General features: G+C 36.4%; 1 pseudogene; it reads left to right on the plus strand.

Moving 5' to 3' along the window:
• Window positions 1-26,917: 26,917 nt before the first annotated feature.
• Window positions 26,918-81,934, plus strand: LOC128098791 (thioredoxin-like protein 1; annotated as a pseudogene).
• The last annotated feature ends 62,245 nt before the right edge of the window (window positions 81,935-144,179 follow it).

Below are 144,179 nucleotides of genomic sequence, written 5' to 3' on the forward strand. Positions count from 1 at the left end.
TTCATATGTATATTTTCACATTGACCACTTAGATAACTAGTTGGTGTGCTCTTCCCTGAGGAAGACTATTTGCCTTACTCTCAGCATTCCCCACTTGCCTGTCGTCATTCTTTGTGTTTTGTATAGAGTTTAGGCCTCATGTAGTTTTTTTTTCCTCATTCACATGTCCTCATTGGCATGTCTGTTGTTGCTGTATTTTTTGAGATGTGTTTAGATGACCATGCTTGTGAGACTTTATGGATGAAGCAGCTGTGTATTACTAGGAGACAGAATCTCAAAGCAAATTAATTCATCTTCTGCTCTTACAATCTTCCTGTCCCATACTCCTTACATAACCTCTCATTCATACTCCATAACACAAGTCAATGCCTCACTGGGTCAGATACACGCACACCACATACACACAAACACACACGTACACAAACACACACACACACACAAGACGTGAGAGTTTGAAGAAGAATTCAAAAGAAGGGGATCAACAAGAGGGAGAGTGGTAAGATATGTCAATAAAGGGGTCAATATAATTAAAATTCATTAAATGTATGTGAGAAATCATCATGAGAAACTCAGTAACATGTAGATAATATATGCTAATAGAAACATCCAATGACAATAAGAGCAAAATAAAGAATAGGAAGATTATCCAGTATGTCTCATGGTCTATGAGTTAATATAAATAATAAAGGAGATATATCTTAACTAAATAAGCCTCTAGTAAGCTGGAATAGAGCAGAGCAGGATAGTAATGGGAACACATGGAGAGTAGATAAGGATACAGTAAGTTCCAGGTATTCAAGGAGAAAAGTTAGAAAAACTAACTGTTGAGAATGCTTAAGAGCAGAGTATAAGGGAATATAAAGCATTCTGGAAAATGGAGTCTGTGAAATGAAGAAGGGTCTAGAGACCTAAATTTCCTGTGGTGAGCTCTCAGTAAAGAAGGGGTTACCATTAGCTCAGTGCTGATGATCAAACAATGTTGATATTTTGGAGAAAAGGAACAAGAGGAGAGGTTTGGTTTTCAGATGAATAAGAACATTCCCGGAAGGACCTCCTTACTAACATCATGGAAGCTCTTAAGAGGAGAAATCTACTCTTAGTGCTTTACCAAGGAATATAAAATAATGTGCCTGGCAGGGAAAACAGAATATATATACTTGTAAAATCCATAAACCCCTATATTATACTCATTATGTATAAATCATACATCTTTTGATTCATGTTTTATATATTTTCTCCCCACAGGTAAATATTATCACAATTCATGTTTTATTCATATTTTATTACTGTGAATAATTATTTCCCAACATTGGTAGATGATTTTGGGGAAAAAAAAACCCTGATATTTCTAATGGATTTCTAATCCTCTATAAAATATCATATGGAAATCTCTCCTAAATGAAAATCATAGTTGATGCTCTAGTATGCACTGTATAAGTGGTGATTAAAAATAAATAAATCATAGATTTCAGTGGGCAAAGTTAATAAAAAACATAAGGGCTGTGACAGAAGCCAGACCAGCCTCTCGTCTTCTGATAAACTGGGAGAGATTTATTTAAAATTTATACTACCAAGTGAAAGCCAATTTCTGAATTATCCTCAGGCAGCTGCATGTTGGTGAAAAACACAGCTAGTATCCAAGTTAGTATATTCTATACACTTACCTTCCAATTTTAAAGTTCACTTCATCATCAGTCGTCCACTTTTCCATCCATAAAACGCTGACTGGCAATGCAGATCATTTATGGAGCACTTTTCCTACAAAGCAAGGCATGGAACTCTATTTACCACATGGTTAAGTCAGCTTTATTTGTGGCAACGTAACTTGAGACCCTCACAGGGACAGTCACTCTCGGCAAAGGGAAGGAAAATTCCAAAACTGATTTCAAGTTCCCCAAGCATGAACCTCAAAAGAGATTTTTTTTTTCACTTGCAAACTTTGTTTTCTCCTAACGTAAGAGTTACTAAACTAAATTCCCTAAATATTGAAGATACTAAAAGTAAGCACCACGGCAAAACCAATCCTTTGGCTTGCTCTTCATCATCTGTTATTGCCATGGTCAGTTTATAATATGAATTTCCAAAACACATAGACAAATGGAATGAGAGTTTGTGTAAATTCTGGCATACTTGATATCTTAGGAAAACATGGAATGTTTTAATTATGCAAATATTTTAATCATTTAGAAGTTTCATTGCTTTAGAGTAGATTTTATATCAAGTAGTCCTAATTTTAAAAGGTTCCTAATAGTATGGGTACTTTAAATATAGTCGCCTATTTGAACAGATATGAGAAAATACATTACGTTAGGCTTGGATGCTTTGGCGGTATGTTTCCAGCTTGGCACTCTAGTCTAATACTTGCCTTACATTGCAATTCTTTCCTGCATTGCTTCTCTTCCCCTTGCTGATCTAATCCTCTGCTGGCATGTCCATTATCTTTTATAGTCTCTGGGAGTAGCAAGGAGTTTTGTTATATATGATCTTCACCATTTCTTTTGGACTTGAAGCCGACTCTCTTTGATTGCTTCATTTTAATACTCTAAATAATGCAATTAGAAAGCTTTATGACCACATCTAATATATGTTGGCTGTGACCACTAGAGAAAGCAAGCTAAAGGATCTGGAAATGATCCCCTGTGTGCAAAATAAATTGCTTTCTTTGAGAGGAAAACAAAAATTAAAACATCTGGAGTACAGGGAAGTAATACAAAGAAAGAAAAGACAGATTTCTCTCCTTGCATGCCATTATTACAAACTTCCACTTGTCACACATATGAGGTCATCACACATATTTCTAGGACAGGATTAGGGGTTTATTTGTATAAACATCCATTTGAATAAAGATTTATATTGGCCATCACGCTTTGTGTGACTCTTAGTTATGGAGCCTAGACTTACTTTTCAGTTCTTTCATATAGGTAATTTCAAATCTATTTATAAAAATTAAAGTATCTTCAATGAAATAAAATAGTTTAAAAATTTTAAGATTGTGAAAAATAGGGCCATCTGATATTTAAATACAAATGTATTGCTGATACTGTTTTAATCTCTCTTTCACTCTATCTTTTCATTTCTTTTGTTCTTTGCTATTTTATTTTTCAAACTGGAGCATCTTTTTCTCTCACAGAGAGTGACTCAGAAGAGCTCTCCATTTGGTGAAATATTAGATCTCCAGGAACTTAAAATGCCACTTTATTAAGTATCCTGGTGTTTTCTGCACCTTTTGAACTCCCTGGCAATGTCTACTGGTAAGTAAAGACTATACACAATGCTAAAAGATACACTTTTCTGAGTCTCAACCATTTGTGAAAATGAGAAAAATTTCTACTTGAGTACTCAAAACAGGAGGGCAGAGTACTTGATAACAGGATATCCTCCTCTCTTAAAGCAATATTAGAAACTTTTCAGCCCTGACTATCCAGAGAAATCTGACAATACAGATTGGGGAAGTACAGAAGAGCGTGAAAACAATGATCATGTGTTAAATATGTGTGAGAATATGCACTTATTCCCAGCATATACATGTACACACACGGCCTCATAAGTCAACTAGAATCTTTATCTCTCCATTAAAGATTGATACAGATGTTATAAACAGATGTGTCAATAACTGTATCAACACTCACACAATACGCAGGTTAGCAATGCCTATAATGTTGTTCATAGGGAGCATCGGTAATGAAAAGTTTTTACATGATCTGAAATATAGTTATTATTAAATTGAGACTATGTTAATTCCTCCCAAATGTCTCTAAGGAATTCTTAGAAGGGCTCTTCTTGTTTTTGCTGATATGTTACATGCATGCACTGATGGCAGATGGCTGTTTCAGCTCAGACACTGACCTTAGAAGTCTTTTTTTTTTCTATGAATACTCAATTTGCACATTGCTATTGTGTGACATGGCATGACATCAGATGTTTCCAGATCTGTGCTAAAAACTTAATGACAGTGTGAATATATGCACATAATATACAAAATGTTTGTTTTCAATTTTTACTTTGTTTTCAAAGTGCTCTAAATACATTTAAAATGTACTTCTGTATACATCAACTTACGGGCATGGAGAAAGATAGAGCAATGTTTTTCTCCTTTGTTATGAATTTTACTAGCACAGTGTTTGTCAAAGTGTATTGAGATGATTAGTTCACCAAAAACTTTTTCTGTAGAAAGACTTGTCCACACAGCCTGGAGCCCACACCTGACACTGCTTGAGTGTCCAAGAACCTAAGACCTATTGTTTTTTCTAGTTTAAATAATGAGTGGCAATCTTGGATATCCAATGAATATTAGCCCCATAAAAAGTACTGCTTACTAAAAACTATGTACTTGATTTATCTATAATTTTTTTTTTTTGAGACAGGGTTTCTCTGTGTAGCTTTGCGCCTTTCCTGGGGCTCACTTGGTAGCCCAGGCTGGCCTCGAACTCACAGAGATCCTCCTGGCTCTACCTCCCGAGTGCTGGGATTAAAGGTGTGCACCACAATTGAAAAAAAGTTATTCACTGCTCATAAATCATGCTTTTTATTTTTTAATTAATTTATTTATTCTATTTATTTATTTATTTTACATCCCAACCATAGTTTCCCCTCTGTTTTCTCCTCCCATTCCCTCCTCAACCTCCCATCCCACCTCTCATCCACTTCTCTGTTTCTGTTCAGAAAAAGACAGGCCTCTCATGGGTATCAAAGAATGCCATATCAAGTTGCATGGCAGTTAGACTAAGTACCGCCCCTTGTATTAAAGCTGAGCAAGGCAATCCAGTATGAGGAATATGTTCCTAAGAGCCAGCCAAAGCATTAGGGACAGCCCCTGCTCCCATTGTTAGGAGTCCCACAAGTGGACCAAGCTACACAACTGTCACTTGTTTGTAGAGGGCCTAGGTCAGTCAGTCCCATGCAGGCTCCCTGATTGTTAGTTCAGTCTCTGTGAGTCCCTTTGAGCCCAGTTAAGTTGATTCTGTGGATTTTCTTGTGATGTTCTTGACCCAGTCTGGCTCCTTCAATCCTTCCTTCCTCTCTTCAGGAGGATTCCCAGGACTCGGCTTAATGTTTGACTGTGGGTCTCTGCATCTGTTTCCATCAGATACTGGATGAGGGCTTTCTAATGACAATTGAGGTAGTCACAAATCTGATCACAGGAGATGGCCAATTCAGGCTATGTATCCACTATTGCTAGGAGTCTTAGCTGGGGTCACCCATGTAGATCCCAGGGAATTTCCTTTGTATCAGGTTTCTATCTGACCCCAAAATGCCCACCCCATTTCCAGTCATCTCTCTCAGTACTCTTTCTCTCCATCCACTCTCTATCCCAATCCTTCGTGTGTTTTATTTTCATGCCTTTATGCACTTTTTATCTTTTTGGTATAACCCTTTCTAGCATCCTTTCTGAAGTGTCTGTTAAATAATCTGCAGTCACCTCCTTCATTGATGAAATTTGATGGAGTATCTTTAGCCTCATTTACTTGCCATCTTTCTTTACACAAAAGTTTTACAGCATCTGGTATCACAGTATGGTGAAGAACTGGGACAGATCCTCACTAACATGCTATAGTGTTTGAGTGGTCTCAGTTCTCTGAGCAGCATGAGCTTCTTAACTGCCTCCCAGAAGCTCTAGGTAGTGAGTCTTGATCCAGTTTTAGTTCACTAGCAGGTATAGTATTTCCTGTAACAAATGGATTTTAAGAAATGCTTAAGCAAATTAAAATAATGTATTCTGGAGATATGATTTTATTTCAGTAATTAATTTCTTAATCCTGTACCATAATCTCTGAAAAAAGACATTATGATTTTTGCCATAGATTTTTTTTTAAAAAAACATTCAATTATTATATCTAAATACAATGAAAATCTATCCTACAATGGATTACAGAAAATTTGGATCCATTTTGATTTGTTAAATAACAAAAATAGTTGCATTGTATTTTCACTGAATGGGAAGGGAAAATTCATAACTGAACTTTATAAGTTGTGAATTGATTCAAATGGCTTGGGTCTGGCTCTAACATCTAGAATATGTGAAGTGCTGAAGGTGTTCAATGGCCCATGCAGAGTGGGAGTTTAGTGAGACTGGAATCTGCTTCTATTACACCCTGCATGGTCAAACCACATTTATCCTATATGAAGAATGAATTCAGTGAATTACCACCGACAGATGCTGTAAAAAATGCAGTGATGTCTTCTAATTCATAATAGCTCATTGGAAAACACTGAAAACTCTATAATTTTGCAAGGTGAGAAACTAAAAGGCAGAGACAAGTTATTTAAAAAAAGAGAACTGATTACTTGGAACTTTATTCATTATTCTTAACACGACGCCTCTTACAGCAACAAGTCAAGTGACAGATGTGTATGATTTGTGAAACATTTGCTCCTTAAAAAAACAAGGTAATAACAATTATTTGATGGATATAGTGACTGTGGGACAAAAATCACTCTGTGACTGTGTAAACCATATGAAATAAAAACTAAAAAATGGTTCTTTAATTCTTAAACTCATGTTCTGCTACTATTTATATGATTTAGTTATCCAGTGAGTAAATCTCTTGAGATTCCAAAAATGTAAATCATCACAGGTGATAGTTGGGATATTGAGATATAGATTGCCAACTCAAGAAAATATTTCATTTGTGTTTGTTGTGTGTGAATGAAAGGATTGACATGGTAGGTAAGATTTAAAAAGTCCTGCAAAATTGCCTGTGTATTAATCTATAAAACCAGTTACTATGTCACATTGCATGGAAAAATTACTTCAACAGATGTAATTAAACGAACAACCTTGAGACTTAGCTGGGTTAACTGTGTAAGCTCAATGAAATCCCTTGTAAATGAACAGTAGCTATGGAGGGGTCCCTCAGAAAAGATTAGAGGATCAAGTATCCTAACTGCTAGTGTTTGTTGAACATGAAAGGACATCATGAATCAAGGAACAGGGATAGTTTCCAGGAACGTCAAAACTCAAGGACTCTGCCTCTCTCCTGGAGCCTCCAGAAGGAACATAGTGACCAATACTGCCTCCATGATTTTGAGTTAATTTTTCATGTGATATATAATAAGATTCCAATTTCTTCTTTGTGTGTGGAAATCTAATCTTTTCAGTTCATTTATGGTCATCTCTCCTTTCCCAGGTATAACCTGTTGGCACCCTTGCCAAAATTATTTGCTTGTATATGTTTGCATTCATTTATGCCATATAGGCTCTGTTCCACTAGCCTGTGAGATGTCTTATATATTGATGTCATATTTGTTTGTTTACTCTGGCTTTGTTGCTCTATATTCATCTTAATACTCGGTAATGCCAATGTGGCATTCCTCCAATATGTTAAATCAAGCTCAAGTCTTCCAATTTTGTTTTTCTTTCTCATAATTTTATGGTCATATATATGTATTTCTATTCATGTGAAAAAAATGTCATTAGGAATTAAATAGGGATTCCATTGGATTTGTGTATTTCTTCATGCATCACATGGACACTAGAATGGAAGACACCATGCATCGAGGACACAGGAGCCAGAGGACACTAGCTGGATCTGACTTGAAAGCCTCCTTCCTCCTCCTAGAGGACTAGCTTTCATGGTACCAGAAGTGCCATGCAAGCTTCCAAAGGAGTGAAGTAACCAATAGTTCTAAACAGCTATGAAGGCCCTCTAAACAAGAGGGAAATCATGTCTAGTACTAGAAATCTAGCCTACTACTCAGAACTAGTGAAGTCATGCACCTTGGAGAAGAACTGACAACTTCCATTTTACTAAGCAAGCATATTTCCTAACTACATCCTAAATCTTTATACTTATATCCACAGACAAGTGAAATTCTCACCCCTCATCAAGGACACTTCTCTTTGTATCAGATGAGACCATTACAGAAAACTGCAACTGATCACAACGCAGAGTTGTGGAGCACAGCCCCAAATGATAGTTCTACAACACAACTCCAGTACCTGAGTTTCAGGGATCGTTCTGGAAGAGGGTAGAGAAGACAGGAAGAACCAAAAGAAAAAAAAGTTTGATGTAAGTCTCACCAACAAAGTCTAACCAACATAGCTGCCTAAACATAAGGTGAAGAATGACAACAACCAATAGACATGCTAGTGTGGAATGGGGAAAGCACATGAGGCATCAGCCTGAGAAGAACTATAGGCAACCAAGGAATGCTGGGAGTGTGAAAAACAGTCTTCCCCCCCAGGGAAGCCAACTCCTGCTGGTTGTCTAATACCAAGTGGTCAGCACTGAAAACATATACACAGTAGTAACATTATATGGGTAGAGCAGTCGAGCAGGTTGTATCATGTATTTAGGAATATATGTATATTGTATGCATGCCCAAATCTCCATATGTAACAACAGTTAATGAAAAAGTGATCGTGAATTTAATAGAGAAAGAATACATGGGATGATTTGGAGGGAGGAAAGAGAAAGGGGGAAATTGTTTTAAATTATTTATTTTATCATGTGAATTTTCTTAAATGTGGAACAAATAACATGCTGCTGTAAGAGAAACCCTGTCTCGAAAAAAAACAAAAACAAAAAAAAAAACAAAATTCAACATGAATGCTGTCATTATTTTGGTATATTCTGTTTTGGCAAAGCTTAGAAACCCATGAAACAGAAATAGGAACAGAATTGGTTGAGAGTGTATATAAATTATAATTATACTATGCGGGTGGACCTTCCACTGACATAAATAGAAGCAGAAAGCTGTCAAAAATTGGAAATTTTGTTTATTCACAACTAGATTGAATGAACTCAAACTGTTATGGAAGAATTGACGTTTTCTTCTCTTCCAAAGCAAATCTCAATATTGCAATAATATACCCCCCTCTCTTTAAAATAATTTGTACTTCAGAAACAGTTGAGCTGTAATAATTCATTGCTTTATAGTTTAAGGGGAAGGTACTAAAATATCATTGTTGTTTATAAACATCACTACTAAAATTTTACTACAATGTGTTAAAATAAATGACATTTAACAAAGTGAAAAATCTCAGACATGAAGATTTTAACAAATTATGTAAAATAAAAGAAAACAGGAAAACTTAGATATATTTCTGTGAAAACGAAAACAGATCCAAACAAATTAAATGATGGGAGCTTAAATTATTTACAGCATTGAACTTAGAAATTCTATGTGTACTTTGAAATATTTTAAATTGGAAAATATTTTTTGTTGTTTTCATTATTGTGAATAAATGAGGAGCCTGTGCTTTTTATCTACAAAGTCTATCTTCAATATTTAAATTTCTCATGTTTATTGAAATACTCAAGGTCCTCCATGGAAATAATTTATTTCATGATTTTTTAAACAACTTACTTATTTTTACTTTATATATATGAATGTTTTTGCCTGTGTGGATGTAGGTGTACCATGTGTATGTGTATGTATGTGTGTATGTATGTGTAGTGCCTATGGAGGCCAGAAATGGGCATCAGGTCCCCTGAAACTGGAATTAGAGTTGGTTGTGAGCCACTGAGTGTGGGAAGATAACTGAACCTTGGTTCTCTACAAAAGTAACAAGTACTCTTAACTGCTGAGATACCTCCTCTGCCCTCAATTTCATAAATTTTAACTTGTTAAAACAAACATTGAAGAAGTATACTCGCATCTGATTTTTAAAAGGGAGTATTTTAAGAGATGTTTCACAGCATGTTTTGCCACATTTACTATGTATCTATTTATGTGTGTAAATGTATGTGTACTTTTTTTTTCTTGTCACCTTCACAAAGTAGAGTCATCTGGGAAAAGGGAACCTCAATTGCAGAATTTCCTCTATCAGATTTTCATGTGGGCATGTCTCTGGGACATTTTCTTGATTCTTGATTGCTATGGTAGGGTCTAGAACATTGTAGGCTGGGCCACCTCTGGATTGGTGGTCCTGGGCTATATAAGGGGTCCAGTAAAAGAGAGTAAAGAGGTATTATATGAGCAAGGGGCATCAATATCATTATGGGGAAACCTACAGAGACAACCATACCAAACTCATGAACTTAGACCAACAGCTGTGGAGCCTGCATCGAACTGGACTAGGCCCTCTGCAAAGCAAGACAGTTGTGTAGCTTGATCTGCTTAAGGGCCCTCCTGGCAGTAGGATCAGAATCCATCCCTGGTGTATGAGCAGGCTTTTTGGAGCCCACTGCCTATGACAGGACACCTTGCACCGCCTTGAGGAAGGTGGAGGGGCTTGGACCTCCCTCTTCTAAATGTACTTCCCCATGGGAGGCCTTACCTTCTTATAGAAGGGAATGGGGGGTGGTTTGGGAGGGGGAGACTGGAGGGGTGGAGGGAGGGAAGAGGGGAATCTTTGATTGGTAAGAAAAATGAATAAAAATTTTTTAATAATTAAAAAAAGAAAAGAAATCAAACTGTGCTATCCATGCAACGCAAGCTTGTAAGCAGCATGCCTCTGTGATTCTGCTTCAGTTTCTGCATCCAGATTTATGCCTTGAATTCTTTCCTGACTTCCCTCAATGGTAGATTATTGTCTCTAAGCTGAAATCAACTCTCTGATGCCAAGTTGCCTTTGGTCAGTGTTTCATTAAACAGAAAGCAAACTAGAATAGTATGAACATGTATTTGTTTATGTGTATGAGTTTAAGAAATTTAGGAGTAGATCCCATCCTTCTCCTGTGTGGGTCCTGATGATAGGGCTCACCTCATCAGGCTTAGCACCAAGTGCCTTTTCAGTCTTAGCTACTTCACCAGCCCATTATCCCATTGTTGAACCTACCCATGACTTTTGCATCTGGATTACTTCCGTAATTTAGGAATATATGGAAAGTCAGTAATACCATTCCCTAATAATTTTGGATATATTGAGAACAAAATATTACATTTAAAAATCATAATGAGCAGTTTTTACAAATATTAAAAGATGAAAAATTACTCAAAATAGTACTATTGGCATAGTTTTAGAGATGTAACTAAAAATCTGGGAGTATAAGTTAAGACAAATTTGTTTTTATTATTTTTAAGTGTCTGGAAAATAAATTTATTAACTTAATTATCATTTAATTTATTACATTAGTTTAATAGTGATTAACATACATTCAGATTTCTAGATATATTTAAATATCATTTTTTCATATAACATTTAACTATCTACCAATTTGAAAGAGCCAATGACTAGTCAATAAAATAATGTTCTATGAATTATAAGTTTAGTTATTAATTTAAAACATTATGGTAATGATGTATATACATTGTACCTTGTGTAGTGATGGGTACATAAAGACATTTTCATACATGTACATCATGAACTTTGGGTATATTCACTCCTGTTTGCTTCATTGTGCTTGTCCCTGTTTACTCATTCAGTGGTAATCTTTGGCAATTGGGAGCAATAAAATATATGGTTCCTTCTTGTGAACAATCTTTCAGTTCTTTGTGACTTTCTCAGACAAGTTTTGCTATTGGATTTAGAAAAGATTCTCACTCTCCACTCCTCTGCTGCCAATTTCCTTCTCATCCTGTAGCAGAATTATCAGCTCCCAAATTATGACATAGAGACTTCTTATTAATTATGAAAGCTTGGCTTTAGCATAGGCATGTTCCCAACTAGCTCTTAAAACTTAAATTAACCCATTTATATTATCTACATTCTGTCATGTGGCTCGTTGCCTTTCCTCAGTACAGTACCTCCCACTTCCTCTGTGTCTGGCTGGTTAATTCCACCTCTCTTCTTCTCAGAGTTCCTATCTCTGCCTGGAAGTCCTGCCTATCCTCTCCTGCCTAGCTATTGACCATTTAGCTCTTTGTTAAACTAATCAGAAGGTGCCTTGGCAGAGACACATCTTCACAGTATATAAAAAGATTATCCCACAACATTGTCCAGACATGATTTTTTGTAATTCTTGACCAACTATTCACCAGGGACACTTTTCTAGTATTTGAGAGAAAATATATGTTCCTCTCATGCATACTCTTGAATAGTCATTGAGCTTTCTTATGCAATATTCCTTTTCTCTCAGTACTTGCAAGATACTTTTCTATTGTCTTAGAACCTTTGTCTTTGTTGGTTTTATGACAATTGTTGGTTGGTTGTTCATTTTTAAGCAAATCTTCTTTCTTTATGTTTGATTCTAACACTTTTTCTTAGCCTTTTGTGAGAGCCAATTTAATTCAAGATGAGGAAAATGTTCACATAGGAGTAAGAAGCTTCTTTCAATGTGATGGTTTGCATCTCTAATCAAGTCTCCATTATCTCAGTCATTATTAGTACACATATGACTCAGTGATGTTACTTCTCTACCCTCCAGTGGGAACTTTCATTAATGAATGTGGCAAAGTCCACTAATTTTGCAGTTCATAGTCAAGACCGTTTTACATTTACACTTTCAATGGATGACCACAGCTCCTAAGTACTTACTTTGTACACATCTTCTGAAGTTAGGACTTGCCAAATGGCAGTTTTAAATATGAACTCCAAAGCCAATTTCAGGTACCCATGACTCCTGGGAGTCATATCATTGGCCCTGTCATAGTCAGAAGACAGTGTTTCACAGTACTTTTCATTGTCTTCTGGTGCTTATATATTTTCTCCCATTTCTTCTTCCATTATGTTCCTTGAACCTGGTATGGTATAAATGTTCATTTTAACGCTGAAAAGACAATCATCATTTAGTCTCAGCACTTTGGAGAGCTATGGGTCTATGCACTCATAGCCATTCAATGAAGAGAGAGGATTCTATGATCAAAGCTATGAGTACCATTTGTCTGTAGGTATAAACATAGACAGGTATACCTTGGCATCATCACAATTAAACTAGTGAATGATATTAAATTCTCCATATATAAAACTATTCCCATCAACAGTCAATCATGAATCAAGGAGAGGCTTTCTTTGAAATGATGAACCATTGACCATTGATGGATTCTGGGAGACAGACAGTTACTATCTTTAGTTGTGCTTCAATGGATAGTTCCAAATTCATGTTCACAGAGGTAACCCTAATTAAACTCAATGGGTTGCAAGAAAACACATAACAAAAGCAATTCACAATTCACTAGGCCACCTAGTCACGTTTTCAGAGCATGAAGAGAAAGGGTGTGGACTGAGGGGACAACTAAGTGGCTAAAAAACACTTGGTATTCAAGTGTGATTGGAGTTCAGATGCCCAGAACCCATATGAAAGGTGGGAGTGAGCATAGAAGCTCATCTGTAATCTCAGTCCTAGGAAGTCAGAGATGGGAGATCCCCAGGGCAAGCTATCTATCTGGAGTAGTCAATTCAGTGAATTCTCTGTTCACTAAGACATGTTGCCTCACTCAATTCATGAAGTAGAGAGTTACTAAGTAAACCTATGGCATCTACATGCTCTTGCACACACATGCATGCATACATGTGCCCATATATGTGTGACCATGAATATACATATGTATGAATTCATAGCATATATTGTGTAAATGAAAAAAATGAGTAAAGGTGAACCATGGAGTAAACAAAGTCACGCTGCTCCACCCTCATATTTAGTTAGAATGAACATCTAATTTAGGCTTTCCTCTTCTCTGCTCTATTATTCAATGTAATTCAGAAGATATCTATTTCCCCATGATTACCACAAATTACTTTTTATGCAATTTCATTTTGGAACAGGAACCGTGCTTATTTGTTTTAGTGAAAACAACAGCATGGAAGGCATTTCCCTTGGATAATACTTAAGTGTTAAAGAAATAAATAAAGTTGACTCTACAACTCCATATTAATAATTTATAATCAAACTTTGTCCAGTTAAACCACATAGCAGTTAACCTATATGATTCAAATTCATTTTTATGCTTTCATTTTAGAACCAAACACTATGTTTATTCAAGGAAAATGAGTATTGCATTTCAATCCTGGGCTCTTTATTTTAGGGAAAGTATATAGTGAAGGTTTGTTATCAGAGGAAAGAGTTTCTGCTTATTTTCCTGTTTTTCTTTCATGCTCTTTAATAATAGCTGCTCTGTTTTCATGTTGCTCTTTGTGTTTTTCTCAAAAGCTAATTTATCCTAACATTGGTAAGTTATTTCCTTTTAATAAAAATGTTGTGTTATTGTGGAGTGGAGGAGTATGTACCATGCTGGGTCAGAGGACAACTTTTTAGAGTGAGTTCTTTCATTTTGTTCCAGGGATTGAACTCAGGTTGCCAGTCTTATGTGGTGAGTCCTTTAGTTTTCTAAGCCATATTGTAAGCCACTTGAATAATTTTCTTAAGCTCATTTCAAATATTACCTAAGGTTATAAATTCTTCCTATTTAGGTATTGGGAGTTTTAGAAAGTGTTGCTCTTGTAAAACTTTTATTAAAAAAATCATAAATTGTTTTATAAAATAATACCTTAATTTGAAGCACTTTCTTGAGTTTGCTTAACATGTTTTCAAATACAGTATCATTTGTAGGTGGGACACTTAGTTGCAAAAAGCTGTACTTAAGAATAGGCATTTGTCATATACTATCTGAATGTACTCCATTTGTAACATCATGTTGGTAACAGTTACACACTTGACTTTTCAGATTTGTAGTTTATATAGATATAACCTATATAGAAAGAGTCTCATCAGCACTGTAAATTTTCTCCCTGCAATTTAGGCCTTTTTTATTTTACTCACTGCACTAATACAGTGCTTAGCAATGTGAAGCTCTTCTGCCAGGTATCTGATATAGAATGTCAATGATAAAGATGTAAGAAGTCATAGATCCAATTTCTCCTATTAAATTAGATTTATAAGGTGATATTTTATCAAATAGCTTCAACTCCTTCCCATGCATTTGTTATAGACCATCATCTCTTTAAAGTACATAACTACATTGTAATATTTGTGTCTTTCTATGCAGGCATAGAACCAGAAGTTATCTGAGTATTTCTTGAAACTTGTTCAGTTTCCCAAACATTACTCAAGATTTGTGAGGCACAGTAAAATATCTGTCATAATTCTTTACTTCTTCAATTACCATAGTGACATTATAGAACAACAGATAAATAATCTGAAGATTATCCAAGTCCAAAACTATGGCTGAGCGGGAATGACACTTGAAAAGACACAGAAAAAGGAATAGGAGCCAGTGTTTGTACAGGTAAAGACAAAATAGGAAACAGATTTCAGATTTATTCTTAGCACACTGAATCATGAGTGTCAGACTGGAAAGCAAAGATCGTGTACATCTAAAAGTCTGTGTAAGTAGAAGAACATAGGTGAGAATAAAGTGTAGATAATGTGGCAGAAGATGTGGTTTAATAAACAGTAGATAATGTGACAACATAGTGTGGTTTGCTTTGTAACTGAAATTCTCTCTGATATATGTGTTTCTAGGCAGAACAGTGATCCTAGATACTTAGTAGTCATAGTGAAGATCTTTTAAATCACATATGTTTGCAATATGGTTTATACAGATTCTGCCATTGCAGGGAATGAGAATCCATTCATCCTGCTGCAAATTCAGGAGAATTCATCCAAATGCCACCGAGGAACCAGAAATTTTGTTTTCGTTGACTTACTCTTTGTGACGCACAATGCTGTTTTCTAATAGAAACAGAATTGACCCACAAATGTAAAACATATGTTCAATTTTAATGTTTGTAGGAATTATATGACCATGTCATAAAAAGAAAGAAAAACAAGCAGGTGAAACCAATTTTAATAATAAGGTATATAAAGCAGATTTATAACAGATATTATAAATTAAATATACAAGCATTATAAAATTTATTGAGGCATGTCCCCTCCCCCCTTTTTCTTTTTTAAATACACTCAAGTCTCAAAACTCTGTAATTTCACACATTCCTGTAGTGACACAAACTGAACCCATTAAGGCTGAAGACCATCACTGTGACTGATGGACGAGGCAGGTTCTCTCTCATATTAGAAATTCAGGAAGGAAGCTAGAGATTACTTTGGAAGACTCTATCAGATTGGAAACCTCTGTTGACAGGGTTTCTAAGAAATAGGGTTTGATTACTGGGACACACACAGTAGCTCACCGCTGTCTGTATTTCCAGTTTCAGATATGACACTGTCTTGTAACCTCACAGGCAGTGTGTGCACATTGCACAGATGCATACATGAAGCCAAAATGTCAACTGGCATACAAAAGAGGGACACGGGTAGGGTGATTTTCTAAAACGTGACTCATAGAGTCTTCTCATTTTGCTGCTGTTTACTTTAGCCTAAGCAGCACCCCTGTCCCTCTTATGTCAGTTTGTCAGGGTTGCCTTGCAGAATAACATGAACTGATGGCATAACTCAACAGTTCTGTTTCACAGGTCTAGGTCCTTTGCAGTTCAGTTTCTTTGACTTAGGCACACTGCCTTTCAAGTGTTTATGGGCACCTGGTTTGTCCTCTGTAAACTATGTGAGCATCCTAGTACCTTGTTCTAAGATCACCAGCTAGACTGGATGATCTTAGAATGCATTCAAGATAACCTCATTGGCTGTTTAAAGATTCAGTGTTCAAATGCAGCAGCATTTGTGGGTATGACAGGCCAAGGGTTTTACATGTGGATTTTAGAAATACATGGTTTAGCACATTTGAGTATAAGAAAAACAAAGAAGAGTCTTGATAAGCATTCTCTCCATGGAAAGCACTGAATCACCTCTGGAAGGCTTTACTTTTGAACGTTTTTTGGAGTTGCTGAAAATTAAATGTGCTAAAGCATGTGTATTTGACTTAAAGGTTAATGTAAAAATAGATTATAATTTAAGATTCTATAGTTAAAAGGGGGTATGATGACAAACATATGACTGGAGGAAAGTCATAATGATTTTACAAAGTAATGAAAATCATGGCCTTTGAGATACTGTTCAGTTATCCACCTAAATTGCAATACTAAGGGAAAAACACTGAAGCTGACTTCTACTGCAAGTGTAAGAAACCAAGCCAAAACAGGAAGCAGTGTTTGAAGTACGTGTGGGGAATATGCTTAAACCATGAGTGGCATTTTCTTAGAACAAGCCACTCATCAGAACAAGTGTGCAAAAAATAAGTGACTGTAAGTCAGAGATGTTTTCTGAGGCTGTGCTATGTGTGTATTCATTTCATAAGAAGATGATGAGAATATTCTGTGCCTTTTTGGTACTGTTTCAAGTAATGGTGATGAATCACAAAGAAATAATAGCTTATGCCCAATACTCTTGTTTAACCTAATCTAATGTATTTTTTAGACTCAAAATGTAACGCTCCTTTTATTTTATGATTTAATGGCACTTTTTAGAAACACCTTTATTGAGAAATTATATTCGTACCCTGAACTATAGCTCCACTTAAATTGTGTAAGCCAATGAGATTGACAGTTACATATGCCCATTAAACCACTATGCTGAATACAGATTACATTTAGGGCTCCCAAAAGATTTCTTGTGCCTCTTTGCTGTTCATCATTCCATGGCTTCAGGCTTCATGGAGGAACTGAATGGTTGTTTATCATTTTAGATTAGTTTGTACTTTATATAAATGAGATCAGACAGAATCTGTCCTTCTTTGTGTCTGCCTTCTTTCACTAAGAATTAAGACTGCAGTTCATCCATGTCTTCCTAAGAAGTTTCTTCCTTTTAAAGTTATGGAATGTAAATGTTAGTGGGCTCTTAGATTTTCAAACTTTCAACCATTGTTACAGACACACACATATAATCAGTCTTTATTTGGACATACGACTTAATTTCTCTTTATAAAGATATAGAAAATCTGAACACTGTAGAAGTGGTATTTTTAACTTTAAATTAGCAACAAATGAAATTTCTAAACAGTTTTCTGTGAGTGCATTGCCATACATTTCTACCTATTAGTGAGTTCATATTCTAGCTCAAATACTTCCCAAAGTTTTTCATTGAAAAATGTTCTCTCAGATCCTATACTCATTATTAAACTATAATTGTATCTTTTCATTGTTCATTGGCTTGTAAAGTGTAGCACGAATCTTAAAAGGTCTTATTAATAAAAACAAACCTGGAGCCAGGTACTGGGGGCAATGCTGGAAGATCAGAGAAGCAGAACAAGCCACAGCTACCTCACCTTGTCAATTACTCAGCTGATCCTGTTTCCTCAGACTGGATACCTCTGTGTCTTCATCCGAATGGATCTCAGCTGAACTGTGCTGCTCAAAGCCTAAAAGCTTAACCAACTATAGTTCCTTATCCTCATGCCTTAAGTACCTTTCTGCCTCATTCCATTACTTCCTGGGATTAAAGGCATGAGTCACCACGCTTGGCTGTTTCCAGTGTGGCCTTGAACTCACAGAGATCCAGGCAAATCTCTGCCTCTGGAATGCTAGGATTAAAGGCGTGTGCTACCACCACCTAACCTCTATGTTTAATATTGTAGCTGTTCTGTTCTCTGACCTCAGATAAGTTTATTAGAGAACACAATATTTCAGGGAACACAATACCACCACAGTAAAGTTTACTTATATATTCCGGATATTGACTTCATGTGACCTATAATCTTCAAATACTTATTCTATCTAATATAGTTCTTTATTACTTCCTTAATAAGGTCCCCTCAGCAATTACCTTTTCAGTTTTGGAAATGTCACATGTATGATACTTTTTTTTACTTTTGTCTTGATTCTTTTCTGAGATAGTACTTTGTTGCACTGGTGTGTGTCTCCTATGTGCATGTCACACTGCTATGAACACAATAGTTTTATAGTAAGTGTTTATAATGCCAAGCATGTGCCTTTTCTTTTGATCAACAATGGTTTTATCATTCAGGAACCTGTGAGTTTTCATGAGAATTTGAGAATCAGCTTTTCTGCCACAAGGTCACTGGGATTACATTGAATCTGGAGCTCATTTTGTGAGTATGGCTTTTTAAAAAGTGTAGCCCTCTAATTCATTTACATGGATTATTGTTTCTTTTAAATGATATTTTCTTTAATTTCTTTCAGTGATGTCTTATAGTTAGTACATAAGCACTTTTACCTTCATGGTTAAATGCATTCCAAGCCATTTTACTATTTTGATATTAAGTGAAATTGCTTCACTAATTTTTCTTTTTTTTTAAATTCCTATTTGCTACTGTATAGCAACGCAAATGAATGTATGACCTACAAGTTTTCACTCCAGAGAGAAAAATACATCCACAAGGAGACAAAATAGCAATCACACTAAAGTAGAAGTTAAGAAAGACTTACTTTGCCACTTTGGACTCTTCATATGTCCAAGTTAATAGGAAAAGGAAAGTCATTGTGCTGAGTAGGAGAGCTGAATCTGATAACCAAAGAGAAATTGATTAGAATGAATATATGGTACTACAGGCGCCCCCTGTAGGTATCTCTTGAAATTATCCTTATGACACACATTGACAAATTACAGTTTTCTAACAATAACTTTGTCTAGTTTTACTAACAAGTTTATATTGACTTCATCAGATTATTTAAAAAGTGTTGCACCCTACTTAATTTTCAAATACATGTTAAATGATTCTCAAGTATCTGGTAATATTCTGGAGTGAAGTTATCTAGGCTGTGAATTTTTCTAGTGCATTTGGTTTTAAATTGTAACTGTATATAGATATAGTAGTAATTTGTATAACTCCATCACTCAGATGGCTGAGGCAGAAGAATTATAAGTTCAAGACCAGCTTAGGCTGAATAATACCTTTGAGAATATTTGAGATTCTGTGTAATATTTGAGAAACCCTATGTTTGTTTCTTTCTCATTGTTGTGTTAAAATACCATGATGAAAGCCACTTAAGGAAGGGAGTATTTTAGCTAACAGTTCTAGGTTATGATCCATTACTGCAGGGATCCATGTTACAGCAGGGCCTTGAAGGAGTTGGTCATATCACATCCGTAGTCAGGAACACAGAGCAATGGATGCATGCCTACTTAATATTGTTGGGGTCCAGCCTCTAATAGTCTTTTCCCAGGGTTCCAGAAGAGACACTACCAGTGATGAGAAATAATCTGAGAGAATGAATCTAAGTACACTGAACTTCTTAGCCTATTCACTTTATTCTTCTAAGACAAAATTCTGTCTACACAGTTTCAATTCCGTTCTCATACTTAGCTCCTCTCTGTCCCTTCTCGTCCTGTCCTCTCATAGTTCTATCTAAGTTCTTTCCATCTCATTTTCATCTTTGTCTTTGTTCTTCTCTCTATCCACATTCCTTCCTTTCCTCTTCCGACAATCAGCAATCCTCTGGCTCTGCAGCTCTCTGGTCGGGCAGGGCCAGTGTACCAGGTTGCTTGTACCTGGTACAAAAAAAGCCCTTTTGTTCTGAGCTAGTAGTTGGAGGGGAAGTCTTGGGGTGCCATTTGGGCTGAGGAAGAAAAGAGGGTCTAAGCTTAATTTGCACAAGAAACAAAGCTATGTACCTAATGTGCCCCTGGCCTAGGCATTGTCTCCATATGGATATTTACCTTAATTCAGGAGACTAGTAGGTGGTCTGGGATGCTTATTACGTCTGCCTTTTGTCTTTGGATGTTTGAGAGATATCTCAGATAAAATTCACTGTTAGAAGTTATTAGAAGAAGAATTAATTGTGAAAGCTACCATTGTTAGTTATTTGGCGGCGCTCTTACCCTGCGAGGAACTGTCACGAAACATGACAGGATCCACTAACAAGAGTTTTATTAAGATAAGAGAGAAAGACAGGGGTGCTCAGGCCTGTTAAAGAGACACGTGCATGGGGAAGAAGAAGGAAGCTGGAAATATGGCATCAGCTTATAAAGGCTGGGTCGCACAGGCGTACACAGGTCCATGTGGCTACTCCACGTATGTGTGTAGAACACATGGTTGCGTTGCAGGCTCTTACGCAACCATGCAAAGTCACGGGGTCCTGGTCACGCGAGACGCCTTGACGCAGAAATGGCTAATTTGACCTGGAACTGGTTAGGCGGAAGTGTCTAGGTCCGCCGGACATGCCCAACCTTGGGGGTGTGTTGTGAATCTATCAACCATAACACACAAGAAAGTCATTGCAGGAACTGGCTAATGTATACTCAACAGCTAATATCACCAAGACTCCTTGGGTTTATCCTCTGGAAGAGCCCTGCTTCTATATAGTCAGCTGATTTTTCCTATAGTCAACTGAATTCTTGTTTCATATTTCTGTGGTCCACAGCACTTAATCCTGCTCAGTTTGTTTTCTCCACTTACATAGTTCAGAATTTCCTGCCCAGGTAATGGTCCTTCTAACAGTAATGATGGTTTTTCACACAGTTATGATGGTTAATATAATCAGAATACCACTAAGAGGAATGCTCAGAGGCCTATCTTCAAGTAGATATAAGATTTTGTCCAGTTGATTAGGAACACTAACCATTATAGACCCCATTTCAAAGAAGACAAATGAAAAACTGAAAAATAAATAACCTTAAATTAGTTAATAGATATGTAGACTGTTAAGTATTCCCCCCACCTCTTTCCCTCTCTCTCTCTCTCTCTCTCTCTCTCTCTCTCTCTCTCTCTCTCTCCTTATATTATTAAGTTAACATAGATAATTCTTGCTTCCTGAGTTGTTTTTTTTAAATAAATTTCAGGTATATCTATAAATGTTTACCGGGTTTCTGGTCACACCTCCCTGAACATACCAATATCTCAGAGCTAAGAAGGATCAGACCTAGTTAATACTTAGATGGGAGAAATATTTATCCGATCTTCTAATATTTAGCCTACTGAAGAAAATTTAATCATGTGTGGCCAAATACCATATCTTCATTGAATTTTGTTTATGTTCTACCATATATTTATTTTAATCTCTACCAGGTATAGGAAATAATTGCTTGTATTCTGTCACTGACGGGCACAGTGCTCTGTTCATACTAACAAGATAGCATGGGTGGCAGTGCTATTGATTGGTTTCTATCTATACCATTTTCTCAGAAAAGCTATTAAAAATTTCTTAAATATAGAATCTTCTGTGTACACATTTAATTCAAATTATATATTGTTAGATATTCATACTTTCAATTGATAAGATTTTATTGATGACTTGAATATTACATCCATAAACAATGTCTTTTTATTCTTCACCGATATGAATTTTGTTGAAGTCAATTTTATCTCAATTTTATGCTATATTTTTGCATGGTTTATTTTCTTTCGTCCTTCTTCTCTCAGTTTAATTTTGTCTCTATATTTCAATCAATTTCTCCTATAAATAGAACACTGTTTACCTATTTTCTTTCTCATTAACCTATTATGACAATTTCTACTTTCAATTAGATCATGTATTTCATTGACATTTAACATGCTATCAAACAATGCCTAGATTTTGTTTTGCTATCTTTTGATATTACATTATTTTTAGTTTAAAAATATTCTTATTCCTACCATAGATTTTATTCAAACTCCATTTCTTTTAAAGTCAGTTTTTAATTGAAAATAGTTTGTGTCATTCTGAAGATACTCTGATTATGATTTCCCATCCCCCAGGTCCTCCCAGATCCTTTTCACTTCCCCACTCACCCAATTCTACACTCTTGCTTTCTACATCTAGAATGCAGATAGGCGTCTGAAATAATAACAATAATAATAAAATACATATAATATAATCACTACATATAATATATCTAATAATAATATAAACAAAAAACAAATAAATCAGAATAGGACAAAACAAATAAGAAAAAAGAAAGCCAAAGAAAAGGCATATAGAGACATATGCATTCATATATACAGAAAACCAATAAAAATAGGATGGAAGCCATAATATATAAGCAAAACAAACACCTGTAAGAAAAAATACATATGTACTTAACATTATCATCTGTTTCAATTTCATATTCATAGAATAAAATTTTAGAAGTGTACATTCATCCTACCCCTTGTTTTTTTTTTTTATTTTGGTAGTCAAATATAATAAAACTGCATGTTTTAGAAATTATACGCAGGATCCCTTGGCTCGGCCTGGGAGGAGGGAACTGGACCTACCTGGGCTTTGCCCTGGAGGAGGTGGGAATGGGGGCTGGGCTGGGGGGAAGGTGAGGGGGGCGGGAGGGGGGAGAACAAGGGAATCCGTGGCTGATACGTAGAACTGAATTGTATTGCAAAATAAAAATTAAAAAAAATTTAAAAAAAAGAAATTATACCAAGAAAAAACTATATTTTTGTAGCTACTCATGCATGTTATAAAAATTATGACAAGTTAGCACTTTGTACTCAGTCATTTAATTAGTACTTCTGGAGATTTTTCACTTATTGCCGAATGTGTGATTTTTCTCTTTAGTAATCATTTCCTTCTACAGGAAGAAATTCATTTGAAATGTACTATATTGTAAAAACAACTGAAGAAAAACTTAAGTTTTCTTATGTGTGTTTCACTTTTGTCTTGATCACATCTCTCCTCTCTTTCAAACATACACAACACAAACACACACACACACACACACACACACACACACACACACACACACACATACAAGACAGAGGGAGAGAGAGAGAGAGAGAGAGAGAGAGGGAGAGAGGGAGGGAGGGGAAGAGGGAGAGAGAGAGAGAATGAATGAGGAAAGAAAGGAGGGAGGGATGGAAGGAGGGAGTGAAGCTGGGGAGGAGGGAGGGGGGAAGGGGAGAACCCTCCAATTTTTCCCTCCCTCCTTTCCTCCTTTCCCTGTGTCCTCAAAGACAGCCTCTGGATGTGGAGTACTGGGCTAACTTCTCCTTAGAACTCCAAAGATTGTGTTTCACTGTGTTATACTCACCATAGTTCTAACTTGAAATCCATAGCCATCCGAATTATTGTCCTTTACGTGTAATATATTTGATGTTTTTGCATGTATATATGTGAAATGTATTCATAAGTGTGTGTGTGTGTGTGTGTGTGTGTGTGTGTGTGTGTGTGTGTGTGTGTGTGCGCGCACTGCACATGCTCTCGGAAGCATGATTGTTTTTGTGAATGACAAATATAATCATCAGATATCCTTCTTAGTTGTTCTCCACCTGATTTTTTTGAGGCAAAATGTCTTGCTGAACCTTGTTGCTACTAATTCGGCTAGTCTTGCTGGCCAGAGTATTCTAGGGATCCACCTATCTCTGCCTGTCTGTGATGACAGCTGTGTGCTTCAGGGTCTGGCTTTTGATGTAGGTACTGGGGATCTGAACTCAGGTCTTAATGCTTGGAAAGCAATTTATCAACTCAGTCATCTCCCAAGTCCCTTGAACCTATTTCTTTGACATGAAGGGAGAAGGCTCCTTGATGAAGCCATTACTTGTTGAAGTCCACTACTTCAAACAGGTTTATATGTCATTGACCAGATCTATGTCAGATCACATTTATAATGTGTAGTTTATTGTTTCTGTCTTCTCTCATTAAGCGTGCAGCCCTGAAGATTCAGCCAAATCATTGAATTTATCAGAGGTTATTATTTTTTATAATACCTTAGTAATTTTGTGTAATGTCTTACAATGTGTTATAATCAATCTTCCTAAGCAAATATCAATACTCCTATTTTATGGACTCATACTTCCAACTTTAAGTATAAATAAAATTTCATACTTAATTATGAATAAAGTTTCTATTGATATGTGTAGACAAGCTTTTGACAAGAGATATCTTTATTTCTAATGGATAAAAACCAAGGACTATAAACTATAGTAAGGAAAATATAATCATTGTAAGAAACTTTGTTAGTTTTTCCTCAACTACTAAGCCTGGGTTTACTGTCCTCTTACACAATCAGAATTTCTGTTAGTGAAAATAAAAAGTTTATATTCAGTTAATAAGTTTTATGAGCCAAGAAGTGTACCACTAGATGCTGACAGTGTGTAGATTGTGAGATTTGAACCCAACTGAACAGAGACTTTGACACACTGCTGATGGATAAGTTCATATTTATCTTTCAGATCCTTACCAATTTTTAATATTATTTTCAGTCGTTCATTAGTTCCATAAAAATACTTTATGCCAAATATAACCGAACAAACCGAACACCATTCTATCATTTTAAATCTTAAGATGCTATTTATTGGTGATACGTTTTCATATGTGTTCCAACATTAGGTTATTGCCTACCAACCTTTAATTTTTCTGAATTCCAGTCGCATGCATAGCATTTCTTGAGGTTCTGAATGTACATACACTTTTAGGTTACTATACTCTTTTGTAATTCAATAGAACAGAAGATCCACTTCATGTTTATGCCATAGAGTTGGGAGCCGCTTCATCTGGCTGAAAATTCCACAGTAACAAGCTCTCCTACACAACACCTTGCATTTTTACAGTTAGTTTCTGGAGTTGAACATAAGAAAAAGGTGAAGTGAGTGAGGTCTCCTCTTTCAGTATTTATTTCATTCCTGCAGTTCAGGGTCTTTTCTTCTCCTGAAACCTTTACTGGAGAAATCCTCTCAGGAGCTTATCAACACTAATCTCTTTAATTATTATTCTGCCAAGAGGAATTTGCGTTTAACAGAGGTTAAAGCTGTAGTAGGAGTAAAGTTTCTGCACTTTTAAATTGGTTGGAAAAGGCTTCTTTGGGGAAAAAAAAAAAACAGTGCAAAGAAAGGAAAGTAGATGATGCTTTTAAAATCATGAGATTTAGAAAATCCCTCCACAGTGACTAATCCAATTAAAGCGGATCCTTAAACTGAACCAGCTACTTTGAATTTATTCTTGCCTGAAAGACAGAATGAAAAATTGAATATAGGGTAGTTAAGAGGTTATTTTTTATTTGTCTATGAAAGGTCTTAATGTGGCACTATGATTACAATTTTTAGGCTACTATTTTATTTACTGTAGGTGGTCAGTGCTCTCTGAGGAGGTCAACTGGGAACACTATGTGACAGATAAATAAAAATCAGCATAAACAACAGAGCTCAAAACAATGAAGTCAAATTGAACACCTCCTTCATTCAACAAGAGATTGACAAATATCGACATATTATTTTGTATTATTTTAAAATATCACTTGGATATGTCAACATTGAGACTTCTGACATTGAACAGTGGGGTGAAACACTTCATAAAGTGATAGAATCGATTGTTAGTGTTCTGTTTATTGGACATCACAGGAGCTGCCGGTTTGTTAATGGCTGAATTTCAAAATAGCACACTAAATTATGGGGATTTATATAACACCTGGAATGTATGTCACCCAAGTATGGAAACAAAATTGGCATGAGTACCAAATATAGATGAAAAATAGGAATTTAATTAAAAATGTAGTGTTTTGGCATTTAATTATATTTTCCTCATGAAAAAAGCCTGAAAAATGTCAAACTGAGCTCATATAATCCACTTAAAATTCATGTGACTTTATCCTCAGTAAGACACAATTAGCTAGTTATAGAGTTACATAAAAATTGCATCAGAAGTGAAATATACCTAACATAGATACAATAATATGAACAATATACCTAAGAAAATATTTACATTTTTACATGGAAAATGAGAGTGCACAGAATAAAACAGGTAATAAATAAAACATTTTCCCTATTCTCTGTGTCTCTACACATGATAGTAAATATTTGGCTGGTGGCAGAAAATGTACTGTCATAAACTTTGTACTAATCTTTTATAAATGCGGTATTCATTTTTTTTTTTTTTTACATTTTCTAAAGGACTTTTTCCTCTACTTTTTATAAACCACCCATTAAATTAGAATGCAGAAGAGTAAAACTATATTATATAATCACAGAAAAATCTGTACTCCACCTAAGATACACTCAGACACAGATTCTAAAATTATTCCAAACTACCTACAGGCAGTGCATGTCAGTTAACACCATTGTCTGTAGAGTATTCTGGCAGGGAGATGGCAGAACCCAATCACAATTTTCTCAATTGAGCAGGCATCATTCACATGGTGAGATGAAAACCAACAACAAAATTAGGCCACAGATGTACAGTGAGTTCTGATTTCAGTCAACCAGCATGCTCAGAAAAGAAAACAGCCCTCACCATCCTAAACCCCTGCTCGCCTTATAGCTAGCTTGGGGATAAGGGGCGCCAGTTAAAATCCTGTTGGAGCTTTGCTGCTAGCTTGAATCTTCAGGCTTGATCATAGCGGAAATGGTATCCAGTAAGAACCTGGCCCTAACTAGAAGTCTCTCTACATCTTCTGTAGCTTCTGTCTTTGAACTACTCCTTCCAAGTGTGATAACCTTCCACTCCAAGAAGTCTGAGGATGGGATAGAAGGCCAAATAAGCCATACTCAGATGCCTAGACTCGTGGCAGTGCTGACAAACACTGCCTCTTACCTTGCATTGGATGGTCTGGAACACGATGAATTTCCAAAACAAAATAGCACAAAATCAAAGACAGCGGGAGTCTCACTCAACTACAGCCTTATAAGGTGTGATCTGTCTTCAATCTATTAAAAAAATAAAATGTTCATGATAAAGTCTGTGTTCATCTCAAGTCTGAAATCTGTCTTAAAACCACCACTCTACATTACTTGAGCCAGCATGAGCTATTGAGTGCTGCCTCGGAGTGCTGTGGGGACTGCTCAGGTGTGGGCAGCTAATGGTGACACCCCCCACCCCCAAGAACCCCACAAGAACAAAGTGCCTCTGTGCTCAGCCCCTTCCCCAACCTTAAGGCAGAAGGTGAAGCACAGAGCCACACTAAGACCTAGAGATAGGTGCTGTGTTCTCCATCTCCAGTATCCAGTCTGCTGGTGAAACCGAGTGCACTGCCTGGGACTGCTTGTGCCATCCAGCCTCTAAGCTAGTTATTCCTGTTAAAAATGTCTGTCTCTTCAAACAAGAGAAAGCATGAACAGATTATTAAGTATGAAGTGCTTAAAATTAAAGGTTAAATAACATAAACCTGAGTCAATCTCAAGTCAAAAAAGAGCCGTGTTCACTGATGTACAATAACATAAATTAATGTACATTAGATCAATAGTACTCAGACCTGAGTTTTAGTGGTCATTGATGGTGGTTTTCTTCCTGACAAGATGTCTATATTTTCCAGGAGAAATTGCTCAGAGAATAAGGGTATTGTCAGCTTCTTAAGACCTTGCAGGGCTCCTGTCCACATCATTGACATTAACTTCAGATTCAATTTGTGTATGCAATGTCTTTTAGTGCCAAGATGAGAACTCAGATGAGAAAATGTGTTTATAGAGTATGCTTAGAGAAAGTTTTGCAATTGCTGTAAAATGAAAGCAACGAGCAATTAGTCCATAGGCTTTGGTAGGAAATAGCCTTGTCCATGTTGCTTTAACTAGTTGATTGACAGATCATCTTGGTAATAAAGGATAGTAGTCCACCACCAAGAAAGGTAAAGCATTGTTGGCAGAATTATAGTGAACAGAATCTATATACACTCAAAATGGAAGAGTTTCACAGCACAGCTGCCCCTGGTGTGTGTTGAGGTGCAAAAGAGAATCTTTAATTTGTACCTATAAAAACTATAATTTTTATGTACATCGATCATATTTAGTTTATATTATAATGCATTACATGCAGAATTTATATTCATCTGAGAACAATCCCTAAACTAATATTACTTTTGAGTGAATTATGTGCTATGTCTTGGACAGTATGGTATAAAGCAATCAGTAAGCTTCAGCTCTAGTATGCTAAAAATTAACATTTAGGATGCTTGCTATGGCACATGTGGACATATGACGAAAGCCTCAAGAATGAGTCTTTGTCTTCCACCTTATTTAAGGTTTAAGGTAGGGGTCCTTGTCTTTCGCTATGACTTAAGTCTAGGCAACATAACCTGTGAGTTTTGCAGGACTCTCTGTTCTCTGTCCCCCATTCTCTGTAGAAGAGCTCTGATTACACAGTTGCACTCCAGTAGATTCGGAGAGTCTACACTCAGAACCTCATGCTTGTGTGACAAGCACTTTACATACTGAGACTTATCCCTGCCCCCAGCTTTGGCATGGTTTTGCTTTTTGCTTTACTAAGTCAGGTTAAGAGAATCTTTGATTTATCACTGTTTGAGTTCCTTCAGCTGTACTGTATGGACAATTTGTACTCCTTTTCTGAAGATCAAATATTATATTAGATGAGGAAAACTCTTTTTAACTTGCTATCAACTTACTGAACAAAATTTTTATTTCAGCTGCTCAGGCCTGTTTCTTTATGTTGATAATACCCCCTCTTTCATAAAGGACAATTTCACGGCTGTGATCTTCATACATGATATTGAACCAAATTCTACAATATGAACGGTTTAATCTAAGAAATAATCTTTGTGATGTCAACAACTCAAAGAATGGAGAAAATCCAGAGTTTGCCACCATCTCATGGACAGTGAAATTTATTCCCTGTCAGTGATGGCATCTCTTCGCCAAGTGAAAGTTCGAAAAAGAATTCTGTTTAGGACAAAATAAACTGACTGTGTGGCACAGAATTTCTATGAGAAGCATTGTTTTCTTAATGATGTGTGGGAAAGACAGATTTTGTGGACCAGTGCAAACCTTGCATGCTGTTGTGAGTACACCACCAATCTTGTGAAAAGCTGAGGTTGGTACTCTTCTAGCTGGAACAATAAAATGTTCCCAGAGGCCCAACTTGCTGTCTAAGTAATACAGAATGAGCTCCAGGACCTCTTTCAACCAGCTGATTTTTGCATGATACTAACTCACTACCCTATTTTCTCCAACAACAGACTATTTTATCTTCTCTTAATTCCTCTAAACTGTGCCTATGGGAAAACCAGTCTATCTTCTGCCTCTTAATAGCTCTCTCAGTTCTGCCTACCTTTCAAGAGATTTCTTGATATATAAAGTAAGAATCTGTGAGCTTTGAAACCAAATGGTTAGAACTCAAATCTCAGTTCCTCTGGTTATAAGACACTCAATGTATTACTATCTCAGGGCCTCAGTTTTCTCAGTTGTTAAGTATAAAAAACAGAAATATGTATCTAGCTAATTTTTTTTTATAGATAAAAGTGATGGATAAAATTTAAAACACGAAACACCTCCTATATATCAGTACTCAATATAAGTCGCTATTTTCTTGGACCTATACAAAGTTGATTACTAAGCATTAAAGGTCTTAAAAAGCAACACTTGCTGACTAGAGTAAGGGAAGGATTTTTCCAGTTATTGATCAGACATATTGATTCATTACACAGTGCCAAGCATTTAATCTTCAAATAATGGTATGCATTCTTTGTGCAAAGAAGAGACAATTGAAGGCCTTGAGCAACCAGCTACTACCCACAGAAGTAAAGATTAAGAGCTCAGAGCACTCTGACTCCAGCAATTGGCCTGTTATCTTATAGCAGGTCAGACTCTCTCTTTATGTGTGTGTTTGCTCTCAGTCACTTATGGCCCATTCTTTATGATTTCAAAGCAATTAATGAGATAGTTTGGATGTAACTTATCTACCATAGTCTTAGATGTTTGTACTTGAGCCCCAATAACTCTCACTGCTTTAGAAGGTTTGGAACCTTTAGTATGTGGGGCTTGGCTGGAAGAAATAGATTGAAGGTGTACAGGTCATAAGGCTTATAGAAAAAGCTTGGCTTTCTTGGCTTTCTGTCTCTTTTCTCTTCTGGATGTGTTCAGATGTAAGAACACAGCCTCATGCACCTGTTGCCTATCCCTCCCTGCCATGATGGTCTGTTCCATAAACTATGTATCAAAATAATCACTTGCAATCTTAATTTGTTTCTTGTCAGGTATGTGATCACAGTAATCAGTAAACTAACCTAATACAACAGACATGGGATGCACACATGGGAGATATCTTAGTAAACAAGTCAACTTTTATCATTAAAGGTAGTCATGAAACATTGTTTCCGAACTGGGTTTATTTCTTGAATTTAATAGATACAGCTTGACAAACTTGGAGAAAGTGGGAATAGAAAATGGCTTCTGGGAGAGAGTAGGATCAAGATTTGGGCAAGTCAGTGGGGCCAGAAAGTGGACTATTCTGATCTGAGATGGGTCCAGAAGTTAACAATAGCAACATCATAAACAAGGGAATCTCCAAAATAAAATCAAATAAGCAACAGCAAAGAAGTTCAACTCTCTCCAAGATATGGACTGACCTGGAGTGAGGTACAATTTCTTTGAGTTTTTATCCTGGGGTAATGAGAAGAGAAATGTAGAGTGGGACCTAATACCTCAGTAGAAGGGACACTAGTAGAACCATGTGTGAATCCCCATTGTGGGAGGACACAAGGTTCCTCAGGTTGTGTCTCAGGTTCAGAACATCACATGCTGCTATGGAAACCCAATATCAGCTAAAAAAAAAAGTTAGCCCTCTGTATAGTTAGCAGTCTCTATACATAGCTATAAGGACAGTCCTTTAGTACTACCTCCATAATAGTAAGTGACAGAAAGGATGGCAGCTTAAAGTCTCTCTCTTTGTTCTGCAATATCAACCAGAAAGCAAAGGAGGAGGTTTCTTTAAGCTGCTGTTCTTTTGGAATTCACTTATGCACTAATGATATCCAGGCTCCCATAGCCTAAGGGAACAACTTTTATAAACTTGTACCAAACCACTGTCATAAATATCCTCTACATTACATGCATATATACAAGGGTAGGCATTTTCGTCTAAAGCTTATAAATTATCTAAGGAAAGCTGATAGCCAAGGTCTTCATTTGAGACCCAGAATGGTAGACAGAATGACATTGCAATATGATTGGTTTCATTGGTAGACCCATGCAGTTAATTTAATAATGCTCAAATCAATACCCTGGAAAGGAATCCATAGGCTTTTCTCAGCTAGCAAGGGAAAATGTCAAGACATACATTAAAACTCCTACTCTAGGGGATATTTGTAAAAGGAAGAAGCAGAATTGGTTCATACTGCAGATTAAATTCAAAGCTTAGAAGCACAGAAATGGCAGCAAGTCCAGGACCCTTCACCACCGTGGGCACATGCCAGGTTAACATAGCTTTTAAAAACAGTGGCTGATTCCACTACCAATATAAAAGTGTTGGCGATTGTTCTTTGATATGGGTGGAACCTGAGGTCTGTGTTGAGTACCCACTATACCATTGAAATATATTCTCAAACTCTCAAATGCTGTTCTTGCAAAGAATCTATATACTATTTTCCACTTTAATACCTCCTGAATATCTTCTGTGAAATGACTACCTCAAATAAAATGCTTTAAACTTGTGACATTATTTATACTAGCACAACCACTTACTGGGTTTGTAATAGCTCTCTAGAGATAGTTAAAAACATGCAGGAGATTAATTTTAGCATCTACAATTTTTCACACATGTCAAAATAAGTTACATCAGTGAAAATAATGCATATTTCTTATCTGATTATACTTCTCAATATCATGTATCATCTTCAGTGAATACTAATTGCTACTAACTGTCATTTGATTGAAGCAGTAAAAAGGTAGATCTTTTCTACTCCAGCAATTAATTCAAGTTGGACTTGGTCCAAATCATATAAACTAAGTGTTCAATTATAAGGAAGTGATTAATTGAATCTCAGCATATCCATATGATCAGATAATAAGAAGTCATTAGGATGGTAGTTTGGGAGAATCTGTAGTAAAGTTAGAAATGGCAATCATAAGTTTACTGTTAACATAGAGTATTAAATCACCATGCTATCTATGGTCTTCCACAGTCTGGCCCTGTCTATCTAAACTTCTCACCTTTCATGTTTCTCTCCTTCCATTCTAACACTTCACCCATGGTGTTTTTTTTTTTTTTTTCACTATGTGACATCCTCAACTTTGTAATGATCATAACTTCATATCATCATCAGATGCTTCCTGGCAGCTTTTACTTTACAACTTTATAGGAACCATGGCTTATTACCATGGACAAAGGCCTTTCCTAGTCACCTGCTTTTTTCAGTCTTGGTTATGTTGCTCATTGTTTCTTGATGGTTGGTGCTGTCTTATTTTTAACACATTTTTTCTACACTTTCTACTAGAATACAAGCTCCTTGAGAGCAGTGGTTTGTCTGTTTTGTTTACTGTCTTATTCTCAGGCCTGGAAAAGTACCTGACACTCAATAAAAGTCAGATGTGGATTTATTTAATGACTAAACCAATACATAAACCAAACTTTTAAAGAGACCTGGAAAGTACAGTGCATATTGTAGGAATCTCATAAACAAAAAGTTTAAAAAAATGTATTATGCATATTGATATGCATGCATTTGTGTTTTCGTGTGTGTGTGTGTGCTTGTGTATTTACTTCCTGTGGATGCTAGAGGTTGATAGTATGTGTAATCTCTCACTGCTCTCCAACTTATATATTGAGGTTGAGTCCCTCACATGAACCCTAAACTAACTAATGCAGCTAGCTATATAGTTTGGTTATAAAGCTATAATAAACTTTTCCCCTATATTCAGATTTCTTTCTCTTTGAAGCAAACAAAAATCTCTCCAATAGACTCATATATAACAATTTGATGATCGTTTCCAGGGAAATATCCTACATAGCTTGTTGGTACATTCCTTTTAAAAAAACAACAATCAAACTTGTTTATAAAGAAGAAATTTGCTCTTATATTTCTTTGCATTTAGGAAATATGGGAATAGATAGGATGGGATGACACTGGGCTATGGTAAGGGCACAGGAAACTTGCTGTGGATATCGCTCTGTATAAATAAAATGCTGATTGACCAGTAGCCAGGCAGGAAGTATAGGAGGGACAAGCAGAGAAGAGAATTCTGGGAGCAGGAAAGCTGAGGCAGGAGACACTGCCTGATGCTGCCATGACATGCGAGATGTAAGGTACTGGTAAGCCACGAGCCACGTGGCAACTTATAGACTAATAGAAATGGGTTAATTTAAGACATAAGAACAGCTAGCAAGAAGCCTGAACCATTAGGCCAAACAGTTTAAGTATTATAAGTCTCTGTGTGTTTGATTGGGTCTGAGCAGCTGCAGGACTGGTAGGTGAGAGAGATTTGTCCTGACCATGGGCCAGGCAGGACCAGGAAAACTCTAGCTACAGAAACTCAAAACACTTATTTAGTTGTGGGTCCTAGATATCTACCTTCAGAAGCAAGTAACTTCTCCACTTAAACCTGTAAAGCATCTAGCCCAGCTCCTATAGATTTGAAAATTGGGGGACTATTGCCATGCTCCTCATCGTGTGGTCATGGATTCTAACCCTCTGGAATATAAACCTACAAATAAAATGCTTTCTTTTGTAAGTTGCCTTGGTTATGATGTTTCTTTATAGCAATAAAAAAGTAATAAACTCAGAAGTTGTTACCAGTGGGCTATTGCTATGACAGGCCTGACCATGCTCTTCTTTGGTGGAATGTGGAAGACTTTGGAAACATGGGCTAGGGAAGTGCTTGAATGCTGTAAGTGAGCATTCTAGTAGAAGCTTGGAAGAAGCTGAGAGCAATGTAGACTATGGAGGCCCAGCTCATAGGGTTGCAGAGGCAACAATATTGGCAACTGGGATAGAGATCATGCTTGTGGTATTTTGGCAAAGAATGTGACTGCATTCTGCCCCTGTCTTAAAAATTTGCCTGAGGCTAAATTGAAAAATATTGGACGAATCTTAACAGGGGAGATTTCAAGACAACTTAATTTTGACTCTGTCACGTAGCTATTCATCACACTCATGCAGTTGTACAATGGAAAAGAACAAGTAGGGCAAAGAGAAATGCCAAATATAGAGTTTAAAAGGCACCCAGGAAATTTAATGTTGGAGCCAAGGCTCGTGCTTTTAAGAGGAGGAAAGAGACACACTCATCCAAAATGGAAGAAGCAGGGGGTGCTCTCTGAATTTCAACTCCTCCCAATTTGTACAAAGAAAAAGGCCCCGAGAAATGTCCTGTTCCTACAAGTCAACAACAAAGGAATGACTCTAGGAAAAAAAAATCTATCTTTTTTTTTTTTTTTTCATTCCAGTTTTAATGCCTGAATGCTTTCCTTGGCTTGTGGAGATAGAACTCTGAGCTCTTTTTAAATTCAAATTTCAATCAAATTTCTTTCTATGGCTCTGAGCCTTATAAGGAATTGCAAGATGAAACACTGAAGACACCTTATGCTGGAGAGGATGTAGAACTAGGGGAACTCTCCTCCACTGCTGGTGGGAATGCAAGCTTGCACAACCACTTTGGAAATCAATATGGCGCTTTCTTAGAAAATTGGGAATCCATCTCCCCCAAGATCCAGCTATACCACTCTTGGGCATATACCCAAGGAATGCTCAACCACACCACAAGAGCACTTGTTCAGCTATGTTCATATCAGCATTGTTTGTAATAGCCAGAACATGGAAACAACCTAGATGCCCTTCAACTGAAGAATGGATAAACAAAATGTGGTACATATACACAATGGAGTACTACTCAGCAGAGAAAAACAATGACATCATGAGGTTTTCAGACAAATGGATGGATCTAGAAAAAATCATCCTGAGTGAGGTAACCCAGACTCAGAAAGACAAACGTGGTATGTACTCACTCATAGGAGGATACTAGATGTGGAACAAGGATGACTGGACTTCTACTCACATCACTAGGGAGGCTACCTGGAAAACAGGACCCCAAGAAAGACACGGGGATCACCCAATGACAGAGAAATGGAATGAGATCTACATGAACAGCCTGGACATGAGTGGGGGTAGTGAAGGGCGAGGGTCGAGGGAAAGAGAGGTTGGGGGAACGGGAGATCCCAGCTGGATCAACAACAGAGAGGGAGAACAAGGAATAGGAGACCATGGTAAATGAAGACCACATGAGAATAGAAAGAAGCAAAGTGCTAGAGAGGTCCACAGAAATCCACAAAGATACCCCCACAACAGACTGCTGGCAATGGTTGAGAGATAGCCGAACTGACCTACTCTGGTGATGGGATGGCCAAACACCCTAATTGTCGTGCTAGAAACCCCATCCAACTACTGAGGGATCTGGATGCAGAGATCCATGACTAGGCCCTGGGTGGATCTCTGGGAGTCCAATTAGCAAGAATGAGGAGGGTTTATATGAGCGAGAATTGTTGAGACCAAGATTGGATAAAGCACAGGGACAAATAGCCAAACGAATGGAAACACATGAACTATGAACCAATGGGTGAGGGGTCACCAACTGGATCAGGCCCTCTGAATGGGTGAGACAGTCGATTGGCTTGATCTATTTGGGAGGCATCCAGGCAGTGGGACTGGGTCCTGTGCTCATTGCATGAGTCGGCTGTTTGAAACCTGGGGCTTATGCAGGATCGCTTGGCTCGGCCTGGGAGGAGGGGATTGGACCTACCTGGACTGAGTCTACCAGGTTGATCTCAGTCCGCAGGGAAGGCTTTGTCCTAGAGGAGGTGGGAATGGGGGGTGGGCTGGGGGGAAGGTGAGGAGGGCGGGAGGGGGGAACAAGGGAATCCGTGGCTGATATGTAGAACTGAATTGTATTGCAAAATAAAAATTAAAAAAATTAAACAAAAAAAATAAGGAATTGCGAAACTGAAATCAACTAGAAATCACAGGATAATCTGCTTATCTTGAGACACCTTGTTTAATTACATGTGCAAAATCCATAACTATGTACATGGAACATCTGTAATTAAGACATGAGCACTTTAGGGTGGAAGGAATATTACTCTGTTTCTGCCTCATTAATACAGATTCAGTCTGTGGTGATATTGTGTCCCCCAATATACTGTGCATCCTAATAAACTTATCTGGGGTCAGGGAAAAGAACAGCCACTAGACAGACATAGAGGCTAGAAAATGGTGCCATACACACCTTTAATCCTATCACTTGGGAAGCAGAGATCCATCTGGATCTCTGTGAGTTCCAGGCCACACTGGAAACCACCAGGCATGGTGAAACACACCTTTGATCCCAGGAAGTGATGCCAGGAAGCAGAGAGGTATTATTAAGGTACGAGAACCAGGAATTTTAGTTTTTTAAGCTTTTAGACTTTTAGCAGCAGTTCAGCCGAGATCCATTTTGATGAGGACTCAGAGGCTTCCAGTTTGAGAAAACAGGATCAGCTGAGAAGTTGGTGAGGTGAGGTTGAATGTGGCTTGTTCTGTTTCTCTGATCTTTCAGGTTTCACCCCAATATCTGCCTCTGGGTTTGTTTTTATTAATAAGACCTTTTAAGATTTGTGCTACACCAGTTTTGTTAGTCTTCTTTTTTAAAAACTGAGCTTTATACTCTCATTTTCCCATGTGAGAGTAGTGTAGGTACTGCAACAATTTGAGGTTATAAGGAGTGAGTACTTAGAAGAGTTTTGGCATATGTCTTACACTTGAGAAACTGTCATTATTATGATGAATTTAAGAACATTACACTTTCATGAATTTAGGAATCTCATTATCCACACATAGTGATAGAAAGTGATGAGATATGGGAAGCAATGCATGAGAATTTAGTTTGTGATAGTATTTTCATAATTGATTCATAAGATTATGCTCATACTATTAAAGTATAGTCCTTGAATTTTACTTGGAGAATTACAAATACATTAGCAATCCTGGCAGAGTGATGAGAACATCATTTGCAATGGAGACTTCCTGTCCCATCTCTACAGAGGTAAAACTACCTGGAGTTCATGTATTTTTAGTCTCCTGACTTCTTTTATGCTCAGAAAGATGGTTATATTTTTTATTGTTCTTCTCCATGCCCACTCACCCAGCAAACATTTCTTTTGTGTCAGCTTTGGCTTTAGGCTTTTGTGATGGAACTTTGAAGTAATAGAGGTAAAAAAAAAAAAAAGAACATAATGAATACAGGGCAATTAGAGGGAATACATACATAAATTCAGAGTTATTATAGAAGGTTTTATTTTGCCATAGGTAGAATTACAAGAATAATGACATAAAGAAAAGAATCAGGGTTTAGAATTATAGTGAAAAAGGGAAGTTTTAAGGCAATTGGTTGTGATCCAAGGGGATGAATATTGCTAATAACAGAAATAGAAAGTGTTCTAAAGACTTTCAGAGAAATCAGAACATGTTTTTTACCCTTTGACATTATTTGGGAAATGTAAGTAAAAAGTGATTTCCTTTTTTTATGTTCACTGTCTGGATTCTATTTTCTTCGATCCAAGTCTATGCTTGGCCTAGTCATGAGGGGTTTTGTTTGTGTTTGAACTGTACATCACACACTAGATTTATTACATTCTAAAGTCTCATAAACCCCTGCATGTCAATCATACTTACCAAACCATTTACATCCCATCTGTGCTCTCTTCCTACAATCTTTATCCTTCCCCATCCCTCTTCTCTCAGAGGAAAATCTGACCCTTCCTCTGCTAAAGTTCATTTCTTCCAACTGTTCTCACAGTAATCATTCTCACCTTCAATCCACAAGCATGTCCTCAAAGCACATACACAAGTGTTCACAAGATGTTGCCCTCATTTTCTCTATACTATCGAAAAAGTTTGCTAAGAACTCTACAAAAGCCGATCATTTTCTTTCATTTTAAAGTAGCCACTATGTTCATATTGTTAAATTTGTTATTTAACAATGTAGAAAATGCACTTTCAGACATTTTCAGTGATAGCCTTCCATTTCATTTAAATATGAAATGAAATAATACCAATCATTCTTCCTACCCTTTACTAGAGTGCATTGTTCTTGTCTTTACCCTTCTTCACTGTTATCTTTCTTTCTATTTGCTGCTGGTGAGTTACATGGTTTCACTTTGACCCTTACCAAACTAAACTATGTGATTTTCATGTGTCGTATTACCAGCTTTGGTACTACCATTATTAGTAATTATTACTATTATTATTATTGTTAATTGTTACTGTTTTGTAGCATTTTAGATTAAAACCAGGCCTTTCATATGCACATCATATACTCTCCACCTGGAAATATCTTTAGCAATACCTCTAGAAATTTACTCAATGCCAAAAGACTTTTCCAAGAAGTGACATTTAGAAGGTCAAATTAAATTAATCTCTGAAATATCCTGTTTCCTATTTCATTAAACTAAGCCAATGACATGGCTAAAGTCATGACCCAGCAGCTAAGAACACTTATTCTCATCTCTATGCTCCCACATGGTGCCTCACAACCATCTGTGATCTCCTTTCCGGATGAAATGATGCTCTCTTCAGGCCTCCACGTATGTGATGCATAGACTTGCATGCAGAAAAAACACCTCTACACATAAAATAAAAATAAATAAGTTAAAATAAAAATAAAGTGAACATTTTCCTTTGAAAATTCCACACTTGAAAATCTGAACATCTTTGAAATGTCCTCTTTAACTTCAATTAAAATGGCCAAGTGACTTTTGTTACTCTGTCTACATTAATTGTATAACTTCTTCCCTCCTTCCAAGGCTCTTTCAGCGCATACCTTCTTTTCTAATTTTTCGATTACTCAGATATCTGGGTTGAGCTTTATTGTGATGTGTCTTAATCTCTCCATTATCTTTTACACATATTTGAGTCTGCTAAGGATTCATTATATGTATTCTATCCTTATTCATGGTCTGAGGCCATAATCAACTACATTGTATTTAGGAGGTGAAGTCTTAGTGGGGGAAGCAATTGGGTGTGGAAAATGTCATGGGGATGCTCTTGTGATGGTATTATTGGTTTTGGTGTGCTTCCAAGGAATAAAGTAATTAGAGCTATTCTGGCACCTGCGAGGTTATAGTGCATAGGTAAGTGTCTACACAGCAAGGAGCCATATATGGTAGATAGAATGAAAATGGTTCCTGCGGCTACGATGTTTGAACACACAGTCTCCCAGTTGTGGTTCTGTTTGGGGAGGTTATGGTACTTTAGAGATGCAGAGCTTTGCTGGAGGAGTACATCTCTGGGGACTGACTTTGAGTGTTTATAGTCTTGCCTACTTCTACTTTGTTCCCTCTGCCTCATGTTTGCACTTGCAAATATAATCTCTTAGCTCTTTACTCCTGTCCATGCCTACAGCTTTCCCTCATGCTTCTCCACTAGGATAGACTCGTCCCCGTGGAACCACAAACCAATATAAACCCTTTCTTCCTTAAATTATCTTGGTCACAGTATCTTATTACAGCGACAGAAAACTGGCTAATATGCCATCCTTCACCACAACCCAATCACGCTGGACTATGATCTCCACTTCCAACGTCTAGAACTGTGAGCAATACATATCTGTGTTTAAGCCACCCAGACTATGAGACCTTGTGAAAGCTGCCTCAGCAAACCGAAATAACCTTTTCCTCAGGTTTTATTTCTAAGTATACTAAGTTCTTTTTTTAAATGATATGCAGTTCTGAGAATAGTTCTTGGACCCTTATGTCTTAGTTCTCAAAAGTCATGTAAAAGCTCAGCTTCAGGCAGTTTGTCTCAGCTATAAATGCTGAAAATAAGCTCTGTGAATACAGAGCTTGAACTCAAGCAGCTGTAAGAGGCTGGTGGCATTAGAATCCCCAAAAGCTGGTTCAAAAACACACGGTAGAGCCAGGAACAGCTGGAAGAGCCAAGGCAGTGGAAAGAAATTAATCTTCACCATGGAATGGATACTGGTAACTTATTCAGAAACCCTGGCCAGGCTCAAGAAATCCTGGAATTCATCTGTCAGTTAATACCCTGCACAGCTCCACTGCACAGTGCTCACCCAGATCCACCAGGCTTCTATTCTGGTGTTTTCCCTCCTGACTGCCATGGGTTGTTACTTGCCTTGAGTTGGGAGTGTTTGCGTTGACACCTGTATTCATCCTTTTATATTGTAAACTGTGGAGTCCCGCTCCAGGGATACAGACAGGTTTCATAGAATAAACCACAGTGCAGTAAAATCTAATTTAGGACTTTTTTTTTTTAATTTGAGAAGTGTTTCTAGAATATCAGACTTTTTTATCTGAGGGTCTTTACAAATAAGTTTCTACCTATCTGAGGGGAAAAGACTCATGCATGTTCTGAGGATCAATTTCATTTACTCTAGTTCTAATTCTTCTCAGCTCTAATTCCTTAGGTCCTCTCTCTACATGGCTCTATACATTTCTAACCGGAGACTCTTTGCAATAATAAGGAAAGTTGCAAATCTACGTCTCAAGATCATAGCACGTTCCTTGAATAGATGATAAGGAGTAAAGCTATTAACCATGGCAATGTATAGGCAGGGACAAGGTGCTTCCCACTTTCCTGGGCAGTGACATCTGCAATTAGCTGGACATAAAACTATTTCTTTCTGGACTTGGTTAACTGACTAGTTGCAATTCGGGACCTAACTAATAAACAGTTTGTTAGTTGAAGTTTGAGTTTTATATCATAAATTGAGGTTGGAAGTTTGTAGAGAGTGTTAATTGCTAAAGGCTCAGAGCAGGTGAGTGCTGAGTCCTATTATCAGCTGCCTGTGGCAGAAGCACAGGGCAATTCAGTCTCTGAAGGACCTTGATTGAACAAAACCCGACATTTTGTAATTCCATCCTTGATGATAATCTGTGAAAGTCCAACTTTTATCTATTCACAGAGATACTTCATCTGGCCAATATGCCCTGCTAGCTTGCCTAATTATAGTGAACAGGCTTCGAAGTGTCTTACAGTTCTTGTGGGACAATGGATCTAGTTATGAGGCATATGTTAGCACATTTCTAATAATAAAAATTATACAGCTTAATGAGAGGCCATCTTCCTGACCATCAACAAATATATGTGCCCATAAGACTGAGATGTAGTCATGAGATTACATATACACATTACATGAAAATGCATGTTAATGGGCAGATACCATAACTGCTTTTGTACATGTGAAATTACAGATGGGAGCAAGTTTCCAGAGATGGTGGTTCTGCAAGCCTTACCTGGATTCTCTCCTCCACTAGAGAATCATTTCTCTGGTGGGTTGACATCTGAATTATCATTTGCTATAATATTTGCATCATGGCCCACAATGGCTTGTGACACTTTTAATTTATGTGAATCTTTTTGTAATCAATTCATTAAGAATGTTTGGTTTTCTCCTGTTCAGTGAGAACATTAGGCCCCAGTCACACACCAAGGTGTAAAGAAAAATAATAGAGCTGCAGGGAAAAAAATTAGTTTTCAGGTTTGACTTTTATTCCTTCCTTCTAAGCCTTACTCTTTTTTCCTTTTTCTTTACAAATATACATGGTTTTACTCCATGCAAGGGCTTATAACTTAACCTACCCAAGTGCCCATTCTATGATGGTACATCTAGATATTTCCAGATCCAGCATTTTCTCAAACTTATCTAATAAGCAACTCTTGTGGCATAATTAGAGCAAATCCTGTAGTAAAATACAAGTAGGAGTGTAATCCCTTTTCTGTGCTGTCTATTACAAATAGTATTTTCCAAAGATGCTACACATTGTAGAACCTTGGTAATCTCTCCTCCAAAGACATAGATTACTTCCTGTCTTAGTTACATTTTCCTGTTGCTGTGATAAAAAATGCTGACAAAAGTAACGGAAGGGAGACATGGTTTAAGGAGACACATCATGCAAGGGTGTAGTTCATCATGGTCCTGGGAAGCCAAAGTAACGGAAGCTTGAAGTAGCTGGGCATTTCACATATACAATCACAAAGCAGAGTAAGGAAATCTTATGTTTAGCTCTCTTTCTCTATGTTATATAGTTTAGTATCCCAGCCCAGTGAACTGCGCCACCCTAAGTGGGCAGGTCTTCCTATCCAATTAGTCTAATCAGAACAGTCTCCCACAGGCAGCTCAGAGGCCCGTCTCCAAGATAATTCTGGATTTTAGCAAGTTGATTGAGACAAGCTATAACATTTCCTTTCTCCTTAATCTTTCTTTTTAATTTTAGTTAAGTAATTAATTAAATAATTTTATTTATCATTTTCTCATATGTATGTATCCTGACCTCAGTTTCCACTTCCTCCAGTCCTCCTCTTCCTTCTTCCTACTACCTTCTCCTCTCCCCATACACCCACTTGTGGTGATATTTTATTTGTGCTGAAATATGGTGATACTTTATTTGTGCTTTAATAAATAAAGTTTGCCTGGAGATCACAGGAAATAGCAAGCCATTTTAAGTAAACAAAAAAGTCAGGCAGCAGTAGCACATGCCCTTAATCCTATCACTTAGCAGGCAGGATCTCTGTGTGTTCAAGGCCTCACTAGGGAACACAGCCAAGCATGGTGACACATGCCTTTAATCCCAGTATCAACCATAGAGTTCTAGAGGCCTGTACAGACATGAAGGGACAGAGCTGGCCAGGAAGAGGAAGTGATATGACTAAACAGAGAGCAAATTAGATGGCAGAACAGCAAGGCAATAAAGGCGTGGGTAGACAGGAAGTAAGTCATATTTGGAAGCTGCAGAGTTGATGAGGTAAGGTTGGCTGGTGGCTTTCCCTATTTCCCTGATCTCTCTTTTACCCCTATATTTAGCTCTGTGTTTTTTATTTAATAAGAGCATTTAGAAATTCTTCTACATCCACTCCTCCTCTTTTCCCTTCAGAATTCTGATAAGACATGTGATTCATTCATCCATATTTAAATTTAGGTATGCAAGATAATGTGATTTAAAATATAAACAAAACAAAGTAGATACTGCAGAGCCATCTTAACATGGTACATCTTCTATCTTGTACACTGAAACATTCACTTTTGGAGCACTCAACTTCTTAGTGAGTATTCTAGCTGCTGAGGTACTTGTGCTCTGAAAAATCTAATGCACATGTGGTAGAGGCTGGAGGGTTAACTCTCAGTGACATAGATGTTTACTGTTTTACTTATAGCCTTTATTTATTTACATCATGTGAGATACATGAGCTGCAACCACACAGTTGACCCCAAATTCCATAAGTAAGTTGACTGTGTGATGATTTTTTTTAAAAAAGTGCTGTTCTAACCCGTCAAATCTTCGTATGTCATTTCTTATTAATAACTGGACTCTGTGCAGACCAATAAACATAAGCATGCATCTACTCCTCTCCTATATATCCAGAGTAAATCTGTTTGTTTAGGCTCATTGAAATTTTTTACTTTCTTCATTTTGGTTTCAAAATACACACCCTTTAGGAGTGACTTAGTTATAATTCACAAGATATGAGATAATATTTGGTGTGAGATCTCTGGGGAAGAAATTACAAACGCAACAGTCTATTTTCTTTAATTACCTACTACTTCTAAACAGTACTAATTTATTAAGCAAATACTAAAGGTTACAGAATGAAATGACAGAAAGTACACTGGTCCTTGGCATTGATAATCAAGCTTGGTAATACTCTGCCTCTCATATATAAGGGAACAACATATTCTAAAAAAATATGACCTGAGATTTCTGTTATTTGCTCTTTAAGCACTCATAGCTTTATAAACTATACATCACTCACAAAATAACTAAAAATCAAGGCAGAGAAGTTGTTATAAAAATTTATCAGACTGTACTCTGAATTTGAGTATAGTAAACTCTTGCCAGGATATTAGAATGAAGTTTCTACATTGGAAAATCTGTAAGAATTACCTAAGTATATAATCCCCAAGGCCATGACTATTCACAAAATTTGGTATAATAATGAGATTGAGTAGAATATTTAGACGACACACATCCAATGTCCTTCTTCTATGAAATAGTAAAGAGCAGAGTCAACACAGTGGCAGTAAAATAAATCAACTTGTGATAAGCACTTGCAATACTGGGGGCTTAAGGTTACCCTGAATTTACAAAGAATAATATGATCGCTTAGTTATATTCCGTGATAAGGCCATAATAGAATCAGGGTTTGTATTGTGTTAGGTACTCTTCCAACTCTTCTAAAGATTTCACAAATTCATTTAATTTCTTGTTCTCTGTAGAATGTGGCTATGAATTGCTGCCCAGATTTCAGAAAAACAAACAGGTACCAAAAGACTGAACAGTATTCTTCTGTTGCAGTCAATGAGGTGCAATTGTGTGATTCAACCTAACATATTCATATCCCTGAAATTATTTCTTTATCTCTGCATTGCATTTTGAGGAGGTTGATTTACATGGCATCAGTGTTGCATTTGTGAATCATTAACCAAGTTGGTTTGCTAAAATTATATCTTTTAAATTCAGCTCAGGGTATTGGACCAGCCATTCAGATGGTGGACACCATGGATTTATCTGAACTATAGGATTCTCTGTATTGAGTTGTGAGGGAGTTGGATTCCCTATAATGGATGTGCACCAACAGAGATATGGCAGGTAAATATTTTTATTTCAAATGAAGACACAGTAGAGACAAATTCCTCATTGAAAAGAATGGCCTTATTGTGCAGATTTCAGATGACATGTCCAAAGTTAATAAGCAATCAATGACAAAAATATTCTTTTGACAGAGAAAACATTATAGGGCAAACAGTCATTTCTGGGCTTTCATTTCTGTTCCATTGACCTATATGTCTTCTCTTTCACCATACCTATGCTGACTTTATAAATATAGCTTTCTATTTTAAAGCTAGATAATGTGAGCCTTCTTCTTCGGTATTTGACAAATACAGCTCTTTTGTTTCCCCATCTAAACCTTAGAATTAATTTTGGTGATGTCTAAAATGTGGACCATTGTTATTTGTAATGACATTGCATTTCCTGCATATAGTACATTGGACAGAATTGTCACCTCAACAACATTGAATCTTTTAAACCACATAAAATAAAATGAAATCAACATTGTAAATTGATGGCAAAGACATTGCTGAAGGAATCCTCATGTACCAATCATGGAAATAAAAATAGGATGACCATTTACAAGATGGAGTAGTAGTTTGTCTCTAAGTTGAATATAGAGTTGCACATAATCTACCAAAATATATTTCTAGCTACTCTTCATAATAAAAGTGTATTTGGATCAAAGTATGTAGATAAATAAATTGAATAATCATAGTTGTACGGCAGATGTTAATTACTGATGTATATCAAATGACTTTGTAAAATTCCTACAAATAAAATAATGATGCCAGATGCTTCCACTGATATGCTCTGTCATTTATCTTTTAAGAAGTTTCCCCAGTGTTAGGATTGTCTTCTAGACAGGAGAAAAATAGCTGTTTTCAATGGGGCCATTATAATCTTGCTTATAAAATATAACCCACTCCCTACCTGACTTGACCAGACATCACAATGGAAACTGAGGGTCCCTTACTACTGTATTTCCAAGTCCCATTCACTGCTTTAATCTGGACAATACAGAAGGAACATAGACATTGTATATATTGGAGAGAGGAATGAAATCGTCATTATTTTCTCACAAAACTGTTACAGTATATACTTGGGAAATTAACAACAATAAGAAGTATCATTAAGTATTATAAACATGTTCTCTCTAAAATTTAATCAGAATAATCAATAATACCATTCACATTAGAATTATACAGTATTACATCAAATACTAGGTACAAGTGAGAAATGAATAAATACTCATGCTAAGAAAAATTAAAAATAAAGAAGCTAAACAGATGGTTTCATTTAGGTTTCCTGTTATGGAAAAGCCAGTATTCTAATGGTTCCACTAATATTTAGGGTATGTGTATGTGCTCTAACATATTTTGGTCTTATGGCTTTAATAAGAAGTGAGAAAACATGAATTCACAGACACAGCTTTTTATTGGTCTTCATGATACCTGCCTTGATTTAGCTGTCAAACCACCTCCTGAAGGGAAGAATTGGAATGGAACTTCATGTTAACTGTGCTGTGGTGCCATGTTTGTGTCACTCATCACAATTCAATAACAGAAAGTGATGCTGTACGAGACTGTAAGCCCTAGAGTGAACTGTCACATCCTCAAATTAATATTAATTCCATCTCATCGTAAATGTGGACTTTCAGAGATCAGCTTTGTATTAATACCAGTGAGACAGTCAAGTCTCATTTTAACATTGTCCAAAGGGTGCTGATATTCTCTCTCCTGAGTAAATGGAGCTTTCATCAGCTAAATAAAAGCAATCTACAGAATATTTATCTCTCAGTTGTTTCATTAAAAAAGACCTCCCAAGAGGAAGGAAAAATTATTTTCACACAATCACAGTGAGAGTTAATGACATTTTAGATAAATAATGGTATGCTGTTTACATGTAATAAACTCTTACCATTTGCAGAGTTTCTGGTTTAGATATACAAAAATGAACTAAATCAGTGATGAGAATTGTGAGGTATAATTATTCTATTACCATTTCTGACACTCTGTATGGTAGGAAAGGTTAGTGCCTGCCACTGGCACTCTGGTAGCAGAAAGTTAATGATTCTCTTGTCTCTTAGTAGAGTTAGATTGTGGTTCATGTGCAAAAAAACACCCCAAGGCTGTGCTTTAAATGCTTGGCTCATTTATCTCTCATCAGTTAGGTAAATGAGATGCGGAAGTGGGGCCTAGTTTCTAAATAACTTTTATACACTACTCAGCGCCTTAAAGGGCCACAGAATGCTTTCTCTTGTTAATGAAATTTCACTCATATAATCTGTTCCTAACTCTAGAAGACTCATTTTGTAAAGCCTTCAGGCATTTTGGATTCCATACCTCAAATACTTTATTACTTCCTTTTTACTGTATATTTGTGTTTTTGTATGGGGACAAAGTGAAAAGACACATACAATGTTTGTAAAAATGTTAAGATTAGAAGCAGGAAAGTGAAAATAAATATGTTCTTAATTAATCTGTCATTGAAAACTCTGAAATTGTATGAAAAGATAATCTCAAAGAAAACTTTACAAACTAAATATGCTTATTTTACTCCAAATAATATTAGAATATGTGCTTGTTCAGCATAAATTTACAAAGATACAACTAATGAGATGTTTACAAAATTACTGAAAATATAACATCTAGTGAATAGTTATGTTAGATAACTAGTCAGATGTTAGAAAACTTGGCAGTTGTTAAGAATGAGCTCTTCTCTCATCATCAGTAGTTTGTAAACCCAGGAAATCAAGTTGAGGACTTAGATTACGAGTTCAAAGACTGGGCTGGATGAGGACATGATACTCTAAATTGTCTGAAAGATCACAAGATTGCTATGGAGCCAGATGCCTTCTGGTAAAGAAGAGATAGACCATTATCCTCTCCATTAGTTAGTTTAGAGCCTAGGGATGTATGTTGATATTAGTTGACAGAATATTTGTACAACACTCCAGGCATAACCTTCAGAGCTTCATAAATTGGTGTGGTGGTGCCTATCCATAATTCAGTCCACGGGAGATGGAGGCAGAAGAAACGTAACTTCAAGGTCTTTCTTTGTTACATAGACAGCTGTAGACCAACCTGGGAAACATGAGACACTCTCTTACATAACCAAGTAAATAAATAAATAGTTCACCTAAATGTGCCAGCCAATGTGTCACCTGGAAGGCAAATGCCCAAAGAAACAGTAAAAGCCTGCCTCAAACAGTAAAAGCCATATGGCATAGGTGCTATATGGCCGTAGTCTACTCTCACCAGTAGGGAGTGTGCTCTACACAGTATTCTCTCTGTTCTTTCCCTGACTCTGTGAGTATATTCTTCCCAACAATGGTCCCTTTGGATTATGCTGTTATATACTGTGTGCATCTACTCTGACTTCAATTCACAGAGATCACAAGGGCAATAGATAACAGACACAGAGCACATATTCCGGCTGACTCTCTACTTTTCTTCCTCATACATCACTGTTAACACCATGGCAGAAAATAAATATCATTGAGTCAAATGTATCTGTACAATATAATCTATACTGTGATCTTCAAAGCTGGATAAAGTTAATCCACAGAAAAATAGAAACCAAATTCTCCTTTTCTCTCTTACTGTTTGTTCTCAAATTGAGATTTCATGCTCATCTAAAAATAATATCTCATCAAAATGTCAGTAGCAGGTTCTTTTCTGAGGCCCTGAAATCACTAGCCTGGGATGCTGCCTAAGGTTTAAGTGTCAGGCATGGTTTTCCTCCTCTTGAGTTGGCCTTATGTACAATTAGACAGCTGTTGTACCACCAACATGTGAGAGCCACTTATTGCACTTTTATGCGTGGCTTGTCATGCTGGTAACTGCTGGGGTTCATGTGTGTTGCACTTGGGTAGGACTGTCTGTTTTCCTCCCTTGACAGTTTGCCATGGTACCATGCTACCGTGGAGGCTAGACCACAGGAACAAAGCCGGCAGGAGAAAAGAGACAGGAGGAAGTGATGCAATTCTATTTCAGGTAAAAACATATTTAAAAAATAATATTTCAGGCAAAGCAGAGTTATATTTACTCCCACCTGCATGCAGTCTAGGGGTAAAGAAAATAATCAGGAAAATTATTTTTTAAGGTAAATGACTAAGTATAAGGAATTGTGTCAAACTTTCAGGAAAAATGGAGTATAATTACAAATTTCATACTGAATGGTGGTATAGAGGCTATGATGATTAGCTGTATGTGTGAGCTGCTCGAAGAGTGCCAGATATGTGGTCAAAATCATTCTCAATATTCTGTTGGAGTGTTTCTGATTGAGATTGGTATTTAAATTGGACTGGATAAAGCAAACTGCTCTCCATGCACCTGCCTACCCTGGTATGTTTTGAAGGACTGAATTGAATCATTGCTGAGAAGGGAGACTTGGCTCTCTGCCTGTCTTCCAGCTGGGACATTGTTTTTCTTTGTCTTCAAACTCTCAGGCTGGAATTTACTACCCCACCTCTCCTGGGCTTTCGTTTTCAGACTCTCCTGGGTGCTATTTTTCTAACATTAAACAAAGGACCCTTAGAGATAGTCAGTGTCATTGATAAGAAAGAATTAGAAAATCTGGACTTGGTGGTTCCTGCCTGTAATCATGTCATTGGGGAGACTGAGGTAGGATTTCTGGGAGTTTGAGTTAACCCTGGACAACATAATAAGTTCCAGACCAATCTGGACTAGAGTGAGACCCTCTTTAATATACAAACAAATAAAGTAGGGTTTTTGCTAAACAAAATCTTTTCACCATTATACTCATCAAAATCAAAATGTGTGCTATTTCAAACTTGCTGGATGGGATTGTTTTCCTTTGAAGAAATATAAATAAAACCCTGAATATAATAAAAAAATATAATTTCAGACTGGATCAAAATCATAGGACAGATATTAAAATCAGACAAAGAATTCCTCCTCATTTTTAAAGGTAAAAAACAAAACAAAACAAAAACTGTAAGAGTGATGTTTCTGTAAACATCTAGATTTTTGACAATATAATCGAGTGAGAAAAATAATGGCAGTATTTTACAAACATACAAGAAAATCAATTCAGGTATAGGAATACACTTAATGTTACATGTAAAATCATTTTTTATGAATGGTTAATTTAGTAAAATTTGCTATTGCATTCAGGAATATAAAGAATAAATATCTTAAATAAATATATCTTAATTTGGAATCATTCATACATCCTAGTATGTTTGAAAAATTGAAAATAGAAAAATAATATATTTCAACAACTGGTAAAAATAATACAGTCACACTGTTATGGTACTTTCAGAATTCAGAATATAAAATACCACAATGTGAAATACTTAAGTTTATTCCAATGTTTCAAAATCCTGCAGACTTCATTATGTAGCTATTAAAAAGCAATTTTTGTTCATATTACTTTGACCATATCACCTTAGGCCTTCCAAGGCTGTTACCTGCCAAGAAACAAATTAAGCATTTATTTGAGGGCCACTAAGGCATCATTATGGGAGTAATCGCTCAGTATAGATTCTTGTCATTAGTTCATTTATTACCCTGTCTCTTACAAGCTTTATAGAATCATGGATTTTTAATAAGTCTTGTACTATGTGGCCTCAAGTTCAGCAGTATTCATGGAATTTGTATCAGTACTATCTAATTTGGACAGCTTGCTGTTTGCAAGATGCTGTGCTCTCCCTAAAAGCCTATAAAGCACTTAGAAAGATGCTGTGAGATTGGGAATTTAATGCACGATATAAATTATTAATCATGTGGATTCTTTGTCTTTTCTGTGACTTAATTACTTCTCTTTCATTCTTTATCATGTTTTAATTTCCTGCATCAGGACAATTGAGCAGTTCTGTGTCGAACTACAATGGCATCTGTATACTCTTGTTAGTACACTTATGTCATTCAGCTTCTTCAGGTGATCCTCATGCCATCTAAAGTACACCCCACAAACTGCATCCCTTACTACCAAAGGCATAAGGGTGTGAGTACCTGCTTTCTCAGCACATGGGATAAGTAGGGGAGAGTATTAGTAAGTAATTTATAATCATCTTAAGCTACCTGTCAAGTTCTAGGCTAGTTTGCCACATTGCCCTGCCTCAAGAAACACCAGGGATTCAGTAGTAGCTCAGTGATTAAGAGCATATACTGCTCTTGCTGAGGAACCAAGTTCGGTTCCCAGAACCCACTTAAGTTGACTCACTCCTGCTTGTAACTCCACAACAGGGTGTCTGACATGTATATTATATGTATACCCACATAATTAAAAATAAATTTAAAGCTGGGCAGTGGTGGTGCATGCCTTTAATCCCAGCACTCAGGAGGCAGAGGCAGGCGGATCTCTGTGAGTTCGAGGCCAGCCTGGTTTCCAAAGCGAGTTCCAGGAAAGGCGCAAAGCTACACAGAGAAACCCTGTCTTGAAAAACCATAAACAAATAAATAAATAAATAAATAAATAAATTTAAAATAAATCTTTTAAAAATTAGAAAATCAATCAATACTACTTCTATCCCCCCCCACAAAAAAACAACTAAAAAAATTAAAAACAATAGACTAGTTACAATTTTGTTGGCATGCATTTTGAGAGTCTCATGAGACAGACATTGAATTTACTACAGAACAGTAACCACACAACATGTTCTGAATGTGTGTTCTTTTCACATTTCAAAAAAGGAATCTCATTAATGTTGTTTTCCCAGAAGAGTTTGATGTTATGTAACTAACTTTTATATTGGGATTATCTTATTATGTAATAGTCAGATATCATTTCATATAGCTATAAACAAATGAGATAAAACTGCATTTGCATTTTCATTTTCTAAGGCATTAGCAATACTCATTGATGAACAGTGTGATTTCATATAAATATTGTAATGCATAAAAATGATGCTTTAATGACTTCCTCCAAATTTCTTGCAACATGGACCTAACCAGAATGTAAAAGGAAGCTAAGCAAGGATAGAATAATGGATTTATCCCCAACATTCTGTGCCTTGCAGAAGAGGGAAACCACTGCTGTGCTCTGTACTTTTGATTATCACACATTGCAGTGAGTACTGGTAACATGCGGTATAGAGTATGCCTAAAGGTTTGCTCACAAAACCAGTACCTCAATTTCAAGTAGAAAACTGAACATATCCTCATGCCAAATTGTAGTCAAATAATGTATTTGATTGCCATAGTTGTCCACTTCCTGTTTTTTACATATCCTTCCCTACCATATTGCAGTTGGGAAGCCATGAAAACTGCTTTGGACAATGACATTTAAGCAGAATTAAATCGTACTTTTTATTATAGAGGACTTTGGAACCACCATGCCATCTACTACATTTTAATTTCTCTCATTGTGCCATGATGACCAGAAATATTCTCGAAAATGGCTTCATTGTCATCCTAGGTCTCAAAATGAGAATAAGTCATAGTATTATTGGTCTTCTATATTGCCCCCTCCTTGGTCTTCAAAGTAACAGAATATTGATTTTTGTTGTTTATATCATTAAGTTGTTTTGTATTTTAATCTAAATTTTAACTGATGCATAAATCAATGTTTACATTGGAGAAAATATTTACACATGTGACATTTGTTTAATAGTTTAGAATCCGGGTGGCAGGTGGTGAATACGTATTGATTGAATAGTGGAAAAATAAGTATATGACACACAGTGGTGAAAGTTGGCAAGAATGGCGTACTAGTTCTTTGGAAGACAGGTCAATCAGTAATGGTCTTATACGAATCTTGAACAAGTTGGAACTCACAGTGTGTTACATGTTGCTGGCTATAATTGGCAGTGCATTAAAGAAAGGAATGAGATGAGAAAAATAAATCACTAGTTTATAATTATCAATTAGAAATTTGAGCACTGAATGCTGTCTGAAATTCCACCCTGCTGCAGAGATGGACTTAATTCAGTGACTACAGCATTAGAAGCTGACAAAATTAAAAGGATTGAGGAAAGTCATATTTACCATGTTATTCCAACTGGACAAAATGACTTAGAGAAAAGAGCTCAAAGGTATAGTTTCCCACTATATTTTTATTCTGTTGCTACTGGTACTGTAAAACAAAAATTCATAAAATTAGTGGCTTAAAGATTAGATAATAATTAAAAAGAATTGTGGTGGATAGTAGAAAGTGGATCAAACCAAAATCAAGGTATTAGGGTTATTTTTGTTTTTTAGGATTCCTTCTAAGTATCTAATCTTGACTTTACCAGTCTCTAAAAACTGCCCAAGTTTCTTGTCTTAGAGTTCATTTCCTTCTTCAGTGCTAACTCTATTCCAGCTGGGTGGTAATCATATGATCCTGGTTTGTTTTGTATCTTCTCATTTTCTCCTTACTGTCTTTTTTGCCTTCTTTTTATATATACAGATGCATGTGGTTACTTAGAATCCACCTGCATTGTTCTGGTAAAATTTCTGTCACAAGATCCGTAACTCAAACACTTCTTCAAAGATTGCTTTCTAAGTGTGGGTAGTATCATGCTTGACTCATGTAATTAAGATGTGGATATCTTATCATTACTATGCATATCACACTTTATTGTCTTTTATCTGATGATCTCTGCATACTTCACATTCAAAATCCACTCACCACATTCCAGTATCTTCAAAAGTCTCAGACCATTACGGAATCAACTCAATGTTCACAACATCTCATGAAAATTATATCAGCTTAAAGTCCTGGACCTCTCAATCTAATTTATCTACCACAGAAATGGTTATAACTAAATGCTTTTTTGTTTGTGATGGAACAAGCTATCCTCTTCGGAAAATAACAGTAAAATGGAAAGAAAGAGACTTATGGACAATTTTGCAGGCAGTTCAAAGTGCAGGTCGAAGGTTTTGTGGCTGGGTTGCTGCCCCTGTCTAACCACTGGAAGCCTTGCCTGGCTACCGAAGATGGCTGGTTCAGGCTTCATATACCCCATTTCTAGACTTCACTAGCGTAACTCTCATGGATTCCTGGGAGCTTACATTGCACTAGGTTTCTGCCTCACCCCTGAAGTGACCCCATTTCCAGTCATCTCTCCTAGTACTCTCTCTCCACCACCGCCCCAACCCCATGAGTCGTTTTTCTTGTGTGCTGGGGTTGAATTAGGGCCAGCTTTACCTCGAACAGGTATAATGTCACCAAGCTGTCCCTCAGTCCCTGTTAGTATTTTAGGTCCTCCTGCTGCTACCACCAGTCATGTACTGACAATGGAAGCATTCTTTAATATGCTGATAGGCTGCTTTCCTTGCCATGTTTCTGACTTCCTTTTGAGTCCTCACAAGCATAATAAACATGATTTATAGGTACAATGTACCAATAAATGTGTGTGTGTGTGTGTGTGTGTGTGTGTGTGTGTGTTTCTATTAACAGTCTTAAAGCAAATCTAAAGTTGCTTTATTTTGTTGTTTAGAACTTTCCCAGACTTTACCCACTCTTTCCTTTCACAGGCACATCCATTAATAACACTATTTCTTTTATTATTTTACTTCTTTTTCTTAAGGCATATGGCCTCATATCCAGCAAATAGCCATCTTTTGATAGTAAAAATAGTAAAAGTGTTACTCATTTCCTACTGTCATGAATTAGCCCAAAATTAGTAGTTTGAGTCAACATATTTATTATCCTGTATTTAGCAGTCAGATGACCAACATGGGTCTGATTGAATGAAAACCAATGTGTCCTTTGCACAATGTTCCCCTAGGAAAATTCACTGAAATGAGACTCCACCCAGTAATTTAAGAGGTTCCTGGTATAGGGAATATTTAGAATTTCATACTTTTTAATTTGCTCTTTCTATTTGGAAAATCATAATGGAAGAATGTCATAGGCATAGCCAGGACATAAAGACTGGTGAGGAGTTCAGTGCCAAAGAACTAAGAATTAATTTTATGATGTCCCATACCCTAGAACAGGCACCCTTATGATATATACACAAAGGGTTGTAGATTTTCTGTAAATGACCGATCTTTACTTCAACCATTTTTAATAAAGTGTAATACTTATCCTATTTTAATCCCTTTGGTCATTCATGATCGTACATTAAATATGTTGAGGGTAGGTAAGTGGAATTCCATTTCATAGATAGCTGAGGTTCAAATCAACAAAGAGCAAGCCAGTCATCATGCTGAGATCCTAGACATCATGCTTGATAAACAGAGTGGGCAGAAGTTTTTGTTTGTAAGTTCTTAAATTAACAAGGAAAAAATAAAGCACGCAAACCATATATTGGATGACCTGTATGACAAACCACTATAGTTTTCAATATTGTGGAAAACCCTTTCTTTTTATTTCTTTGACATATTGAAACAATATCTGTTATCTCTACTCTGGCTATGAATGTCTATATTACTGATTTGAGCAAAAATGTTAATAGCAATTAGTCTCATAGCAGGATTTATTAACTGGATTATACTTTAGACTTGTATTTGCATAATCACCCATATTCTCAGTGGGATGCTTCAGCTTTCAAAAATGTTTTGCAGAAAGTTATGATTTACATACAGAATTTAAGATATTTCACCTCTTTATGAGAACTTTAATATACAAAATGAAAATAAAATCATTTCTCATCATAGTCAGAGATAATACGATGAGATGATAAATAGTTCTCAATTGTAGAAAAGTTGCATCACATAAGAACTGTTCTTACATTGTGTGTATTACGTGAGAGCTGAGCTAAAATTTTCAGACATCAGTGGGAAGTCAAGTTGTATGCTGGCAGAGAAGAGGGAGTTGAGTGCTGATGAGATCAACAGCAGTTTTCTGAGTTACTTTCAGCATTCATTTCTCTAAAGTTATCTATTGATATTTCAAAGAAAAATATAATTAACAACCATGACTTTTTCTATTTATGATGCAAATGAAGAAAATTAAACAAGAATATTACTGAAGGAGTCATCTAGACTTTCAATGTTGAACTAACAACTAACATGAACTGTATAATACACTATACCATGTTGCTTGGATGTATTTCAGCATAAAAGTGACATCTTTTATTTTATTATGAATGAATTTATTTTTAGTTTTCACGAATTCAATATATGTATACAATATATTGTGATCATATTTACCCCTTATTACCCTTTCTTCCTGTCCCACTGCCTTCTTCTCAACCAGATTCCTTCCTACCTTCATATCGCGCACGTGTGTGTGTGTGTGTGTGTGTGTGTGTGTGTGTGTGTGTGTGTGTGTAGTTCTTGTGCAGATAGCCACAGTTGTTATGAGTTCATGATTACAGTGGTCCTCCTAGTGAGAATTTAATTAAGATAACCTATAGATTCTGGGATCTGAATTATCTGTCCACAGACTGTACATCTGCTGTGGGATGTTCTGTATGGCAAATGTGTTGCTAATTAGTCAATAAATAAAACACTGATTGGCCATTGGCTAGGCAGGAAGTGTAGGCAGGACAAGGAGGAGAATAAAGCTGGGAAGTGGAAGGCTGAGTCAGAGAGACACTGACAGCCGCCACGATGAGAAACAGCATGTGAAGATGCTGGTAAGCCATGAGCCATGTGGCAAGGTATAGATTAATGGAAATGGATTAATTTAAGCTGTAAGAACAGTTAGCAAGAAGCCTGCCACAGCCATACAGTTTGTAACCAGTATAAGTCTCTGTGTTTACTTGGTTGGGTCTGAGGGGCTGTGGGACTGGCAGGTGATAGAGATTTGTCCTGACTGTGGGCCAGGCAGGAAAACTTAAGCTACATACATCCATTCTGTTTTTTTTTAAATTATCATTTTAACTAGATTATAAGAGAGTAGGTTTTTACAAGGCTTTTTCATGTAGCCTTCATTTTGGTTGACCATCTCTGTAACCTCTGCCTTTTACCTTCCATCCATTTAAACTCTTCTATCACCAATATTTTCATATCTACTCCCCATGTTATGTGTTTAGCCTCCCCTGCCCAAGACCTCTTCATGATTCCTAACCTATTCATGGTCTCTGTAGACACTTCAACTTAAACACATAAATTTAAGAGATCATAGAGTGTAATCTTTCCTGGTCTGGATTACCTCAATCAGTATATTTTTGAGTACTATTCACATTCCTGCAAATTTTATAATTTCATTTTTCTTTAGTAATAAGCAAAATTCCATTCTATATATGTATTACATTTTCTATATCTCTTTTTCAGTTGAAAGACATCGAAGATGATTCCATTTCTTTGTTATGAATAGAGTATCGATGTACAAAACTGTGCAGGAACATCTGTACTAAAATGTGTGGTCTTTGAGTATATATATGCCTGAGTGTATAGGTAGATCATATGGTAGGCCTATTTATAAATTTTTGAGAAGCAGTCACACTAATCTCCACAGTGATTGTACTAGCTTACACTCCAACAGTGATTAAAGGTTATCCTTCATTTGAATCTGGAACTTCAAAGGAGTTTTAGTTTCCATTTTCCTAATGGAACACTTATAAAAGTACTTATTAATCATTTATATTTCTTTTTTGAGAGGTTACTGTTCAAAGTGATAGCATATTATTTGATGAATTTATCATTTTCTTGATGTTTACATTTTTTAGTTCTTTTTGTATTCTCTATACTAATCCTCTATTTGATATTTAAGGATTTTCTTGCATTCTGTGGGTGCTTCTGCATTCATTTACAGTTGGTATGGAGGGTCACTGGCAGAATATTAGCTTTTAAAAGAGATTAGAAAGCTGATATAGTTTAGTTGGTAAAGCAATTGCCTGGAATGAATGAGGCTCTGGGTTAATATCTAGTAATATAAAATAAACTGGGAGATTGTGGAAACTTTAGGAGATGGAATCATGATGGAAAAGGAGATTCACAGTAGGCTCAGGGCTGGGAAGTAGGAAGGCCTTGAGGTTGGGTCATCTGGCTCCACTGACTGATTTATCTCTGCTCCCTGACTGCATATTCAATGTAGCCAGGTGCCTCATGTTTCACTTTTTTTGCCTCTCACTTGTTTGTTGTTGTGACTTTTCCAACTTTTCATGCTGTAGTATGCCAGTGGCTAAGTCAGAAGAACAGCAGGTGGCAATTGAGCTTTGGGAGACTGTCTCACCAGGAAGCAAAGCACTGATGGGTGAATCTCTGATAGGCAAGGCCGCAAGGGCTTTGGCTCCAGAAAGTCTCTTGCTACTGCTATATCTTTCCATGATTGCTGCTGCCATTTTTCTCTGGTATCTGGCATAGTGTGAATGTGTGTCGGGGAATCCCCACTGCCTTTAGTGTAGTGTGATTATCTCACGCAAATATTCTGCTCTACTGGTCATTTTGACCTGTAGATTTTTATCAAGATGGTTTCCTCTTAAACTGTACTGTTTAAAGTGTATCCCCTGTCCATGATAAAGCAGGGGCCACAGAAGATAGAAAATAAGGAGAAGGAAGTGTCATGCAGCTAGAACTTACACAAGATTCACGTGAGGAGTCCTATGGACTGCGGTTTAGGTTAATGATTAAGAGAAAACAATCAAGACCCAGGAATTAGGTCAAGTACTTTTTGATATTGGGAAATGTGTTCACTGGTTTCAGTGAGAAGCATAGCTAAAACAAAGCTTTAAACAGTTGACTTCATGTAACGAGAAAACACAGAGTTGGGTGATTAGTTAAGATAATTGGACAGGACTCTAAAATATGAAAAATGAAACTAGCATCCTTGTTTTTTTTTTGGCAATTATAAAAACTACTGCCTATGTAAATGGTTATGGCTGAAAGGCTTCTGATATGAGAAGTCTAAAAGATAAATGTTTAACTGCATGTGGGTTCTTGGGAATAATTTGTTTTTCATTGGTAGCATGTAGAATGTTTAATCATGTAAATGATATGGAAAACATATATTTTACTTGTATTCATCGTAATCATTCACTTAAAAACTTGAATGTAACCACATTGTAATTTTTATATTACTTGAAAGACTCTGCTAATGTGTGTAAGCTGTGAGGGAAAAAACGAAGAAGTTAGAAGGAAAACACCAGGAAAGATGTAGAAGGAAGATATCAAAAAATAATGAGAATGAAGTCATCAGGAAAGAGAAAGAAGGGAAACCTCAGGGCAGAAGAACAGAACAGAAACATAATAGAGGAGAACAAGGACAGAAAGAATAATAAAATAAAGAAGAAGCAGTCTGCATATTTTCTCGCCAACTCTGCAACTCGTTCCCAGTCTCTGACCTGCAGAAGGCTAGACCCTCTGCCATGGTGTAAAGAAATACAGCCCATCACAGTAATTACAAAAAAGTTCCAAACTCTTCCTTAAGTTGCTTCTTCTCACGTCACAGTGATGAGAGAATTAATTCCTAGAATGTCTAATTAACAGGTGACAGGATTTGAATTATGGGATTTGAAATATGCTCTTTAATATTTCTAATAATAATTTAGAGAGTTGGATCATGATTTTTCAATATCTTACAGATGAGTAAACTGAGTCTTAAATATAAAATCCATATACACAACTAACAAATAACAGCTATGTAATCAATTCAAGTTTTGCTTACCTTTAAAGGTTATTAATACCTTTTCTTTCCCTTGGTTCCAGAAAAATATATATAATCATGTATAGCACATGTATATGTGGATATATAATATATACAAATTATTATGGTGAGAGGAAAATTTCCAAGAACTGAGAAGCAAAGTTGCCAACACAAAACAGTCTAGTCTCATTACAGGTAATTGACATTAAACTAGCATTTATCCAATCAAATTTCCGTTGGATGCACATTTCTGCTCAAATCAAAGATTCTGCTTTTTTGGACTTAAATCTTAACACTCCTGGGGCAGGTGCCAAAGGCCCAGTGACTTGGGATAATATTCCTCTTCAATGGTGGTGCAATACTGCATAAAGCTATCCCTCAAACTCTGATTGTTTATGGGGCCATGCTAGTCATCTGAACATCTGTGGTTTCCTTTTCTTCTTTGTCTTGAGACACACAGATTTCATCATTCAGAATGCTACTTGGTTTCTCCCCTTACAAAAATTTACACAGCACTTAAAACACCTCCATTCAAATTCCTTTATATGAATACAGTGTAATGTGTGGATAACAAGGAGAGACTGGAACTAAACTTACTGGGTCCAAATTTCTTTGTAGATATTTCACCTTTGTGAACATTTTAGTCTACTAGTGTCTCAAATTCTTTAGCTGTAAAATTCAAATAACAACAATGATGATAAGGACGATGACAAGGTCGATGGCAATGATTTTGATAAAGGAAACAATACATGTATTCAAGGTCTTGTCTGTTTTTGTAAGTGGCATTTGAAATACTTGTTCAGCGGTATCTGGAACAGGTTGCCTAAATACACAAACATACACCCTTCCCTGATGATCCTGACGAGATGTGTTGTCTATACATTATCTATTTTTTGCTGAAAATTTTTTTTTTTACTTACATGGACCTGGTCGCATTGTCCTCCTTCACAATTACTAATCTCCCAATGTTCCTAACAACAGTAAATTTAAAGCTGATTGAGAATAAATATTATTTAGCCCAGTCTCAGAATACTGTGCAAGACTCAGGCATAGAAGTATTTAAGCAGCTTTAGAGGCAGTAGTGTGACTTACTTCTATTTCCTTTCATCTGAGAGCACTCCTCTGATGACTGTAATAGCCTTATCCAATTTACCAGGACATGAGGGCATTAAATATGGGTGGAAATTGTAGACTTCTGATGGACTCATTTAGTCTTTTTATGTATATGCCAGGCAAAATAATTGTCCTACAGAACTGTACCCTAGTCCTTGGAACTGCATTATATTATATGAAAAAGACTTTTATAGATATGGTTACACTAAGGACTTTGGAATGGGAGATAAGCTTAGATGTTCCAGATGGGCTCAATATAATCACAAGGCTCTTTATAAGCCAGAGACACCAAACATGAATGCACAGACAGCTTCCCTGTACTAGGAAAGGGAGAGAGAATTCTTGTTGGAACTCTCCAAAGGAGCTCAGCCCTACTGACATATTGATTTCAAGTTTTCTGTCATTCAGAACTATGCAACTCTACATTTGTGTTGTTTTGAAACCCTAAATTTATTACAGTCTGTTACAGTAACAAGAAACTGATAAATAGGCCTATGGAAATAAAAATAAACAGTAAAAAGGAAGAAGGAAAGAAGAGTGGGAGAAACCACACTTGGTTACAAATAGCATCTCTGTTTGGCTTAAAGAAAAGACTACATGAATAGAGAAAGGGTGGGTCACCACGGTTAGTGATGGAAAGGGAACAGCATGGGAATTATTGCAAATTAATTTTTAAATCCATTACATTAAATGATTTCTGCTTATGAATCAGTGGCAATTAGTATGAGAATTAACAGAAGCAAAACATTGCAATACATAATTAAATAATGAAATAGGAAAAAAAGGACAAAGTAATACCTTTGCTCATTTTAGCCCACAGATATCACAAACCAAGTGAATAGTTTATGTAAACACAATCACTGGAATGATGAAAGAAGCTTTACTTACTCTTGCATGATCTTTGACATGAATTGCTGTGCTCAGGCCCCCCCTCCTGTGCCCCACTGACTCTATTCCCTAATTTTACTTTCAACCAGAAGCTCTTATATGGAGGGTCATGGGGAAAAGAAACTAAACAGAACAGCAGTGGAGGGGCTGAAGCTGTCAGTCCCACTTTAAAAAAGGGTCCCTGAAAATGCTTAACAGAAGTTGTAATGGTGTTCCTGGCAATAATCACCCCCATTCCCCCTGTATTCTCAATCAGATTTAATTTGAATTAAATAGAAATAAAAACTCTTTACCATTGCACCCTAATGACTGTAATTTTCTCTCAAGCTGTTACTTACAGACACAGTATGTTGCACCTTGGAAAGAACATTCCAAGCACCCCAGCCCATCTTATTTGTAATTGAGTCTTGAGGATAATGTCATGAAAACTGACTTGAAGGGTAAATTTCAATACAGGGGATTAATATGAAATGCAAAGCCTTCTGGATCCTCCAAAAGAAAAGAAATTCTTTACTTTGATGTCTTCTTTTTGGGGGGTCATTATTCTAGCTGGTCCAAAGATGCTGCCTAGGCTTTTTTTTTTTTAAGGGCCATAGCACTCTTCACAGTATTTCTGTGTGAACACTTCACTCACCACATAGCTATAACCCTGATTGCCAGAACCAAAATGTCTCCATTAAGATTTCAAGTAGCTCAACTCTTTGGTGCCAGATGGCATGTAAATTGGTCCCTTTACACAGATACAGATGTCACTGTGCCCAGAGTTTGTTAGAGCCTCTACATCCACTCCTACTGGGAATATAATTTGGTAGAATAGCTCTATGCCCTACCTGCCAATGATCTGCAGAACATAGACTCATTCCCAGATGACAGCTGTGCACCCTTCTCTTCATCAGAATGATAAAGATTTCAAATGCAAAATTGGTAATGAATGGAATTTTTTTTTTAAATTCATGTGATTGACGAGATATATACTAGCTGGAAGGAGAAACATCCTAAAGATTAGAATGGTTGTCAAAATAAAATCTCACTCGATGAGAGCTTTAATTTTCATTTTTTCCTTTCCTCATTGAAAGGATTACCAAGGAATGGTCTCAAACTATGGATGGCAAATAGAGGGGATGTGGCTGACTGTTTGCTCCTATGTATGCATCATTTCTTGAATATGCAAGGGAAACAAGAATGGATGGAAGGAGAAATGATGTTGATAATGGCACTAGAATTACAAAAGAGCTTTTAGAATAAGTAAATGAAAATCTGATATTTTTAAGTGTTCTTTTAGTTAATATTTGATAATTGCATTCAGGTTTTTTGTTTGTTTGTTTGTTTTGTTTTTGTTTTTTTGTTTTTCTTCGAGACAGGGTTTCTCTGTGTAGCTTTGTGCCTTTCCTGGAACTCCCTTTGTAGACCAGTCTGGCCTCAAACTCACAGAGATCCGCTTGCTTCTGCCTCCCAAGTGCTGGGATTAATGGGGTGCGCCACCACCACCCGGCTACATTAAGTTTTCAGAATTAGTTTTTGTACTGGTTCTAGCATGTGGAATGGCAGAGTAGGATTATTATTTTGTTTTTTTCAAATTGGTTTCTTTGTTGACTTGTTCGTTTTATGAGTGACTTAGCTGCTTATTCAGTTAATCATATATTTAAAGATTGGAGGTTAATTTTGGCCCCAGTCAAAGAAACCCTGGGAAATAATCTGTTTCAAAAATAAATTTTTTGATATTATAGCTTTTAAATGGATTTTACTTTTTTTTTTTTTTTTATTAATTTATTTTGCAATACAATTCAGTTCTACATATCAGCCACGGATTCCCTTGTTCTCCCCCCTCCCGTCCCCCTCACCTTCCCCCCAACCCCCCCCCCCCCCCATTCCCATCTCCTCCAGGGCAAAGCCTTCCCCACAGACTGAGGTCAACCTGGTAGACTCAGTCCAGGTAGGTCTAGTCCCCTCCTCCCAGGCCGAGCCAAACAATCCTGCATAGGCCCCAGGTTTCAAACAGCCAACTCATGCAATGAGCACAAGATCTGGTCCCACTGCCTGGGTGCCTCCCAAACAGATCAAGCCAATCAACTGTCTCATCCATTCAGAGGGCCTGATCCAGTGGGGACCCCTCAGCCATTGGTTCATAGTTCATGTGTTTCCATTCATTTGGCTATTTGTCCCTGTGCTTTATCCAACCTTGGTCTCAACAATTCTCGCTCATATAAACCCTCCTCATTCTCGCTAATTGGACTCCCAGAGATCCACCCGGGGCCTAGTCATGGATCTCTGCATCCAGATCCCTCAGTAGTTGGATGAGGTTTCTAGCACAACAATTAGGGGTGTTTGGCCATCCCATCACCAGAGTAGGTCAGTTCGGGCTGTCTCTCGACCTCTGCCAGCAGTCTGTTGTGTGGGTATCTTTGTGGATTTCTGTGGGCCTCTCTAGCACTTTGCTTCTTCCTATTCTCATGTGGTCTTTATTTACCATGGTCTCCTATTCCTTGTTCTCCCTCTCTGTTGTTGATCCAGCTGGGATCTCCCGCTCCCCCAAGCTCTCTTTCCCTCAACCCTCGCCTTTCATTACCCCCACTCATGTCCAGGCTGTTCATGTAGATCTCATTCCATTTCTCTGTCATTGGGTGATCCCTGTGTCTTTCTTGGGGTCCTGCTTTCCAGGTAGCCTCCCTGGTGATGTGAGTAGCAGACAAGTCATCCTTGTTTCATGTCTATTATCCTGCTATGAGTGAGTACATACCATGTTTGTCTTTCTGAGTCTGGGTTACCTCACTCAGGATGATTTTTTCTAGATCCATCCATTTGTCTGCAAACCTCATGATGCCATTGTTTTTCTCTACTGAGTAGTATTCCATTGTGTATATGTACCACATTTTGTTTATCCATTCTTCAGTTGAAGGGCATCTGGGTTGTTTCCATGTGGATTTTACAATCCACAATTTAAAATTGTCCATATAATATTGTTAGAAAAAATGGGATGCTCATCTTTGTGGGCTGGAGAAATGGCTCAGCTGTTAAAGGCTAGGCTCACAATCAAAAATATTTAGTGTTTAAGAACAAACACAAAATTATTGTTGTATGTCATTTCTAAGCATATATCTATTATTATATAAAATATATCTTAGAAAGCATCAATCTAATAAAAAGATATATTCACAATTTTATAAGAAAACAAGTTATTTTCCATAAGGTTTGAAGATACCACACTGTACTGTATCAGTCACACACACACACACACACACACTACAACTGAAACTAATAAAATTAAATAAGAGGGTAAAAGGTATCAGTGCTTGTCCAAGGTCACTCACAGCTTCATTCTACTAAGAGATAAAGTAAGACAAACTGAGATTCCAGCTTAGTTCCATCTATAGAAAGGCAAATGATCTCACACTTTGTAGAATGGATGCTGAAAATTCCTACAGCCTCAATTTACTTATCTGTCAATTGCAGAAAGCAGCTTTTTGAGGAGTTGCTAGGCACCATATAGAGTTTGACCCATGACGAACAGTTATTTCAACTCTAATGATAATGATGGTCCTTAGTGGCACAGTTAACTAACATTACTACATGTATAACAAATTACTTTGTCAATTTCAATTTAATACATATCGTTGACGTTTGAAATTTCATCTCTTTAGTGGCTTGTGATTTCCTCACTAACTTGAACTTGTAACGGTGTCTTGCTTTCTCTGGACTTTGATCTCCCTGTAAAAACAGATAAATATTCTCTTATTGCCTTTCTCATTAAGTGTTATGAGTGCCTGGCTGCAAATACTAATGTATTTATACTGCAGCTTCACTTTCTGTGTCTTCACACTCTCTGCAGTTCAGTGCCCGTTTTCCAACATAGCTCGATTGCATGATCTCTGTGTTTCTGATAAAATTGATTTTTACTAAATCTAGCCTCCAACTTTCATTAAGTTATCGTAAACTAATGAGTGATGCTTATAATTTATGAACATGGAGGAGAAAGTTATTTGTATTCTAACACAAACAAATTGATCTTATTATCAAGAATGGCATCAATTGCACAAAAGAGACTTACTCAAAGTGCCTAAGATTAAGAAGAGGAAATTAATGGACATAAAAATTCAAAGCACAATGTCTGCTTCCAAGAAGTTGGGTCTTTATATTCATGATCTTTGCTTAGAGTTTCAGTAATTTATTTTTAAATACTATGACCATCATAATGAAAAAAAGTCATTAGAATTTTTTTTCTTCCTTTGAACAGGGTCTTTGTAGCTATGGGTGGTCTGAAACTCTCTATGCAAAATGGACTGGCTTCAAATTCACAAAGATTCTCCTGCCTTTGCTTCCCAACTGGACTGCTGGAATTAACAGTGAGTGCCACCATGCCTGGCTGGATTTTCAATAATAATTTGGAAAACATTGCTAACATGCTGTGCTTACTACATAAACAGGTCTGGTTCCATATAAAACTGCCATGTATTTCCTTTTTTATTTGATTATAAACAAATGATTTGTCTTAAATGTTACCATATGTAGGAATACCAGAACTTCTTTAATGTTATACCACAGTTCAGATACTCACTCTTGTTTTGTACAATTGATGTACTACTATTGTAGAACATCACTGTTTCTTACTCTGTCTGCCGCTTCTTTCTGTGGAAAGCAATTGGATTAAAATTTGGGGCTCATGAAGATAGTGTGATGAAAAGCAATGATATTTCTCTTTTACTCTCAGAATAATGTATTTAGATTCTTGCAGCTCATTTTCAGTAAAGAAGTTCAGCATGGTGGCATTGGCACTTATACAAACAAAGGTTTATGATTCTGTAGTAATAATTGCTGCGAAATTTTGATCATGTAGAAATTCTGACTAATGTGGATGATGGGGGAAAATCTGGTTTGAATATAATTGCTTGTGGAAAAAAAAAGTTTCTACTTCAACCTTTTTTTTCTGGTTGCCATAAAATATACCAATTATTTGAAAGGTTGTTTATTTGCTTAGCATGACTATTTAATCATTATTATTGTTGGTTTTGATTTTGGGGGAAATTCAATGACTCATTTTTCACTATCAATCATTTTTACTTTTGCACCTTATAAACATTTTCTCAAGACACAGACATGTTACATAGTTAAAATTTTACTGAAATCATAAGATTTTAAGCTTATGAAAGGAAAAAAAGTAGCTAAGATGGTAGTGCATTTACAAGAATTCTAGTTAAACAATAAAAATAGAAGCAACATGGTGTAATGAGTAAGGTATGCTGAAAGTTAAGGAGTAAAACTCCTTAAATTTACTGTGACAGAAATTCAAATGAATATGTAAATAAATGAACTTAGGCATGAGAATGGGCAGGACCAGTGGTATCAGCATGCAAGGCAAGCTATACTTACCACTGCAGTCAAACCTGACCACAGTCTCACAGGAATCTGGCATACTGGAACCTCCACACACACACACACACAAAATTAGTAATCTACATATGAAATCAATTTCAAACTGGATATTTATACCTATAAAATATGGTGATTTCATTAGTGGTTACCATAGGTATTATTCGTACAGTACAACATCTATTTTTTTTCTTCCTTCCTTCCTTCCTTTCTTTCTTTCTTTCTTTCTTTCTTTCTTTCTTTCTTTCTTCCTCTCTTTCTTCCTCTCTCTCTCCTTCCCTTCCCTTCCCTTCCCTTCCCTTCCCTTCCCTTCCCTTCCCTCTCCTCTCCTCTCCTTTTCCTTCCTTTCTTCCTTCCTTCCTTCCTTCCTTCCTCCCTCCCTCCCTCCCTCCCTCCCTCCCTCCCTCCCTCCCTCCCTCCCTTCCTTCCTTCCTTCCTTCCTTCCTTTCCTTCTTTCTTTCTTTTTAAATTGAAAATAGATTCTTTTCCTGGGGCAGTGGTGGCACATGTTTTTAATCCCAACACTTGGGAGGCAGAGAAGGGACGATCTCTTAGTTCCAGGCCAGCCTGGTCAACAAAGTGAGTTCCAGGACAGTGAAGACTACACAGAAAAGCCCTGTCTCAAAAAATATAAATAAATAAATAAATATGGAGAGGTTCTTCTCTCATATAATACATCCCAATTACAGCCTCCCCTCCTCCACTTCTCCCAGTTTCCCCCACTTCTCTCTCCCCCAGACCCACTCCTCCATTTCCCCTGAGAAAAGATCAGGCCTCCAAGAGACAAAAACCAAACATGACAAAACAAGATACAATAAGACAAGGCAAAAGCCCTTATGCTGGGTCTGGATAAGGCGACCCAGTAGGAGGAAAAGAGTCTCAAGAGCAGGCAGAAGAGTCAGAGACAGACCTGCTCCCATTGTTAGGAGTCCCACAAAACCACCAACCTAATAGCCATAACCTATATGTAAAGGACATGGTGCAGACTTATGCAGGCCCTGTGCTTGCTGTTTCAGTCTCTGTGAGCCCATATGAGCCTTGCTTAGTTGATTTGGTGAACCATGCTCTCCTGGTATCCTCTATATCCTCTAATGCCTAAAATCTTTCCTCCCCAGTTTTTGCCTAGTTCCCTCAGCTCTGAGGGGAGGGACCAATGACCAATGGAGAACTCCAATGGAGACTCTCTCTGCATAATGTCTGGCTGTGGGTCTCTGCACCAACTCCTGCGGCTGGAACAAGACTCTGTTGATGATGGAACAAGTCGCTGATCTACTAGTATGGCACAATATGATTAAGAATCATTCCCCCCCCACCTTTTTTTTTTTTTTTTTTTTGCAGTTGTGTTTGGTTCTAGCCTAGGTCTCTGGGCTATGCAGCCTCTGGTTTCTGGCCATCTAGGCATTGTAGGGCATGGGCTCTCTCTTGTGGTGTGAGCCTTAAGTTAAACCAGACATTGGTTGACCACGCCCACAAGTTCAGTGCCCCCATTGCCCTGGCACATCTTGTAGGCAGGACAGATTGTAGGTGGAGGTCTTGTGGATGTGCTGGTGTCTAGATTTCTCTTTCCTTAGCCTGCAGAGTACCTTCTTACGCCAAAGAAACTAGAATTTAGAGGTGAAGGCTCCATGCAGGCACCACCTTGAACTCTTTATGTTCGGTGAGCTGTGTGGATGTTGTCCTTGGCAGTGGGGCCTTGCTGCCAGACAGTGACCTTCTGTCCTGGTATCAGCCTGGGTTGTTTATTGATCTTCATGGGACCCCCTTGACCAACAACTCAACTAAATGTGTTTAATTTCAAATGAAAGATTCCGACACAAAAATTTGCCAGTAAGATATTTTAAGCATATTATACTATGTAAAATTTTTGGTTTCAATTGTAAAATTTATTTCTTTTTATATCATGCAGTATTAATTTTAGTGTACTTACTTGATATATCATGGTCTATATTTTACTATTCAAAAGGTACTTAAAACTTTATGATTAAAATTTTAAAAACAATTTATGAATATAATATTTAAGAATGATTAAAATAAACCATGAATACAGAGATGTGCATGTGAAAGGAAGAGCTGCCTTTATTTCTCTGAGTACTGCTCTCTTCACAACAAAGCCAGAATTACAGAATTTTGGGTTATTTCCACATTATATATAAATTTTGAGAGGGACAGGTTAAGTCACTGAGGGCACAGCTACTTCAGGCCTGTAGTTTTTAGTTTACCTCTTATGACAATGATACTTTTTCCTAATTATACCTGTCTCCTCCAAACTGAGTGGTTTGTATCTATTATTGGGGTGAATTAGTATGGGAATGCTTCCATAGCTACCGTCTAGGGTAATGTTGAAATGAAGTTCTGATGCTAGCCTTCTAGTAGAGGATGTGAAATATTTAGTATGAAAATATGGTTTTGAAAGGATGGAAAAGGGGAAAGCAAGCCAGAAAATGTAAAGAGAAAAAGGGATTAAATTGACTTAGAAGTAAGTACTGCATCTCTTTTGACTAAGTATTAGTAGGAAGTTTTAAACTTCTAAAAAGATTTTTAAAATGATTTTTATGTATTTATTTATTTTACATCCTGACCATAGTTTCCCCTCCTTCCTCTCCTCCCATTCCCTCCACCCACCTCCCCTGCCCCTCAATCCACTCCTCTTTTGTTTCTGTTCAGAAAGGTATCAACAAAGCATGGCATATCAAATTGAAGTAAGATTAGTACCTTGTATGAGGAATAGGTTCCTGAGAGCCAGTCAAAGCATTAGGGACAGCCCTGCTCCCATTGTTAGGAGTCCCACAAGTGGACCAAGCTACACAACTTGGTATGTAGATATTTATTTACATGCTTTAAGTATGAAGTTGAAGTCATTATTACCATATGTAGAGGGTCTAGGTTAGTCACATGCAGGCTCCTGGTTATTGGTTCCAACTCTGTGAGTTCCTCTGGGCAAGGTCAGTTGTTTCTGTGGGTTTTCTTGTGGTGTCCTTAACCCCTCTGACTCCTACAATCTTTCCTCCTTCTCTTTAGCAGGATTCCCTAAGCTTGGGCTAATGTTTGGCTGTGGGTCTCTGCCTCTGTTTCCATCAGTTACTGGATGAAGGCTCTCTGATGACAATTGGGAAGTTACCAACATGATCACAGCACAGGAGAGGGCCAGTTCAGGCAAAGTATCCACTATTGTTAGACTTAATTGAGTTCATCGTTGTAGATTCATGGGAGTTTCCCTGGCATCCAGTTTCTATATGACCCAGAAATGTCCCCCTTTCCAGTCATCTTTTTCAGAACTCTTCCTCTCTAGCCACCCTCTAAACAGTGCAAAAAGAGCTCCTAACCACTGAGCCATCTTTCCAGTTCTGGAAGCTTTACTTTTAGCCCTTAAAAGTTGACACACCTTGTTTACAATTGCAAGCAAATCTACAGATTATTTACATGAAAACTGCCTGTATCTGTATGAATCTAACCTTAAGGCCCAAATGCATACTCTGTTTCATTAATTTGACAAAACAGAATTGAAACTTCATCAAGGAATAAAAATTGCTCTTAATTCATCTTTCCCATATATTTAGCACTGGCTTAGATATTTACATGTTTTAAGTATGAAGTTGAAGTCATTATTACCATTACTTATCCAAATAGGAAACTCAAATAAAACACCATGGAATCACTTTCCATAAGGCTCTTTGGGAGATTTGAAGGTTGTTTGTAGCTGGATTCACACTGCTGTTTTAAGTCCAGAACTTTTGTTCATTTCTACACTGATGTTGTATGGGAAATATATTGTTTTTTGCTTCATAAGCTATATTTGACAGTTTCAACTAGGACATCTCATTATATCAAACATATGCAGGTACAAACTCTGTATTTTACACCTCAATGACTTGACAACTCAGAATTTTATAAAATCGAAGTGTCATTACTTGGGATTTTCATTCTAAATGATACCAGGAAGATGATGTGCTACAAGTAGTTGGAGGGGAATCAATTTGCATAAATACACTTGTGTATAGTTTTATGGATATATTTGGCCCTTTGAGATGATTTAGCATTAACTTTGGTCATTTCCCATATGTTGCCTAATAGAGAAACCTTAGTATTTGGTGATTAAGTACTAATGTGTATGTGAATTGATTTGAAGAATTTCCACCTATTAAATCCAAATTTGGGCATCATACATATACCCTCAAAATATATGTAAACCTGTGGGAATGCTTTCTCATGAGAATTTCTTTTTGTGCTTTTTTTCAATGATGAACACAAGGGTTATATAGTATACAAGAGGTGGTGATGATTCCATGGGTCATAGGCTGCGTATGTATCTACAAATATATATCCCCCTCAAATAAAATAAAATCCGTTCAGCAGGATTTTATTTTTACATGTCTTTTCAAAATATTGTTTGGTTTTTCTCTTCTCAAATATCACAACTCTTTACTGTCCAAATCCCAGTAGTGTTTGTCCTAGCCAAAAACAAAAAGGAAAAAAGAATCAGGTGGTAAACACCTCATGATTATTTGAGCAAACTGAATTTCACCCTGAAAATTTGTTGTGTAATCAGGAAAACAGGATTGTATTTGGCATAATAATGACCAGTAGCAAATGATCAATTGATAACTTAGAAATATTGCTTAATCTTAAGGAATACTACTTAAAAAAACAAAATCACTAATCTAAAGCCTAGTGGAAAGTTTAGAAAGATTTTTTTTTCCTGTTTTGCTTGTGCTATGATTCACAATAGAATCTGCATTTAAATACGAACTGTCTTCTCGCAGGATGCAAAGATTAAGTATGGAATATTAAACTATTTAGAAATTATAATATCACTATACAATTTCTATCTTCCCTTCTTTCCCTCCAACCCTTTTCATGTACCACAATGGTGTATTTAAATTTCGTGATCTCTTTTTCTTTAATATATGGGTTCTTCTATGTATGTATGTATGTATGTATGTATGTATCTATCTATCTATCTATCTAATTATCTATCTATTTATCGATCATCTATCTATCTATATCTACCTACCTATCATGTATCTATCTATCTATTCATAGACCTAAATAGATAAATATGACCTACTGTCTGCATATTACATACACACACACACACACACACACACACACACACACACACACACACGCATGAACACACACTCTCAGGGTGGATCACTTAGTATTGAATAACTATCTGGGGGCTCTTCTCTGGGGAAGATCATTTCTCCTCTTCTAGGCATTCCCTAGTTGCAAGGGTTGAGGCCATAATGAATGTTCTCTCTTTTATATTAGCTTGTTTATTGGTATAAGTGCTTCATTAAAATGTATCTGTTTATTTTGTTGTTATCACAGTGTTAAATCAGATTCTTGACATACATAAGTAGACAGTCTCATTGAAACATCATTAAAAAGGATCATTAAATTTCTACTAACATTAAAGTCCACTAAATTTATACTCCAAAGAAAGTTTATGTTTAAATGCCTGAGCCAGACATGCAGGATCTGTGATCTATGTGCACCCATTGGGGCTGGGCTCCTCACAATCTGTTGATCTCTGTGCTGCATGTAATTATAGTTTTCTGTGGTGGACTCCATTTGCTGTAAAGAGAGACTTCTTTGATGAGGGGTGATAGCCACATTCTCTTTGAGTGTAGGGATAAAATTCAGAATTTAGTAAGGAATTATAATGGTCTAGCAAAGTGGTAGCAGTAGATTATTTTCCAAGGCCCCTGATCTTATTAGTACAGCAAGCTGTGTAGGTTTTGAGTACCAACCATGATTTCTCTCATTTTTGGGTGGGCTTTAAGTCTAATTAGACAACCATCGGTTAACTCTAACAAATGACTGCCACTAACTATACTTTTGTTGTGGGATATTTGTACACTGTGTGAAGATATATTACTGTGATTGGCTTAATAAAGAACTGAATGGCCAATAGCTAGGCAAGAGGTATAGGTGGGACTTCTGGGCAGAGAGAGAGGAAGTAGGAGATGAATCTAGGTGCACATCAGATGCCAATGAGACATGGAGGGAGTTGGATACACAGAATGAAAGAAAGGTAAAAAGCCATGAGGCAAAATGTAGATGAATATAAGTGGGTTAATTTAAGTAATAAGAGCAAGTGGTACAAGCCTAAACTAAGGCAAGCTTTCATGATGAATAAGAAGTCTCCATGTCATTATTTGTGAGGTGGCAGCTGAAAACAAAGCTTGCTACATACTTTCATTCATATCTTGGTATATTGGTATATTGCAGTGGTTCATAAATGTTGCAGCTTCGCTTTTTTAGTATTGTGCAGAGTATTTTATAAAACCATGGAAGCTAGACTATAGAAACGTGATTCAGGTCAGGTCTAGGTTGAACCACTTGAGTCTTGTGTATATGGTATCTTCAGCGATAGAGTCTGACCTTCAATCCCTGTGAGACAACCACGGGCTACATCAATAACCTATATTGTTTGAGAAGTCACTAGAATTACTTTTACCAAGAATTCAAGAGGAGGCTTCTCATCCTGGTACTGGGTTATTTGTTAGATTATAGTTCCTTTAGTGAGTATTAATAGCCCCAAATGCTTAACTTCTCTACACACACATACTTCTGTGTATGCATGTGTTTGTGTGCGTATGCACGTATGAATACATATTGTGTGTTATTTGAGTAAATATAGAATAATATAATTCTTTGAGGCTTTATAAAGCAACCTTGGCATTGTTTGTCTCCTGTATCCCCTCCCTCTTCTGTATTGACCTCTTTCACGCATTCTCAGTTTCGGTCCCTTCCTCATTATTCTGTTTCCCACTTAATATCATCTGTACCCTGCTATTCCTCACTAAGCCCCAAGCCACAATCTATGATCTCTGGCTTCTGTGTTTACTCCATGTTGTATAATCATATTTAATAATTTGGAGTTAGGAGCTGCAGATGATCAAAAACATTTGTCTCTCTGGGCCTGAGTTACCTTATTCGATGTAATATTTTCTAGGTCCATTCATTCACTACACATTCCATTTTTCTTTACAGTTGAATAATACTCAATTGTATATTTGAACCATATTTTGATTGCATGTTCATCTGTGTAACTCATATTTTAAAGACATACTCATTTTAGTTTCTATGTAGAAATACAGTGAGAGAAATATTATAGAGCTACTCAGAGTCTGGAACTGAAGAGTCCTTTATCAGGCCCCATTTTATTTTTCCTATCACTCCCTGTCAACACAGATCTAGGTTTCTGAGAGAATTTTCTTTACCTTTCGGGGTTTACTTGGAATTTCCTTATGCTATAAGCATTTGAGTTGATACTGGCCCCACTGAATTTATCAATACCATATTAATGGTAACATTTCCAACTATTATTCTTTGCTGCTAGAGAACACTCAGTATCATAACTTAACTGGGCAGTGGTGGCACACGCCTTTAATCCCAGCACTCAGGAGGCAGAGGCAGGTGGATCTCTGTGAGTTCGAGGCCAGCCTGGGCTACAGAGTGAGTTCCCGGGAAAGGTGCAAAGCTACACAGAGAAACACTATCTTGAAAAAACAAAAAAGAACAAAAAAAAGAACAAAAAATAGTAACATTATTACTGCAAGAGTTACATATTATTCTGCAAAAGGCATATTGATAACCCAATCCCTGGAGCCTGTGATACATTACTTGGAAACAGAGACTTTGCACATTATACAGAATGAATGAGATGTTAGAATTAGAATGGGTCTTGAACTCAAAGATAGATATCCTTGTAAAGAGACAGATATTTGGAGACACAGACAATGTAGAAAATGCTGCAAGTCCTGTTGCCAACTAGAAATATAATCTGGCCTTCTTCTACCACAGCAGTAGTGGTTTCTGCGTATATTGACTGTTGAAGCTGAGAAAGCACTTTCGTAATTACTGTTGGAGCAGGGAAAGAGGTCAGAGACTTTCTCCTTTCAATCTGATTCCTTTCAAATGGGTTTGAAATCACACAAGCTGGAGCCTTCAATAGATACCCTCTTCTCCACAAGGGGTCCTGACTATTGTCTCAGGGCAGGTTGGATGCCCTTCTTACAGTGCACTAATTTCTTTACAAATTGTAACTTCTTTCTGCCCAACCACTCAGTTTGCAACTTTAAACTTGCACATGGGCCTTTCTTTGCTAAACTGTGCATTTTTATATGTTTCCCTGTTTTTCTGACAGATAATTGAGCATAATGCACGCCACAGCCTGCATACTACTACTGTGTTCAAATTTTACTTTGTGAAATAAATTAGTTCGTGACTTTTGAATGCAGCCTCACTTAAGCACTCAGGACCCTGGCAAGAAAAGTCAAAATCATTGGTAAAATGTGATGTAAATGGTATCTAGCTCAGTTCTCAATAGAGTTCTTGCTCCTTTCTGATGTATCAGGAGATAATTCTTCACTTTCTTTGGTCCCACCAGCACGTGACTCTCCCACACTCCCACCAGAACATCCCATTAAGTTTTGCTCATGGCATTTTAGGCTATTTTGTGCTTATAACTCCATTCTTCCGCATTTCTATCACAAGCCAGTTCTGAAAGCCTTTCAACCTCACGACCAAGTAGTTATTGCCATGGATTCACTTCTCAGCACCATTTTCCAAATTGCCTATTGCTGTAGCAAGTTAAGGAAGGAAAGGTTTATTTTGGTTTGCAGTTTGAGGATATACTCAATCATTTCGGTGTAAGCAGGCAGAGGGATCAGCTATAGCTACGGTAGCATACTGAGGCTGGTCACAGTGGCTCTGCATTCAAGAAGCAGAGAGAAGCAGTGCCAGTGCTCAAGTCACATTCTCTTTTCTTTTTAAAATTCAATCGAGGAACTCTTTCGATGGATTGGTGTCACCCACTTTCATGGTGTGTCTTCTCTTCTTACTTTTTTTTTTGGAAATAATTCCAAAGACATATCTAGAATTGAGTTTCCTAGGTGACTGAAAATGAAGTTATGCTGGCCAATATATTAATTATTGTAGCAGCAAAAGAAAATTCTTTGAGATGTTAAAGAGAAAGTGAAGAGGGATCTGCTTTCCTTAGGTTTTGAAGCTCAAAAGTACAATTCCATAGACCTGTCACCCCTCTAACCTCACAGCCAGCCACGCTTTCCTTCAGCACTTGGCAGTTTTGATGAAGCCAGATGTTGGAATCATAGACAGTTTTATGGACCTTGGATTCCACCGTCATTCTACTGATTTCTTCTTCTTCCAGACACTTGTACTTCCTCTTCCACATTTGTGTTAACCTCGTTTTTCCCACAAATGATTTTGTTAATAACTACTCTTGTTCTGTTTTCATCAATAAAACCAAAATTATTTCCTAACTAAAAGGCTTTTAACTCTTTAAAGCAAGTAGATATACATGGGAGAAGTTTCAGAAGTTACCAGAACATACTTAATTAAAAATAAAACACAAACATAGGGAGGTGCAATGAATTGAACAGTGCCTTTCACACAAACTGTTCATATGCGTTTAGAGCATAACATTTTCTTAGAGGTAGATATACTGATGACATTTATAGTTAAGGATAACAAGGGGCAATTCCACATTTACGATGACCCTGAGTCTAATGACTGGTGTTCTTTCAGAGAGGGTAGTCTTGCAGAAGGCTTACGTGAAGACGGCAGAAGCAACATACTTGCAAACTGCACAATGTCCAGAGGCTGAGAGACAAGATTAAGTAGGCATATGTAAATGTATTCCTTCTCTAGAATCCTTTGACAAGGATCATGACCCTGTGAGACCTTATGTACATCATTAATTCTTCCATGTACAGCCTACATGGTAATGTGGGTGTTTTATTGCTGTCTTCAAGAGGAGTTGATTTGTCATTGTCCCACAATATTCATTTAATTATTAGATTTGCAGATAAATGTTTATAGAATTCCCTTTATTCATTTAATCAAAAACTTGTCAACTATAATATATAGTTGAAATATTACTATTAATTATACACTGAAGTGTTAATTACAGGCTTGCAATTGTACCATTAACACTAGCATGAGCATATTAATTACAGAGATTTTTCATAAATTTCTTGACAGATATATTGGGATAGAGACTATTAAGTTGGGATAAGACTCATTGATTCTAGTGATAATAAAATTCCAAGCTGCTGCTTTACCTATGCAATGGGGCTTGAGCATGACCCTTCTTTTGAGAAAGCAGAAGGAAGTTCATCAGAGAAGCTTCGAATCTTTGTTTGGAGCAGAAATAAAATAAAACAAAGTATAATAGTCAAAGAATACAACCATGAGAATCTGGAGAGATGGTGTGGAAAAGACATGTTTTCAATAGGAGAGCATTTGAAGAAAACATTAAAACTCTATACATAAGGAAAAATAGCTCTGAATATAGATTAAGCCTAACTGTGCCAGGAATCTAGGTCAGTCCAGAACAAACAAGATCTTCCTGCATCCACTCCTCCCTTTACACTTCTTTCCTTCTCCTCTTCCTCCACCATATTTCTTTTTTCCTTCTCTTTACTTTATTTTGAGAAATGTTTTTACTATGTAGCCCTAGGTGACCCAGAAATAACTGTGTAAACCAGGTTGGCCATGAGCTCCCAGAAGTCAGCTTGTAATTGCTTCCTCAGTTCTGGGATTAAAGGTGAGCACTACTATTACCAGACTTTATTATTATTATTATTATTATTATTATTATTATTATTATTATTATATCTTTTTAAGGATTTATTCTTAATTATGTGTATACCTGTGTGTAGGTATGAATCAGATATTAAGAGGTTATGATATCCTATAATGACACTTTTTTTTCTTTGTATAGAATACAATTTCACGTGTTCAAAGAGAAGCATTCTAATACACATGTGTATATGTATGTTCAGATATATTTAATTCATTCATATATATATATATGAAAATATATGAAAGCAGATGCAGTGAACAAAATTTTGAAACATTCTAAAAATAGAAGTATTATGTCAGTATTATCTTTAGTAAAAATAATAATATTATTTCTGTTAATAGTTTCTATTCTGATAAAAGAATTACTTGAACATGCCTGCAGATAACTGAGGCTGATTAAATATTTCTTTTTTTTTGATTTAAAGAGTTTTATGAACTTAAAGGTCCAAAAGTAGGCAGATGTGAATGAATAGTGTATCATTTTTACTTTGTTAATCAATGTATATACTCCGTTTCCTCTACTGTAGAGACCAGTGTGTAAAAGTATGCAAGGATGAAGAATTGATGTGTGAAAAAATTGGTCTAGGCCTCCACTTTGCTTACATGGCAAGACTGCAGTAAAATTGTTTCTTCATTCACTACATTATATTATTTTTAACCTACTTTTCCTTTTTTTGTAGAAATTATAATCACAGGATGACATCCAGGGGTCACATAATACATATATTTACTTTTCCTATCAACTTCTGACATTTATTGAAGACTTCTCAGTTGTATCATTTCTGTAAGTCATATTATTTCTTTCAAAATTACATAAGGCAGAAGAATTCCTTTGGGCCACTGACATTGGGCAACAAATTTTGGATTTGGGATATCCCTTATTCTTCTTTCCTTCTCCAATGATAATCTATATTTTAAGAACTCAAACTGAAAAAAAAATGTCAACAGATTTTGTCCTTGTTGTTTGCTAAGCTATAAGCAGAGGATATTTTATTAAATGAAAGACGGTGTAAGAAATGTTGCTACCAAGTTACTTAATGTAATTGTTCCAGACACCAGTTATGAGAGGAGGAAAAATACACCTGGCTGAAGTCATGTGTAGAAGCCAGGGATAAACTATCATTTGTGTTAACTAAGGGGGTTGCTACGGTTTGACTGTGATATAAATATAGCTTTAATGCTTCCATGTTGGGAACTCACTTCATTGGATTCTTCTGACTTTTTAAGGTGTGAGAGCAGGTAAGAGTTCACCAACTCAATAGAGATTATTATTGAGGGGTTCATTTGGCAGTTTGTCCTAGCCTGTTGGATTAAAAAAAAAATGCCTGACCTTTGAATTATCCTTTGGTTTCCTGTGTCTTGTGGATGTTTGTAGTTGGAAGTTTTCCTGTGTCCCAGCCAACCGGCTTTCAGGACAAATCTCTCCCATTCGTGTCCCCTAAGACACACAGAGGCTTATATTAATTACAAACTGTATGGTCATTAGCTCAAACTTATTACTGAATAGCTCTTATACTTAAATTAACCCATAATTCTTATCTCTGTTTAGCCATGTGGCTTGATACCATTTTTCAGTTCTGCCTTGTCATCTTGCCTTCTCTGTGTCTCGCTGGTGACTCCTGACTCAGCCCTTCCTCTTCCCAGAATTCTCCTGATCTGCTTGCCCGCCTATACTTCCTGCCTGACTACTGGCCAATAGCATTTTATGTATCAATCAAATAGAGCAACACGTATTCACAGCATGCAGAACAACATCCCACAGATGTTACCTCTTCTCTCACTTGCTTCTGTCAGGATTCCATATGCTAGAATGTTGTGAACCTGAGAAGATCTTCACCAATGCTGGCATTGTACAGTTTTGACCTTCTGTCTCTGATCTTGTGAAATAAACAAACTAAACAAATCTCCTTCTTTTGCAAAATGCTCAGCTTGAGGCATTTTGTGATAGTAACAGAAAATCAACTAAAAGAGTGGTATTATGCTTCATTTACCCAGGCTCATTTGTTCAGGGTTTATTCTACACTTAAATTTAATACATGTTCTCTGTATAATACATTATGTTCTAAACTCTTTGAGGGAGAATAGAAAAGTTTGTAAAGTTTTTTCACTAATAATCTCCAGCAAGTAGACACATCCTCAGTATAATTTAACAATATATATTTGTTGAATAAAGCAAAAAACTTCATGCTAAAACATAAGTTTGTCACATTTTTTTTCCAAATTTAAATTTATTTGAAAATTTATCATTGTAATTCTGTCCTTGACTCTAACTAGAATAAATTTCATAAAGTATTAGTTTACAGCTGAAATTAAAGTATCTTAAGAAAAAATATTTGATCCCAAAAATATGTTATGTTTTAACTCTTAAACCTGTTATATATGCATCATTTTAAAGTATTTGTCTTGATTATTTCTTCCGGACTATTAAAAGGCACATCTTGTAAGTGTTTTTAGGGCTGAGCATTTGTTACTAGATAACCAGTTGGGTCTCTTCCCTGGGAAAGATTATTTATTCTGGTCTTAGAATTACTCAGTTGCCTGTTGTTTGTGTAACACTGAGAAATTAAATTAATAATAAATTAAAAAATCATGTTTTTTGGTCATAATTATTACTTTATCATTTAATTTCAGAGTACATGTATAAAATAATGGGAATAGATTATCTGATGAAGATACGTTACAATAACAGACAATTTAGGAAATGACCTTGACTTTCTTCTTTAGCTAAACATCTCTCTCTATATAATGTATATTTTATATATATATGTATGAGTGTATATAGTCTATCATAACTATATATGTGCATATATATCACATTCATTATATATGTTTGTATAGATGATGTATAAATGCATGTATATATCATATATATCACATGTGCATTCATATATATCATGAACAAATAAATATATATAAAGTATGAAAACACAATATAGCATATTTTTTTGGTAAATAATATATTCCATACAATGGTTAGCCACAATTTAGCAAAATTTAAGGCATTCAAATATCCATTAATGATAAGTTCACACTTTCATATGTTTATATGTATAGTATTCATGTGCTTTCTAGACCACCAGTAATAGTAAAAATTACCTGAAATTTCTAAATGTTATTATAGAGTAATAAAAGTTACCCTCTATACTTATTTAAACAGGAACATCATGCTGGTTTTGATGAAACTGAAGTGAATTCATATTTGCTACCAGCTAAAAATTGTGCAGAGTATTCTAAGTAAAAGTATTCAATATTATGCAAATGATTCTTTTTATATTATTTATTTTTTAATATTATCTCTATTCATATGTGTGTGTTTGTCTGCCCATGTGTGTCACAGTGCATAAGCAGAGGTCCAAGAACAACTTAGTGGACTCAGTCCTCTTTTACACCTTTGTATTTAACACAGAAGTAGATTTTCCTCATAGTTTGTGTGATAAATTATGTAGTTATTCTGACTTCCTAATAAAATTCAAATATTTGATGATATTAATTGCTTATAACATATTTTATATTTCAAGTAAAATTTATATGCTTAACAAATTAAAATTTGAAACAAGTAGTAAACATTGATTTTTACATTTTTCTAGAGTTTGGAGGATAGTATATTTCACTGTGAACCTAAAGTTTACTGAGTTTAACCTTTAAAAACTTGTATAAACAGATGCAAAGATTCATAGCCAAGCACCAGGCTGAGCTCCAGGAGTCCAGTCATAGAGAGAGAAGAGGGATTCTATGAGCAAAGGGCATCAAAATCATGATGGGGAAACCTACAGAGACAACCAAAACAAACTAGTGGAAACCCATGAACTGTAGACCAACAGCTGTGGAGCCTCCATGGGACTGAACTAGGCCCTCTGCATGAGTGAGACAATTGTGTAGCTTGATCTTCTTAAGGGCCCCCTGGCAGTGGGATCAGGATCCATCCCTGGTGCATGAGTTGGCTTTTTGGAGACCATTACCTATGGAGGGACGCCTTGCACAACCTTGATGCAGGAGGGATTTGGACCTGCTTCAACTGAATGTCCTAGGCTCTGCTGACTTCCCATGGGAGGTCTTACCTTGTCTGAGGAGAGAAAGGGGGGTGGTTTTAGGGTGGAAGGCTGGGGGGCAGGAGGAGGGAAGAAAGGAGGATCTGCAGTTGGTATGTAATGATCCTGGAAGCAATGAGGACACAGACATTCCGAAGGGGTTTATGGATTTAATTATTTTATTCACAAAGCTAGTTATGAATGTCTTAATGGAAGTGATGAGCTTGGCTTTGACAACTGTTTACAAAAAGACACATCCTTCTTGGAATCTGACTGTGATGAACAGCTACTTATTACAGTGGCATTCAATTAACATGTTAAGCTTTACTCCTTGAAATTTCAAGGACCAGATGATGGTCAGGGTCCTAAATACATAAACATTTTCATCAACCTACCCCGATCTATGGATTTTGAGGAGGCAGAAAGGAGTGAGCCAACTCAAGCTCTGGAACTGACAGAAGATGACATGAAAGAAGATGGCATTGTTCCTCTTCATTGTGTTAAATTTCAGAATGTTAAGAGTGTAACTTTATTTGTTCAGTCTAGTCAAGATGAAGAAGAGACAATGAGAATTTCATATTTTACTTTCATTGGTACTCCAGTCCAGGCAACAAATATGAATGACTTCAAACAAGTAGTTGGCAAAAAAAAAGGAGAAAGCCATTAGGGTACAAAAGACACTGGAAGACTTACTGTAGTCAGATTTGCAGCTCCTGGATAATTGCTTGATTTTCTTCAGAAACTGTTAATCTTTTATTTGTTGCCATTATCAATAAATCATTGTTTTGTTCAAAAGAAAAATAAAAAAGTAAAAACTTGTATAATGACAGTCTAGATATGAAAATGTAAAGACAGAGTGGAAAGGAAAAATCACTTTTTTTTGATAAGTAGGAAGAGGTTTAAATTGCTGAAAAATGATTCAATTTTTATTGAGGATTTATAATTCATACTTATATAGCAGTTATTCTTACTTTCTTAATTTTGTTCTGTCAACAAGGGTGAAATTATGTTGGAGTCTTTGAATAAACTACTACAAACTGCATGATTGACAGAGTCTTCTACTTTTGAAGTATGAGTTCTTCCTTTATGATGCACATTAAACTATTCTACTTTTGAAGTATGAGTTTGTCCTTTATGATGCACTTTAAACTAGTTTTGGACTACACAGCTACAAAACATAGTTGATGGGCCGAAGATCTGTTCTAAAAAAAGGAAATGGGCATTTATTAGACTATCCAGGCAGGGTTCATTTTAAATGGAAATGCCAGAAAACCCCACTGGAACACACTCAGTTGAGGCCTTTATGTTTTACCTAATGAGACCACTGGAGTCACAAGCATCGGTTCTTCTTAGAAAGGCCTGCTGAAGCCGGGCGGTGGTGGCGCACGCCTTTAATCCCAGCACTCGGGAGGCAGAGCCAGGCGGATCTCTGTGAGTTCGAGGCCAGCCTGGTCTCCAAAGCGAGTTCCAGGAAAGGCGCAAAGCTACACAGAGAAACCCTGTCTCGAAAAACCAAAAAAGAAAGGCCTGCTGAAGGAGATCTGAAGGATAACAAATGTTGCATTTTCATCCTGTGTTCTGTCATATTATTCAGAGTTTTGTTCCTGACTAGCCAGTTCTTTGTGATGGAGACATGTAGCATTTGTGATTCTTTAGTTAGCACAGTTTCAGTTTTGTTGTGTAAGGGACATTTCACATTTTGCTGTAGTCCTTGGACTTAACCAGTCACAGAGGAATACACTTATGAGTCTGATACTTGCTCAACTGTCCAAAAGTACCATTAGATTTGTTGGGTACAATTATTGGTAATTCCCACTACAACAACACAGTTAGAGTCAAGGGAGAAATGATCCTGCAAAAGAAAAGGGTACCGTGTCTTCCAGCAGTGTTTGGAGATTAAGGAAATCCATCAATCTGTTGCTTTCAGCTAAAGCATAATATGTTAACAAAATAAAGCTAATGTGCAAGATTCTATAGCATTTCTATTAACTTTAGATTTCTGAAAATAATTGTTTCTCTTTTTTAAAATTTTTTTTATTTAAATTTTTTTTAAATTTTATAATTTGATTTAATTTTACATATCAGCCACGGATTCCCCTGTCCTCCCTCCTCCCGCGGCCCCCCCCCCCCGCCCTCTCCCCAGCCCACCCCCAATTCCCATCTCCTCCAGGGCAAGGACTCCCCTGGGGATTCAGCTCAGCCTGGTAGATTCAGTCCAGGCAGGTCCAGTCCCCTTTTCCCAGGCTGGGCAAAGTGTCCCTGCACAGGCCCCAGGTTCCAAACAGCCAGCTCATACACTAAGGACAGGTCCCGGTCCCACTGCCTGGATGCCTCCAAAACTGTTCAAGCTGATCAACTGTCTCACTTATCCAAAGGGCCTGATCCAGTTGGGGGCTTCTCAGGTATTGGTTCATAGTTCATGTGTTTCCATTAGTTTGGGTATTTGTCCCTGTGCTTTTTCCAATCTTAGTCTCAACAATTCTTGCTCCTACAATCCCTCCTCTTTCTTGCCGATTGGATTCCTGGAGCTCCACCAGTAGGGGCTAGTTTAAATATCTGCTGAAGACAGATATTTGAAGATTCCTGTAGTATGCAATTTCTAATAACAGAAAAATGATGAAGACAGAAGTGGTAGTGGAGGACTCATTGAAGTCTGAGAGAATAAGAACATCAGACATTTTATATGATGTCTTTCTCTTATTTGTGTGTATATAAACCCACATATCTATGACACACACACATGCACACAAATCTAGTCACGCTATTACAGAAGATATGTAGACTATCTAACTTTTAAATACAGTAAGTGTTATTTTCCTGTGTTGTGAGCTGAATACAAATTATCTCCCATAGGCATATGTGTTTCAACACTTGGTTGCCTGGTCATGGTCTCCTTCTGGAAACTTCTTACCCTTTAACAGGTAGAATTTTACTGGAGGAAATGAGTTATTGGGGTGTGCTTGGAGATTTGAGAGCCCGGCTGTCGTGTTTGCTCCTTGCTTCTGTTTCTAGACTGCAGACACAATGGAGCACAAGCCTTCTTACACTGTAAACCAAACTCTTCTTCCTTTGATTTGCTTAAGAGCAGGCACTGAGTCTATACAATGAGAAAGTTGACACGTAGGAAATTGCTGCTAATATACATGGGGTGGTTTTGAGGTTGATCATTGGTATTCCTAGGCCGTTGGAACTGATTTATGAGAAAACTGCTGTAATTTGGAGGAGTTAAAGCTGGAAAACTCCAGAATTCTGTAAGTGGAGCTTGAGTCATCCTGGAGGTTCAAAAGCCTAGAATGCTGAGAGAAATGTGGACAGTTCAGTCCCGGTTCATGATTTCTCAGAGAAGAATAAGAAGGATTCTGTTGGGGCCGTGGCAAGAGGCCACCCCTGTTATATTCTTACAAATATATAGATACAGAGATAGAGATAGAGATAGATGTGTGTGTGTGTGTGTGTGTGTGTGTGTGTGAGAGAGAGAGAGAGAGAGAGAGAGAGAGAGAGAGAGAGAGAGAGAGAGAGAGAGAGAGAGAGAGAGAGAGAGATGATAGAGATAGAGAGGTAGAAGTAGAGTTAGAGATTTAGGGAGATATAAGTAGAGATAGAGGTAGATAGATATAGATGATGGCATAGATATCTCTGAAGTCTATCTCTCTGTCTATCTGTTGTTTTTCTGTCTCTATCATCTATCTATCTATCTATCTATCTATCTATCTATCTATCTATCTATCTATCTATCTATGGATACATTCTTTCTATGATTTGAGAATGACAGGGGCTGCATTATAAACAATAGACTAATTTGTTCACTAGAGGAAATTTGAATGCAGTGTAGTAGTCATGCCATGCCATGGTTACTGTTCACTGCTCACATTCAGGTCTACAGTGAGGGGCTGAATGAATAAAAGAGAAAGATAGGAAAAGTCCATGTTTTAGTGTGGAAAGTAGCATAAGAAATATAAAGTCACAGACAAGATGGATGTTGAAAGAGCAGCTGTGATGTTAAAAAGATAAGCACATTAAAGACAAACCTTGTTTTATTATCATGGGATAACAGGAAATGTTTAATAGGCCCAAACTGTATCCAAAGAAAGATCCTTCTTGCAAAACTATAAATTCTTCTGACATGAGTGAGCCCAAACTGAGAATTTCTCAGAAAGGAATCCCTTAAAAACAACTTTTTAAAGAAAAATTTCTCAGATTGAGCTTTCAAGTCACTGCAACTTTTGTCCAAGGTGAACAGACTGTAACAAGAGCTGGTAGTAAAACATTCAGTGTCAATCATATGGATCTGACTTTATAGGTATTGTAGATACAAGGCTGAAGGCACCATGGAGGCTTTAGCCCACGTTCCAGAAAGCCATGGATGCCACACAATGTTGGCAAGGTCAGTGTCCCTTCAAGGCAGCCCTGAAAGAATCTTAGAAGGTAAAATCTAAGTTGTGATGGTAATGTTCTGATGCTGTAGATACCAGAACCATGTGATGCCAACCAAGGAAAATGAAAGAGTGAGTCCTCACCACAAGAAAGGCTATGTGTACTTAGAGTCATAGGTATGGGGTGAACTATCCAAGGCCTTTGTCACCCAGATGATTCTATCAGAAGTTCTAAATCCTAGATATGAACCTTCAGGTTTGGTATTCTTCTCACTGGGCTTTATTCTTTCTTTTCTCTGATTTTTCCTTGCTACATCTCCAATTTTCTTTCTGGGAATAGGAAGATATTCTTTTGCATTATACATTCAAAGTATGTGGCTTATATTTTTATGTACAGAAGTTCACAGGGATTGTCCTGAATCTCAGAAGAGACTTTGGAATTTTAAAGTGTTTTGGGACTGTTGAAGACACTGAGGACTTTTAGAATTGGAGAATGCACTTCCAATATGAAATGACCATGATCTTATGGGGACCAGGGTGGATTGTTGTGATCTTAATGTGAACTATCCCTCAAAGACAGATATGTTTGACCTCTTTGTGCTTAGCTGGTGATTTTGTTTTGGAAGGTTGTCAAACCCCTATCAGGTGGAGACTTGTTGAGGAAAGCAGTCACAGGGAGTGGCCTTTAAGTGTAAAAGCCCTGCATCAATTTCTGTCTGTTTTCTGCTTTCTGATATGACTCAATGGGACAAGCCACCAGGCTACCATGCATTTCTTGCCATTATGGATCATATCCCTTTAAACTGTAAACAATGTGAATTCTTCCTCCTCTATGTTGCTTTTTTATAGACATTTGTTCAGTAACAAACTAATACATCATGCAAACCTGAATTATATTTCTCATATTTTTGGTTACCAGTTGAAAGTCCAGTTTAGTTTTATATATATTATATCAAGTGAGATGCTATTATTGTGACTTTTAGAATTTAATTACTTCTTTCATTGCTGTGAATGTTAGAGTCTTAGAAGTATAAAGGGAAAAACTTAATTGAAACTTAGCCTAAAGATTTGATAGTGAATGGAAACTGGGTTGTGGGGAGGAAGTGTTCTGGCTAGTTATAAAAGTCAACTAAGCAGAATTCTTGTTTACTTTGTGGTTAGATTTATTTTGTTTCAGAGTGATAGTATATATGCTAATTTAGAGCCTTTCTTCCGAGAAGGCACACTGATGTTCAGAATGTAATGAATAAATTGATGTAAGTCAGTTCTTGTTTTCTCAAACAACAGTTGCAGGTTTCTAGTTTTATCAGGTTTATTATATTCATGCCCACATGACTTAGAGGACTTCTCTCAGCCTAAAAAGAAAGATGGGATAATGTTTATGCAGTCTCAGTGAGAGCATAGAATGTGGCTCAATGCAAAGCAAGATGCCAGTAGAGGCCTCAGGGAGGCTCCACAGCAACAAATTTATCATGCCAACACTCACTGGAATTCCATTTGATAGTTGTACAGACATTTGAAACCTCTTCCGGAATGAGGGGTCTTTTCCCTTTGACCCATCATGAATTAACTGAAGGAATGAATGCTGATGATTTATCACTTCTTGTGAAAATTTAGAGAAGCAACACAGAGTACAGATAACAACAGTTTTGGGCACATGAGCAGCTGAAGGCACTTATTTGCCTGACAATCTGATATCAACCCTCATGACAGAAGGAGTGAACTGATTTCTAAAATTGAACCCCTGACCTTATACAAGTGCCATGGCACACATGTTCCAGCATTCCTGCATATATATCATGTACAAACACATACACACACACACACACACACACACACAAACCTATAATAATAATGACAACAACAACAATAATGAAATTTTTAAAAATAAAGGAAATCAGTTTTGAGATAATTTTCTATAATACATTTTCTAATTAATACACAAAATTAACTGAATATGAACAAATCTAGTCAGTGACATAACTACTGTCACAATCAGGATCTATCACCTCCAGAATATCTCTCCCCTATGCCCTTCTGGAGTGCTGTCCCACCCTGGCTCCTGGAGAAGGATGACTTGCTTTCTGTGATTACAAATTTGTTTTCCTAGAACATTTTATGAAAGGAATCATCTCAGTCATCATCCTCAGACATCATAGACATTTCTACCTACATTTTCTTCCAAGATAATGAATGTTTTTGTGACTAATTTAAATTTCATCACCAAATTTTCCATTAATTATTGAGTATTACCAAATTGTATAAATGCAATATAATTTCTTTATGCAGCTATTACTGTTTTAGTTTTCATTTGTCATGAATAAAATTTTCACAGTATTCAGAATACAAGCATTTTTGTGTATGCCCTGACTGAGCTAGAGGTGACTTGTTAAACAGTATGCATACTTTTACATGGAAATACTACTAAACTCTTTCTAAAATTGGATGCAGCATTTTGGAGGAAGCACAACAGTTCCAATCACCACATATAGGCAACACACTTACTATTATCATCTCTGTTGACTTACCAGTGTTTGTACTATGATCTCTTTATGGCTTTAATTTTCATTTCTTTAATGACATTGCACTATTATGCTCATGTTTCATCCTTATGCAGCCTTTAGCAAAGTAATTGTTCAAATGCCTTACCAAATTGTTGAACACTGTGTCTCTGCTGTAATCTATTACAGAGTTCTCAAGTTTTCCATATTTCTGAATGTAGGTATATTCTTTCTAGTGTTTCTTGTAGTAATTATTAATCTCATCAATGTTTTCTTTTGCAATATTAAATTTTGTAAAAAAATAGATTTATAAGCTTGTGAGGAATGGAATTCCATTATAAAAGAATCCAGTTTCTCCTAGTTTAAAAATGTATGTGTCTATGACACATAAAAATTATGATGATGCATAATTAATTGCTTACCATTACTGCTGAAAAGAAGGGTCTCTCTACTTTGACATGCTATGAATTAAAAAACAACAAGAAAAATGATTTATCATTTCTTTTGGCAAAAAACTTCAGACACCAAATAGTAAATTCTCATTAAATGTAATCTTTAAGTTTAAAGTTCTGAACATATAATGATATAAGTAACTGTGTAAAGAAAAGAAAGAAATTTTACACATAGAAAAGACATTTAAGAATTTAATAGAATAAAATCTAGAATTTATAAAAAAATGTACAAAAAATCTCAATAAATGAAAGTAGGCTGTTCATGTAGATCTCATTCCATTTCTCTGTCATTGGGCGATCCCTGTGTCTTTCTTGGGGTCCTGTTTTCCGGGTAGCCTCCCTGGTGATGTAAGTAGCAGACAATTCATCCTTGTTTCATGTCTAGTATCCTGCTATGAGTGAGTACATACCATGTTTGTCTTTCTGAGTCTGGGTTACCTCACTCAGGATGATTTTTTCTAGATCCATCCATTTGGCTGCAAACCTCATGATGCCATTGTTTTTTTCTGCTGAGTAGTATTCCATTGTGTATATGTACCACATTTTGTTTATCCATTCTTCAGTTGAAGGGCATCTGGGTTGTTTCCATGTTCTGGCTATTACAAACAATGCTGATATGAACATAGCTGAACAAGTGCTCTTATGGTGTGGTTGAGCATTTCTTGGGTATATGCCCAAGAGTGGTATACCATGACTAGGCCCTGGGTGGATCTCTGGGAGTCCAATTAACGAGAATGAGGAGGGTTTATATGAGCGAGAATTGTTGAGACCAAGGTTGGATAAAGCACAGGGACAAATAGCCAAATGAATGGAAACACATGAACTATGAACCAATGGCTGAGGGGTCCCCACTGGATCAGGCCCTCCGAATGGATGAGACAGTTGATTGGCTTGATCTGTTTGGGAGGCATCCAGGCAGTGGGACCAGATCTTGTGCTCATTGCATGAGTTGGCTGTTTGAAACCTGGGGCCTATGCAGGATTGTTTGGCTCGGCCTGGGAGGAGGGGACTAGACCTACCTGGACTGAGTCTACCAGGTTGACCTCAGTCTGTGGGGAAGGCTTTGCCCTGGAGGAGATGGGAATGGGGGGGGGGCGTTGGGGGGAAGGTGAGGGGGACGGGAGGGGGGGAGAACAAGGGAATCCGTGACCGATATGTAGAACTGAATTGTATTGCAAAATAAATTAAAATAAATTAAAAAAAAAAAGAAAGTAGTAGCTACCAGAGAGAAATAATGTGCTATATTTCAAAAGATCAAGGATATTTGAAAAGGACGGAGAAGGATACAAAATGTAATGACTGAAGTTAAAAATTTCCATCAACATTTTAATAGATTAGTTATATAGAGAGTAAGTAAACAGGAAATGTATTTAAATAAGTGTCTGCAGTTATGCACAGGGAGAAAATATGACAGAAAACAAAAATTTTAGAAATGAGATTCATGGAGTTCTAATGAAAATTGTAGAATAAGATAATAGTTTTAATTAGGCTAAAGTAACTCTTAAAATTCAAAAATGCCTAAAAATTTTCTAGAGTTGAGAAAACATGAATCGTCAGTTGTAGAAAACATAATAAAACTCAAATAGTTTAAATGATCATAGATTAACAACCAGAAACACTAATATGAAAGTCAAAGAAAAAGATATGATTCCCATGAATGGGAAACACAGGCTATATGCAAGAGAATATCAATTCTATAGAATATGGAACACCATGAAAAGGCTCTTAAGATGTTGAGAAGAAATGAGTGTCAAAGAATCAGCCAGGAAAGAAGGCAGGGGGGAGAGGGGTAAAAGAGGGAGGGAGGGAGGGAAGAAGAGAGAGATGCATTTATTCAGGCACAAATTTTCAAAAAAGTAATCCAGAGTATGAGGGAAATATAAACCGAATGTTTCTTAAAAGTGAACAGCTCCTATGGCAGCAACCCTCACAAATCTGTGTGAATGCCCTGCTGCGAAGTTCTTTTTCTCAGACACCTCTGATACCACGTTTTGCCAATGAATTGTCTCCACACATTCCACAACTATACTTGATTTTATAATCACTTCCGATCCTCTTCTGTTGATCTGCCTCAGTTTTCCCCACCACCCCATGATCATTCATGTTCCTTTGAAACCTGAGCATTAACTAGGACTACATCATAGCTATACTTTTTTATTTTTATTCTTTTATTTAAGAAATTCTTTTAATTCATTTTTACATACCAACCACAGATCCCCTCCCTTCCCTCCTCCTGCTTCCCCCAGACCCACTCCCCATCCCCTCTTCCAAAAGGGCAAGGGCTCCCATGCGGAGTCAGCAAAGCCTGGTATAGTTGAGGCACGACCAAGCCCCTCCTCCCTGCATCAGGGCTGAAGGAGACATCCCACCATTTAGGTAATGGGCTCTAGAAAGCCAGCTCATGCACCAGGGATAGATCCTGATCCCACTGCCAGGGGCCCCTCAAACAGACCAAGCTACACAACTGTCTCTCGTATGAAGAGGGCCTAGTCCAGTCCCATGCAGGTTCTACAGCTGTCAGTCTAATGTTTGTGAGTTCCTATGAGCTTGGTTAAGTTGTCTTTATAGATTTCACCATCATAATATTGCCCCCTCTCCTTGCTCATATAATCCCTCTTCCCTCTCTTTGACTGGACTCCCAGAGTTCGGCCTGTTGGGAGTGCAAAGCTGTATAGCCACTTTGGAAATCAGTATGATGACTTCTCAGAAAATTGGGAATCAATCTTGATTAAGCATATACCCAAGGGATGCTCAATCATACCACAAGGACACTTGCTTAACTATGTTCATAACAGCATTATTCATAATAACCAGAACCTGGAAACAACTCAGATGTCCCTCAGCTGAAGAATGGATAAAAATAATGTGATAAGCCGGGCGGTGGTGGCGCACGCCTTTAATCCCAGCACTTGGGAGGCAGAGTCAGGTGGATCTCTGTGAGTTCGAGGCCAGCCTGGGCTACCAAGTGAGTTCCAGGAAAGGCGCAAAGCTACACAGAGAAACCCTGTCTCGAAGAACCAAAAAAAAAATAATAATAATGTGATAAATATACACAGTAGAGTATTACTCAGCTGTAAAAAACAATGACATCATGAAATGTGCAGGCAAATGGATGGAAGTAGAAAATACAATCCTGGGTGAGGTATTACAGACTCAGAAAGACAAACATGGTATATACTCACTCATAAGTAGATGCTAGAGGTAAAGCAAAGGATAACCATTCTACAACCCACAGCTCCACAGAAGCTAGGAAACAAGAGGACCCTAAGAGGGATTTATGGATCACTTTGGGAAGGGGAAACACGAGATCCCAATGAGTTAACTGTGGATGGGGGTGGCAATAGAGGGGAGGGGAGGGGGGATGAAAACATGAGGGAAAGGGATGGTCAAGCTGGGGGAGGGATGAGTGGGGGAGCAATGAAAGAGATATCTTAATAGAGGGAGACATTATGGAGTTAGAGAGAAGCCTGGTGCTAGGGAAATTCCCAGGAATCCACAAGGATGACCTCAGATTAGACTATTAACAATAGTGAAGAGGGTTCCTGAACTGGTCTATTCGGTAATCAGATTGGTGAATACCCTAACTGTCATCATAGAGCTTTCATTTTTTATTCTAGTTATATTTCTGGCCATCATTAAAAGACTTTTTTAAAACATATTTTATTAAAATGGCTTTTTCTTATTTTCTAGTTTCATGTTTAGAAATTATATATCCTGCCAGACACAGTCTGTTCCACATAAAAATCAACACAAACACACTTTACATGATAAAGCAACCTGGGTTCACTTCTCTAGGAATGCAGATTTCCTTAGACTCTAATAGGGATAGACCCAGCTTACCCCATCAGGACACTGAATCACGAGTGTATTTCCCTAATGACTGGGGAAATTAATTTTGAAATATTTTATATCCACCCTAATATCATCTTTTGGGAACTTTCTGTTTGGATCCAATAGCCAGGTTTTGAGTGGTGTCATATAAAAATTACTTGTTCTTTGAGTTATTTATGTAATCTTGATATTAATTTTCTGTCAGATGTAGAGCTGGCAAAGACTGTCTTCCATCCTGTGGGCTTCCTCTTCACTTGATTGCTTATTTGCTTAGCAATACAGAAGTTTTAGCTTTGTGAAGTCACACTTTCCCATTGTTGGCCTTAGTTCTTCAGCAAATGCAGTCCTATTCAGAAGGTAGAGTTCTATTCATGCAGAGTACTGCCTTTATTTCCTTCTAAGGATGTCATTATTCCAAGTTTCACATCTCACCCACTGGAAGTTAATTTTTCTACAAGGTGATAGATACAGGTGTAAATTAATTCTGTATTGTGGATTCTGAGTTTCCCAGCAGCATTTGTTGAAGATGCTTTCTTTTCTCACACTTACGGTTTGGCATGTCGGCACACTTATCAAATACTAAATGGCTAAAGTTTCATAAACTCATGTTGATTCTTCAGTTTTCTCCCATTGGTTTATGTGTCTATTTTTGTGCCAGTACCATATTATTTTATTACTATGGCTTTGAAATTTATCTCATGTTCGGGAATGGTGACTTCTCCAGTATTTTGCTTTTTGGTCAGGATTATTTTGGTTTTGAAATTTTGATCTTTTGTGGTTCCCCATGGATTTTAGGATAACATTCTATCTCTCTGATGAGATGTGGTTTTTGATTGAGATTAATTTGACTCTGTTAGTAGATTTTTGTTGAATGGTCAACTTGCACAATAGCAATTCTACCAATCCATGATAGAATAGGTCTTTCTATTTTCTGGTGTAGCTTTATCTCTTTTTACAGGGGTTTAATGTTTTCATTATACAGGTCCTTCAGTGTCTTGGTTAGATTTGTTCCAAGATATTTTAGTTTCTGAGGCTGTTGTTAATGGGAGTATTCCACAATCTCTTCTGTATTTGTTTGTGGTGTATAGAAAAGTTTACTAAACAATATCTGATTGTATTTAAAGCACACTCCATGAGATGACACCTATGCCTGACAATGCAAGGCATTAAAAAACCTGAGAAAAGATAGGAATAAAATGCTTCCTGTCATAATTAGGTGTCAATTGCAGATATCTTCTTGTTTAAGGGTGAGAGTCTGTGTTGACAGCCTTCTCTCAAAGCTGGACTTCATCTGTCTTGAAGCTGTGCAGGCCTTGTGCATACCTCCATGGTCTCTGTGAGTTCATGTGTGCATCAATACTGCTGTATCTATAGGACACTGTTTCCTTGGAGTTATCAATCTCCTCCGGCTCTTACAATTTAATGATGGAACCTTTATTTTCTTGTACAAGCATGTGAAACATTTACCAATTTATCAAAGTAGTCTCTTTATGTAGTTTAAATGAAATATTATTTTTTAAAAATAATTATATAACACAATAGTTTTTCAGGGATTCCTGACCAAGTATCCCTCCTGATAGAACAATTCGCTCTATCTCTGGTGTCTCCCAATCTCATACTTTTAAAAATGAATTAAACTTACCCAATATCTTTCATTTTGTAACATGGTAATATTGCAATATTTCAAATTGTATTATATTCTCTATGATGTAGCTGCTCTCTAGAGATTTTAAGTTTATTTTTAATTATTCCATACCATTGCATTCCTTGAAAAAAGCATCTATGTCTATATCATCTTGAAAATATGAATCTCATTGAGAAAAATTTGTTTTCATTCATTTCCTCTTAGGTGGACTATGACCTGGTATTTGCCCACCTAATAAGCATATCTCTTTATGGAAATGAAATTTAATTGCATCTCTTTCCATAGCCTGACACAAGCAAACTGTAAATATTTCACCACCAAATATCTTGTGTTTGTTTCTATTTTTCCAATAGATATAACTTTGAATTTGAGTAGTGTCTTCCATCTTTGTATTATTAATTATAAACACTGGCATAATAGTACAGCTATTATCCTAGGAAGAGACTTGTTTTAAAATAAATATTTGTGTCTTAAAATACTATACCTCTAGTCACATTGCTGGAAGTATGAGCTTACAACCAAATGCATAATTTGTATAGATTTTTCTACATATGACAGCTACTTGATAAAAGAAAGTTTGCAATTTGAAAAACCACATCACACTAATATCAGTATTACAAGGTAGATCCCTTGACTCCCAAGTTGTCATCCAGTATACCAGTGGCATAGCATCTGTTATGTTCTCACAAAGTGAATGGAAATAAAAATGCTTAATTTTGATATTACCTTAAGGAGACCCCAGTAATAGAACTCCTTAGATTTTCCATCTTGCTGTTCCTAGAACCAGTCACCCATCTACTCCTAATGTGATTAGTTTTGCAGTACTTTTAGCACATGTGACAAGCCCTTTGTAATTGCATCCTACCCTTTCAAATCACTTAGTAATCATTAAGAGATAATTGACTGGGTGCATTACCCTTCCTGAGTATTTCGAAGGTATAAGTACTGAAAACTATTTGAAGTACCAAGTTTCAAATTTCCATGGAAGACCTGATGTTAGAGGGAAACTCACATTTCTCTGATAATTATTTTCCTGAGTATTGGAAAGCAATTTCTTTGTATAAGGGACTTCACAAATTTTGTAGAAAAGAAGATAAAATGCCATCAAACAAGAAAGTGTCATTTCTTCCATTAATGATTCCTAGGGTAAGACTTGTACTTGTTGAGAGTGTTTCAGAGACTGACTGAACCATCATCAGGGAGCTTTCATGATCAACTTTCAAGGTCAACCTCTAGTTCTCAGTTTCCTCACTCATCTTGCCCCTGGGCACATTTGGGACACAGGGACAATCAGAAAATAAGTACATCATGTGAATGTAAGTGTGATTATTTATGGTAAGCAAGTTATATTAGAGATAATTTCATGGTGAACAAATTGCTACAGTTATCTTTCTGTCATTTTGGTGAATTTCAACTACTACTGTGTCATGATTAGGTTTCATTGTTAATTTGACTGGATTTGTAATTATTTAGGAGACACATGTCTGGGTAAAACTGTGAGGGTGCCTCCAGAGAAGTTTAACTAAGGAGGAAGACTCCATGAATGTGGGGAAAAAATAGAATCTAGCTGAGTCCCAGCATTCATCTTTCTTTTCTTTCTGTTGGTAAATGCAATGTAATTAGCCATTTCATGTTCCTGTCACCATGTCTTATCTCACATAAAAGATTGTAACCTCAAACTATGAGATGAAATAAACCACCCTTCCTTCCTTTACTTGTTTTAGCCATGTATTTTTTTAAAAATAAGAAAACAGCTCATACACACTTAATTTTTTTTATACACTGAAGAATGTCAGGGGTAATTGAATGTCTGCAGGGTATCCAGACTTTAAGTAGACATCTAACCACTTGGAGAATATGCCGTAGTTTGATAACATGTACCTTTATTTTTAGTATGTTTTTTCATTTTTATCTTATTTTTATTAAGAAAAATTTTCCATTCATTTTACAACCAATCAAAGATCCCTATCTTCCCTCCTCCCACCCCCCCTCAGCCTCCTCTCCCAACCCATCCCCCACTCCCTCCCACAAGAAGGCAAGGCTACCCATGTGGAGGCACATTCAGTTGAGGCAAGTTCAAGCCCTTCCCCTTGCCTTAAGGCTACACTAGGTGTCCCATCATAAGTAGTAGGCTCTACAAAGCCCAGTCATGCACCAGAGATGGATTCTGATCCTACTGCCAGGGGGGGCCTCTCAAGCAGATCAAACTACACAACTGTCTCACCATGCAAAGGGCCTAGTCCAGTCACATGTAGGCTCCACAGTCATTGACCCAACTTTCATGAATTCCCTCTAGTTTGGTTTGGTCATCCCTGCATGTTTCCCCATCATGATCCTGATGAAATTGCTCATAGAATCCCTTTTCTCTCTTTTTGACTGGACTTTTGGAGCTCTGTCTAGTGATTGGCTATGGATCTCTGCCTCTGCTTCCATCAGTTATTGGAGAAAAGTTCTGTGATGATAGTTAGGGTATTCACTGGTCTGATCTCTGGAGCAAGCCAGTTCAGTTCAGTCACCCTCTCCACTATTGCTAGTAGCCCATGCTGGGGTCATCCTTGGGGATTCCTGGCAACTTCCCTAGCACTGGGTTTTTGTCTATCCCCATGATGTCTCTCTCTATCATGGTATCTCTTTCATTGCATTCCCCCTCCTTTCATGTTCCAGTTCAACATCTCATTCCCTTATGCTCTCATCCCTTATCCCCTACCCTCCATTGCCCACTCCTCATCCCTAGTTTACTAATGGAGATCTCATCTATTTCCCCTTCCCAGGGCAGTCCATGCATCCCTCTTTGGGTCTTCCCTGTTAGTTAGCTTCTCTGGAGTTGTGGGTTGTTGCCTGATTACCCTTTGATTTATATCTAGTATCCACTTATGAGTGGGTATATACTATGTTTGTCCTTCTGAGTCTGGGTTACCTCACTCAGGATGATATTTTCTAGTCCCATCCATTTGCCTGCACATTTCATGTTGTCATTGTTTTTCTCTGCTGAGTAGTACTCCATTGTGTATATGTACCACATTTTCTTTATCCATTCTTCTGTTGAGGGGCATCTAGGTTGTTTCCAGGTTCTGGCTATTACAAATAATGCTGCTGTGAACATAGTTGAGCATGTGTCCTCGTTGCATGATTGAGTATTCCTTGGGTATATGCCCAAGATTGGTATAGCTGGGTCTTGAGGTAGACTGATTCCCAATTTTCTTAGAAACTGCCATACTGATTTCCAAAGTGGCTGTACCAGTTTGCACTCCCACTAACAGTGTAGGAGTGTTCCCCTTGCTCCACATCCTCTCCAACATAAGCTGTCTGTGGTGCTTTTGATCTTAGCCATTCTGACAGGTGTAAGATGGTATCTCAGAGTTGTTTTGATTTGCATCTCCCTGATAATTAAGGATGTTAATCAATTTCTTAAATGTCTTTTGGGCATTTGAAATTCGAAGGACACAGTAAAAAAAAAAGTAAGACAAAATGACAGCCTACGGAATGGGAGAAGATTTTCACTAACCCCCCATCTGACAGAGGACTGATCTCTAAAATATATAAAGAATTCAAGAAACTAGACATCAAAATAACAAAAATCCAATTAAAAGATTGGTTATAGCGCTAAACAGAGAATTTTCATTTCTCTTTGAGATAAGGTCTTGTGTAGCCCAGGATACCTCAAACTTGCTGAGGGTAATCTTCACTCTCTAAGTGTTAGAATTACAGGTATGTAGCATATGCCTGGCTCATGTCCATGTAGTAACACTGAAATGTTTTAGGAATTATTAACATTCATATATATTACATGTTTTCTTTTCCCTGAAATGAGATATGGAGTACTCAATTAATTAATATATTGAAAGCTTTATATAATTCTGATATTATTTAAGATATAATGACATCCATTTTGATGAGGCATGTCTTTTAAATATTACTATTGTTTCAAAATTACATGTCTTAAAAATAGTGTGCAACCTTTTGCTTTCTAAAAGACACCAAATATCAGTAAATAATAAGATTTTATACATGGCAAAGAAGGTGACACATTTCAAAAGAAAAAATGCTGACTATTGTCCCCCAAAGAAATGAGAATTCCACATTGGCCCATCACTAGGAAGAGGAAATGAGAGCACATTGCAGTTTATGGTCTGCCAACATGTAAAACATCAATTTGCTGTTTTCAGGGCGTTCCCATTAGGGACGTGCAGTAACAAATTGCTGACATCCCCAACTTGCAAAATCAGGAAAAGCATCTCTGTTGTTCCTGATTGTTTACAGGCACCATTTAGTGAAGTGCAGCTGTGCTGTTCCCTGTGTTTCCCACCTGCCACACTGTGATTGCCTCAGAATTTACACTGTCTGCAAAGAAGCAAAAATCCTTAAGAGATGTATCTGGTTCCAAATTAACCAGCAATGTACATAAACCTGTTCATTTTCCCATTAAAAAGAGAGCCATGGAGGAAGGTTCCCTGATCTTGGCAGATGGTAATGGAAACTCATCAGTGACTCTCAAGCTGCCTTCCCATCATCCTAGGGAAAATTAGCATCTACTTGTTGGATTTATAGCATTTAAATTATGATACCTTTTAAGTAAAGGCCAGGATTATCATCAAGGCAAGATGGATTAACTGTGGTATCCATTATGTAACTAAGCACCAAAGGTGAAATGTTGCATTTAGACTTTCAAATGAAATAAGCTGTATGATTTAGGCTTCATCTCCCCAAATTATCCAATAAACTCATTAAGCCTTCTGAGGAGGGCAAAAGCATAGACAGCAGATCAAGCTGGCAATAATTTTATACACACACACACATACACACACACACACACACACACACACACACACACACACACACACACACACTTACACACACACACTCCCTTAATTGGAAATAAATTCTTAAATCATGAATCATAAAGTAGCACTATTTAAGAATTTTATTCCCATTAAATGAGCATTTTAGGTTTCTATGTTAAATGTGAGCATTAAAGCTAAGCTAAATATTATGGTTTAACATAAGAATCAAAATAGATAAAAAAAAAATAGGCAAGTTCAGCTCCTAATACAGAGTCAGTTAAACATCCAGCTTCTATAAAAAAGAAAAAAAATTCCTTGCACATGTATTTTAGCTGAAATCTGTCAGGACATTTCTAGTGCAAAAGGTTACCTAGTTAGCTCTGCAAATATATCAGCTTATATTTCCAATTCTGTGGTATCTACATTCTATACTATGGAATTGAAATAAGAATCAACTACTATCACATTTCTATCCTGTCCCAGATACATGCTTTCATTCTTTTGACCTTTTATTTCTCAACTCTCTCTAGAACTGGCAATTATTTCTCCATCTGCCAATAAATAAAATTTCCCAAAGCTCATGGAATGAATCTGGTTACCCTTTCTACATTCTACTTACAAATTTTAAATTACAGATGTAATTCTCACATTTACAGCAATGGTTTGTGAATTTCACTATGATGTATTCAACAGGCATTCTTATCACTCAGCCTTATTATATTTTTGATACTAACACTTAAGTGGCCATATTGGGCTTTTCTGTTTTCCACCAATGGCATTGCAGTGCTTCCAGCTTTAAAAATTTGACAAGGTTATACTTTGAAAATGACCAATTAAATGAATCAAATAGTCTTGAGTAAGTACTGTCTACATGTAATTTTGGTCCCTTTGAATGATTATAATAGAATTAATAACAAGGGCAGCAAAGACTAAGATATGGGCATTAGTCAGAATTAGGGAATCTTAGATCTCAACAGATTTACAAATGCTATGCAGATATGGAACTTAGAACACTATAGAATGGGACTTAAAGAAGCAGAGATCTAGCATGCAGCCTCAGAAGAGCCATGTAAGTCAAATTATAAGACAGACAGACAGTAGCTGGAGTCACAGGTCTTTGAGAGGAATGAGAAGATGAGATGAAAAACACAGACCAGGAGAAGGTTAGAAACAGCTTTTGTTCTTCCCTGTCAAGTGAACTTTACTAAAAAGTAAGGTAAGAAAGGAGAGAATATGTATAACTTATTTTATACTTATACTCATTTCAGCTTTTGTATACTGAATTATCCAATCCAAAATCATACAACAGCTCCATACTCAGTTTTACATGGAAACAGGGTGCCATAGTGTGAATGTATTCCACACTATTCTGGGGTCTAGAAGTCCATCAACAGATTGCCAGTATGTTGAGGTCCTTTTTCTCTTTCTTAGATCACTGTCTTATGGTACGCTAGCTTGTAGAAAAAGGCATGCCAGCATTGTGCCTACAAGGGCAGTGTTGCTACTCATGAGGTTCTATTCTTGAAATGTTATTACTTACTAATTTCCTCATGCTGTGGGATGTTCTGTATGCTTTGAATATTTGTTGGCCAGTAGCCAGGCAGGAAATGTAGGTGAGATGAGCAGACAAGGAGAATTTAGGGAAGAGGAAGGCTGAGTCAGGAGATGCCAGCCTGCATCTAGGGAGTAGCATGCAATGGCACACAGGTAAAGCTGTGGAGCACATGGCAACATATAGATGAACAAAAATTTGCTGAGTGTAAGTGTAAGAGCTAGTCAGTGGTAGGCCTGAGCTAATGGCTGAGCAGTTTTAATTAATATAAGCCTCTGTGTGTTTACTTGGGTCTGAGTGGCTGTGGACTGGGAGTGGGAGAGACTTGTCCCAACCTCAGCAGGCCAGGACACAGGAAAACTTTCAACTACAGCCCCACTTCTGCTACATTCACACTAGGTAATTGATTTGGAAATTTATAAGGGGAATACTTAGTTCCTAATAGGGTCTATAAATATGATTGATCATGTTAGGATGAGTTAATTATGGTGGTCCCTAATCCAACATGAATGGTGTCCTTATAAGAGGAAATCTTACTTATAGAAACAGACAACAGAAAGATGATGCAAATGTAGAGGAAATATCATTGATAATTCAAAGACACTGAGACCATCAAAAACTAGGAGAGCTAATGTAATAGACATCTCACAGACACCAGAATGGACCAATACAGATTGACACTTGATTTGGGGTTTTAGCATTTGCCATTCATATTCTGTAGGTGGCCAATATAAAAAGGGTAACCAGAGTCATTCATTATGCTTTGTAATATTTCATATGTTATGTTGGTGAGAAGAGTAACAACCATAAGATCCTGATAAAAATTGAGAAATGAAATATTAAAAGTAGCAATAACTGAAGAAACAGAGGCTACAAGTCAGAGAAAGGCAAATGGGAAGATGCATGAGAGGGATTGGGATGAGAAAGGGGAAGGAGAAAATGATGCAATCATATTTAATTTAAAAACTATTTAAATATTTTCTGAAAAAATGAAGAAGCAGAAGGAGAAGCAGGAGCAGGAGCAGGAAGAAAAGAAGAAGGAGGAGGAGGAGAAGAAGAATAAGGAAGAGGGGGAGGGGGAGAAGAAGAAGAAGAAGATGAAGAAGTTACTATATTAGTATTTGAGTTTAAGGATACTAATATTTGAAACTGGAAGAAGAAATTCATTACTAATTGCAATAGTGCCAGTGTTTAGTTATCAGTAATACCATCACAACAAGTAGAAATGTAAAGAGTCTTGCAGACATGAAAGACACTTTTCATAGGAATACTAATCAGTGAGTTAATTACAAAGAAGGGAAATGGACAGGAATAATAAACATGACTTCCAAGTTTAGGTGTATCCCATTTAAGGTGGTTTTAGTTTTTTTCTTCTGCAGTGACAAAACACCATGAAAAAAATTAACTTAAAGAATGATTTATTTTGGTTTTTGATTCCAGAGGGCTATATGTCAATAATGGTAGTGTTGGAATGGCAGGAAAAGGAAGCTGAGATCTCATATCTCAACCACACATAGGAAACAGAGAGGGTGAGCAGAAAGTGGGGTGAGGATATAAACTCTTAAGCCCATCTTCAGTGACATACTTCCTCCTGTATGTTTCCACATCCTAAAAATACCACAACTTTCCAAAACAATCTCACCAACTGGGACCAAGGACTCAAAAACAGGAGCCTATGGGGGAACATTTATCTACTATGGTGGAAAGTTGATGGAAATAAGACACACAGAGGAAAGTACTGTAAAACATAAGAAAAATGGTTCCTTCAGGAAGGCATGAGATGAAATTTCTCTCAACTATTTGGCTTCTTGTTTTAATGATAGTTGGACATGATTTTTGCTTGACCAAGAGATTTGAATTTCTTTGACATGTGAAGTAGATCACAGGGATAACATGGAGTGATAGTGGTGGTGGCCAAGAAAAAGACTAAGAAGTAACTAGATCAAAGACTAGCTGTGAGAGGAGGAACTTGTAAGGATCAGTCAGAGAAATGGATACTATCCACAAGAAGAGTGGCAGAAGTCAAACAAGAAGTTTTAAGGGGAAATGGAAAACATGGTTAAATGATGTTTGGAGCTGCAAAAAGAAAAGTTTTCACTAAGTTAAACAAGTGGATACATACAGCACAGACATATGAATATACATATATACACACATATATATACATTATACATATATATACATATATATTTACAACACAGAGACACACACAAATCACACTCACAAAAGCATACTCCTGCTGTTGGCATATTCATTTTAGAAAGCATTAAGGTGCCTCTCTCAGGGGAGTAAAGAATGTGGTAAAATGAAACAGAGATACTTGATTTCCCAGACTCTGAGGTGTAAGTTTTAAAGCATGTTAACATCTCTGAGGCTGTTTTCTAAACCAAGGGATTTTGTATACACTCTTGGTATAGATTGAATTGGCATTCTTGAAGAGAAATGTGAGTCTACCTATAATCCTTACCAACCTGACACTATTTTATATTCAATTTCCTCTTTTTTTCTGTAAGGTTTATTTTTTTACTCATGTGCCCCCTCCCCCCATACTACACTAGCAATTGGAATTCATTCTGTGAATATTGGGTTGCTTTTTATATTCTCAGGAGGAAATTAATTTTTCTCTATCTTCCTAGAGTTATTTTGAGACTTCCAAATTTCATTATTTCCACTTTCTGTTTTCCAGATTTTGACAATGCATTAGATTTATGCTCCTGATACAGTGTGTTGGTAGGCTAGTTATCCAGGCCTATGAAGAAGCCTTAGATTAAGCAATGATTCACATCTTTAATTATCCCTTTTCTTTTATCTATTGCCTAAAACAATGGTTCACCTTCCAATAAAAAAAATATATTTGATTGAAATTCAAAATGACTGCTTTTCTTATATTCTAGAAATTTAATGTATACTATCAACTGTTACAATCTTTTTAGGGAATGATACTACTTATCCTTCATAAGCCTTTATTAACATTAGATTTACTTGAAAGTCCATGTCAGAATGCAGGATTGTGATCATTAGTTTCTTATTGCTGCTCTAACAAATGCCTCCATGTTTAATGCACTAAAATGACATAATATTTTATAACTGAAGACAATAAATCTGAAATTGATCTTATAGTCTTAATATAAAATGACCATCTTCAAGATGGTGTGGTATTAATATTGATGTGTGTGTGTGTGTGTGTGTGTGTGTGTGTGTGTGTGTGTGTGTGAATGAGAGTGCGTGTGTGAGTGTGAGTATATGTGAGTGTGTGTGTATGTGTGTGTGACTGTGTGTGTATCAGAAGAGAGATAACAAAAACAGACCTAACATGCATCTAGCCAAATGATCACTTACAAAGAATCAGAGAGCTTTGGTCTGTATTTCATCTATTTTGTACTTAAGATTGTAAACTAAGGTTTTCACAAGTTTGTACAATCATCCAAAGTCTTCATTTAAATAATCTACATGATTCTCAGAAGAAGGATCTTTGTAGACTCATGGCTCTTATACAGAATTAAGTGTAGACTGGGCAACAAAAAAATATTTGTATCAAATATGTGTGTGTGTGTGTGTGTGTGTGTGTGTGTGTGTGTGTGTGTGTGTGTGTGTGTGTGTGTGTTTGTGTGTGTGTGTGTGTGTGTGTGTGTTTGTGTGTGTGTGTGTGTGTGTGTGAGAGAGAGAGAGAGAGAATAGTTCTTTAATATCGCCTCCCTCCCTCCCTTCCTCCCTCCCTCCCTCCCTTCCTTCCTCCCTCCCTCCCTCTCTTCCTTCTTTCGTCTTTCTTTTTATGTGTATGAGTGATTTTCCTTCATGTATGTCTGTTCACCACTTATGTGCAGTGCCAATTGAGGCCTGAAGAGGATGTTCAATCCCTTGGAACTGAAGTTACAGAGAATTGTTAGCTGCTATGTGGTACTGGGAATTGAATCCAGCAGGTTCAATTGAACCTAACCAGGTCCTCTGGTTAGGCCATCACTGAGTCATCTCTTTAGCTCCGCTGTACAGTGGTTGTGGATAGCTACCTTGGATATAGATAAGAATAGTTTGCTGATAGACAGAAATGGGAAGAGGGAGGTTTCAGTGACCCTGCTGAACTGTTAGTACTGATAGATACAGGGAAAATAAGATCATTGCCTTCAGTTGTTTATCCATTGGTGATCCCACTAGGTGCCAAAAGATAATTCTATTCAGTGGCTGCACTGAATAGGAATCACAAACCATATCCAAAAGAAATAAATCTTGGGAAGTGATTGGTGCTGAGGAGGGCTTGAAAAGAATGGGAGAATGGTAGTAGTAGGAGAGCCATTTAGTTGAGAACAAATCTAGGAAGATCTTAAAAGGATTAATTTTAACACAGAGATGAGAAAGCGGAGGACAATTTTAGGGCCATTCATTGAAATATAAAATGGTTATAGTAATAGATATATTCATATTACATTTGTCAAAATACATATAAGGTACAATGGAGGGTGGCTTCTGTTGTCAACTAGGGGCCATTTCCAATCACAAGATATTAAATTATTAATTGTGACAAGTGTATCACATTGATACAAGATATAAATAGCAATGTTAACTGCATTATATACTCACAAATAAAGGGATAAAAGTGCCCTTGGATTCCCAATATTATTATTATTATTATTACTTAGTAATTCTGCAATTCTAAACTGCTCTAAACTCAGCTTACTGGAAAAGCAACACAAAGCCCACATGTACTACAATACAAGGAAATAAAAAAGGGTGCGTACAAAGATACACTTAAGGATATTTACAAGGGAAACTATATATATAAATGTATTATGTACATATCAATAGTTCAAAAGTATTTGGCAGGGAATATTTAATGATCAACTATGTGAACATTAGTGAAAAATTATTTTCAACATAAAGCAACTGTGAGATATCTCCTGCAACCAAAAAGAGAATTCAAATAGTAATAACCACTTAAAACAATTAATGAAAGAGATCTGAAAAGCTTCTCACTTTTTTCCTTTCCTTGAAGGATGGCTTATCTTTAAAGACAGTGCCTTTCCTGTGATAGATTTCTTCATTAAGATTTTCCTTTGCTCTTCAAGGACAGCTGGAACAAAAGGCATTAAAAAATTCAAGTGTGGGAATTTTTTTTAATAAGGATGTCTTCATGTGTATGTGTGTGTAAGGGATAAAGGGGCTTATGAGGATTCTCTAATCTCTACTTATAATTTAAAAAAAGCAATGATGAAATAGAAACCAAATATTCAGTTGAGAAAATACTTGTGAACTAATTCATATTCCAAGTTCAATAAAAATCACTAGGTATATCTGACTATTTAAAAAATATACTAAAAGAATGTGTGTAAGAAGGCAATGTAGTGGAGGCTGTATGGTACTGTTAGAGTAGATATATATCATAATACAATTTTCAAAATACATATAAAGTATAATATAGAGTGACTTTTATCATAAACTATCAATGTCCCATAATAATAGTATATCAATATTGCCTCATTGATTGTGAGTCACACTAATATAAGATGAAAAAATGGTTGTGGATATTCTTATTGTTTTCTTGTGAATTTCTAGAAATGCATTAGACATTTCTGGAATAAGCTATAGGCATTACTCATGGAAACTTTACACATATATCAATACTGTAATTCTCTCTTAGACATGAAAAAGGACAAGAGACCCCAAAATTGTGCCCCAAAGGATAAAGTTTCCTCCCAGATTCCAAGCTGTGATAGAGAAAAAGCAGAATTCTGAGAGCCAGAGGAAGAACTCCCCAAAGGAAGAGATTCTGAATGCTTATCTCACAGCTCTGTCAATGTAAGCAATGTTCTTGGCTTCTGTATAATCTTACCTTTAAAACTGTAACAGCTATAGAAAAATCAGAGAAAAACTAGTTTGTTTTTCTATTCTAAGAAGAAGTCAAACTGTAAATCAATTCATTTTCCTTTACTTTTGTATTGTTTTCAGATTTTATTCTTAAAAGAAGGCAACCAAAATGGTGGTTTTAAGGATCCATATCTTTAGTAACACATCTACTGAATCAGAATCATCTTACAACAATATGAAAACAAACAAACAAAAACCACTCTTTAATTTCTGATTCCCCACTGAAGGAAACACATGCTATTGTTACCAACAATTTCAGAGACCTCAGTTAGAAAGAGTCCCAATGGAGTACATTATAGTTATAATGAAAAAAGTTAAGTAAGAACAAATTTACAGGGCATTTTATATGCCTTTTGTTGAGTGGGCCTTAAGTCCAATTATAAAATTACTGGTTACCTGAAGATTGTAAGTGCCACTGTTGCATCTTTGGGTATAGCTTGCCATGCTGATCATGGTGTACTTCACAGGTGCTCCAAGTAGGTAGGACTATTGATAGGTTTTGTTTTTGGTTCTTGTTTTTTTTTTTCTATTGCTCATACAAACAAACAACAGTATCATTAGTAGTAGTTAGGGAAGTTTGGTTAATAATTGTAAATGAACCAGAAAATAGATACTAAAAGCAACAAAAGACATAATTTAGATTATAGAGATACTTTTTGGCAAAATGATAGCAATATTTGCCAGGTATGTGAACTGCTGTGGAATAATTCTTTTGTACACTGTGAAGATTTGTCACTTGAATTGGTTTAAAAAAATGCTGATTGGCCAGTAGCCGGGCAGGAAGTATAGGTATGGTGACCAAACTAAGGATGATGGGAAGGAGAAGGGTGGGGTCTGAGGAGTTGCCAGCCAGATGCAGAGGAAGCAGGAGATGAACATGCCATGCTAATAAAGGTACTGCCACAAGGCAGAGTATAATTAAAGATTATGGTTAATTTAAAATGTAAGAGCTAGTTAGTAATAAGCCTGAGCTATTGGGTGAGCATTTATAAGTAATATAAGCCTCTGTGTGGTAATATGGGAAGTGGCTGCTGGGTATTTGGGAGCAAGCAATCAGGACAGGAAATGTCCATTCACAGTGAACTACTTAATAAACATTAAATACTTAATAATCACATGAGTGAATGTTTCAAATGAGTAAACACTCATCTTAATAGAAAGCCCAGGTTCTTAAGCTATGGCTGCAAATCCATGCAGGGATGCATGCCTGTGGGGTATGTTGTTTCCACTACCTGAGAAGGTTTGATGCATGTGATCAAGAAACTAAACTACTTAGTAAGAAACTAAATCTGATATATTCATTTGAAGAATATTTACCTACTAATTTCAGTAGCATTTATGACATAATAGTTTGATCTTGTGAAATCTATTTAAAAATATAGTGTTAAATGATCTATGAGAAGAAACTAAGGTCAACTAGTTCCTTATGTAATAATACTATTTTGATTAATGGTGATGTGTATAGTTTACCTCTCAATGGCTCTAAATACATAGCAAAGACTACTAGCATGCTTGTAGGTTGGAATTTTGAGTCAGACTAGTGCCAGGAGCATAGCATTGATGTAACAGTTTTGTGCAAATCCACAGGATCTTCTCACAGAGTATAAAAGACACATCTAATTTATCAAACTCAGCTGTGCTGAAATTCTACAAGTTCATAAATACTAAGTTGAGTAGTCATAGGAACTGTCACAGCTATACTTCACAGTGGATATGGTATGTTTGAGCCATTTTCTCTGTTATCCTAATAAACTGTTAATTGAGTTGGTCTTTACAGGTTCTCTGTTGTTCTTGAATCCTGTATTTTAACTAGTATTTTTGTATACTCCTTTATGTTTAAATGGACTAGACTAGAGTAGATTTTGTGGCCAATGTCTAAAAAATTTGATATGTGTTTTTATAGTTATTGTCTACTACTGTAGAAATGAAAATGAAGTTCATATAGTAATTTTCTCATAACTTTTGGACAATATATTATAAATTCATAATAATATTCCCAGGAATATATAGCCCCTACATGCATTACATTAGTTGTTTATTGAGAAAAAAGAAACTAAAATATGTAGGATAGAAAACATACATTGGGGGCAGGGGAGATGCCATTCTCTCCACTTGTTGCTCTTTCAGAGGACCCGAGTCCTGTTACCAGAACCCAAGTGATGCTTCACAAACATCCATAACTCCAGGTCCAGGGAATCCACACCTTCTTCTGACCTGTGCAGGTACTAGGTGTGTATATGTTACACATACATCCACACAGGTGAAACACTGTGACACATAAAATAAATAAATAAACAAACAAACAAATAAAATAAAAACGTATTAAAGGGAATTTTAATTGTCACTTTCTCTTTCACAATAATGGCAGAGTAAGTGAACTGAATATTAAGTCTTCAAAGAACTAAAGTAATGGGAAACCTATGACTATTAGAAAGAGCTGTATGAAATCTGCATATCAGAGAAAATAGTTGGATAAATAGAATCAAGGTTTAGTAGGAAATGAAAACCAAAAGCAAGACTCAGCACTGGAACAGCACCAGCTCTATAAGGTTGCTCGAAGAAAGCTTTTCCTTCCCTTGAACTGCTAAATGCTTTAAGAAAATTCTGTTTGATAGGAAATTGAAACATGAATATCTGCTAGCTTTACATTTTACTACACATTAGGGAAACTCAAATACAGAAAACAATAAAAAAAAATCAAGAAATTTTGAGGAACTTGTCATCATAGGATGTGTGGACTACCTACTACACAGAACAAAGGACAATGTCAAAATAAAGAACATTTCTCTCTAATACCTTCCCCTGACTCATCATGTCCCCACTATGAGAAATGCAGCATTTTCAAAAGCAAACAAAATCTGATGGAAAGACTAAGCACTGGAGTCAGAATTGAGGTGTTGCAGAAATTCAAGACATCTTAAACATGGCTTTTTAAGTATCTGACTAATAAGCCAAGAGCTGTAATAGAAAAATTAGGTGATAGACTACAATGAAAATGTAAGCAGAAGGAAAGAAATGATAAAGAAGGAACAATGCAGAGTGACAGAATTTAGAATACAGCGTTTGGTACTGAACGTAGATAGAACACAATCATAGAGTCAACTTAAAGTCAACATGAACTATACAATACAATACAAAGAGGAAAACGGTGTGAACACAGACTTGTACAGAGCATGAACACCTGATGGGACAGTTATAAAGGTATAACGTGTGCAACAGTGATATCTGAAGACAGAAAAAATAGTAAATATTTGAATTAATAATGGAGAATTTCTGAAAATTGATGGCTACTGAGCCACAGATACAAGATATCAAAAGCTTCAAGGATGGTAAGCACAAAAATGTTTACTTAGACACAATATATGAAGACTGTAGAAAAACAAAGACAGAGTGAAAGTCATGAAAGAGCCCAAAAGAAAGGTATGTTCATATAAGAAAAAGAGCAAAAATTTTATCATAGTTTTTCTAAACATGTAAATAACATGAGCTACTTAAAAGATGAAAGAAAATATTACCTTTCTGCAACATCAATGGAATTCATCAAAATAAATTAAGATAAAATACAGTCTGAAACAAGTGGTTGAAGGAATTTACTATTTGTAGCCTTTATTTAACAAAATATTAAAGTAATTCTAGCTAGATAAAAAAATCCTATCTGTGTGAGATGCAAGGATTTAAATAAGAAAGGTTAATAGAGTAAAAATGAGGATAAAATAGATTCACAAGTTCCCATCTCACTAGATGAAAAGATATAGACAATCAATGGTCTTGAAAGATGGAGAATCAGTTTTCTCTAGGGATAAGCATCCTGATGGTTATCCAATCTCAAGTGATGAACCCCAAACACATGTACATGAGAATAACACTAAAGGGACTTAGCAGGTTGTTTATATGTGTAAGTGTGTGTCCATGTATAAAGCAATAATAATTAAGGAAGAGAGGTTGTGAATTCTACAGAGTATTGGGAAAGACAAAGAAAGAATTAGTGGGTGGAGGGTAAGGGGTACAAATTATATAAATACAGCATTCATGAATGAAATCATCAAAAATAATAAAAAGTAAAACATTTATATTTCTGCAAAGCTAGATTACATGGTTTATAAACTAAAATATCCTTATTCTTTAAAAAAAATGGGGCAATGATACAAAAGGGAGTAATTGAGAAATCTACATTAGGACACACACACACACACACACACACACACACACACACACACACACACAACCTATGCAGTAAAAAAGAGTAATTAGAACACAAACTTGAATTATTGTCAATACATTACAGAATGTATAATGACCACTAAAATATTTATAACAAAGGGTAAAACTCGTAAAATTAGGAAATATAATCATAAAAAGTACTCAGATAAAACAGAGAAAGTAAAATAAAAGATGAATAAGAAAAGAAATACATAATACAGACATAAATCTATACACCCTAATGAATATATTAGATATAATGACAAAATTATCGTTAATAATATTGCATGATACAAATACAGAAACAAAAAGACAGGCACTGCCAAATTATATAAATAAATACGACAGCTGCATACAGCCTCTAGATATCTACAAAACATTCAGACAGAAATACATTAAAAGTAAAGGAATGGACAAAAATAATGAAAAAAAAGTTAGACTTATTAATCTATTTTATAGAAACCCAAGTACAAAAAAGGGAAGAAAACAAAAATTCCATACTGAGAAAGAGGTTGGTTCCCAAGAAGAAATGGCAATAATAAGTTGTACATTCAAAAAAAAATAGTGTTGAAACTTGAAGCAAATCTGTTACAGCTACAAAGAGAAAATGGATCAATTTCATACTGTGGTTAGATACATGAATGTTCTTCTGTCAACGATTGACAAACCCAGCAGAGAGAAAACCATCACTGAGAATATACGAGAATCAAACAATACTGTCTCATGGACATGATAGACTTTTATAGAATACTTAATTGTACAATATCTATAAAGGTCACATACAATCCATCCAAATGCATTAAATTTGGACCACAAAAGACCTCTTAGTTAATTTAAAAGTCTAGAAGCCATGTTATGTCCATTCCCAGAACATAAATGAATCACACTGGAAATTCAAAGAAAGTCAGATGGGAAATCCCAACATACTTTAAGATGAAAAACATATATCTAAATAATCAATAAACATGAGTCAAAGAAAAAAAACTTAATGGAAATAAAACCATTTGAATTAGATGAAAATAAAACACAACTTACCAAATTTCATGAGATACACCAAAAACAGTAGTCAGAGGGAAATTTATTAGATTTAAACTTATACCATTAAGTAAGCATAATATAAGATAAGAACAGCATAATATTTGTCATTTAAAACACTTTAGAAAATGATAACAATACTAGCACATTAAATGTAAAATGAGAAAAAAATCAAGAGATAATGTAAATTGTTCCAGTAGTAATAAAACTGAGAACAAACAAAATCAGAAAGTAAGTAGAACTAAGTAGATGTGCTTGAAACATCAGAAGTCAATATTCTGATCTTCCACTCAAAAAAATGTGAAAAGGAGTATCTTAGGTACAAAGTAAGAAAAATTATAGGAAGTATCTTACCCAAGGATAAACTAGGAACCAACGGAGAAAAATAAATGAAAGTAAAATTTGGGAAAAGAAATAAAATCAACAGCATAGACCTGCAGAGAAAGAGAATCTATATAGTTATACATCTCACACTTGAAAACGAATCTATATGTAAAACACAAAAATATAAAGGTCCCACAAGTAGCACAGAAGAAAATCTAGTAATCTTGGATTTTATTGTAAACCCTAAGCATCATTATGAAAGATAAAACATCTTGAATTTGACTTTTTATACTGCTCTGCTGAAGAGACTGTAGAATGAACAAAAGAGGCCGACAAATAGACTCACAAATTGAAAATCAATCTTGCAAAACTAACATCTGATAAAGGATGGAGTGAAAAATGCACAAAAAATCCTTAAATCATATTAATAGGAAAATAACACAGCTTTAAAACTGCAGAGCTTCTAAACAGACACTTCACCCTAGAAGATACAGATAGCAAGTAACTTTGAGGACTGATGTCACAGAGAATCGGGTTAGCAAAATGAAATACTGTTAAATATTTGTTATGTTCGTTAACATGAAAGATACTGCCAACAGTGAAATGGTGACAAGGATAGGAGGCAGCGGGAACTCTCAGCCAGGGGTGGAAGAATAGAAAAGGCTGCATCCCCTTTAGAAAACAGGTTACTCATTTAACAGGGCCACCTAAGTACTGTCTTACCATGTGATCTAAGGATCAGCATCCTTGGTATTTACCAGAAATAGTTTAACATTCTATGTTTGTTATAGTTTCAGTCTTATGTATCCTTCAAAGGCCCATGTGTTAAGGGCTTAATCCACAGATGGAGCCCTTAGCAGGAATGGCCTAGTGAGAGGTGTTCATGTATCTGGCAGTAAGTCTTTAAGATGTGGACTCCAGCTTAGCTGTCCTCCTATGGGAGAACATACCCTTTTTTAGGAGAGGATGAGGAGTGGGTTGGCAGGGGGAGGCAGTGGGGGAGTAGGAGGAAGGATGAGAGAGGGATTTGTGGATGGAATGTAAAATGAATAAGAAAATTAAAAAGAAAATTGAAAAAAAATAGACTGCCAAAAAGACCCACTGTGAAATGTTCAAATTGGCATCAGGGAAACAGAAAAGCTTCCTTAATTTTAAATTTCATTTCTCACAACATGCTCACCTGATAACCTGAAAAACAATATGTGGAATCCTGGCTAGTAATGGGGGATACAGAGCCTGAACTGGCCAGCTTCTGTAACCAGGCAAGGCTCCTAGCAGTGGGACTGGTGCATCAACCCAGACACAAAACCTTTGACCCACAATATATCCTACCTGCGAGATGTGCTGGGGTAATGGTGGAGCATAACTTTGACTGGTCCAACTTGAGGCCTAACCCACAAGAGGGAGCCCATGGCTAACACTGCATGGATGGCCAGGACCTAGAGGCAGGAAAGCCCAGAGACCTAGGATAGAACCACACTGGCCTGGAAAAACAACAACAACAACAAAAACAAAAGTTAGTGAAAGATTCCTAATGATACTTTGCTATACTTATAGATCAGTGCTTAACCAATTGTCGGAGGGGCATCATCCTGCAGCTGATAGGAGCAGATGCAGAGACCCGTAGCCAAACAGGAGGAGGAGCCAGGAGAACCTTACAGAAGAGGTAGAGGGAGGACTGTAGGAGTCAGAGCGATTGAGGCCACCAGGAGAACACGGCCCATTGAATCAACTAAGCAGGGCTCACAGAGGCTCACATAGACTGAAGCGACAAACACAGACCCTGTATGGGTCTAAACTAGGTCCTCTCTGCATGTAACTTATGGAAGTGTAGCTTGATGTCTTGTGAGACTCCCATCAGTAGGAATCCGGGGTGTCTCTGATTCTTTTTGCCTGCTCATGGGACTCCTTTCCTCCTACAGAGTTGACATTGTCGAGCAGTGATGTAAGGGTTTGTGTCCAGTCTCATTGCCTCATATATATTTGAAGGGAAAAGGAGGAGGAGTAAGTAGATCTGGAGGAATGGAAGGAGGGGAAGCTGTGCTCAGGATGCAATGTATGAGAGAATAATAAAAGTTAAAAAGAAAAGAAAGGATGGACTCCTAGAAACTAGTCTCTTCTTTGAACTTTCTTCCTGGCCGTGTTGTAAGCGATCTTGTTTTTCTGACTTTTCCAACTGTAATGTTAAGCATCAATAGTAGGCAACAGGGTCAGGGAATCACAGAATGAAATCTGGAGACAAAATACAAAAGTCTGTTTTTATTTATTGGTAGATTCTGACATTTGTTACAGTAATAGAAATCTGACTGACATAGTGACTGAACAAAAACTTGGACACAAATATTGCTGGTAGTTTTATTTATAATTTCCAAGTCGTGGAAACAACTAACATGTTCTCAATGGGCTAATGGATAAACTGTGGCATAATCATGCACTGGAATATTGTTCAGTAATAAAAAAAATAAGCTGTCATGACTCCAAATGCATGACAACTATTTCATCTCTTTGCTATTGGCAGTAAGGCTAAAATTTGCTTGACATTTGGCGTGCAATTGTTCGAATATATAGCCAGAATAAAACTTCCAGAATAGTCACTATTTAAATTTGATTTTTGAGAGGTTATTTTATCTTTTGCCATAGTACTTGCAGTATTTTTATCCCCATCAAAGGTACACGAGTTCTACACTCACATATTTACCTATACTTCTGGGTTTTTTATCTTCTTTTTATAGAAGACATCATCATAAGTGTGAGACAATATTTCGTTTTGGGTTTTATTTGCTTTCCAATATTCATTAATGAATCATGGGAAAAAGAAAATATGACATATACATTAAATAGGGTGGCAGCCTTTAAACAAAGGAGATTAAGTCATTGTCCTGTGACATGGGAAGATATTAAGGATGTTATCTAAAATAAAGTAGCATCAAAAGATATAGCATGTTTTTAATTATAAGAGTGACTAAAGTTTTCAGTTTTGTAGGAATGGAAAGTAATGAAGATGTGTTTGAGCAGAAGAAAATTGCAGAAATTGTCCCTAAGGGGCATATAATATCATGTTTGTAAGATGGAAAATTCCAGTGATTAATAACACAGCCTGAGAATATCTTATAGTACCAAAATGAACATCTAAAATAGTTAATTTAGTTCCACAGTACTTGATAAATCATATATTTAAAATTTTTTGCATGTCTAGTATGCATGAGTGAAGCCATCAGAAGCATATTAGTGTTTGTAAAGGTTACAGGCTGTATGCTTTCAACTTCATGACATTCTGACAATGGCAATTAAAAGATCAGTGATTTTCAGATTATCAAAAAGAGGGAAAGAAGGAAAACAGAGGAATATTATATGAATTTTTCACAGCATTCAAACTAATGTAATTTATAATGTGCAGTAAAACCCATGGCATTTAATGTCAGTTGTGGAGTTCACACAAATACACATTATGTATTTTGTAAAACATTGAAACAGTAGCATTGACACTCTATTATCATTTTTAGAAAAGGCAGCACAGTGGTAGATGAACACAATAGTGGGGTTGCGTTTTGGAGCATCTGCATCAGTGCATGTGTCAGAATGCTGAGAGAATTGGAGGGAGAAGAGAACAGAGGTGTGGAAGCTTGGCCCTACTTTCTCTTTAACTTTTCTTTCATTTAAAAATGGAGAATAGATTCTTCTCTCATATACTATATCCTGACCACAGTTTTTCCTTCCTCCATTCCTTCAAGCTCTCCCTCACCTGTCCTCTTCCCCAGATCCTTTCTGTAGCTAGAGTTTTCCTGCCTGGCCCACAGTCAGGACAAATCTCTCTCACCTGCCAGTCCCAGAGCTGCTCAGACCCGACCGACCAAGTAAACACAGAGACTTATATTGGTTACAAACTGTATGGCCGTGGCAGGTTTCTTGCTAACTGTTCTTACAGCTTAAATTAATTCATTTCTATTAATCCATACCTTGCCACGTGGCTCGTGGCTTACCAGCATCTTCACATGCTTTTTCTCAGCGTGGCGGCTGGCAGTGTCTCTCTGACTCAGCCTTCCACTTCCCAGCTTTATTCTCCTCCTTGTCCCGCCTATACTTCCTGCCTAGCCAATGGCCAATCAGTGTTTTATTTATTGACTAATTAGCAACACATTTGCATACAGAACATCCCACAGCACCTTTCCTTCTCCATTTCTCTTTGGAAAGGAGCAGGCCTCCAAGAAGCAACAACCAAATACAAAACAAAACAAGAAACAATAAGACAAGACAAAAACTCTCATGTTAAGGCTGGACAAGGCAACCTGATAGGAGTAAAAGAATCCCAAGCTGTAGCTGAAGTTTACCTGTGTCCCATCCGGTCCACAGCCGCTCAGACCCAAGTAAACACACAGAGGCTTATATTAATTAAAACTGCTGACCCATTAGCTCAGGCTAACTACTGAGTAGCTCTTACACTTAAACTCAGGCCATTTCTGTTAATCTATATGTCTCCACGTGTTCCATGGCTTTACCTGTGTGCCATTACATGCTGCTCCCTGGACGGCAGACTGGTGTCTCCTTATTCAGCCTTCTTCTTCCCAGAATTCTCCTTGTCTGCTTATCCCTCCTACACTTCCTGCCTGGCTACTGGCCAATCAGCCTTTTATTAAACCAGTATACAAAAGCACTATCCCACAACATTTCTCCTTTTCTGTCTAATCTGTCTTAATATAGTAAAATTACATATAACATAACAGTTATCAAGCAAGAATTACAGTTACAATATCTAGTCTATTTGTATTTGGCAAAATTAAAGAAGATATCCTATTTATCCTATATTTTTGAGTCTAAGGCTTCGTATCTACCCATACAAAAGTATTATTCCACAGCACTAAGCAATTATCGCTTTTTAAATTTTAAAAATTAGATATTGATCTAATAGTAAAGTCTATCAAGAAAATACTTTCAAAATTAAGACAAGATAGTCAGCTCTCAGCTTCTTGGCAGTTGCCACCTTATTTAGATGCTTCATGCCCCTTGTACAGCTTTGAGCTAGCTGTTCTGATTTAGGGCAATAGCTGTTCTGATTTAGGGCAAAGCCATTGCAAGTCCCTCACCATTCCACCATCTTCTGGCTTTCAAGATTCATTTGTTCATATACTTTGCCCATCTTGCTAAAACCTAGCTTCATTTTCTTTGCCTTTGTAGATACTTAAATCATGTAACTACCAAGTTGCTTTTTAAGGAACATCCTTGGTTTCTCAGGTGTCAGAGTCCAGCTCTGACTTGTCAAAGGGTTCTTGGGGGAAGGAGAGAGGAATGAGGAAGTATTAGATAGAAATATAGTCAGAGAGGTAGAGAAAGACAGACACACGGGTTAGCTTTTGGAGGGTTCTGAGTCAATATCTAGCTGCCTTGAGATTTATTCTAATGGGCTTTTTGTATAATACTAAGGGGAGAGGCAAAAGTCCTCCCTGTTTCAAGATCAAAGCACAATGTATAGCCAGGTGTAGACTCTCCAAAACACTTGGTAACAATGGCCCTGGCCAAATCACTCCACTCTGCAGCCCTGCTGGGTAAAGCAAGCTCTCATTCTCTGACCTTGAGTAAGGCCTTACTAGGGAGCTTGTGTGGGCCCCCACACTCAGGTTTATTCAGATGTTACTTTCTTAATAAGTAAACTCTTTGATCACCCAAGATAAATAACAAACATTTTTCTAATGCATTCAACCACTTTCTCCTGTATTTTCCCATAAAATTTATCATTATCATTATTTTATGTTATCAGTCTCATTGTCCAGTTTAATAGACTAGAAATGTCTACTATAATATGAAGAAAAATAGAATAAATGTCAGAAAGAGAGGAAAATAAAATATAAAAATAAAGGAGAGATAATTTTATAGAAAGGTAAACTTCCTAAAGTTATCATACCACATAACTATAAAACCAACATTTAGAATTATTAAAAGTCTCTCTAATCCAGAAAAATGTTGCAGATGCAGAAATCCTGATTTACCACCTATGTATTATCTTAAGACTCATACTTCTACCCTTATTTCTTAATAATGAAATTTCTCCAAAGTTTAATTTAGTTTCTTTAATATTATTTGATGGGGAAAGTTATACAAATTAAAGAAACAGCTTGAGGGCATTTGGTTGATGTTAAATATAAATATGGTCAGAATGTTTTTTAAAGACTGGAATTGTGATTGCTGTTTTTCAGTTAGAATTAGTCAAAAGTAAAAATAGCCTATCTATTTATCATGATGGACCCTACAAACATCTTTCCATTTATGCATCAGAGGTATTCATAGACGCGTTTGTCTGAAAAGCACATTCCCACAACAGATTAATCCCCATGGCATTTTGAATCTTTGGATGTACTCTTGCTTTAGGTTAGAAATTAAAACATCCCATTATCTGTCTACCAAATGGAGTTCAGGGCTGCAGGCATTTTGGTTTGTCTGAAAGCCCTGCAAAGTGTATCTATTTCGTAACCGTCTTTTGTACTAAAGCATGAAGGGGTGAGTTTAAATGTTCATTTAAAAGAAGGAAAGCATATTGGGAGTCAGCAAAGCATAAATTTGAGGTAATGACAAATGACATCTTCTTAAAGATTTTCACTGGATTTTTGAAAAATAAGTAAAGTTTACTGAGGAATATATTACTTTATCTGTTTCTTATTTAGAAATAAAAATTCCTATAAAATTTGAGTATAACCAATGCATGCCACTATATTGCAAAATTAAGATTTCTGTTTTGGAAGTGTTTTGTTTATTTTCTTGGATGAACAAATCATCTTTGTTTTCCTTGGAACAAGCTTTGATAATTTCTATGGGCTGTGGTAATGAGTACGTACTTGATCAGTTTCAGCTATATGTCTTTCTTCTACTAAAATCAAACTATTTACCCACATACATGTATGTATGTATGTATGTATGTATCTGTAAATGTATATGTATACTTAATGTACACATCAATGTACATATATGTGTGTGTGTGCCTCTATATAACTATACATGTAAGTGTATCCAACATGTATAAATATATATACAAACATACAGATAGATTTCAAGAATATTCTTATCTTTCCTTATAGCAAAGGAAAAGAGAAAAAGTTCATCAATGAACCAGCCAGCATGTCACTTGCCAGTTGGATGTAGAAGCAGGGTTACTTTTCTTCTCTTAGCATGAGGTATTTGCATACTTGGCTGTATTCTTATGTTGAAGGGCAACTGCTCCCATGGTTCTGAACTCAGTGAGATGAAAAGACATGGTTTGGACTAGATTGACTTTAATTAATTTAAACAATGAATGAGCTAGGATAAAATTATTTGAGGAAAACCTACCTTAGATGTACAAAATATTATTTATACAGATTTCCAATCTTCCTTTGAGTAATTTGGACTAGTATTATATACTTTGAATTTCTCTTTGTAATGTGGGGGGACCAAATAAGAAAACTACTGATTTATACTAAGGAAAATTCCTGTTTAAATATTACAGATAAGATGTAAGATACTTCTTGAATATTGTACACACATTTTATATCATATGTTTGTTTATATCATCATCCCTCAAATATTTAACTATCTCTCAAGTTCATGAGAACCTTTTAGATAGATATTATGTCATATTACGTGCTTTTTATTGCTACTTTGAGATACACAATTAAACCTCAAGTAGGAATTTAACAGTAATTTTTGTATGCATAAATATGCAAGACAGATACATATATTTAACACAACATTCATACAATTCTTATTTTAAAAGAATAATTCTTTTCATAAAAAAAAATCAAAAAAATAAAAAGATCATCCTTCACTCCTTTCTTTCACTCCTATATCTAGTATATATTATATAGAGAATGCATTTCAAGTATATTCTTTACTATTCTTTCCCCCTTTTTTCATCAAAACATCATTATCATATTTTATGTAGATCTCTACAGTACTCTACTAGTAAACATACTACCTTGTTTTTACTTTAAATTCTATACTTTTTGAAAAATCTACTATGATTTCTTTAAAATGTTAAATAGATGTCAGTCACTTAGTGAAAATATTTATTGTCTTCAGTTTTCTCAAAATAAAGTCAATATCTTGTCAGTGGAGGGAGGGTTGTTGCCAATTGCGAGTGTGTACTGCTTCAGATCCTACAATGAATAGTCAAATATCCATTTCCATAATCAGTTTTGAAGGTGTGTGGGGTTCTGGGACTTGATTTTTGGTACCAACCTCCCACTTGAAGATTTAATCATAGTTACAGAACCAAGCAGTTTTGTCATATGGAGGGCTTAATGTTTCCACTGAAATTTTAATAGGAAATCACATTTCTTTCAACATATACTTACTTACTTTAAGTTCATATGTAAACTTCCAGTAGTTTCTTTTTTAATGAATAATTTTGTAGTGTTGTGGAACAATGCCATCATTTCTGCAAATGTGTTGTTTATATAGACAATAGTAGATATTCTCACAAATTACTATGTTTACATTAATGTAAAAACAAATTAAAATCAGTTGTGAAATTGATGGAAGATTCAGTAGCTGTATTACAGCAGTTATGATAGACAAACTGACTTATGGAATAGACATTTTACTCAATGTCAGCTGATACACATTAACCAGTGAACTGCATTCCTTAATTTGATGAAGTCAGATGGTAGGGATTTGCTCCAAATATTCCTCAATATTTGTTATTTCTCTTAGTCTCTTCTTTAATGAAGTTTAAACTCAGAGTCTGTATCCCATTAGCTTCTCCTGTAAAGCTTCTTTTTTCAAGATAAAGTGTAACACCTCCAGTAAAAAGAAGCTAAATAATCAGACACAAGACAAATTTCCAAATTTGTTCTTATTCCTTTGCTTCAGTGATGTTTTAGAAGAGTAAGTGACAAGCCACAAAAGAGGCTCTTTCCTCATTAAGTATGCAAGTGATACATAAATGACAATAACTGAAAGAAGAAAAAGGAAAACAACGATAAAGTAATTCGTTCATGGCGATAAGGAAAGTGAATTATAATGGAACAAAAAGATGCTTTTTAAAAGTTTTTTTTTCCCAGAGAGCAAATACAGGGACTAGTGTAGCACAATGGACTAATGATGACTGGTCTCATTTCTCTTCACGATCCTGGGTTCATTTTAGAATAAAATAATATAAAGTGCTCCAACAAGCTCAAGAGTTCTATCATGCTGGGAGCCTCTGTTATTTGCTAATTGATGAGCATGAGTGTCTCCTTGAGTGATAAGGGTCAATATCACTTGTGGTATAATAGCATCACAGAAAAACATTATGTACATCACTTTCTATAACTGACTCTACTGAAACCCTCATTACGACACCGATGTTCAAATTGAAATTGTATTTTTTTTCTTTTTTTTTTATTTTGCAATACAATTCAGTTCTACATATCAGTCACGGATTCCCTTGTTCTCCCCACTCCCGTCCCCGTCACCTTCCCCCCAGCCCCCACAACCACCCCCATTCCCATCTCCTCCAGGGCAAAGCCTTCCCCACAGACTGAGATCAACCTGGTAGACTCAGTCCAGGTAGGTCCAGTCGCCTCCTCCCAGGCCAAGCCAAGCAAACCTGCATAGGCCCCAGGTTTCAAACAGCCAACTCATGCAATGAGCACAGGACCCGGTCCCACTGCCTGGATGCCTCCCAAACAGATCAAGCCAATCAACTGTCTCACCCATTCAGAGGGCCTGATCCAGTTGGGGACCCCTCAGCCATTGGTTCATAGTTCATGTGTTTCCATTCGTTTGGCTATTTGTCCCTGTGCTTTATCCAACCTTGGTCTCGACAATTCTCGCTCATATAAACCCTCCTCATTCTCGCTAATTGGACTCCCAGAGATATTTAACTGAGAAATTATGTTGAAAATATGATAGTATGTGGGGACATTTTTGTCCCTCTCAGTGTATTATAGAAATCACATTATTTAGACAACAGTACTGTGGAGCTCTGAGTTATGTAACCCATTCTAGAACCCTGTGATGATGATACCGTATAGCAGGGACTTATTCTTTAGGCATCCATCAAAAAAATACAGGCAAGTCAACAAACATACTTGATTTCATCCCCAAGAATTTGGAGGAAAGTGGCTATTTGAACTTCATAGAAAGTATCAACAGTTTAAAAGAAATGTATTTTGGCTAGGAACCCAGTCCAGTATTTTCCTCTGATGCCTTGATATTCCTCAGATAGATTGTCCTTTGTCTTCCGGAAGAAGGAAGCAGCAGGTGAACTCAGGGGACCATAGTCTCAGTGAGACACCAGTGGATCTAACCAAGTGAAATTTATATTTAGTGACTGGATCATACTCTACTCACTGGTAACAAACTCTCCACCTGAAAAATGGTCTAATAATGATATCCTTGTGATATTTTATTTGTGTACCCCAATAAAACTTATTTGGGAATCAGAGGAAAAAGCCAGCCATTATATTAAATATAGAGGTATAGTCCTAGCATTTGGGAGGTAGAGATTTATCTGGATCTCTGTGAGTTCAAGGCCAAACTGGGAACAGAGCCAGAAGTGGTGGCACACGCCTTTAATCCCAGTGCTAGTTAACCATAGAGGTCTGAAGGTCTGGACAGATAGACAGGAAGTGATAGGGCTGGGCAGAAAGAGGAAGTGATGAAGCTGGGCAGAGAAAGGAAGTAAGACAGCAGGGCACAGGAAGGTGCTTAGGCACAAGTATACAGGAAGTAGCTCTCTCTGGAGACTGAGGAGTTGGAGAGGTGAAACTGGCTATAGCTTCTTTCTGCTTCTCTGATCTCTCAGTTTTCACCCCATTATCCTGCTCCGTGTTTCTTACTAAGACCTTTTAAGATTCGTCTTACATAACATCTTACATATCCTCTTTAGGCATGTGGGATATCAAGAAGTTTAAGTAAAATGATTAAAATAGTACTGGCATAGGACAAGATGAAAAAAAAAACAACAAAAATTTCTAATTTAATTTTATTTTGCAAAAACATCATTGTAAAATACATATTACTTAAAATGTAAATTCTATCTAATGTAAAACTTTTAGAAGTAATAAAGGAATACAAGAAAAGAGAAGACTGTATTTGGGGCAGATGAGTTCTGCTCTTATTAATACTCCCTATTACTGTAAATTTGATCAAGATCTTGAGAATGTAACTTAAACTCTTCTCACTTCAAGTTTTGCCTTTGTGAAATGACAACTATCTTCTTTGCCTCTTCTTCCTAAAAAATATATGGGTAGAAGGGCCTTACATACAGTAAAGCTGAATGTGTTGAATATGCTGGCAAGTGAGGAGATTCAATATCTTTTAATCAATTATTTTTAAGTGTAAAAAAAGTAATATTTTTCTTATTTTATCTTGACTAGTTGTCAAATAATCTCTTAGATTAATGATTCATAATTTATTTTAGATGCTTTGAATTTTGTGTAAAATTTAATTATAAATGAAAATTATAAACATGTTTTATTTATATGCTGCCTTATAATTTTATTTGAAATGAACTTTCACCAATTTTCTAAAATCTCTTTAAATCATACACTTTTCCCCAAATATACATGCATATGTGTGTAACAACAATTAAAGTAGAGATCATAAATTTGAGGGGGAGTGGAGGTATATAGGAGGAGTCAGTTGGAGGGAGGGGTAGTAGTGTAGTAGATGAAATGTTCATGTGTCAATTGCTCACAATATACTATTAAAAATAAAATATAGTAAATGTACACAGTAAGATATTGTTCAAATAAAAATGAAATTTGATAGTAAGTGGATGGATCTGTAAATAATCACTCCATGTAAGGTAAATCAGACTCAAAGAAGACAAATGTTACATTTTTTTCACTCACATATAGATGCTAGTCTTGAAATTTTGGAATAAAAGCTGAAAGGAATAAGTGGGATGGGAGTTGGGTGGACAGGATAAAGGAAAGAGCATAAGAAAGAATAATAAACAATAATTGAAATCTACTACTGTAGTAGATTCCTGAAATACACATAAAATGAATTTAAATGGAATTACTCCTATAATGAGCAACAGTGCCTCTCCCAGACATCATAGATGATCAAATAAAAAAGCCAAGTGCCATATATGAGTTATCTCTTTTTGAGTTGTTGGTTAATAAGGTTACACAGAACCTTCCCAATATTATAGGCTACTTGTATTATTCTAGGTTATCTTCTAAAACTTCATAAATTATAAAATTCTGATCTGAAGACACCGCATTTTTGTATCACAGATTATAGAGAAATCAAGCTGGTACAAACCAGAAACTTTATCTCTGCTGACTAACTTTCATAGTACCACTGGGATCTACTTATGGCACCAGGGGAGAAAATAATTAAATAGCCCTACCTACCTCCAAACCCCAAAAGATAAAGTAATGACTATTCTGGCAAGATATATCCAATGGAACAATAGTATCATGAATATTATGGGAGTAACCAACCCTTTTTGGTAGCATTTAAAAATGAGTCTACAAGGTAGAACTCATGCCTGGGCTCACAACTCATGACTGGCAAGATCATAGGCCCTAAGGAAGAAACTAGTTTTCTTATTCTGTTAAATGACAAAGTATTAAACATTCCCTAATTTCTTTACTTTACACTCATAAATTAGTGAATCTCTCAATCCTTAGCAGAGAAGCTTCTTTATTGGTGAAATTATTAAGGCCACTCCACGTGGTTAAAAGGAGATTTATTTAATGGCGTAACTTACAAATTAAGGGATAGGTAGGTCGCGGGGTCTGGGGAAGGTGTATCGCAGTCCAGTGGTGTTCTCTGGAGCTCTGCTTGGTACACCTCTCCAGTCCAGGGTCCCGCAACAGAGAGAGCGCCCGCCGATCCAGATCTCGGGTCCCCAGGCGCCTCCTTTCGCCCCGCCTTGTAGGCGTGACAGTTGCCGAAGTCTCAATGGGGGTTGGAACTTCCAGATCAAAGCTGGAATGGCTACCCACTACACTTCTTATTCCATGTTGACTAATAAAGAAACCCAAGAATGGTCAATTTGAAGAAATTGTGGCATGCTCAGCTCTAAATGGGACATCTGTTAGAATTCTGCATTGAAACCAGGGTCCTGGGCTTTTTTTTGTTGGGAGACTTTTAATGACTGTTTCTATTTCCTTAGGGGTTATTGGTCTATTTAAATTGTTTATCTGGTCTTGATTTAACTTTGGTATGTGGTGCTTATCCAGAAAATTGTCCACTTCTTTTAGATTTTCCAATTTTATGGAGTACAGGTTTTTGAAGTATGACCTGATGATTCTCTGGATTTCCTCGTTGTCAGTTGTAATATCTCCCTTTTCATTTCTGATTTTGTTGATTTGGATGCTCTTTCTCTGCCTATTTGTCAGTCTGGATAAGGGCTTGTCTATCTTGTTGATTTTCTCAAAGAACCAGCTCTTTGTTTCATTGATTCTTTGTATTGTTCTCTTTGTTTCTATTTTATTGACCAGCTCTCAGTTTGATTATTTCTGGGTATCTATTCCTCCTGGGTGACTCTGCTTCTTTTTGTTCTAGAACTTTCAGGTGTGCTGTTAAGTCACTAGTGTGAGCTTTCTTTATGTGGGCATTTAGTGCTATGAATTTTCCTCTTAGCACTGCTTTCATAGTGTACTGTAAGTTTGGGTATGTAGTACATTCATTTTCATTGAAATCTAGGAAGTCTTTAATTTCTTTCTTTATTTTTTCCTTGACCCATTGGTGATTCAGTTGATCATTATTCAGATTCCATGAGATTGTAGGCTTTCTGTAGTTTTTGTTGTTGTTGAAATCTAACTTTAAGCCATGGTGGTCCAATAGAATTCAGGAGGTTATTCCATTTTTTTTGTATCTCAAGCCTTCAGCAAAACTCAGAAATCATTGTGGAAGAGTAAGCAGGAAGAAGAGCCAGCAGTAGTAGACATCTACTATTCACCTTTCATGAGATGGTCATTGTACTTTTTAACTCACAGCAGTTGTAGCTACACAAATATAGGCCTATGTAAGATCCAATCAGCAACACTTCTAAATGCTATAAGCAGGAGCTCAGGAAGCCCCACCAGTAGCTCAGTGGGTATTAGAAACTGATGGTTTCTGACAATGAGAGTCCGTTTCTTTAGGCATGTGTTGCTTGACAGGTTACACACACTTTAGTAGATAGTCCTACAGCTGAGCCCATGCAGGTATCACTAAGTAGATCCATTGCATTGAAAAATAAAACATATCAAGTTGGGATGGGAAAGTGGTGGTAGATAGGTGAAGAACTGGAGAGAAGGGATTAGGGAGTGGATACTATCAAAATAAATTATATGCATTATAAAATCCTCTATAGAAAGAGAATGCTAATACATTCCTTTGAAATAAATTATTTGGTACTTTCTATATGACTTCAATGTAGCTGTTAACACTGTATATCGATTCTGATAAATAAATAGCCGGGCAGTGGTGGCACAGGTCTTTAATCCCATCACTCGGGAGGCAGAGGCAGGCGGATCTCTGTGAGTTCGAGGCCAGCCTGGACTACCAAGTGAGTCCCAGGAAAGGCGCAAAGTTACACAGAGAAACCCTGTCTCGAAAAACAAAAACAAAAACAAAAACAAACAAAACAAAACAAAATCAATAAAAAGAAGTAAAAATAAAACAAAACAAAAGTCAGAAGACCTTCCAGTATTGAGATCTTGTCTTTTGTCTGAGTAGCTTCACTTTCCTTTCTATGTTTTATTGACTTCAGACTAAGGTGCTTCTTTGAGCTCCTCACAAGCTCTGCAATGCTGTCTTTTGTCTCTCTGATCATTAAATTGCCCTGCTGACTGTTGCTACAAACTTCTGCCAAAAACTGCTGGTGCTGTGGCATCCTTCCTCCTTTGCCTGTCTTTTTTTTTTTTTTAATAAATTTATTTATTTTATATCCAGGCCACAGCTTCCTCTCCCTCTTCTCCTCCCAGCCCCCCCTCCCCCACACACCTTCCTCTGTTGCCATCCCCTAACCACTCCCCCTCCACTTCTGTTTAGGAAAGGACAGGCCTCCCACGAGTATTAACAAAACATGGCATATCAAATTGAAGTACATCTAGGCACCTCCCCATGTATTAAGGCTAGGCAAGGTGACCCAGTATGAGGAGTAGGGTCTCAGAAGCCAGTAAAAGAGTAGTAATAATGCAAGGGGTAGTCAACGTGCATCTGCAATTTCAGTTAGATGGATGGTTTCTGTCCTACATGGTATATGTGACAAACCCATGCTAATTTATGTTTATGTATATTTTTTCATTGATTCTTTTGGTTTATATTGTATTGTCTTCTTCTTCCAAACAGACACACACACACACACACACACACACACACACACACACACACACACACACATGCGTGCGCGCACACACGTGCACTACTAAGTTTTACTTAAGTTGTTGTTATTCTTACAAAAACATTTTCACTTCAGCCATGCATATTGAGGAACTCTCAACCCACGATCAGTTCAAATTTCAAGAGGTATATGGATTTAAAGTTGAGTTTCTGTTCTGGTGAACTGATTGTCCTTATCTGAAATGAGGATTGTGTTACCAGATACAAGATTACTCTCTGAACTCCGGTTTCTGTTCCCTGAGTTAGCAGACCTGTTAAAAGTGCTTTTAATTTCTTTACATTCTGTGCTTTTCTCCTCCTTCCCCTGTACTCAGAGAATACTCAGAATGAAGCTTTGAATTTGATGCCCAGCTCCTTTATCCTCCTGTAGACCTAGTTCTGGTTATTCTTCATAATCACTTCTTTTATGCCTTCAAGTAGTTGTTTTCATCTACAGAACATAATTAGTCTCTGCAGGGAGTTTGATGTAAATCATAGTCTTCTAAGAGAGATGTGACAGTCATTACTAAGTTTTTTTTTTAAGGGTGAGGGCCAGTTTTATAGAAAAATAACAGGGAACATGAACTAAAGTGACGTCCATTTATTGACCACCCTTTATTGATCACACTTCATAATAGAACATCTGATTCAAGTTAAATGCTCCCTTTTGTCCAGTTACAAAGGGCATCAGAGCAATGGCTACAGATAAATTCTGGTCACACGTAAGTTCTTGACTTGATAAGTACCCATTATGAAAGGTACCAAAAAATTATGATTCTAAAACTATAATGGGGAGGGGGGTGTTTTAAAGTGTCTCCAGGCAGTAAGCATACTCCTTACTCTTTCAGTGGATTTGTTGATGAAGCCTGCTTGTGAGCATTTTGTTTAATTCTCTTAAACCGGATGGAGTGATTGTCCTGTGTGAGATTAGTAAGTAATGGAACCCACTCTGCAAAATGTCACTTCCTGCCTTCTTATGAATTGCTAGATTTCCTCTTTTAAGTTTGGAGGGCTTCTTCCTTTATATCTGATATTATTTTTTAGCTTTTTATCCCGTGAGATATATATATATATATATATATATATATATATATATATATATGTTAATCGACAAGAATTGAGCAATTTTGACATTGAAATCTTAAAGATAGCAAATACATTGAAACAATTTAATAACATTAGCATACATCTTACATAAACACTTGGAGTTTAGAAATTCCTCTTTATTGAAAAAGAGTTCATGCAGAGAGCAAACAAATCTATGTTTTTACATATCAGAATAGAGTTTGAAAAACACAGATACACCTCTTTAATCTGTGCAGGATATTTCCAGTTTCTTACAATAAAATTTAAAATAGTTTCATGTAAGCTAACATTCAATTAAATGTTTTCTATATAATACATCACAATAGCCAAAGAGATCCGAATGTTAGTGTTCTTTTGAAACCGTGTGAATGGGTGATATTTCTTTTAAAAGCAGTGTTACATGTGCAGGTAAATGAAGGTGCTCAGAGGTTTGGATTCAAAATTATATTGTAGCTTCTAGCGAATGACAGAGATGGCAACCTCAAAGACCAGACTTTCTAGAATAAGCACAATAAAAAAATAATAACAAATACCCTAAGGCATTGGGAGAACAAACAATCCCCCTTGTCTGCCTGGCAGAAGATTTGTTTGGGGTTTTGAGTTTCAGATGCTGAAAACAAGGTGATTGTTTGTCCAAGGAAGTGCTTTTCTCTTCAAACTCTATTGAAATGACTACACTTTTGAGCTGAGAAGATACAAGAAACTTTTTCTTATAAGTTAAATAGTCTCCAAATAGGTTTAAATATATAAAATATATTCAGTTCAAAATAATTGTTCCAAATCTTGTTAGCTTCCATTTGCCTGATTTTAGAAGGAGGATTCTATTATAATAATGCCAGGGTTCATATATTGTACTACTTGACTACGTATATTTATTGCAAATTATTTAATATTTAAATACTCCAATTACTCCTTCTGCTTAAGGAAGAGGTCTTGAGGATCAAAATTAATATTAAACATGATGAATTCAAGAGTATCTGGCACACAAGAAGTACTGTGTAATCAGACTCGATTGCAAGGCTTAATATTATTACTGTTACTAAGTAAAGATATATGAAAGTCTACCCATTACATTAGCATAGGATTCAGTTTCTTTTCAAGGTTTGATTTAAAATGTAGTGCTTAGAGTGTTCAGAGTTACTGATCTTTGTCAGAGAACCAGCCAGTCTTACCTAACAAAACACTTGATGTCCCCATTGGCCAGATTCTGAAATAGCAGTTGGTGTGCTGTGGAATAATGCTTTTGTACCCTGGTTTAAAAAAATGCTGATTGGCCAGTACCCAGGCAGGAATTTATAGGCAGGATCAGCAGACAAGGAGAATTCTGGAAAGAGGAAGAGCAGAGTCAGGAGATGCCAGCCCACTGTCCAGGGAGCAGCATGCAATGGCACACAGGTAAAGCCACAGAACACATGGCAACATGCAAATTAACATAAATGGGCTAAGTTTAAATGTAAGAGCTAGTCAGTGGTAGGCCTGAGCTAATGGCTGAGCAGTTTTAATTAATATAAGCTTCTGAGTGATTATTTTATAAGTGGCTGCAGGGTCTGTGGGGCCTGGCAGGAAAGGAGAAAACTTCAGCTACACTGATGTGTCTCTTTTTCTCTAGACACTCTGACCTCATTCTCAGTTCAGAGAAAAAGAAAACATTACTTCTGTAAATCATGGGTTCATCATGCTGTGCACTTCTCAGATTTGCTTATTTTCATAGCAGAGATGGTTCTTCACAAATTGAGAAATGTGTCTGGGGTAGGTCACAATTCTCTTCTACAAAATACCCAAGAAAGTCAAGTCCAAGGAAACAGTTGGATTTGCCTCATGGTTTTAGAGGTCTATGATTACCTGGCCCTGTGTCTTTGGGCCTATGCTGACATAGAGCACCATGATGGGAGCATATGGTAAACGAGGCTTCTCATTTCATAGCGCTAGGGGATCAAAGATAGGAAGGGCCAAAATCTCAGTATACCATTCAAGAATGATCCCCAAATTATCTCAGTTTCTTCTAGATATGTCTGCTTCCTAAGATGTTTAGTAACCTCTTTAGATACTCCCAGTAACCTCAGTGTCAGGGTATACTCTAGAGCCTAACAATGGAAGACACTTTGCAGGTAACACTATGACAGACACTGTGCTGTCCCTTGGGCCTACAACTTTTAATAATGACTCCTCACATCCTGACTGTGGCACTAATGTTCAGATAGGGACATTAGGGGAAGATGGCACCATTCTGGCATAAGTTACCTGTTGTTCAGAGAGCTAGGCCTTGGCTCCTTCTGTATCCTTTGTACTAAAATTGATGACTTTAGAAGGATACAGTTTTCTGTAAGTCTCTACTTGGGAATTCCTGTTATTCCTCACTTCTACCCAATATGAGACAATGGTTAATACATTTGAATAAGGATTTGTTTGAATATTAATCTATATTTTTTCTAACATTTTGTCAGCCTGGTTATCAATTCACTTTGACTTATGTTGAGGTTTCTGAAGGATAAAAATGATGCTCAGCCATTTTGCCTGCGAATTCTAATTATTAGTGGTGGCATTTGGGAGGGAGGGCATGTAACACCTGTTGCCTAAGTGTCAGGCTCTTGAATGGCATACTGCTTTATTAAATAATCAAATTCAGAATGCATTGTATCTTGTATATTTTTGGCATTCGTTGCATCTTAATATGAGTGTAATTATCAAAAGAATCTTTATGAAATAATTTAATACTTTTGGAAGTTTTAGGATAACCCTGAATACTGTCTTGATTATGAGCCTCTGAAAAGATCATCTCTGCTTGTTTTGCTGTTATTTATAACTTTATCACAGAGAAATTTCAGAAGTGGTCTGTGTGGGAGCAACTTACAAAGCTCTTTCTATTCTCTTTGTGAATTTTTATTGTGTTTCACAATGAAAAATGCATTTAGCTTCAATTTTAGTCTAAATGGCTACACGTTACAAACCAGAATCCCAGGATTCCAGTCCCTCCCCCACCCTCTCTCTCTCTCATTTTTAAAATTCTTTTTAAATCTTTAAAAATTTTATGTCCATGAATGTTTTACCTACAAGCATGTATTTGCACTATATGTGAGTCTAATGTCAATGTAGGTCAGCAAAGGCCATCGGATCCTCTGAAAGTAGAATTAGAATGGTCATTGGAAAAAGAACGCTGGTCGTCTGAAGCAGCAACAAGTGCTCTTAACTTCTAAGCCATCTCTTAGATCCCTGAATATTTCTTTTTGATATTTTGATATTAAACACTTTAAACTTCTTTGGACATGGGCAAGGCTTGTTAGCAGGACCACATGTGTCCACTGCAACCAGAGTATGTTAGTGCTCAACTCCTTTCCTCCTTTTTTCTGAAGGCTGCACCTCTGGCCCATGGGATGTTGCCACTCACACTGAGAGTGATATTAGTCATCTCAGTACCCCAATCTGCAGTCTGTCACAGACATATCCAGAGATTTGTCTCCAAGGTAATTCTAAATCCTATCTAGTTGACTATCAAGATTATGTGCATGCCTTTACAACTGATGTTTACATGTACAAAATATCAAAGAGTATGTAACTGTGGTGAGAAGCTGTCTATTTTGTCAGAAGTACTGTTGTGGAACAGGACCTTCTTGGGCTTTGCTTACCAAGTAGTAACATAACATATGTGAAGTTAAAATCCTTCAGGCAACAGAAGTCAAAGTCATATAAACCTCTGATTTTTTTCATAAGAAGCATTAGATGAAAAGGAATAAACAATTCCATTAAATATTAATCATTCACTCTCTTTGCAGTACCTTTTTAAAAATGTTCTTTGTCCTGTATCTTTAACATCTAGTAGTTTTCACAGCATCATGTCTCTACACTGATGAAAGATGACAGGCAGATTCAGGACTCGAGTGCTGAGTCAAGACAGCCATTAGAAAGAACTGGGCAGCCCTATCTATCATCTCAACCTTTACGAAGAGCTAAAATTACAAATGCCTAAGATGAGAATAAAGAGTCTGCAAGGATGTTTAGCAGTTTTAGCAGCACATGAAGTTACCTTAAAAACAAGTAATGATAATTAGTTAATTAGAAGTCAAAGATTGCCTAGGTATTAAGAGATTTCTGAGAAGAAAGCATGAACGTAGAGCAATAAAAGCTGCACTACAAAGATAATTCTCCTTTTTAATGTTCCCAGTTCAAAAAATATTGGTTGTCTTTTAGATGTTAGGAAATAGTGCTATGTTGAAAATAGTAGAAGTAATTAAAAGAGGATCATTATGGAGCAGCATGAGGATTTTGCTTTATTCACTGATGATCCCCCAATTTAAAAAGTGCTCCATGGAAAAGAGATTTAAGTGTTGACATTATCAATAGCTCAGGATTCTATTTATTCAAACAGCCTCAGTAATCAGCCTGATTGAAATGAACTGCTACATAATGAGGAGGATTTATCTCTTTCCAAATGATCTGGATGCTACCAAATTTAAGGTTCATTCAGACTATTTAAAACAACCTAGAAATAATAATTCATAACTTACATGTGGCAACATTTCCTCAGATGTATGCTATTTATTTTTAACATATATAGAAATGGACAAACTCTACTACTGAACAGTCTCTTGAGAAAACACAGACATGGTTCCTTTGTGTCCATGTGTTCTCCATTTTTCCCTTAAATATTCATGACCACTGAAGTGTTCTCTCTCATTATATTCTTTGTAGTATGTTTTACATGAAATAACATAGGTCCTAGGCTTCTGAATCTGTCTTCTTTCACTTGAGATTCATCTGTATTCTTGGCTAAATGAATTATTCTTTTAAGGAGTAGTATTCCACTGTGAAGATGCATGATGTCATAGTCCACTTAATTCATTACTTAAATGGACAACGTTTGATTGTTCCTGGTTTGGGGTCAGCTTTTATAATATGTTTAAAATTTACATGAGCATTTTCTTGGTAAGGTGTCTTAGTATCTACTGATGTTATAACAAAATTTCTGAAGCTGGGTACATTTGAAAGACATTAAGTTTATTTGCCTAACAGTTTTTGAAGTTGGTCAAGAAAAATTTTTGCCAGTTGTAGGAAAGATCTGAAGGAAGATGAAATTATAGTGGGAGCAAGTAGAAAAGGAAGAGATCACATGATGAGGAAGTCTGCCAAGAAAAAGAGATACTATCGGGCTTATTCCTTTATAACATCTATCTCACATGAAATAACCACTACATGAGGTAAGCCACATTTCCAAGGAATTCTGGATAATTTTATGCCAATTTTACACAGGCTGGAGATATTTGGGAAGAGAGAGCATCAACTGAAAAAAAAATCTCCCTACCATACTGACTTATAGGTGCACCTGTGGGACATTTTCTTGATTCATGATTAACACAGGAAAGAATCATTATGGGGGTAGTACCTTTCCTAGGTAGGTGGTCCTAGGGATGTATAAGAAAGCAGATTGAGCAAGTCAGGAGAACAAGTCAGTAAGCAGCACTCTTCCATGGCCTCTGTTTCAGTCTTGACTCTAGGTTCCTACCTTGAGTCATTGCCTTGACTTCCATTATGATTTACAACTGTAATTGGGACATATAAGATAAAATAAACTATGTCCTCCCCAATTTGCTTTGGTCATGGTGTTTTATCACAGCAATAGAAACCCTTAAACACAAGGGAAGCATCACGCTCAATTTCCTACTTACTTTCTAATAGTCTCAGTCACTATTAGAACCATGCCACCTTTGACATTGCCGAGATGAGAACTGAGCTGTAGCACAAAAATTCCATAATGGAAGGTCTAACTCCCCATTGTAGATCATGATAATAGCTTCTGTTTTTGTTTTTGTTTTTGTTTTTGTTTTGAAACAAGGTTTCTCTGTGTAGCCTTGGTGCCTGTCCTGGATCTCGCTCTGTAGACCAGGCTGGCCTTGAACTCACGGAGATCTGCCTGGCTCTGCCTCTCGAGTGCTGAGATTAAAGGTGTGCACCACCACCTCCCAGCTGATAATAGCTTCTGTTATAGGTCATGGTTTCTAGATTCCTCATAACAATGGAGAAATAAAATTTCACTACAAGAGGTACCAGGAAATGATATTTAGAAGGAAGATGAGCACAAGGCATCACCGTGAAAACAACTAAAAAAATCTTGACCTTCAAAGACATATAGAGCTGCTTATTGAAGAGCTAGAGAGAAATTACCAAGACTGAACCATATGTCTTGCTTATCTATAAAGTAAAAAATAATTAGAAAGAAACAATTAGGGTCAGAATTATCAGAATAGCATCCACAAACTTACTATTATTGTCTTTTGTGACTATGTGACATTTCCTGGTAACACTCATTAACCAAAAAGCCTTGTGAAGTAACTGAAAGTGAAATAAATAAACTTACAAGATCTGACCTATTTTCTAGAATATTTCCTCACAGAGACCCAGAGACATTTCCTCAGAGAGCTTCACACTGTGAGTAATGGAATAGGCAAACATTTATGAGGATTTCTGGAAACAGACTCAAGTTGACTTTGCTGCTTTATAGCATGAAGCAGTGACATGACCTCCTGTTAGTAATAGGTTGAATTGTGTACAAGTACCACCAGGAGCTATGGTAAACAATGACCTCTCAGTTTTGCCAGTGGGTCCGTACCCTAGGTATTTTCTCTTATCTTCAACATAAAAGGATCTATTTTAGAATTGAACGATGACTTATGGAGTAATAGATATTATTTTAGCAAAATTGAACTTTCCTTCCTTCCTTCCTTCCTTCCTTCCTTCCTTCCTTCCTTCCTTCCTTCCTTCCTTTTTTTTCTTCCTTCCTTCCTTCCTTCCTTCCTTTCTTTCTTTCTTTCTTTCTTTCTTTCTTTCTTTCTTTCTTTCTTTCTTTCTTTCTTTCTTTCTTCCTTCCTTTCTTTCTTTTGAAGACAGAGTTTCTCTGTGTTTCTATGACTGTTCCACAACTCACTCTTAGTCCAGGCTGGCCTCAAACTCATAGAGATCTGCCTGCCTCTGCTTCCCTGAGTGCTGGGATTAAAGGCATGTGCCAATACCACCCAGCAAAATTAAGCTTTCTTAAATGGGCACTCTGTCTAAGGGAGTAACTGAAGCTCTGTTGGAAAAAAGTAAAAGCTTATGCTACTCTTAGAAACTTAAATAGCCCAAGAAAGTAGGCGCTATCAACTCTGATTTTAATTTCCAGTCTGTTATTTATAAAAGCCAGATGGATTCTAAGGAATAGCAAGGGGACACTGAAAATTTACCCAGTAGTAAGTAGCCTTACTTGTAATGACAATGTCTGATTTGACACCATTTTGAAAGTGATCGATTTGGGCCAAGATACGTGTCATATAGTCACTGATGTGATGAAAGGATTTTTCTATTTATATCAGAAAACAGTTTCAGAAAAGATCTTATTGATTTGTGAAGGGATAACACAAGACAAATACTACCATGCTAGTCTGTATTAGCTCTCTACCTCTTACCATAATAAAATTGTAAGAAAAATTTATACTTTGAACACACCAAACAAAACACATTACACAACTTTCAGTGACATGTAAATTGCATCAGATAAGTAAGAACTATTTTGGGGAGGGTATCCTGTTGACTAGTGATGCACAAGCTCTAGAAGGTGAAGCTTATCACTTAGAGAGCCAGAGACTTCAAGTTCTAACAAAATATTGGTTTGAATTATATGAAACATGTAAACCCTTGCCAAAAGAAAAGCTATGTTATTTTATTTTGTATTTCCTTAAACTAAGAGAGAAGAACAGCATTGAAGAGACCTCATTCTACATATTTCATAATTTAAAATTCTCTTCCAACTTTATATATTAGTTGCCAAAAACTTAGATACATTATAAAGAGAAGTAGTTGGAATTGAATTAGCTAAACAGAAAGCAGTTGTGAAAACCAGCTTACAAATTAATATCAGTGTATAGCTGTGACCCCAGTTCCTACCTCAGTGCTATTATCAAACTCCTAAGAAGTCAGGCTTAGTTTTCAAAGTTGGAAGATTTCATGATGCTCTCCATTGATGGTACAATTGGACATGGGACTACATTATATTTTTTATACCTTGCATAATGTATTTGACCATGTTAAAAGGTATCTTCATGCATTCCAATGATATGTTTGCCTTTCTGGTCTGTGAAGTCCCAGGTGAGACTGTTATGTAACAATCTACTAAGCTTTTGAACAAACAGCACTGGTTCACATACAACATTACACTGAACAAAGAAGAACACTCTATAAAGAAGGAGACACAACAACAGGTACATGATCATGGGATCCACTGGAGTCATTCCTTACCATACCGCTCAGAAGGTACTAGCTTGGATAAACTGTTGAGAAGGCTTCTTGGAGCTGCCAACTTATTTTACAAAATAAAATAACATGGCTTTTCTTTTGGCAAGGGTTTACATGTTTCATATAATTCAAACCAAGAGAAATCTGTAATGATGGAGCACCATACTCCAAGATAAGTTTAACACTTGAACTAGATTACCACTGTTTGTCTATTTTAGATGTGTTTGATGACGTAAGTGTAGAACACTTGCATATGCGAACACAGGGGAGTAAGTAGTTGTCAAAATTAGCAGCACTCTCAATTGTTCACTTGAATTACTCTATGCTACACATATGTACAGCTCTGTTCTTTGCATGTTTGCATGTTTGCAGATTTTTACTTCCACAGAGAAAATGTTTTCAACAGACTTAAGGTGAATTTCCTGTTATAGTTCAAGCCCTATCTACCCAGTTATTTAAATAAGATTATTTAGATACTTAACTTGATCACTGGAATAGTTTAGAAATTTCTTCACCCAGTGGGGAAATGTAGACATAGTTTCCAATGATACACTAGAGTTTCCTTTGGTGCTCTTTCTGCCTGGTATTAGGATTAAGGTAGTAGTTTCAGTAGTATAATAGAAGAACACCACAGTCAGTGTTCTCAGAATGATAATGTAGTTAGTAACCAAGGCTGAGGATTCCACATGGGGAAAAGCCTGAACAATACCCAAAGTCTAGAAGGTATAAGAAAATTCCAGAATGAATTCTAGAGCAGGAATCTGAGGAGTAATTAAGTATCATTATAATTAGATTAGTTGTTTCTTTCATTCTTAGAGCACACATAGGTTGATAGCTCCATCACTGATAAAATCCTGATAACTAACAGAAAATACCTGGTGGTATTCTATTGTGATGTCCTGACATTTCTTTTGGTGTTTGTCTGTTCTAACCTGATCATAATTTACTTGAACTTCATATACCTGAAAGTTAGGATAATCATTTAAATTACAATTATTTTAATAATTTCTAATGTACCTGGAAATTCTAATACAGTATCATTCATAGGCATTAAGTAAAACTGGAATGCATCTGTACAGCAAAGTAAATGGGAAACAGAATAAAAACAAACATACATATTGCAATACTGTATTTACAGGTAACATACCTGAGAGGAGTTTAATATCCAAAATGTATGAGCAAATCAAATAAAACAATAGTTGGAAAATAAACAACTTTATTAAACCCTGAGCTGAGGGCTAAGATAGTTTTCCAAAGAAGACATAAGGGCAATGTTACATAGAAAAAGTTCTGCATTACTAACCATCAGGGTAATATAAATTTAAAACACAGTGAGATCTTACCTCACTCCACTAAGCAGATACTATTAAAAAGATGAAAAATATCAGGTATTGCCAAGAATGTGAAAAAGATAGAGCTCCCTACTCTGTTGGTTGGAAGATAAACAAGCAAAGCTGTTATAAAAAGAGTGTGGAGCTCCCTCAAACATAAAAAAGAAAACAAAAACATGATACAGCAATCGTACTACTAAGTGTCTACTGAAAGCGAATAGAACTGGTTTGTTGAAGAGACAGTTCCAGTCCTGTTTGTTATAGCACTGTCCTGAACTCTTGTGATTAAAATCAATATGAGTTTCTATGAAATAGTGAATATATATGGACAATGTACTATATATATCCAGTGGAATGCTACTAACATATGAAAATAAAACCTTGTAATTTGTGGCACCATGCACACTACTGGAGGGAATTCTGTTAAGTGGAATAAATGAGGTAGTAAAATATTTATACTACATGGTCTTAACCATGTTGATCATCTAAAGAAGTTGATCTCATAGAAAATCCGTGGGGAGGTATTAAAAAGTGTTTCTAGGTGTCTCTAAAAAAGGCACCTGTATAGAGGTATACATAGCGAGTGAGAAATGAGTACAAAGTTACAGTTAAGTAAGAAATGTACCAAAGGAAGATTGTCCACATATTTTATATATTAACATAGATAGGATAAGGGATTTGGAATTCTGTCATTACAAAATCATGACAAATACCTATAGTGATGAATATCCTAAATACCCTGATTTGACCAGGAGGCAATTTATACATGTATTGTTGCACCATGATCTGTAGAGGAAACATGTACAATTTTTATTTATCAATTTAAAGATAAGATTTTAAAATATTTTGTATGAGAATGTTTAAAACAACACTAAGTCTAGGGAACAAAAATAGGGCAGGTAGGAAAGAAATGTGGATCTGAGAGGAGTTGGGTAAATGTAATCAAAATACATTGTACAAATTTTTCAAGTATCAAAACAAAAAGTGAAAAGCAATAATTTGTTGTGGCTTAGTATGGTGAACATATTAATTGAATGTGAAGACATAAGTACTTTAAAATTTATGAGCTACAGATTATTCATTTGGATAGTAAACAACAAAATAGTGGTAAAAAATAATATAATTCATGTGAAACACTTAGAACAGTAACTGTCTATTATAATCACTCTTACTGTTTTTATTATTACTTTGCAAGAACACATTCAGTTAGGTAAGTCTAGACCACTATTTTGATATGCAGAATTATCATAATGATAAATATAGAAATATGGGGTTTATCATTAAAATATATTTACTTATTATTATGAATACAAATTATGAGCCATAGGTTCCCTTGAATATTTATTGTCATTCTTAACATTTTTATTAATTTAATTTGGAATCTACAAATGAATAACTTGAATTTTAAATAATTTGCTATACATATTCATTATTAATTCACCACCATTGGCTTAAAATGAGATGTAATTTCATCCCATACTAATTAATGACTATTTAAATCCTTGTCGCCTAATGGGTAGTAAGTGTCAATGCCTTACTTTAGCAGATCCACAACAATAGCAATGATAATAGCAATAAAATAAAAACTAAATGTCAATTCTAGCATGCCTGCCCTCTATTAGTTGTTATGGGGCACTGCCATTAGAACATAATTAAATAAAAGTTTGAACCTGACACAAGTACAATTAGGCACAAAGATAAAACAGAATGTTCTCCAGTGTCAACTGTTCTTTTTCTAAAGCTGAACAGCCCCTTAAAATGAGACCACAGCCATGACATTTCACATCCTCTGAGCCACTGATGCACAATTAATGCCAATTAAATTTTGTTGACATTTAATGTTAGATATTTTTTTCTTTCTCATAACATTTTCTTATTTGTATCCTCAGGCTGTTATGTTTCATTTAAAGTGAGGATAATGAAATATATTTGCATATTATTCTTTGATCTATGTATGATCAGCTGCAATCCTAAGATCTGTCTGAGTTTTGAAAAGAAAAAGATGAAGACAAAGGAAATTGGGTCAGCACACCTCCAAAAACTACAAAGGACTCATGCATGGGAAAGACTGATTAAAAATACACTTTGAACAATTTAGATATCACAACAGTTAGTTATGTCAAAAGGCACACAACTCAAAAGAATAAACACTCCTTACAGAGATAGACATTTTCATTGCTCTCCCACTCCGTTCCTCCCCCAGCTCGACCATCCCATTCCCTCATGTTTTCATCTCCCATTGCCTACCCTCTATTGCTCCTCCTCATTCCCAGTTTACTCATTGGGACCTTCTCTGTTTCCCCTTTCCAAGGTGATTTGTACATCCCTCTTAGGGTCCTCCTTGTTTCCTAGTTTCTCTGGAGCTGTGGGTTGTAGTCTGATTAATTTTTGTTTTACATCTAGTGTCCACTTATGACTGAAAACATACCATGTTTGTCTTTCTGAGTCTGGGTTACCTCACTCAGGATGATATTTTCTAGTTCCATCCATTTGCCTGTAAATTTCATGATCCCATTTTTTTTTTACAGCTTAGTAATACTCCATTGTGTATATGTACATTTTCTTTATCCATTCTTCTTTTGAGGAGCATCTAGGAGCATCAGCTTCTGGGTATTACAAATAATGCTGGGCATTTTAAATTGTTTTGATAAGACAATTTTGAAATGGGCAAAAGTATTGATATATCACATTATACCCTATAAATATATCCATGTATTATGTATCAGTTAACAAGTGTTGGTCTCAAGATTGATCATTGAAAATGAGAGATGAAAGAGATCAGAATCAAATATGAAATAAACTGGTAAATCTTGTGAGGCCTATGTATAATAATGAAAGGATTAAATTAATAACATTGATTATATATATATATAAAATGCTAACCTATAAATACAACATTAGAATGTTATCTTATACTCTGGTAACTCTTAAGTCTTGCATGGAATTGACACAAGAGATTTGGTGCTGTTGAGTTCTGGCTTTCCAAAGATAAAATATTCTTAGGAAATTTCATCTTACAAGCTCATACAAAGCAAGTATCTTGTCAAATAGCTTATTTCCTAATCCTATAACTAAAAAACAAGACAGAATTAGCCATCACCACAAATGCTTCATTATTTTTGTGGTGATAAAATTTGACATGTTTTAATTTAGCAACCTTGATTCCTAGTAAATTTGTATCTGCTTTGCAAGGTATATTAAAATCTTAATCCTCTTGTATATCTGAGTCTTTGTATATTTTATATAATATCTTCCCCTTCCACTGACTTTCTCCATATATACAACCTCAGGTCTGTAGCTGGAAGTTTTCCTGTGTCCTGTCTGGTCCACAGCCACTCAGACCCAAGTAAACACACAGAGGCATATTAATTAAAACTGTTTGGCCATTAGCTGAGGCTTACTGCTGATTAGCTCTTGCACTTAAACTCAGGCCATTTCTGTTAATCTATATGCTGTCAGATATTCCATGGCTTTACCTGTGTGTCATTACATGCTGCTCCCTGGATGGCGGGCTGGCATCTCCTGACCCAGCCTTCCTCTTCCCAGAATTCTCTTTGTCTGCTTATCCCACCTATACTTCCTGCCTGACTACTGGCCAATCAGCATTTTATTAAACCAGTGTACAAAAGCATTATCCCACAGCACAACTCATCATTCTTCTCACTGTTTCTAGTTTGCTTAAATTTCACTTGTAAGTGAGACCACACAGCATTCACCTTTTCTGTAAAAGTGAAATGGCTTCCTGTCACAGATGGAAACTCTGAGATTGAAATGGCAAATTACAAATGACTCTAAAGAAATAAGCATGCAATTATTAGTTACTATATCAAATTAAATATTAATACTAATAGAAATATTTTGATAGTAATTATCATGTAATTACTATACTAATTAAACATTCATTATCATGATGTTATAAGTATTAATTCAACAATGAATATTAATTTTAGAATGGTGAGAGAACAATAGTTGCTTGAATAGAAGAATTGGATGAAGGAAGGATGGAATAAGGAGAAAACAACTAACTAGTCAATTTATTGAGTATCAGGGCACATTCACAACTATACACTCAATAGATGGTCCAAATCACAGAAATGAGAATAAATTTGAAATTGAACACACTTTTTTAATTCCCTTCCATGCTTCATAGAATTAGTGGTTTCCTGTATTCTAACCTTTTTTCACTTTTTCAGTGGTTTTCATTTGAATCAATGATATTTATAGGTGTTGGGACTCAAAGGCAGTTCTAATCTGGTTAGAATACAAGGGTGTGTCTTAGTCAATATTGCTTCAGGACATTCACAGATACCTAGATGGGAACAAACCACAGACTGGCTGTAGTTCTCAGGCTATTTCAATGAGTCCTTAAGAGCCACCAGAACACAGTACTTAGAGATGGTGGACATTGGAAAATGCATTGCAAGCATGCTTGATTTAGTTGATAAAGACATTTATAATGACCAATAATTTAGCTTTGTTTTAAATCAAGTCTATTTAAATAATTAGGAAATTAAGTCAGCTGTCATATTTTGATTTTTGATCATTTTAAGTATTATTGTAATTTTCAATTATATAAAATTTTCATTAGCTTATATGTGTGGGTATTTATCTTAATCATGTGCAGATTAACCACAGGGAGATAAGGAAGAAACTGCCTATGTGTTAGTCATTTTCTCTCTACCACAAGCATAACAGCTATCCTATTCCTATAAATAAGGTGTATTTACTGTCAAATACCTTTTACAGCATGAGATCTTTATGGTACTAGAGATTGAACCAAAGGGCCTTATTTAAGAAAGACAAATCTACTGATAACTATCCTGAGCAATTCTATGTTTTTTAATTTGAGATAGGGTCTCACTAAGGTGATCTGACTTACCTTACTGAGTAGTTGAGATTATAGGCCTACACCATGGGAATCATACGTTTAACTATTTGATGTCTGGGTTATATTGCTCAGAAACATATTTATGAGATTAGCAGTTATTTGTAGTTCTAAGTTAATCTTTCTCACCTTATTTAAGTATGTGACTTTATCACAGTGGTTTCATTCTGTGGTTCATAGGTATCTGGACAACCTCCTTTGGGGATATCTGGATATCACTCTGTGAACGTCTTAGTCTTGGAAATAAGTCTGGCTTGATATCCTACCAGGCTTGTGCAGGCAAATACAAGCATTATTAGTGCATGAGCACCCCAGCCCTGTCATGCCCAGGAGATACTGTTTTGCAGTAGCATTCCAACTTTTGCCTCTCATAGCTTTTCTTGCCCTCTTTTGTGATGATTCTTGAGATGAGATGACCCATTTAGGCCTAAGCATGTCACGAGTAATAATTCCCTGTACTCTGACCAGAGGGGAGTCTCTGTAGCAATTTATGATTACTGAAAAATTAAATTATTTTTAATAGGATTTATGAAAAGCACACAACTATGGCTATGTCAGCTTGTATCATGTCTATTTATCAAAATGATAGTACTTTCTTCCATGGTTTCTATGACCTCCTCAGCAACGGGCTCATTCTTGGCTAGGTTTACAGTGCCAGGTATAAATGCCAGCTTGTGGAGCGGGTCTGAAATCTAACCAGGAGGTGCTTGTTTACCACCATAACGTTGTGCCTCTGGTGCACAAATGGGTCTGTCTCACCAGGATTGCTTTTACTGAAGGTGGAACAGTTCACAGCTGGGTAAGACCACTGATGACTTTTCCACTCAGCAGCCTCTGTAGCACACTGCCTGGCATTCCGAATGCTAATGAACAGAAAAAAGTTTCCAACTCAGTGACAGTTTGATTTCTCCATGTCCTGTGACCCAAGCATAAACATTTTAAATAATACTTAATATGCAATGGAATTAGCCTTGTTGATAAATATATCTGTAGCTGGAGAGTTTCTCTCTAGTTCCTGCCAATCCCCAGCAGTCCCACAGCCCACTTATAAAATAAACGCACATATGCTTATATTATTTAAACTGTTTGGCCTAATGTTCAGGCTTCTTGCTATCATCTTTGTGCATTTTTTAAAAGTTGTCTGCATATTAAACAAAAACTAGTAATGACACCTTACCAAGTCCTTTCCAAATATAACTGATTGGACTGAACAATTTTTTAACTATATAAATAACATAGAAACAGTTATTTATACATATGTACATAAATATTCATGTCATATATTACAGATACATATATATTTTATGTGTTCTAATATATATTAATATATAACTACTTATGTTATTTATCTATAAATATATGCATTACATAAGCATGTCCTTCATTTGTTAACACTTTTCCAATTTGTTCTTAGGGTTATGAACTAGAAATTTAGAAATAAATTTAAGGTGATTTTTGACAATGAGGATTCATGTGATATCTAATTTACTCACATCAAGTACTTCTTTAGTTATTTCTCATT

Source organism: Peromyscus californicus, unplaced genomic scaffold (assembly GCF_007827085.1).
Source record: "Peromyscus californicus insignis strain IS unplaced genomic scaffold, ASM782708v3 Scaffold_6__1_contigs__length_162567912, whole genome shotgun sequence".
Lineage (NCBI taxonomy): Eukaryota > Metazoa > Chordata > Mammalia > Rodentia > Cricetidae > Peromyscus > Peromyscus californicus.